General features: G+C 34.0%; 12 protein-coding genes, 1 non-coding gene and 1 pseudogene across 15 annotated transcripts in view; 10 read left to right on the forward strand and 4 right to left on the reverse strand.

Moving 5' to 3' along the window:
* Positions 1-239, forward strand: part of LOC147399407 (alpha-soluble NSF attachment protein 2-like) — a 6,432-nt gene extending 6,193 nt beyond the window's left edge. Inside the window, exon 9 of the mRNA XM_086444768.1 lies at positions 7-239. Within this exon, the coding sequence (XP_086300894.1) occupies positions 7-87 (81 nt within the window). The 3' untranslated portion in view covers positions 88-239. The remainder of the gene's footprint in view (positions 1-6) is intronic.
* A 3,340-nt stretch (positions 240-3,579) lies between these two features.
* TRNAA-AGC (transfer RNA alanine (anticodon AGC)) lies at positions 3,580-3,652 on the forward strand. Its single transcript has one exon. It is a non-coding gene; the product is annotated as a tRNA-Ala (tRNA).
* A 22,021-nt stretch (positions 3,653-25,673) lies between these two features.
* On the reverse strand, positions 25,674-26,391 carry LOC147399409 (Nuclear transport factor 2 (NTF2) family protein). Its single transcript, XM_086444769.1, has one exon. It carries the CDS (start codon positions 26,295-26,297, stop codon positions 25,818-25,820), a length of 480 nt encoding a protein of 159 aa, XP_086300895.1. The 5' UTR covers positions 26,298-26,391; the 3' UTR covers positions 25,674-25,817.
* Positions 26,392-33,189: 6,798 nt separating this feature from the next.
* U2B'' (U2 small nuclear ribonucleoprotein B) lies at positions 33,190-39,738 on the forward strand. The gene is made up of 5 exons (XM_086444770.1): positions 33,190-33,350; positions 35,486-35,658; positions 36,952-37,045; positions 38,533-38,618; positions 39,131-39,738. The coding sequence occupies exons 1-5, from the start codon at positions 33,278-33,280 to the stop codon at positions 39,410-39,412; spliced, it is 708 nt and encodes a 235-aa protein (XP_086300896.1). The 5' UTR covers positions 33,190-33,277; the 3' UTR covers positions 39,413-39,738.
* A 3,491-nt stretch (positions 39,739-43,229) lies between these two features.
* Positions 43,230-52,978, forward strand: LOC147399411 (protein SCAR2-like). The gene is made up of 9 exons (XM_086444771.1): positions 43,230-43,557; positions 44,272-44,435; positions 45,024-45,147; positions 45,242-45,371; positions 48,140-48,201; positions 48,306-51,834; positions 51,934-52,020; positions 52,110-52,214; positions 52,310-52,978. Exons 1-9 carry the CDS (start codon positions 43,403-43,405, stop codon positions 52,361-52,363), a joined length of 4,410 nt encoding a protein of 1,469 aa, XP_086300897.1. The 5' UTR covers positions 43,230-43,402; the 3' UTR covers positions 52,364-52,978.
* Positions 52,979-54,005: 1,027 nt separating this feature from the next.
* Positions 54,006-56,552, forward strand: LOC147399412 (Pentatricopeptide repeat (PPR) superfamily protein). The gene has a single exon (XM_086444772.1). The coding sequence runs from the start codon at positions 54,139-54,141 to the stop codon at positions 56,203-56,205; it is 2,067 nt and encodes a 688-aa protein (XP_086300898.1). The 5' UTR covers positions 54,006-54,138; the 3' UTR covers positions 56,206-56,552.
* A 1,548-nt stretch (positions 56,553-58,100) lies between these two features.
* LOC147399413 (uncharacterized) lies at positions 58,101-61,488 on the forward strand. 3 transcript variants are annotated; one of them, XR_015179058.1, is made up of 5 exons: positions 58,101-58,646; positions 58,920-58,989; positions 59,093-59,184; positions 59,765-59,811; positions 61,190-61,488. XR_015179058.1 is itself a non-coding variant. In XM_086444773.1 (4 exons), the coding sequence occupies exons 1-3, from the start codon at positions 58,284-58,286 to the stop codon at positions 59,143-59,145; spliced, it is 486 nt and encodes a 161-aa protein (XP_086300899.1). In that variant the 5' UTR covers positions 58,101-58,283; the 3' UTR covers positions 59,146-59,184; positions 61,190-61,488. The 3 variants fall into 3 exon arrangements, 1 of the variants encoding a protein (XP_086300899.1); XR_015179057.1 differs by having other exon boundaries at positions 59,093-59,811; XM_086444773.1 differs by lacking the exon at positions 59,765-59,811.
* Positions 61,489-68,570: 7,082 nt separating this feature from the next.
* LOC147399414 (F-box/LRR-repeat protein 3-like) lies at positions 68,571-74,281 on the forward strand. The gene is made up of 8 exons (XM_086444775.1): positions 68,571-69,465; positions 70,231-70,356; positions 70,838-70,942; positions 71,028-71,421; positions 71,519-71,648; positions 72,486-72,780; positions 72,879-73,130; positions 73,925-74,281. The coding sequence occupies exons 1-8, from the start codon at positions 68,725-68,727 to the stop codon at positions 73,973-73,975; spliced, it is 2,094 nt and encodes a 697-aa protein (XP_086300901.1). The 5' UTR covers positions 68,571-68,724; the 3' UTR covers positions 73,976-74,281.
* Positions 74,282-79,965: 5,684 nt separating this feature from the next.
* LOC147399415 (WRKY transcription factor WRKY24-like) lies at positions 79,966-82,725 on the forward strand. The gene is made up of 5 exons (XM_086444776.1): positions 79,966-80,348; positions 80,730-80,921; positions 81,008-81,639; positions 81,745-81,906; positions 82,122-82,725. Exons 1-5 carry the CDS (start codon positions 80,010-80,012, stop codon positions 82,567-82,569), a joined length of 1,773 nt encoding a protein of 590 aa, XP_086300902.1. The 5' UTR covers positions 79,966-80,009; the 3' UTR covers positions 82,570-82,725.
* An 8,149-nt stretch (positions 82,726-90,874) lies between these two features.
* On the reverse strand, positions 90,875-93,183 carry LOC147399416 (CASP-like protein 4B1). Its single transcript, XM_086444777.1, has 3 exons — positions 92,819-93,183; positions 92,299-92,434; positions 90,875-91,229 (listed from the first exon to the last, which is right to left on the reverse strand). The coding sequence occupies exons 1-3, from the start codon at positions 93,079-93,081 to the stop codon at positions 91,038-91,040; spliced, it is 591 nt and encodes a 196-aa protein (XP_086300903.1). The 5' UTR covers positions 93,082-93,183; the 3' UTR covers positions 90,875-91,037.
* Positions 93,184-102,615: 9,432 nt separating this feature from the next.
* Positions 102,616-104,654, forward strand: LOC147399417 (methyltransferase). Its single transcript, XM_086444778.1, has one exon. The coding sequence runs from the start codon at positions 102,966-102,968 to the stop codon at positions 104,475-104,477; it is 1,512 nt and encodes a 503-aa protein (XP_086300904.1). The 5' UTR covers positions 102,616-102,965; the 3' UTR covers positions 104,478-104,654.
* Positions 104,655-110,523: 5,869 nt separating this feature from the next.
* On the forward strand, positions 110,524-112,626 carry LOC147399418 (cation/H(+) antiporter 15 pseudogene; annotated as a pseudogene).
* Positions 112,627-117,303: 4,677 nt separating this feature from the next.
* On the reverse strand, positions 117,304-118,253 carry LOC147399419 (uncharacterized). The gene has a single exon (XM_086446596.1). The coding sequence runs from the start codon at positions 118,233-118,235 to the stop codon at positions 117,720-117,722; it is 516 nt and encodes a 171-aa protein (XP_086302722.1). The 5' UTR covers positions 118,236-118,253; the 3' UTR covers positions 117,304-117,719.
* Positions 118,254-130,240: 11,987 nt separating this feature from the next.
* LOC147399420 (SEC14 cytosolic factor family protein / phosphoglyceride transfer family protein) lies at positions 130,241-132,714 on the reverse strand. Its single transcript, XM_086444779.1, has 4 exons — positions 131,722-132,714; positions 131,487-131,611; positions 130,878-131,019; positions 130,241-130,720 (listed from the first exon to the last, which is right to left on the reverse strand). Exons 1-4 carry the CDS (start codon positions 132,448-132,450, stop codon positions 130,454-130,456), a joined length of 1,263 nt encoding a protein of 420 aa, XP_086300905.1. The 5' UTR covers positions 132,451-132,714; the 3' UTR covers positions 130,241-130,453.
* Positions 132,715-144,179: the final 11,465 nt, after the last annotated feature.

The raw sequence follows: 144,179 nt of genomic DNA on the forward strand, positions 1-144,179 counted from the left end.
GTATAGGATGCCTGGAAGACTATGCTTCTGTTGAGAGTGAAGGAAAAGCTGAAGGCCAAAGAGCTAGAGGAGGATGACCTTACTTGAATTTCTTTTCTCTTGCTTCCTGGTATTGGGGTTCCGCTTCTTTACAATCTCAGCTGCTCTGTATTTGTACCGGTTTTTATGTAGTAATTGACCTAGACTTGATATTCTTCGGATTTGTGTGCATAAAATTTTATCTTGATTGTTTGCCGTCATCCTTTTTTTTATATTTTATTTAAATTTTAGCCAGTGACCCATTGTGTTGATAATAAACAAAAACCATTAGAGAGATGGTTGAGTTGATTGAATTATTGAAAGGATCTTTAGTGAGTTTTTATATGAGTCGTGGCACAGTCAATTGACTCTCCTGACGTGACAATTTTGAGAACCGTAGATCTGTATGTTTCGGGATACACAATTTTATGGGGAAGTGCATTTTTGTATCTCAAGGCGTACAGGTCTACGGTTCCGAACTTGTCACTTTAGGAGAGTCAATTGAGTGTGCCACGGGTAGTCAGATTATGACAAATCATTTTATGTGTTTCTTCTTTCTTCCAATGTTTGTGAAGTTTTTTATATTTAGTGGGTTTTCCACTACCAGAGATGGATGGCTCTCAAAGAAGTGGAGTTTGAGGATAGCAAAATTAGGGATGTCAATGGATAGTCGAAAATTCGAATTCGAAAAATTGGATATTATCTGAAAATTTTGGATATCGGATTCAAATTCGGATTGTTTTATATATTCAAATCCTTATCAGATACGGATACGGATTTAGATATTAACATTTCAAATTCGATAATATCCTATTCGAAATAATATATAATATATATTATTTTATTTGATTTATTTTTTATATAAATAATATAATATATATTATTTGATATGATATATTTATTACATACATAATATAATACATAATAGATTTTTTTTTTAATAATGAAAAATCAATTGGATAAGGAAAAATTGTATTTTTTTTTTAATATACAAATTATTTGAATTCTAATTGGATATTATTCGATATCTGATAGGATAATCGAATTCGAATTTAGATATCAGATAAAAATTTTGGATTCAGATTCGGATATTATTATATTTGAACCAATAAGCATCCGTCGACAGTTCTACATACAAACTTGTGTAAAATATTATTTAAAGTATTTTACAAAAGTATATTTACATAAATAAAGAAAATATTTATTAGAAAAAAAAAAAAAAAAAAAAAACAAACAACAACAATAAGGAACTGATATGTATGTTCAATGTGATCTTATTCTTACAAAAATTATGAAATGTATTAATGTATCTCCCCTGTTTAATCTGAACCTATTTTCAAGAATAATACTTAACAATGTTTAGGCCCTTCCCAATATATTACTAAGCAAGCAAGGTTGGTTAAATATACACACACTTGTTCTTTTGCAGGGAGTGGTTGAATTCCATTGATAGACTGATTTTGTGTTGATTATAAAACATATAGAAATATGTTCGGCATTGGGCTCATAATTTCAGGTTTACCTTTTCAAAAATAACACTCAAGTCATGTACAGATACAATTCAATTGTTTTAAAAAAAGAAGAGTAAAGTACTACAAAATTAAGCAATAGATTCCTCGACAATCATCGATGCATTAACCACTCAATTTGTTAGCATTAGTCTCACTACTCGTTATAATTTTTATGATCACACCCTTTTGTTCTTGAATCCCACTTCTATGAAACTAAAAGCATTATGCCTGGCTCTACAAGTCTTCTAGAAATCAGTGCAGTGTCAGCAGGTGGCTGAGGACTTCATTTTCAGCTCTCAAGACTTTCTGCACCATTTCAAGATGCATGTGCTTCTCTAATCGTGCGTTTGACCAAATCAGACGCGTCAATTGGATTCATTGCATTCTTCCTTTTAGTATCGACACCAAGGTAATCTGTCAAGACTTTCTTTACGCCAAACCCACGATGATGGTGAGGTTTATTGCCGTTGAGGAATGGGGATCTATCTCCCACCCTTGCAGGACTAACAAGTGGTGCTGGTGAGAAGCTTGGAGTGGTAAATGTTGTTGCATGGGAGTGCTTAAGACAGGCACTGACTACGGAATTAAAACGCTCTCACACTGACAGTAGGAACTGATCTGAATGCTTGGTCAAGTCATCCACATACAATAAATCATCAATACGAGCCATAATATTATATGCTAGGCTCTCCAAAACTCTCGAGTAACTCTCTAGTATGAATTTCCCAACATCCTGTAAAGAGAAGTTTCAAAATTCATTAGAGTGAAAATTGTGGATTCAATTTAAACCAGAAGGAATTAGTGAGAAACAATTTTTCGAATAGAAGAGGGGTTGAACCTTGTTGAATTGTATCTTGCTCATATCCAAGGTTGTTTGCGGGCGACCAAGAAATCACTGCTTCAAGCAAAGCAAGAGGCTCTCAGCTCTATCCGCAAGTAATTCCCTCTTATCTACGTCAACCATGAACTCCTTTACCATCCCCCCAGGACGGCTTTGAAGTGGTGCGATATGTGCGAAAGGTCCAAGGCTTGGATATTTCTCAAGGTTACTCCATTTCATATATTACGTATCTATATATTTTTTCTTAAATAGATATTAGTCATCTATATCCTCAAAAATAAACATTACAAATGAAATATTGGTGAATATTACAGCTAGAAGACAACAACGGTGCAATGTTTAAATATTTTAAAATTATATAATTAATTTAAAGAAACTTCAATCGTTACAACATATATTGATTATTTAATTACTAGTAAATTAATCATAATATGAAAAATGCAACCAAAACATTATTGATATGGGTGAGCGAAAATATAACAACTATGGATCATGTTAGAGTCGAGATTATAATTCTTAAATGCACAAATTTATTAAATAAAATATAATTAACCTTCTTAAAATTTACTAAATTGTAAAAGAGAATATATATATTTGCAAGAGATAATAAGTGGTGATGAAGTTAAAGAAGCGAAAAAAAAATGATATTTGAATATATTATATAATGTTTTGGAGGCACTCAACAACCTAAGATATCAATATCTTTGAACTTGATGCTTTTGTGTTCCCTCCCTTGCACACTTGTACCTCCGAATATTACAACTAGAAGACAACAATGATGCTTTTGCGTATCGATATCTTTGTAATTGATTAGATTTTTTTTTTTTTTTTTTTGAGTTGAAGCACATTTTATTAATCCAAGGTTAGCCAGTCATGTAAAAACAAATTAGGTACTATATTATACAGTCCAACAAAGTGGATTCAGGTGGAACCGAAGCAGAATTTAATAGAAGCAAAAGCAAAGAACCACCCCTTCTTAATTAGGGTTCTCTATGCTCTGATTTCATACTTGTGGACCATTATAGATTGATTACATCCAAAGGATGTAAACTAATCCAATTAGGAGAAAGGTACACAAAGCCTCCATTATGTTCTTCTTGGACTAAACAACCTCCATATTGTTGTGTCTTGGCTTCCAAATTAGAAATGATATTTTTTTACTTTATTTTAATGAATTAAATAATAAGAATAATGTAAATATACATAGATGGGGATGTAGCTCAGATGGTAGAGCGCTCGCTTAGCATGCGAGAGGTACGGGGATCGATACCCCGCATCTCCAAGACAAATTGATTTTTTGCAATGAACCCACTTTTGAAATTCCCTCTCATCTTCAATTTCTTCTTCTTCAACAAAATTAAAAATACCAAAAGGTAGGATTTTGGATTTTTTTTTTTTTCTTTCTTTTGAGTCAAGTGATAGACGATTTGCATTGACCATCTCATTCTTTGAGATTGGGATGACTCGATTTAAGTCATCTAGACCCTTGGGAATTTTAAAATCATGAACCTCGCCAACCACACCATATGGCCTACATTGCTAAATTAAGTGGTATCTTTCTTATATTCTCACCAACTTATCCATGAAAGATATAAGAGTTGTGATGATCTGACTCCCCCACCAGGAATACTCAAAATGCCTCCTGGCGTGACATGTGCTAGAACCATAGACTTTATGTCTCAGAATACACAATCACACATCACCATAAATCTGTGCAATTATGTATCACGACGAAATAAAATCTATGGTTGTAGCCCATCCCACATTAGGAGAGTATTTTGAGTATGCCACATGAGGGTGTAAGATTATCATTACTCAAGAACTTCTACAAGTAAAGAAAAAGCTGCACACCAATTTTTAACAAGGAAGGCTCTTGTGTTGGGACGATGACATGGTTTCCACTAATGATGTGGACACCCACCATGAAATGAAACGAGTTATCTATATATGTATATGAGTTTAGGCATAGGCACCCTCTTTAGGGTAGAGGGATAAAAGAGGAAGGATAATAAAATTATAGGATTATTATTGAAGAATAAGAAGAAAAAGGAAAGAAGTAAAGTTGAAAGGGGTTTTCATTCTTACGAGGATAGTGATTGAGATAAAAGATAGAAGGGGCAATTTATCCTATTTAATTTTATACTAAAATTTGTTCGTGCCTACAAATAATGCCTTAACATGAATGGAATGAAATTATCCAATAAAAGTAGCACTTGAGTGTTGCTTGTTATTTTTTGTGGAGTATAATGGTATTGGTCTAGAAGGAGTATTTGTTCATCTTTATACACAATGAAGATGTCGATCGAGCTGGGGGGTCGGAGGGGGGCCAACAACCCCCCCTATTTGAAAGGTGGGGGTTCAAGGGCAGAGTCCTCAAAAGAAAAATTTTCGAAGGTATTTTCATAATTTTACTAATATCATATAAAACCCTAGTCAGATTTTTCTAGAGGGGTATATATTTTTTTTTTCAGTGAAAGGGTGTAATATGTAACTGCGAGTTTTTTTTTTTTCACAGTGAAATCGATGTGATCTGTGGATGTATCTCAATCTTAAGAGAACCATGTAAAATCTCTGTGTTTCTATATGTAATCGTATTTTATTTTTCTTTCTCTTGATTTGCTTTCTTAGTTTGATTGTCTTTATTTTCTTAAAATTCCTCCATTAACTTTTGTTTAGAGTCATGCATTTTGTTATAATTGGAATCCATTGTAGCACGTCACATCTAGAGAATGCCCTAACATAAATGGAATGAAATGTTTGTTCAAGTGTCATGTGACGACGTGGAGGGATTTTACGTCATTGACGTAATCCAACTCCTTTATCAAGTTTCATGGGAGAAATTCTATGGCTAGAAACTTACTAAAGAAATATGTGCCTAGAGATCCAAAATGGAAGGAAAATAAACATAATAGACATGAAAAGTTGGCAGCTGATTTGAGTGTCGAAATGTAATTGTATTTCATTAACCTGAATCTCTCAATGAAAAATAAGAATGGAATTTTAATGATTCTTTATAAAAGTCTATAGGTGTGCATCAACTTGTGCCCATCAGCCATCGATCGATGTTCCACACCATTATCTTTTATTTGTCACATATATAAAATTTAGTGATAAAAAGTTATTAGAAACACTTTTTAAAGGAGTCATGAAATTTTTTGAAAGATTAATAATCTTCTTTCCAATCGTACTTAAGTAACAATCAGATCTTTTTAATTGTTCAACCTTAAGAAAACTAATTAAGGGTCAACCACACAAAGGTTGCGATTAAGGGGCCAAGATGACATCTGTCATATCAAAGGTGGTAATTGTCAAAGAAGACAAATTATATCGATTTTTCTCTAATGAGACAGCTCTTCATCATTAAGGTTTGAAGAATTTATATCATTAGTGGATTACATCTTTATAAAAACAGAAAGGGACCTTATAATATATATAGAGAAGCAATTAACTATCCATGAAACCCCAAGGTAGTTCGTGAGTTTTATACCCACTATAAGCATTAATTCCTGAGGGGCCACCCGCATGGGCACACGCACTACCTATGGGTGTTGCACGTGCCCTGAGACAAAATCATGGTCTATGAACTGGGGCAAAGCCCAAGTACATGCCCAGTCGACTGTCTGCAGTGATATCTAGTAAAAAAAAAAAAAAAAAAACAACTACATATGAAACTTTCTACCATGTAGTGGCACCCCTTGCATCGTCACTTAAAAAATCCTTCTCTACTATGATTTTAATTATAAAAAAATGATTCTAGTCAAGAAAAAAAAAGATAAAAGAGAGGAAATATTACATTCCTTTGTCATCATCTTTTTTTATTATTATTATTATTGTATAGATTGCACTTCACATGAATGACTGAAACATGGAGAAAAGATACAATCGTGATTAAGGGCAATGCTGAAAGAATAAGAACCAAAAAAAAAAAAAAAATTGATGAAGTATGTTGAAGGAGATCACAATAAGCACTCCTCTCATGAGGTTCGAATTGCAAAATTAATATTAAATGAATAATGATTTTTTGACCCCCCCCCCCCGCGGACATTCTCCTCCATACTCTCCCAGCGTGGTTAGAACCATAGTTTTTTTCCTTGGGATACACAATTGCACATATTTATAGTGATGTGCAGTTGTGTATTCCGAGGAAAATCTATGATTCTAACACATGCCACATCAAAAGAATATGGGGGAGTGTGTGAGAGGTAGGGAGTTAGAGAAATCACAACTCATTTTAGAATTTAAAATTAAAAAAATAAAATAAGGGGTACTTTTTAGACTTAATTGTACCACCACACCAACTTGTGATCTAGAATTAGTCGGTCTCTGTTTGGTAAATAACTAATTAGACTAATAAATCTCTAAAAAAATGCTGAAATCCAAACCAATCATTTGGTTACTAACCAATTATTTAATTCTCAATAACTTTCATTCTTCAACCGACCAGAAATTCCTGAACAAACCTAAATCCTCGACTTCATTCTTGATAAAATCAAGTAGTACTTGAATTGGTGATTAAATGAAAAATGACACCAAATCAGAGTGCCAACACAGGGATATTGTATACTACAACTAATTTTCCACGGATCTTTAGCAACACCATATGTTATAATATCGGACTATGATGCAAGAAGAAAAATAGGGGATACGACTAAGTATTTCGAAAACTATAAAAACATACAGAATCAACAAAGGCAAATGGATGAAATGTGAAGTGACAAATACAAATAAAAAGTTAATTCGTCACCTTGACTAAATTTACATGGACTTGATTGTCAAATTGTAATCGTAAGAATAATAAATTTAAAATCTATAGACGATATCTATAAGACCGAAGACATGACAATTTGAGTTGGACCAATTCTTTAGTGCATGGTTATTATTTTACGTCAAAACATTAGGTTCACGAGCGTCATTTCCACTACCAACATCCTATGCTGCAAAGAAGATAAATAATTCAATTATGTTTACCATTAAGTCTATTTTATATTTACTAAAATAGTTTAAAAACTCATCATGTGCTCTCCCCACTAGTTATTTATAAATTGAAATAATACATGAGTAATGATTTTCTAACTCTCCCACATGGCATATTTAAAATACTCTCCTGATGTGGCATGTGCTAAAATCATAGATCTTTTTCTTTGGGATACATAATTGTATATGTTTATGGAGATGTGCAGATGTGTATCTCGAGATATAAAATCTATGGTTCAAGCACATGCCACATCAAGAGAATGTTTTTAGTATGTCACGAGGGAGAGTCCGATTATCACGACCAGAGATACATATATATGAAGGTGGGCAAATTAGAACTTTTGTATGTGAGGCACTACTTCCATATTTGACATAGGATATAATGTACAAAGAAGGAAATATCGGCCAAGTGTTACATTCTCATTGGGCAAATTGGACCTTAAAAACTTTGGACCACCAGACTTAAATCACCACCACTCAGATAATGGCTAATACATGCACATTGATATATAATTTAGTGACGGGTGACGTGATTTTGCCAACCTTAAACGACGTTTGAGGCTCACAATCAAACATACGGTTGAGATGAGAGGATGTATGCAAATTTGTAGGTACCTTGGAATATTTAGGAAGATCCTCTCATCTCAGCCGTTCCTTTGATGAAGTGTGTTCATTTTCCAAACTCTCTCTCTCTCTCTCTCTCTCTCTCTCAAAGTCCTATATAAGAGAACCCATATATCTTCATTCCATACCATACAACGTCCCTTCGAGTTCCCCCAACTCTCTCTCTCTCTCTCTCTCTCTCTCTCAGGGTACGTTCTTTACTAGAAATGTCTAACTCACAAAAAACTCTGGAAGAGACGAGGGAGTCAAATAAAAGGGTAGTTTGGACTCTCTATGAAGGATTAAGTAGTGGAGACGTTGATACGGTGCATCGATTGTTCGCACCAGATATCGAATGGTGGTTTCATGGCCCACCTTCACATCAACATATGATGCGATTATTGACTGGGGCCCCATCAGACGAAAAATCATTCATATTTGTACCAATCTCCATCACTGATTTGGGGTCAAGAGTCCTTGTGGAGGGATTCGATAAAAACGATTCAGTATCGTGGGTCCATGCATGGACAGTAAATGATGGGATAATCACACAATTAAGGGAGTACATTAATACGTCACTTACGGTTACACTAATAAAAAACTCGAGTCAATTGTCACCATCACCATCGTCGTCCACATTTCATTGTGAGAACCTTTGGCAGAGTAGCCTTTCTGATAGTTCTGTACCAGGCATTATCCTGGCAATCTAGGGTCAGTACCGTAATTTCGTATCAGTAAAAAAAAAAGAGGTAGTAGATTTGATCCCAATGGGATGAAGTACTGTAATATCGTGGGTTGGATTGCAGAGATGTAAGGGATCTCAACCTCGTCCAGCTTCATTTAAGCTTTTAGGGTTTGTTTGGTTTTCTAATGTAATAAAAAGTTGTTGCCTTGTTTGTCATTTTGTCTTATGAGCCTCTAGAGACAAATCATAAATTATAAAGATAGGTTATAGGCAAAAATAATAATAATGTGTATTAGATGTTGATGCAGGACGAAAAATAATTTTTCAATTGGTTCGTTGATTCCGATTTTTATAATTAAAATTATTGATAAAATGAAATTTTTTTAAACTAGTAAAAACATCTAAATTTTTTTACAATAAATGAAGGTCTACTTGAATAATTTTGACTTCGTCACTCGTACCGGTTCGTGGACTTGCTTGGACTTGTTGCGCTGCATCAAATATTTTATTATCAATGTTATTATTTATCTCATCTCATATCTTAAAGTTTTATGTCAATTAAGTTTAATAGATTGGATTGATTGATTCCTTTTTCATATTGATGGATCATTTGAATCTATATAAATCAAATGAGATAATGTAACTATCATCCAATAATTATCAATAAATTATTTGTTCATATTATATCAAAACATAAGCTCTACTAACCTTGGTACACCATTCTTCGGTGATGGTCACTGGACCTAAATCTTTTTCTTTGCTTTTGCACTACTATTTTACTTTTCTTTTAATAAAAATTGCACATTCTCCAACATCTTTGCAAAACTTCTCACTCCACACGCTTATGTTTCACAACCTTCCACTTTTAATTATTTAAAAATTCTCCAATGAGAGATCGAATCAGTATCGTGAAATTACTCTTTTATTATTTATATTTTTCTGAAATTCTCTTATAAACTAATGTTAAATGCCCTTATCTTTGACTTCAAAAAACAAAAGGCTGTTATTTTTCACCTAAAATTTCATATTTTCTGGTTCTCCAAATATTCTATGTTAAATGCCCTTATCTTCGACTGATTAAGAGAAAGAAAAAAATAAAATTATTGAATGGTGTTTTTGGTTATAAGTTGGAAGATTTGAGGGAATTCAGATAATTTTATATAAGTCTATCATAGAAGACTGAGTACAAAGGGGGCATGTCATCCTATTAGTACGAAAAAAATAAGGGTGTATCTTAAATATTCTCCAAAACTTGGGGGGTTATTTTCCAATACACATTTCTTTCATTTTTATCACACTTGGCCTTGATTAAACAAATATGCTAAGCAACTTCAATAAGCTTTAATAAAGTGGGGTTTTCAAAGGGAAGGTGGTTTCAGCTTTCTATTTTTGGGGTACTTTTTTTTTTTTGGAATACACGTCAGTTATATATTTCTTCTTGCTGACATTTTCAATTAACCATGATCAAACAACAGATGCAACGTGAGACAGAAAGGGACTTTTGATGATAAAATATAGAGAGAACACGTGAGCCCGATCGAATCTCAGCCCTTTGGTTTCTCTACGATTTCTCAGAATAAACAACCTTGATGCACCAAATAATTTATTTTCACACAAATGTTTAGTATATTGTTAGACTAAATATTTTTAATGGGGCATTTTCCTTCTAATAAGTTGAAAATATTTTAAAATTAGGTAGAGGTTTCTAAAAATGTTCTAAAACTTAGATAAAGTAAACTTTATGTAATCTTGTTGGAGCTTGTTAGGACTTAGGAGTACAAGTGAATAATAAATCTTGCTCAGCAACTACAACACAGGTTTCCTAGTGATACATTTGATTTGGCTGTCACGAGGATAATTCTCTCATCTCAGCCATTCATTTAATGGAGTGCCTCAAACCTCATCCGAGTTTATTCTGTTTTCAAATTTTATTCTATCAAATAGAATCAAACATATTCAAATGTTCCCCTTATTATATTTTTCTTTAAAAAAGGGGCTCAACCTACAAGAATCCTTTATGATATTTCAAAGAAGGCAGACGTATTTAAGGAATTTCGCATTAGTCAAATTAAATTCAAATAATTACATTACTAAAATAAAAATAAAAGAAAGAGGGGTCACCCCTGAGCTCATTTTGTGTAATTTTTTCTTCACTATTCCCCATTTTTCTTGCTCTATTCTTAGACTAACCTTGTTTCTCCTTTCTTATCTCATTGGTACGACTTTTCTTCAGTCCATGTTTCATGATTGATTAATTGAGAAAAATATTTTATTTATTTATTTTGAGAAGGATTGCATTACTTATTTTTTATTTGACTTTTTGTGTATTTTTCCTATTTATTTAGGCTTCGTGCTTGATCGAATGAGGTGAAACCTTTCAATAAGGTGTGAGCTTGCTATTGATCCATTAGATTTGTGGATCTAATGTCTGGTATGATCATTGGAACATGTTAAAATGATATATTTTATCCCCAAATATAGGACCAATAGTTGTAGGAGGCTCATTTTCATACGATGAGTTCACTTTTGATTTGTAAATTTCATTTATGAATTTTATGTAGCATTTTACGGTTTTAAAAAGATTTAAAAAAAAAAAAAAAAACCTTTTTATAATTTGAGGTGTGCATTCATTTAGCTGTATAAAACAAGCCCGTGGCGTAGACCAAATTCTTCAGGTTCAAGCCCAGCCCAAACCTAATAATTTAAAACCCAACCCAGCTTGTCGATATAAAAATCAGTCTTGGCCACCGATTTTTCAAGTCCGGCCCAATCACGATCGTATCTTTTTGTATCCCAAAGAAAAAGATCTATAGTTCTATGTCCTTGCCAAGTCAGCCGTGTACCAAAAACCATGTGCATTCATCATGAATCTTATATTAATTTGATGTCAAGAAAAGCAACAATGGCATGCTGGTGCACTTCATCAACTGAGAAAATACCACAAAATCAAGGGGTAATGGAAGGTGATGTGTGGGTTTTGGAGTGATTTTTTTTGCTCACAGCCCAAACACCATTTTGACATGTGGTGTTAATGACATAAGCAATAAGAGGAGAATTTTTCTCTCTTGCCCCTCATGTGAAAACAAAATTTTCTGATTAGATCATCTTGTGAAATTCAAAAACATGATCCAATACCACAATGTTGACATGTTGTAAAGGACTAAAAAAATGGTCATTCTTAATAGTGCACCTAAATGTTTGGTGGTATGATTAACCGCCATGAAACAGACTTTGTATGAAGGCCATTTTTTAGTTTTTTTCACACCAAAAAAAGGGATGGCAATGGTCAATTAATAAAGAAGAATAATGATGAATGCACATGGTTGGGTATGCACCTGACGTGACTAGAGCACAAAACCGCACATCTTTTTCTTGTGTATCCTGATGAAAATGATCTATGATTTTATGCCCTTGCCACGTCACCTCTGTACCAAGATCACATGCATTCATCACAACTCAATAAAGAATAATATAGGAGAGACTTTAAAATTCACATCCATTCTCACTTAGCTGACATGGATGTGTGCACAGAATCATAGATGCTTTCATCTAGGAGTGAAAAGCATATATATGATTCCATGCATACCTCCACATTAGCATAAGTGTGAATCAATGTGAATTTTGAAGTCACTCAACACAACTAATTGATAAACACGTGTGGAGTAACTACAGAAGGGTGACCCCTCTAAAGTAAGGGTTGTAATTGACAAAAAATATCCCTTTTCCTTGTAAAATCTTCGGTGTCGGTGGGATCTCTCTTTACAAAAATATCCATTATTAAATATTTATGTAAATATGAATTTACCATAATATATAACATATAGAGTCGTGATGATCTGACGCTCTTTTTTGTACACTCTCTTCACTGAATCGTAGATTCTTTGCTTCGAGATACACAAGGAAAAAAGATTTATGATTTGGTGAGCAACCAGGTCAGCAAATTTTCAAAAAAGAGTGTCAGATTATCATGATTTTAAAATGAAAAATGTTAAAGTTACATCAATTCTCACATTGCTAACATGGGTGTATGTATGGAACCATAGAAGTTTTTCATCAAAATATGAGTGAAACACATCTATGGCTATGTGTGAACCACCACATCAACAATGGATGTTTAATGTTACTCTAGCACAACTCTTCTAAAATATATTATGCAATTTTTTTTGCATTGGCAAGAGTTGATTTTTGCCCAACAAACAGGGGTGCCTTGAGAAATGTATTGCAGCAATTGTTAGACCTCAATTGCTCTCGAGTTATTTTCAAGGATGATAGAGAGATTTCCTGCAGAAGAAGAAAAGGTCTAATTACCTGATAGGGAATGAAACTCTAATTGTCCAGTAAAGATTAGTTATTTGATCATTTAAAAATTAAAGAGCTGTTAAAACATGGGAGTTAGAATTCAATTCGAACTCGAGAATCATTGATTCTCTAAGAATCAGGTTTCTCTATGAAAACTAAGAGTATCTAGCCAACAAGAGATTAGTAGAAACATATATGGCATGTAGGTTATTGCCTATGTAATTATATAAATATGTGACTAAAACCAACTGTAAGGGTAGAATGAAGACATTCAATAAAGGGTGCAGATGATATTACGCCTTTTTGGAAAATGCCCCTAAGGCCTTTTTTCTCTCTCCTACTCATAATAATAAAAAGAAATTTTTTGATCTGATCACGTTGTGATATTCAAAAATATGATTTGATGAAATGGGATTGTAGAGGATAAAATTATATGAACTTTAAAAAAAATAATTAATTTTTTCAACACCTTAGATCAAGTTTGAAAAATAATTTAATTTTTTTTCTTTTTTTAGTATGAATATTATCATGACATTTAAAAGTTTGTGTTGTTGGATTTCAATATGATAATCAAGGTGGCCTGCAACTCTTTTTAAGATTTAAAATCTTAAATAATAAATTTGTGGGCTGAGGATAGCGGGCAAGAGGGAAAGAAGTTTTTTCTCTATTATTGATGTCATTTGCTCTACATGTCAAACATTTATTGGATTGTGAGCAAACATGTCAGGGTGTGCGCAAAAAGAGCGTTTATATTGTCAAAAAATTTCAATAAACCATGTACTTGTTTTTTGTGTTGGTTTTTCAACCTAAGTAGATAAAACTTGATGAACATAATAAATCAAAAGTACAAAAATAATAAAACGGGAAAATTTTGATGGGATTCATCAAAAAAATCGACTACATCCCTACGTTCGTTGAGTTGATTAACTATGCCATGCTGGATTAAATACATTTTCATGAAAATACACACCGAGTCTCTACATTTGAGGTTGAATTTCTATTTATCAAACATCACTTCTTAAGTTACATCAAAGTGTTTTAGTTGGTTAGTCGTCACTTCATTAGTCATATCACAACATAACTTCCTCAAAAACTACATCACATTCAATTATTGTTGGTTGAGTGTTTGTAAGCTCGACAGTGATTCCAAATATCTTCCTATTCGGAATCAGATAATTGGTAGTCTTCAGTCTTAAGGTTGCCTTAAGCCACGATACCAAGTACTATTATCTTGGACTGAATAAAAAATGGAGCATCGAAATGTCCAGTAGTTTAACTACTCTCAAGGATATTCAATTTGGGACTTTTGTCATTGTGATTGGGTCGGATTGCATATATCAAGGTTTCACATGTTCAACTCAACTATTTGAAGTTTTGTTGCTCTCACAACTATTACAATAAGAGAAGGATAAGTATTGTTGAAGTAAATCCATTATGCTTTAAATTTTAAATTACAAGAATATCATCTTACAATATTAAATATAATTCTAGTGCTAGATAAATACTAATGTTGTAAGAGTCGCGATCCAGAATGGTGTCCCATTCCTCTAATAACATTAGGTGTCTATGTGACATATTTTTGTTGGAATTCAAACACATCGGGTTGCGCTTGGTTAAAAGTCTTAGGTATTTCAAACTCCTAACAAAAATATACCATGTAGACACCTTGCCTTTATTATAAGAACGGGACACCATATTGGACCCTCAGTCATTTTGTAATTCATGTGCAAAATCATGTGCCTCCCACTAATTAATTATGAGTCATACTACATTGGCTATGGGACATTGGGTCCTATACTAAGTTGACTTAGTAATATATGGATAACCATATATTTATTTCCTCGAGATACAAGTTAGAAAATCAATGGTTCTCGATGCACTGTCAGGTCAACTCAGTGTTGGACGCAAATGGTAAAGTATTTTTCCATTAATTATTTGTGCAGTTTTAAGGAGATTTATATGTATTTTAAAGTGAAATTTCATAATCAATAAAATCTGGACAAAAGGTGAGCTTATCAGAATTCTCGTCACCATTTGATAATGAATGAGATTGATGTGACTTACACGCTCCCACCCTAGTTGGGCCTTATAGATTTTATTGTGTACATCATTATCTTTATAAAGCAAATGAAATTTTTTTTCTACAGTATGTGGGTAAAAAGTGATACAGGACATGTGACGTAAATAAAATGAATATTGATGATCGGTCACATGACAGATTTAATGCGTATTTCAATACGTCAATTGGTATATTTTGGATTAAATTTTATTTAGGATATGTTTGATTGCATGGAAAGTCACTTTCCATGGAATTTGAAATCCATGGAAAATTAGTTGTGAAAAATAGGTAGGGTTGTAAAATCAAATTCCATTATTTGATTTCACTTGGATAAAATCATGGAAAAATATGAGAAAAAAAAAAAGAAGAGGAGAAGGGGAAAGAAGATGAGAAGAGGGGGAGAGGAAGAAGAAGATGACGAGGAAGAGGGAGGGGGGAGGATGTGGCGACGAAGGTGACAGCGGTAACGGTGACGACGGCGACGGTAGCTGCGACTACGGAAGTAAGTGAGGAAGATGATGGGAGAATATGGTGGTGGTGGTGGTGGTGGTGGCGGAGAAGATGAGGGATGGAGAAGAAGGAGAAAAAGAAAAAGAAGAGAGAGAGAAGGTGGTCGGAGACGAAGCCGACGGCGACAGCGATGGTGACGACGGCGATGACGACGACGACGAGGTTAGTGTAATGGTGGTGGTGGTGGTAGGGTAGAATTGAGGATGGAAAATATGGGTGGATTTCATTTTCCCACCCATATGGGTGGGAAAGTGAAATCCATGATTTAGTGGACTTTTTGAATGGGGTGGAAAATGAATTTCCATTTCCATGTGCAATCAAACACTTGAAAAATGTCATTTTCCATGGAAATTGATTTTCCACCCTATTTTCCATGTGCAATCAAACATACCCTAATAGTTAAAAATATAATCTTATCTAGAAATATAAAATCTTTTCATAAATCTCTACTTTTGGATAATGACATATTTGAATAGTTGATTGAGAATATGTTGATTGGGAGAGGGAGGAGAGAGGATTGACTCATTCCATTAGGGTTTAATTTCATTTTTTTTTCTATATAATGAGGGGGCTATCATGTAAAGAGTAAAAGAATTTTTGTAAATCAGGAAAGACTTCAAGAATAGTGGAATAATTCTTCGTAGTTCGAGGACGTAGTTCGATTTTGAGACGAACCCCATTAACAAATCTTGCGTTTTATCTCATCTTTGTTTTCCTTTGTCATTTTGATTGTTTTTCTTTATAATTTTGATCGTTCGTATACATCAATAATAATGAAGATCGATTGTTAGGGATAAATCTCAAAGAATCGATGGCATCAAAGTTTTTAAAATTATAGTCACTGAACATCAAATTTAAAATTAAAATCTAACAATAAAAATTCACGTTAATCTAAATCTTACACGTGTCCAAATCGATTAAGTAGTACTAGGCACTGATCAGCATACGGGCGCAGCAAAAACCTCCTTAGCCTGGCTGGTAGGACAGCATAGCATTAAGCAAGACTAGGTTCGTTGAGCATGGTAGGCCAGGTCATATGGTAACCATGAGGCTGATGCGTACACGTCAATCCTAGAGATCTCTGTAGTTTAGTACGATCAATCCAAGAGATCCCAATTAGGTAAACAACTCTACAGAGTCAGTAGATATCCCATGATTATAATTGATAGAGGAGGAGACTCTATGGACAACTAGGAGGGGGATAAATAACACAGTAAGCACTATTGAAGGAAATCTTTTTGGAGGGATTAAAGCTTTACCAATTGTCTTAGACCATTCATCTACTTCTCTAATTTGAGCGTCAGAGTGATTTTGACAGATACCACGCCACTGCGGAGAGGGAGGTGCTGAAAACGACTTCTGATCAGTACGATTGAATTCATCAAAACCGTCCACCGGATTCCGACTACACAATTGTCACATCAACTTTTACTAATACCACACCCATTCCTATATAAATCACCAAAAAATAGCAAACAGTTGGTGAAACGTTAATAATTTGGTGTGGCAATAGAAACTCTCAAAATTTATCTACACAAACTTAAAAATTGTTTTCTTTGGCATGATTAAATTTTAATTATTTTAAAAGTTGTTAAAATTTTGATAACTGGCCATCCAAACCACATTAACAAAACACTAATCTGAAGACAAGTTTAAGGCTCTCCATCAAACAGATGTTGAGAATCCCTAAAAAAAAAAGTAGTGCTAATCTCTAGGAAATCTGTTTCCTTGCTATCCTAACAATCTATTTGACATTAATCAAACCAAGTGGGTGGGGACAGCAGAAGGTGGCTTTACTAGTTAAACCACTCGTTCTCTCTATCCTCCCAAGTCTATTAATAGACGACCCATCTCTTGCTTCGGTTCTCAAACATCTCTCTCTCTCTCTCTCTCTCTCTCTCTCTCTCTGAAGTCATAAGACACGGCTTGTTTTTGCCAGAACTGGCTGACTCACAGGAAACTCTGGAAGAGAAACAATCAAATATAAGGGTTGTTTGGACCCTCTATGAAGCCCTAAGCGCCCGAGACGTGGACACGGTGCACCGATTACTCGCACCCCACATCGAGTGGTGGTTCCATGGCCCACCATCGCACCAACATATGATGCAATTATTGAGTGGGGCCCCATCAGACGACCGATCAAAATTCGTATTTGTGCCCAGCTCCATCACTGATTTGGGGTCAAGGGTCCTTGTGGAGGGTTGTGATCAAACCAATTCTGTCTCTTGGGTCCACGCATGGACGGTTTGTGATGGGATAATCACACAACTTAGGGAGTACTTTAATACATCACTTACGGTTACACGTATCCAAAACTCCAGCCAACCATCCTCTTCATCCTCATCTCCAATTATCCATTGTGAGGATCTTTGGCAGAGTAGGCTTTCCAATAGTATTGGAAAGTCAGTGCCAGGTCTTGTCTTGGCAATCTAGACAATCAGCAGGGTCATCACCGTAATTTCCTATTATTAAAACTAAAATAAAATAAATCCCAATGGGCTGAGCCTAAGCTGCTCAAGCCTCAAGTACTATTGTAATATGGTTTGTGTGTGTGTACAGTAGTTTGAGGGTTTGTCTGTTTGTTTGTTAGTTTATGAAATATGATGATGATGGGGAGACGGTGGTTCTCTTCTAATGTATCTGTTATTATCTGGTGTTTTCGTCATATAATAAAAAGTTGCTTCCGTGTTTGTCTCATAGAATCTGGATCGTGGACCTATATGTTTATATTTATAATCAAGTATCACACTTTGCTTTTGATTGATTAAACAAATAACTTTTAATAAAGTAGATTGGAAAAAGTGACTGTTTGGGAAGGCTGTTTCAGGTTTAATAACTGTTTTGGTCGTGTGTGTATATAAATGTAAGATGAGACAGACAGAAAGGGACTTTGATAAATATCTCGTTCATATTAGATTTTTTAGGATAATTAAAAAGGTAATTATGTAATATTTTCTTGAGCGTTTTTTTCTTGTTTTTTTGTTTTTTTTGTTTTTTTTTTTTTTGGAGATGTCTATCTTTTTTTTTTTTTTTGGGGGGGGGGGGGGGTGGGGGGGTTAGACACATTTAGGAACTCCCATTTTCATAAATAGACATCTTTAAACTCGGGGAAAATAATAATAATAATTCTTGATCTTATATGTCAACGTAAGCATACTGTCGCAATCATGTAAATTCTTATGTTTTTCGTGTGTGATTTACGCTTTCGTTATTGCTTCTTTTTTTCACACCTAAACCAAATGTGTGGTGTTGTAATGGTGAAAGTGTAGTAAGTAAATTACTCGATTTGCAATTAGACTTCATCGTATCTTGTAATCAAATTTGTTCTTATAATTAATTTATTATAATATTATACAATCGAGGAAAATATCTTCTTAAAGACCATGATATATTGGAACAACTAGATTCGACGTACTGTAATAATGTGTAATATGATACATGGAATCATCCTCATGTAAGAATTATGATAAATCTCAATTTATAAGGGATTTAATTAGATTAAATTATAAGGGATCCAATTAGATTAGGATTAGATAATCAAGTTATCAGAGGATAAATCTATTATCTTATTTTACATGGTTTCGTAGCCTTGGTATTTTGATCAAGCTTAATTTCCTGATTAAGTCCTCTTCCGACAGGCAATGCCATTGCCACTTTTGGGGCATTAAGTCTCTTTTCGTTTACATATTCATTAAGCACTTCATACGCAAAACCACTTATTGTTACTGAAACAAATCATTATATCATTGTTGTTTCTAATTATCCCGAAGAAGGTTTTTTTTTTTTTAAGTTTGTGCTCACCCACCAATATTTGGGTCTGTAATCAGCTTTAGTACAAAGTCACAAATGGATAGTAGATGAGAAGAATTAACTTGTAGGAGAAGGGATATTGTACAACACACCATTGTTTCTTTCTTTCTTTTCCAAGATAAGTGCTTTTTACTTTGTTCTGATTATGCCGAAAGAAAGGTGGAGGTTCGCATATTCTGTGATTGGGTGGGTGGAAATTATGCTAAAACACGCAATTATTCTCCTTCCCAAACACATGTTGGATTAAGTATTTGAAAATAACTTTTTTTGTTTCTCGCTTCTCTTTATTAGTAATTTATATTGTGTGCTTAGATAAGAATATGGACCAACAAGGGATAAGAAGAATGCACAAGATTCTTGATTAATAGAAAGCTAAAATATTCGGGCATATAAGCATGTTGTGGTGAATAGTAGAAGTGGGGGTGAGAGTGATGATATAATAATACAAAAAGTGGTGATAAGTGTGAGAAAGAAGCAAAGAAATGTTGCTAAATAACAACATATCAATTTGATTTTTGATTCAAGTTGGGCATTTTAATGTCCGATTCCAATAATTTCAAAGTCGTTAGTCTAATGTTGATGTCATGGTTGGTCCATTTCTACAGCCTACAGATACGATGCAGATGTCATGTTTGAACCGGCTTATGCTTGAGTTAATCTAATGTTTTAAAATTAGTTTAGTTTCTTGTTATTAATATGAATAATATTGACTTTAATATAGACTAAGGTTGCTTATAAACGCAAAAGTGTCCATTGAAGTTTAATAAGTATAATTAAGGATTTTGACGCCGCCGCCTAAGCACTGGATTCTTTATTTTTCTAATTTCTTATTGCTTGCCGTAATTGAAAAATTAAAATTTGTCCCATACAATTGTTAATTGAATTAATATAAAAAAATGTTGTCACATATCTATATATTTTTGTTGAGTTGTGATAATATGACTTGTCAGGTGGCATACTCAATCAACTCCTTGACATGACAAGTTCAAGAACTGTAGATCTATATGCATCAGGATACACAATTGCACTTTCACACAACAATAAAAAAGGTGTATCCGGAGGGAGTCGTGTATCCTGAGGCGTATAGATCTATGATTCCAAACTTTTCCACATCAGGGAGTCCATTGAGTATGCTACCTGATGAGTTGTATAATAAGGACTCATTTTTTGTTTTGTTAGGCAAATAAGGAGTTAGTGGTTAGAGGGGTAAATTGTATACATCCCACACCTCAATACATGCCCCCATAAGTCACAATCGGAGAAATTCATGCCTAAAACGTGGCACGTATTGAGGTCCTGGAGGAGGGTTTCAATTTTCCACCCTTGGCATATAACATCACGACTTTTACGTTATATCTTTTTTGTGATTAAGACTAAAACAATTAAATTGGAATGGAACTTAGGCTTCAAAGTTTTCTTAATCTGGTACAATACTGGCATCTTAAAACAAAGAATCAAAGGGGATTGTAAGTGTTGTTATCTCGAAGTGTTGGATTGACATCCGGACCACAATCTTACTCTCATCAATAGGATCAACCTTTCTGAATGATATCAGATCAAGGTTCCACCCCCATTCCCCCAACACATACACCACTTTTTTTCTTTTCTTTTTTTGGTTACAAACACACAAAATGATATTTCAGTAGTAATTCTCTCAACATGATAAGGAGACTTGTAAATAGAGGATTTCGTATAAGTGGTCCAATAATTTCATCTTGGAAAAAAAAGAAAAACAAAACTGTTACTGAAAGACTTATTTGCGCATTTGGTGGTGTGGAGTCTGATTTGAGATGTTGGGGAATTGTTCATTAAGGGGGCAAGTAGGAATGTGACTACTCACTGATATGCGTGCATCATGATGATGATGTTGAAGAATACCTTTAGTGGTTGGATCATTTCACCTTATCTTTGAGGAAGGGACCTAGTAATTGTAGCATATAAATAAGTAGTTTGTATGATATACATGTAGAACCTATCAGGGTCATCCAAGTAATAATTAAATTAAGAGAAAGTCGATTGAAATGGTATTGGCATGTTCAAAGAAGATCCGATTACAACACACAATTAAAAGAAATATTCAAGTTAAATGAATGAGAGGGAAACATGAGATTAGAGCCAATGAAAGCAAATATGAATTCACACACAATAACAAAAGAATCGATTTCGGATAAAATGAAATAGAGGAATCAAATTCACTTAACCAACCTAAATCCTTAGGATAAGGCTTTGTTGTTGTTGTATCTGTTGGAAATTTCAAAATATCAAACAGATTTTGTGATTTTTTTTATTTTTTTTTTAAAGTTTCATAAGTTTGAAATTTGACGATTTTTATGTAAAAGATTTAGTTTCACATTACTCATAAATAAGAATGTGGGATACCTAATAAAAGTGAGCAAATTAACTTAGATATCTTATGTGTCATACTTTTAGAGGTTTGATTCAGTGCTCACACATGTCATGCAGAAGGGTGATTGGACTTTTAGGAAGCAAAATATATAGTCAACCAGAAATCAGATTTCCACATTGAAAAGCCCTGGGCTCTCCTATTTCCGAGCTTACGAACTTGTCGTCATTTGTTCTCAATTTTTTCCGAGTGTTCTAAATTAAATCAGATCGTACATGTTCTGATTTAACAACTTCCTTATAGGCTTATCTATATCCTGAAGGCAATTAATTCTTATATGTACTCATGGTTATAACCAATAAGAGAGAAAATTGTCTAAAAGAGATTCGACCCTTGAAGTCTAAAACGATTCCTTCATCGAATTATTCAAATTCCTTACACATCATCCAACTGTATCTAAGTAATCCCTAACATGTCAAGCGCTTACATGATCTTGTTGTGTAGGATACATGGCCTGACAGATCTATTTCTTCAACGAATCAACCTCACTCAGGATTGCTTTGGACTCAGTCTAGCTTGGTTTCTAACTCACTCTTATGACCTGACCACTTCACTCCAATTAAATTAAACTAACCCTAACTGATCCCTACTTCATATTGACTTGGACTTAACTCTGGTTCTGCTTCACCAACATGAGATTGGATTGATGGTTTGGAGAGTTTAGTGGGATCCTTCTGAGGTTTTAGTGAATAATTGGTGGACAAACAATCTTAATTGATTGAGATGACATATGGAGAAGGCATGCTTGTAGTGCTATTACATGATAGATCTATTAGATTTTTTATTTATTTTTTCCTTTTTCTTCCTCTGTTTATGTAATTGATAAAATTTATTTTAATGAATTTTTCATATGACCATGAGAAAATATTTGAAAGATTGATTTAAAGACCTCTTATTGGCATCCAAATACCATGAAAGCTAGGTTCAAGTTATTACCTCAACACCACAAAGCATTATGACATTCAAACTTCTTCAAGAGTTGTTTACTAAAAGAATTGGGCTCATATAATTTTGAGTTTAGTCCTACATCGGATACTCATTATCTTTTCTCTCTCTCCTTATACGTTCCTGGGGCTCTCCACTTATTGTTAGTTGGTTTTGAGTTAGACCCTAAAATTTAACATGGTATCAAAGCAGGTATTTCTCTTCTCCACTCCACGTCATCTAATTCATATCTTCACGTGTTTTCACCCAATCTGATTCACACATGAGGGGTGCGTGTTGAGTTTAGTCTCAAATCAAAGACTCATTGCCTTGTCTCTCTCTCTCTTTATAGGATATTGGGTCTCTCCACTCATTGCCAATTGATTCTAAGTTAGACTCTCAAATTTATCAAAATCGTTAATTTAACAAGTAGATATTTAAAGGGAGAGTTTTTCTACTGGCACCCCAACTTTTACTTATTTTTAGTCATCAACTTTGTTTTTTATTATTTTAATTGGGGTGTAATAATTAAAAATTGGGGTGCCAATAACATCTCCCTCGACTTATTATGATCATTTATTTTATTTTTAAAATTTTCTACGCCCTTGAATATGGACGTCCGTTCAGCTTATGGTCTCACCAACCATGCAGAAATCAAGAGGGAACATCGGGCTCAAGTATGTACTCCTGTTTGGTTGTTTATGAAAGTGAAAAAAAAAATTTATTGTATTAGTTAAATTTCTTATAATATTCACAAAAATGATTATAAACTCAATTTTGCAATTATTTATTTACCTCAAGATGGTTATATTGTGCAATAAAATTTTCTATTTCTTATTTACCCTTATTGTGAACCTACCTTCAACATGGGCAGAAAGGTAAATTGATCAAATTCTCATTTTTGAAAAAAAATTAAAATAATTAATTGGGTATATGATTGTTTTTCTATAAATAAAAGTGGGTATATGACTGTTTAAATAAGAGAGATCCATTGCGCCGCCAACTTTTGCTAACGCCACACATCTTGGGGTGGCGTTAGTAAAAGTTGGTTGACAATAAAAGCTCTCTTAAATAAAAGGGTGAATCTCCTTTCCGTCCGTTGAATATGATGAAATTTCAAGTTTGATACATTGTTCATTTTAATTCTCAAAACATATTTTTTGAGTGAATTCGTCACTTTTATATATATGAATTTGTGAATTTGACACTTTTACTATCAACGAATTCACTAATGAAATGCCAAAGATTTTGCCATATCAATGATCTCATTGGTAATTTATCATCTAATTCATTGATTATAAAAGTGACAACTTCAACGGAAAAAGATGTTTTGGGAATTAAAATTGACAATGTATCCGAATCGGAATTTTGACATAAGTTGCACATGTTCGAGAAAAATCTCTAAATAAAATACATAGCTAGTCTTTAATGATTTCCTTTTCTTTTACATCTCCACACTCCACCAACCAACGACACTTGGGGCATGTTTGGAAATGGGAGTTAGAGTTACAATTCCCACCTTAGAATTTTAATTGGGTGTTTGGTTTAACAATTCCATGAAATTGCAACTCCAAAAAGGTCATCAACTCCCAATTTTGAAGGAGTTACAACTCTCACTTATGTGCTTGGGATTTACAACTCTAAGCAAAAATCTTTAATCCCAAAAATCGAGTTCACTTTCATGAGTCATCTAGTATTTAAATTAGGTTTGTCAGTGGACCGGATTTGGGTCAAACTTTTTTTGGTTAAAAAATTAGGCCCTAACCCAACACATCTAAATATCAGGTCAAGTTAAAACCTTAAGCAAAGCTTGCTCCACTTCTAACAACATTCAAGTCATTTGCGGGTCTGGCTAAACCCATTTTCAAAGATACTACGAAGGTAAGGATTCCATTATTAATTATAATAAGACTATTTTATATTATTTAATATAGTATAGCGGGCAGGCCACCCTCTGGGCCTACATTCAAAACCCAAACCCCGACTCGAAAAGTAAATGGATTTAATAACTAAACTCAAACCTAAATCATAAAAGGTCGTGTTGGATTGGGCCAAAACACATCCCATTGACAATTCTAACATAAATTATTCAATTCACTTTACATTATTTTTTTTATGTAGATTCCCATTTAAATAATAATTATTTTTTTAATAAAATAAAGTGACTAGAACAAGGCATAAAATAATTCGAATTTTATTCAAAATTTCAGTGATTCGAATTTAGCGGGTTTGGACCATTGGAGTAGATCCAAAGAAAAATATAGGTCAAGTATGAGTTGATGTTCCTTAACCTGATTCGAATTCAGATAAGATACGGATTCATCCCTATCTCCGCCTAGATCTAAATGATATATTGCTTTGAAAAATGATAGTTACTAAACTTCTAATTTACGGTTAAATTTTTATAAGTTTTGTTTTCTTCAAAATTTATAGATTTTCATCCTCTACATCCATCTAGCATCAGATTATGTTTTTGGATGCTATAAAGTAATCTCAACAACCTTTAATAAGATTGGAAATCTTGCTAAGTTAGTAAGACTAGACTTACTTTAAATCTCAATATATACCATTTCATCCCAAAAACCAAATTGACTCGTTTGATCATCTTGTATATTAATCGTTTAACTCACTTTTCATTACTTATTAAATGAATTTTATATTTAAATAATTATAATTTGTAATGAAATAAAGTGATAAGAAAATATTTAATCACTTTTATTTTATATAATAAATATTTAAATTAATAATTAAAATTAATTATTTGTTTAAAAAAATACAAAAAATCAAATTGACTCAACTAAGTCATAGTCGATCTTAGCAAAATTCAAGGGTTGAAGTTTTTTACAAATCCTAGGTTGAATTCTAAGATAAATCAAATGTTAGAGTTTCTTTGAGGAGTTATAAGTAACTCTACTGATTCCAACTCCAGCTCCAATTAGCTTCTGCTTACAAACACACCCTTAGCAAAAAAATAAAAAATCAAGCTCATGACTCGTAAAAGGTTATTTACGTCATTTCGAAATTAAGATACTTCAGGACCATTTTAACACGTGCGCAATTTCATACCAACTTTGGAAGAAAAACACAAACATTGAATGTTAAGAGTTTGAAACTTAACAAACTTTTACAAGAATTTTTTTTTTTTTGTACAACTTTTATGTTATTTGATCTCTTGCGACTCAAATGGCTAGTAGGAGACCTGGCAATGAACGGTTCAGATGCTCCCGAGGCTCACTTTGCCAGAGTGTTGACCTCTCATGTTTGACTTTGACCTCCCACACTGGAGTTCTCAAGTCTCTCACGGTGAGCCACGTATTGAAGTACTCCCGGAATTGAGTGATTAGCCCATCTTTCAGACTCCAAACATGAACCCAATAGGCTTGTTCTCCTTCCCATCCTTCGACGATCACCCGATCATCAATGGCTGTGATGTTTCGGGGTTTGAATTTGAAATCCGAGTACACGGACTCCCCTGTAAGCACCCTCATCATGTGTTGGCAATGTGGAGGTCCATGAAACCACCATTCAAGATCACTAGCGAGAAGTATTGCAACACTTGCTGTATCACCACGCGCCAACGCCTCGTAAAGAACTTTTACGATGTCTTTGTTATGGGTCTTGGGTTCCATTGCAGGAGTTTCAACATCTTTGTTAGGCATTTTAAAGAGAATATGAATCTGCCTTAGAGGAAGAACCCTATAAGAGTTAAGACAGTAAGTTAAGTTCCTGTTTGTTCAGGAGATACCTTTGATGTGTGAGCTTTTTATAGTACAAATAGAGAGACCCGTGTGGGGCCCACTCTATAATTGATGATATTTATTTATTATAGACGACTGTGATGGATTGTCTGTGATGATACGGAGGATCTAGTGGACGAGGTTTGCTCCTAAGACTTGGATGAGTTTAATATTTATTATTCTATATTTTATAATTTAAATGCATGCGAAAACAATTAGTTTTGCTAGTGAATAGCGTCATATCTACAAGGTTTTGCTAGGTTGGTCACTTCGACTGGCCTAATATTGATTTTAATGAAATGTTACTTATCAAATATTTAAAAAAAAACAATTAGCTTTCCTGGGAAAAAAAATGATCGGATTTGGTGCCGTTACCAAATACATGCAATGATACAAATGTTTCTAATTTTTAAAATGACAAATTTAACCTTATTTTAATTTGGATTGCAACCCTTTTAATAACAAAAATCAATAAGATCATAAGTTCATCATCATTTATATAAATAATAATTTTCAAAGTTAAAGATATGCAATTTTTTATTATGAAAGTTTTTATTGCATGAACATACAATATGCAAGTAAGGATAGAAAATTTTTGTTGCATTTTTTATTATTTTTATTTTTGTTAATGGTAGAAAATATTTTGATAAATGATGATATTGAAAAAAATCATGTATACAACTTGAATTTTGAATCAAATTTTGAAAGTGATATGATCTCGCTGAGAGATATCGATGTAACGTGAGTTTGTCATAATGCCAACACGCACGATAAATCCAAAAACATGTAATTGTCATGAAATTTTGGGATTACATGTAATCATTGATAGAAATAATGTTTTATGTTCTTAATTTAGATCATCATTGCTAATGAAGAGGTGGTCGTCTCATTATCATTTTATCTGAAGTTTTCTAATTCTCTTATACTCAACAAATAATTGATTACAAACATACGAATCCATCTTTTTCTTTTGGACAACTTTATATTAAAAAACATAAACAAAATAATAATAATAATAAAAAGACAAAAGCAAGTGGGGTGTCAAATCTTTGTAATTAGGTAAGTTAGATAAGGGTAACACTGTCATTTGACTTAGTCTTAGGTAGTCATCTAGTGGAAGCTGAACAGATGCCAACCTGGCATATCTGTTGACTGCTTACCATTTTGTCGCCAATCATTTTATGAGGAGGTAGATTCGTGTCCCTCTCAAACGTGTGTGCGCCAATGGAAATTTTATTGTCGAATATACCCTTTTCAAAGTATATAATATTAAACCTTTTTTTTTTTTTTTTAATCTTCAATGAACGGCTGAGATGTAAAGAAAAATACAGATTTCCTTGAGATCCTTTACCTGGAAATGGATTTCTTGACTTGTTGAACACAAATGCGTCCAACCATGTTGGACATTAGAAGAACCCAATTCAAATGGACCTTATCCTTCCACATCCACAAGAATCAGAAAGGGTGATTTTGTAATTTTAAGGATCAAAACAAAGATGAGTGGTCCCCTCATCAGACGCCCATCCTTGCAGATGACAACTAAGAGAAGAGAAATGAGTGTATCAGATATGGATACATCAGCCTAACTACCAAGATACATGAGGCCATGGGCTTCTTCTTAAATACCAACAACCATCATCGTCATCATCTCTTTGATAACTGTGGGCCACATCAAACTTTTCTGATTTTTTAACATCATTTATGATCCATCCGATTCAATCATAACAGTAAATCTTACTTTCATATGTGTGGAGGATACGGGGAGTTAGCAACGATTCGATGAATTGTACAACATCAAAGTTTTTATCGAGTAGTCAAAAATCATATTAGTTGGGTAAAACACGTGCAAAATCAAGTTTAGAGTGCATTTTAAGATGCATGCACGCGTGCTTAAATTAGTTGTTTTTTTCAATAATAAAAATAAGATTCGCCATATCATGTGTTCCTCTTCTTCCAAACATTATGTCAGTGTATTTGTCTTGATTCTTTAAAGGTTTTGGATTAAATGAAATCTCCTCCAACTTTGATTCTCATATAATAGGGAAATGTTGACGTGGTCTTAAAGTGTCAACATGTGTTGATTGAACTTTTGAATCAGCCCTCATGTTTACTTATTGTGGAGGGGTAAAATCGTCTTCCATCCATATTGTCCATTAGGATCATCAACACGCATACAAGATAGACAAGTGATATCATTTGAAGAGGATTCTTCCTTTTTATTATGTAATTATTAATTTGGATAAGGATAATATGATCAATTGTAATCTAATTAGAGTTAAGATTTTTTTTAAGGATTTTTCTATTTAAAGGCCTTGAGGCCATTGTAAAAAAAGGAGGAGAGAGGAGGGAGAAAAAAAGAAAGGAAAAGATAGAGAAAAAAGAGGAAACTATGTAACCGTGAGATCTACAGTGAAACGACTCCACGAGCTCGTGATGTAGGCACGTTTGTCGAACCACGTAAAAAATCTTTTATCTTTCCTATTTTTCCATCTTTTTATTATTATTTTATGATTTGAATGTCGAAATCATGATTGAAGTCGATTTATCACAAAATCGACCTCCACACTTACTATGTAAACTTATAATTTATCAAATGGATGAATAAATCCCGCTCTTGCGAAGTTTTATAATGGCCTACAAATTGAAGTATAAATCATATATGAATTCGAAGAAATCTTCGTCATCATAATCGAATAAACATGATTTTAGATTAAACAAGTATAGATGATGATGAAAGAACGGTTAAAATTAATACAGATGGTGCACTTAATTCACTCGAAAGTGGTTGGGGTTTTATTAGAAGGAATTTTTTGAATCAATTTCAATTCACGGGTTTGTCTAGGACAACTTTGAAGGATGTGATGGTAATTTTTGAAGCTCTGAAATTTACTTCAAAGAGGGTACTTAAACGGATAATTTTATTATTAGAATAAATGAGTTTTACTGGCGAGAAACTAATAGAGCGTTCGTCTTGGTGCTACAACAGATGAGTATTTTGTAATAGAAGAGGTTGATTCCATTCCTCAAAAACTTTCTAAGAATTTTTCTTAATGATATAACTTGTAATTATTTTCAGAGTTAATTTAATAAAAAAGATGGGTCCCTTTAACCTCAACTTCTCGATCTAAAAAGAAAAAAAAAATTTGAAGGAACCCTCTCCATTTGATTATGCTTGGCCTTTCTAAGGAGGTGTTTCAAATTTTAATGGAAATGTAGGGGCGTGAAATGAATTCAAATTGCCCCAAGTGTCTTGTAACGAGGAGGGTTGCTTCAAAGTCGGACTCATCAGGTTGGATGCGAGGAAAATCTGGTGTTTGATAGCCAATAGTGCAATCTCAACCCTAACAAATGGATATCCTTCCAATGGGTTAAAATCATATTATAATGAAATGGGTCGATTAATTTGGAGCCCCACCATATGTCATGCGTTTAATGTTACTAGTTGGATGCAATCAATCAGTCCGGTATGGATGGAGATTTCTAGACATTCTCCTAACTTGTCTCAGAAAATTATTGTGCAAGTTCAATGAATTGAGACCCATATGAATGGGTTACAAAGCAATATCTTCTTCTCTATTTATAATTGAGTGATTTGGTGTCTATTTGACTCAGAAGTTTTTGCATTAATGACCCCTCATTAACTACCCTTATCTATCTCCTCATTTGTCCACCATTGAAATCAAGGTTTTCTCGAAGAATTGTCTATTGTCCCATGAAGAGAATTAATATGAAATGATTTCAAGTTCAAACACCTCATGCATTTAATAATCCAATGCCTAGTGTCACTATGTGAAATTGGACAATTCTACGGTTAAGGCCCATTAATTTTAGAAACTGAATTTCGACAGTTCACGGCCATTGAAATTTTGATGCCTTGATCCGTCAATTTTTATGAAATTTGATGACCTTAGATCATTGAATATAGGCTTTTTTTATGTTGTGTGGTGATTTTTTTTGTTCCATCCGCACACCTCAAGATATTCACAATAGGTCCTTCCTAGTAGTTTTTGATAGAGAGGCCAACTGAATGACACAAACAAAGGAAATGATAGACTTCCACGAGTGCGATTAAATCAAGTGTGCAACTATAATGTTGTATAAGATATAAGAATATAAGATATTGACACTTGCTTTAGCTTCAGCTCAAAACACTCACCAGAAGCAAACTCTGATCTTCTTCTTCGTCTTTAGGCAGTTGTATGGTATCCATAAATGGTGAATTTTAGATTACATAGTCCTTGAAATTTGTACACTACTCTCGATATTCGTTACTCTTTGAGATTGATGCAATTGGAAAGAATGGGTCGCTTTGATGGATCATAAGTTAGTGTTGTTTACATGTTTTCTTTTATGAGAAGAGAAGAGGGGGGGGGGGGGGGGGGAATGGGAAAAGTAAGAGATGAATGGAGCAATTATACCAACAGTTGCCATTTCACATGGATTAGGTAGTGTATTTTTTGAGATAGTTTGTTTTTGGCTTGCTTTTCAAATGTTATGTAACATCTCACATTGTTTATCAATCTTTCTTTAATGGAAATTTTGAAAATTATAAACAGAAGTTTCTTCTCTCTTCATTCTTCATTCTAAATCCATAATGGTTATTTAGCTATATGGACTCACTAGATGTCTAAGGGGTTTTTGGATCAGAACAAGTGTTTAGTGGTACTAAACAATCATTCCAATTGATTTTTTTTTTTTTTTGCACTCAAATGGTACTTTCAACGTTCCTTTATCCATCTCCAAATGTATGTATCGTTTGAGATTATTTTCAATATAAAAGGATCAATTAGGTCAAGGAAATCATTAAAAAAATAAAAAATAAAAAATAAAAATTGAATATATCTCTCTCGTCCTGATTCTCTTCACTTTCTTTAAATTAATTTTGATTTTGGAAGAGGCATTCATGTATTAAAAATCCTATGTGACGTGCTTTTTCAAATTTGATGTAAACATTGTGAGAACGTACAACTTGTGGTTAAATTGAGCGATATTGTATCATGAAAACGAATTTGTTAGAAACCCAATTTCTTCTTGATTTTTCAAGTGGAGTGGGGAGTGTTTCTTGTCTGTAAGACAAGTTAATGAACTACGTGCCTCTGAGCAATTTTCTTGTTCTTTTAATTTTCACGTATTTGTCCGTTTAATTTCAACAACCATGTGGTCAAAATGTCACCTTAAGGTCCAATATTTAAATTAAAATTTAAAAAAATAATAATTATTATTATTTTTACCTTATCAAAGACTTAAAAAATGAATAACCTATGAAATCTCAACTTTAAAACAGAAGGAAAAAAAAATCTAAAAAAATTAATGGAAGGCTAAACCAAAAGCTCAAAGGGTCAGTGGGTCGTGAAAGTAATGGTTTTTCAAAAGAAAAAGAAAAATCCTGAAATAGAAAGAGGTACGAGTGTTTGGTCTATTGTGTTGGACAACTAATCTCTTTGCTTCCTGTCCCATCATATTTCCTCAATATCCACAAAGGGTTAGAGTCGACTGGGCTGGGCTGGGTTGTTCTAGATTGGATCAACTAATAGATAGTACAAGTCCAAGCCTGGGTCCATCGGGCCTCAAATCGGTCCACATATTATATAAGTTATTTTTTATGTTAAAAAATAAGAGTCCGACTGGCTTTACAAAGTAAGATTTCAACTCTTACTAAGGGTCATTGATCTCACCTTGTTGCATGGCCTGAGCCCATGACCATAGTAAAGTTCGGATTCAATAATTATTCAATGAGGGTTCAATTCGATTAATTTAGAAAAAAATTCGTAAAAAAATTAGGAAAATTTCAGAGACGACACAAAATATTTCATTTGATTTGTTACCAAAACCTACCTTCTTCAACCTTTTTCTAAATCATATCTTTTTCATGACGTTTGAGTCGTGAAAAAGCTAAAATTTTGGAGGTGAAAGGTAAAAATGTTACTCGAAGGATCGTCGATTAATTCATCAATTCACCAAATTAATCGGCTTACCCTTAATTCAAAATTTTTTTTGAAAATTTTGAAAAATTCAATGAATTTTGTGACTATCCTCTTTAAGAAGAATTTCTTCACAAACCATTTTTCTTATGTAAAATATTTTATATGAGGGTTGAGATCCGTTGACTCCTAAGAATGACTCATGAAAAAAACACACAATCCGAACCCTTTAAACACAAAATCCAATGGTTGAGATTTAAGAGGATCTTGACAACACAGATCTCAGAGATACTTATCCCAATGATAAATCTCAACCATTGGGTTTTGTATTTAAAGGGTTGGGATCATGTGTTTTTTTTTTTTTTTCATGAGTCATTTTTAGGAGTCAAGGGATCCTGATCCTTTAAATAAAAGGAAATTACTAAAAGAGGATTAAATATTTTACAAAATAAAAATCTATTTTTTAAATGAGTGATGCTGGAGTGACCTCAAGATTGTACCTCATATTGCACATCCTGAGGTGAAAGTTATAGGAACCATAGATATTTTTGACCCGTATCTCAATGAAAGCATCTATGGTTCCTACACACTTTTCATGTCAGGATGTGTGATATGAGGTACAATCTTAAAGTCACTTCAGCATTATTCTTTTTAAAAATTTATCAAAAATGAATTTAGTCGCTCAACAGTCAGGTAACTCCAAAAGACTTAATTCATTTTTTATAATTTTTGAATTCTTTTTTTTTGTAAATATTAAAATATTTAACATTTTTTAAAGTAATTTCCCCTTTAATTATATATGTATGTAATCGGGCTACCAACGGACCTAGTCTCCAAACCCAAACCTGATCTATAACGGACCAGGCCGATCAGGTTCCCGCCAAAGCCCGGCCCATAGACAACCCTACTAAGGCTGAATCTTCTCTCTCTCCATCTCTCTCTCTCTCTCTCTCTCTGAGGCTCGAGTGCTCGACCGCAGCCATGCTCTCAGGCGATGTTCCTCCAAACCAAACCATTTACATCAAAAATCTTAACGAGAAGGTCAAGAAAGATGGTAAAATTACCTAAAACTCCTCCGAGCTACAATTTATTTTCTGTAAAATTCTCTCCTTTTACTTTTTAGCTTCTATTCTGCATTTGTCGACACAGTTAGGGTTTCGTAGAAATCTTTCATACATGCTTTTCTCTTTGTGGGTACTCTGTAATTAACACATGTACCTCAATTCGTATCTGGGTTCTCGTTATTTTCGTCTTTTGTCTCTGTTTCTTACATATATCGACACCTTTTTAACTTCGTCTTATGGTTCATGTTTTATTATCAAAGCTATCATTCTCATTTTTAACATTGCGGGTCGTTTCTGGATTATTTTTTATTTTTATAATTTTCAGCTTTGGGTTTTTAGTTTTATCTCTGATTTATTGGACTTAGAAGCTGCAATGAAATCCAGTTAGTTGTGATTTGCAAAAATTGAAATTTATGGACATTATTTAACACAATGAGACTATAATTTTTTAGGATTACTTAAAGTCTCAGATTGAGTTCAGTGAGTCAATTTCTATAACCAGAAGACAGTCAAGAATTGAGAACTCAATGACATAGATTCGAGTTGCCTCTTTTTTTTTTTTTTGGGGCGAGGTAAGCAAGGGTTGGTGGTCGGCTTGAATGTGGGTTCAATGGGTTTCAAAAAACTTAACACGCCTCACCAAGTTAGCCAAGTTGGCACCTTGGGTTCGAGTTGCGTATCTGAAAGAATGAAAACATTGTCAAATGGTTGAAACAATCAATGAAGTACTACATAATTTCTTACTTGACATTGAAAGGGTCACACCATGTTGAAACAAGCATTTTGATTAACATAATGAAAATCGACTAGCACTTAGAAAGGTTAAAATAGTTCTTCATTTTAGCTTTCTTGACTTCCCCTCATTGTCGTACCTTAAGTACAACATCATCTTCACAGTTGGCGATGAGTGAATTTTGCAAGTTTTTGTGGTTCTATAAGCAATAGCAACATGGATCGAATTTCCATTTGTTGTGAATCTCACTTTTCCCCTCTTCCTTCACTTTTCTTGTAGATGTTGTGGCTTTTCTTTTTTTCTTCCCATTTTTTATTATAACAGTGTTTTTAGTACAACGCTGAATGTGAACCGTATGATCGTGGGTGACAGGATATTATTTTCATTATGCTTCAATCATTATCTAAGTTGGTGGACTTATGCCCATAGCTCAGTTGGTTTGATACACTGCAAAGAAACTTTGAGGCTGTGGGTTCAAGTCCAGCCTACTAATAAAAAAAAACAAAAAAAAAAACTAAGTTGGTGCCTTTTTCGGTTGCACTGGTAGTGGCAAATGACTTCAGAAGTCTTATGAACTTGGGGCTGAAAAATAGGCATAGAATTAGGATGGAGGATTCGGTTTCATCCACTTTAGGAGGTTGATTAAAAACATTAATAGAACGAGCTTTTTGTAGAAAAGGAATATTACGCTCCATTGGTATCTTCGCATTCATTTTAAATTTCTGATCAATCAGGTTTCAAATTTTTCTTAGGTTGTAATAATTTTCTTTAATGTTTTCCAGTTCCCTTAGTTGGCAAATGACATAAGTGGGAAACATAAGGTTTTACATTCTGTCTCAATATGCAGACATGATCCATTTGTAGGTCTGTGTTTTTTTTTTTTCTGAGTCCAGCCTTCCTCCCCTCCCAATTTCACAATAATTTACTGATCTATAATAGTCTTTGGTTATTCTGCTACACAATTCTGGTTTAATGATGATTTCAAAACATTTCGGAAACATTGTTCTTGTAATAACAAGATTTGTGACAATTACTTAATATGTCTTTGTAGTTCCTGAAGGGACTCGTGCAATTTCACTTAACTTTATTATTTATGATGATATCTATGACCACTTTGTGTGGTATCCACTATATCCTTTTTGTACGAATATTGTCTGAAACCAGATAAGACATGATGAAATATCCTGCTAGGCATATTCTTCACATACTCGCAAGATGTGAAAAGCGATCAAGTTTTTATTTATATTTATGTATTTTATTCTACATACTATTACTTGTAGGTGTCTTCTTTTAGCGTCCATGAAAAAGTTAATCTTTAGATGTTTTAAGTTCATTTGGTGAATACTGAAGTGCTGTGTATGGTGCACCACTCACATTTAGATTCTTTGGCAGAATTAAAGAGATCTCTCTATGCTCTATTCTCTCAATATGGAAGGATTCTGGAGGTTGTTGCCTTGAAGACGGCCAAGCTTCGAGGCCAAGCATGGGTTGTATTTAGTGAGGTTACATCTGCTAGTAATGCAGTGCGTCAGATGCAAAGCTTTCCGTTTTATGATAAACCGATGGTGAGTCTTATTGCACAAACTGAAAGGTTATTATTTGACTTTCGCATGGGTTTACAATTTTCAGAATTTGAATGCACTGGCAACTGACCCACTTGTCCTCTTTTTGTTTTTTAAAAAAATATATATATATAATTTTTTTTTGGTTATGCTTGATCATCATCATCATTATCATAAAAGCCCCGTGCTTTTGTTTTCTCAGTGGAATGTTTGAATTCTTAAACTTTTTTCATGGAAAGCTGGGGTTAGGAAAGATCCATGGTTTTCACTTACAAGAACAAAAAAAAAAAAAAAAGTGGAGTCAGGAAAAATAATTGAAACTTATAGTAGAAAGATGCTCAATAATTTCGAAAAGGCCCTTTATACTATCAGAAGGTTGAGTACCTTTATTAGTCTAAAAGCCCTCTCACTTTAGGGGTTTTTAGAGAAAAAGTATATTATACAGGGTAAATCACTATGGATTTACTATCAATAACTGTAGAAGATCTTCAATTTTTGAAAAATATAAAAGCACCAATTATGGTTTTCTTCTTGTTCTTCCACTTTTAAAAATATAAAAGCACCAATTATGGATTTACTATCAATAAAATAAATTAGAAATACCTGTTAGGGTTTTCTTCTTTCAATTTTCGGGAATATATATGTGGGAAGCGTTCAGAGGCCCTAAAGAGAGCCAAACAATTTTCAAAATAGGGGTTAGAAGTTTCAGAATGCGCTGATTTTTTATGAGGATGATCACTATGGTGAAGAGATCGTCCTCACCAAAAATCAGCTCATTCCGAAACTTCTAACCCTAGTTTATGAGTTGAAGAATCGTGGACCATCTGATTTTTGTAAACCACTTTTGATGGGGTTAGAAGTTTCGGAATGGGCTGATTTTTGGTGATGATGATCTCCTCATCATAGAGATCATCCTCACAAAAAATCAGCCCATTTCGAAACTTCTAACCCATACATTGCAAAAAAATTTGGCTCCACCCTATATATATATATAAAAGCACTTGTTATGGTGTTTTTTTCTTCTTCACTTGAGAGAGGAGACTAAGGGGAGAGAGGGGAAGGGTAGAGGGTTAGGGGCTCTGAGAGAGGGAGGGAGGTTTTATTACTATTTTTTCTTAGAGTTATTAATTGAGAAGTTCATGATTAAAACAAAAAGTTGTGTTTTAATCATGACTTTTTCAATAAACCAACAAATTTGGTGACTACAATGTCAGGTTTAGATACATATGCCCATACCCATGACTCTGTTTGTGTGTATGATGTTTTCCATTCAATTTCTTTTTTTCTTTGGTGCAGCGGATACAATATGCAAAAACAAAGTCAGACTGTGTTGCAAAAGCAGATGGCACCTACGCTCCAAGAGAGAAGAAAAAGAGGCAGGAAGAAAGAGGTAATTAGATTTTCATTGACATGACACACCAGTATTAGCCTTCTTGAATGTCAATTTACATGATATGCCAAAGTTTAGACATTAATTCTATGTTCTTATATTTAATCATTACAGGTAACAAATTTCCGTTAGTGGCCTTCTGCCCTAATTTATTGTATATGATTCATATGCCAATCCTTGCTTCCCTTTCTATCATCTACGTCATGTTGAAAATTAAGCTGGAAGGACATAAATGGAAGAACTTGATCTTTGATGAAGATGGGGAAGAAGGGGTAGGGGAGGTTGGTCAATAAAAATAGTATAACGTCATCTTTTCGAGCTAGATAGCAGTGATCCAGAAGAAGACACTAGTTCTTTAATACTTTTTAGAGGTTCTTCCATTGCTCAGAATATTGCTTCATATTTTGTTTAATCTGTAGCTTAAGGCCATGAATTCTGGGAATGGTTCTCATAATTGCTGCATTTCAATATAAATTTTGAATCACTATATGGTCTTGATGCACATTGAACCTTCCGGTATAGTTAATTTTAAAAAAGTTATACTAGAGATCAAACAAGAAAGTGGTCAGTCTAGAAGTGCTGACTTAGCTAAGTGGTAAGATGTGTTGAGTCTAGTTCCTATTTCCTAGTTTCAAACCCCCTTAAACCCAACTTCATTTGCTAACCACCAACCCTTCACCTATCAAATTTTTTTTAAAAAAAGTGGTCAGTCTAGTACTATGTTACCTGGTTAGTTGGTTTGCTCGGTTCGAATTCAGGTTCGCAGTTCGCTACTCTTGAACGAACCACGTTTGTAGAGGTAGTTTGTGACGGATATTTAAGTCATTTATGTTAATCTCATAGAAGACGACCTAGGTTAAGGGGGCATATCATCAGTTTACAAACAAAGGGGTATCTTTAATATTGACCAAATCATAGGAGCATCTCTAACATTTAATCAAATAAGGGGGTTTGTTGGTTTTTTTAAACCCACTATGAACTGAACCTCGAACTGGTTTGGTTTGTACCAGTTCTCGGTTCTTGCTACTATATTAGCAAACCTGGTAACTTAGGTCTAGTATTTCTGGTTTGATGGCTTGGTTTTTATTGGAGGAACTACGATGTCATGTTAATTTCCCAAAGTGCCAACTTTCAAGGAAAAATACCTAAACAGTAGAAAAAAATGTTTAAAAAAAAAAAAAAAGGACAGGAAGCAATTGTTTTGGCACACTACTTCACTATATCATTTATGTCATGCTTGGTTGGAACTCTTGTTTGGAATTGTGAAATCATGTGGATAGTGCCAGCTTCTGTTCCGAAACATATTTATGATGTTCGCTTTTGACTTTAGAAATTAGATTCCCTAAAATACAGGTGCCATGTACAATTTAAGACTTGGTTTCCCAGGGTGGACATGTTGGTAGAAGTGGTTAACCAATTAAGCTATAAATGGTTTTAATGTAACTTTGTTTCATATTTTTTTGTTTAATGTGAATCTTTGTTCACAGCTGAAAGAAAACGAAAGGCTGAGGCGGATCCGCAGTTCCCTACTGCAGCTAATGGTACAAGTGCTCAGAGTAATGGAGGGCCTGCTGTAAGTTTGCCTCTTCTTTATGATTTTTTCTTGCTTCTCACTTCCAGATATTATTCTTCGATTAAGGACCAATTGTAGATGACAGTAACTACTAACTATATACCATAAAAAATTTAGAGAGCTGCTATTGGCAACCCAACTTTTTTACTTATTACATCTCAATTTTTTAAATTATTTATCATGCCCTAATAAAAGATTAAAACACAACATTAAGGAAGTTTTTGGTTGAAGTAATTACCTCAACATTATAAAGCATTATAACACATTCAAACAACCTCAACAGTTTACAATTCGGATTAGAATCATATAAAATCCTAAATCTAACAAATAGAACTCTGAACAAAAAAAGAGGGAGAGGGTTTCTATTGGCACCCCAACTTTTACTTTTTCTTAGTCATTGATTTATTTTATTTTAATTGGGTGTAATAAGTAAAAGTAGGGGTGCCAATAGCAGCTCTCAAAATTTATCTTCCTCGAGACGAAAACCAATGATTTTACTTCTTTATTTGCAGGCTTCTTTCCGCCAAGGAAAGCCAGGTGCACAAGAGGCTGCTGCAGCTCCTAATAGTATACTTTTCATCCAAAATTTGCCCCACGAAACCACAAGTATGATGCTGCAAATGCTTTTCCAACAGTACCCGGGTTTCAAGGAAGTACGCATGATCGAAGCAAAACCTGGTATCGCTTTCGTAGAGTTTGGAGATGATGTGCAATCTTCGATTGCCATGCAGGCCCTTCAAGGTTTCAAGATTACTCCTCATAACCCGATGACCATCACTTATGCCAAGAAGTGACCTAACTTTTTTGTGGTGTGGTTTTTTTGCTCTTAACTTTATTAAGGGAATGTGATAGTTTGTATCTATTAGATACCGTAATCATACCGCTCTCCCATAGATTTAATCAACAAAATTGCATAACCATCTCTGCTTAATTTGTTGGTTTATTTTCCATAGTTTAAAATGGAGGAAACAGAATGTAGAGTGAGGAACAAAAACCATTTTATGTTCTAGCAATCATGTATGTAAAAGGTGATGAACATTCCTTTTAACTGGGGCTGTGATCAGCCTTGCTTTATGTGATTTAACCTCAATCAATCGACTTTTCCTTGGTTTCCCCTTTATTTGGGTTACTATTATATTTTTCTAATTTTAGTTTTAGTTTTAGTTTTAGTTTTTTTGGGTCGATTGTGAAGGATGATATAGTCTCCTGAAACTCCCTACTGAAATTATTTTCACCAAGCGGCTTTGGCCTTATAGATCTACTTCTGGTGCCCATTGAGAACAAAAGATCAACATAAGCAGGTACCATTGAATATTGCATTGCGAGGAAATAAATTCTATTAAATTGGATGATTGATACATGAGCTCTGAAGAGATTTTTTTTTTATGCATCATGATTTTCTAAGCAGGTACCATTGAATATTGGATTGTGAGGAAATAAATTCTATTAAATTGGATGATTGATACATGAGCTCTGAAGAGATTTTTTTTTATGAGTCGTGATTTTCTGACGCCCCCTCTGACACATGCCCCATATGGCCTCTGATGTGGTATGGGTTAGAATCATTGATTTTTTTTTCCCTTGGGATATACAACTGCACATCCCTATAAATATGTGCAGTTGTGTATCCTGAAGAAAAAAATCTATGGTTCTAGCACATGCCACATCACTGAACATGTGTGAGAGAGAGTGAAAGAGGGGGGGTTTCAAAAAATCATTATTCTTTTTTAATACATTAATCAAATTATAGAAGCAAGTTTATTTAGAATGAATCTTTATATTACTAATTGATGTGTTCATCTTAATTAAAAAAATTAATCAATATTACTAATCTTGAATGTTTGAGAGGAGGGGGGGGGGGGGGAGTTGGGGTTGGTTTCAAAAAATCATTATTCTTTTTTAATACATTAATCAAATTATAGAAGCAAGTTTATTTAGAATGAATTTTTATATCTTAATTGATGTGTTCATCTTAATTAAAAAAATATTAATCACTATTACTAATCTTGAATGTTTCACTAGTTTTTTGTACAACTTATTATTCATGATCTCATTCATCCTATTACAATACTTCAATCATCTCTATCAGATTAGATGTCTTTAATGTATGAAGGGAGACATTTCTTTTTGACTGTTCAACTAAAATGGAAGACAAAACAGATTCTCGTTATCTCCATATGGTTTGGTACATTTTTCTTTTGACCATTTTAAAAGAATGTGATGTTAAGGATTCGATATGTTTGTGCATCTGAGGCTTAATTGCCCTTTAGGACCCATTTTTTTTCTCATATAAAAGGTCAAAGTGTGACATATGATGTAGTAGTGACGCTCCTCACCTTCCATCACCAATGCAATCAGAGTAGTTAATGTGGTGGGTCATGGTCATCCCCCACTCTATGGCCCTTGTTGTGGGTCTTACCAATCCAAATTCAAAGAAAGCCTGTACATCATAGTGTTCACCAATTGTAGTGTCCCATCAATGTGTTTAAATTGGTATAGTTATGGTTGTTGAGGGGTGGCGGGTTGTTGGGCAATCAAAAACTTCTTTTGTTTCCACAATGCCACATAAGAACAAAACTTTAAGTCAAAGATTACTTGATTATATGTGTATCTTTATCATTATCTATATCACTCTTCCCCTCTAAATAAATAAAAAATAAAGTCTTTGGAGGTATGATTGTATTCTCTACCTATGAAAGTATATACTTTGAGAAGGTTAACAATATTTTCATATAATAAAATAAAATAAAATGATGGGTGATTTGAATTTGCCCCTCCATGTTTTGAGAAATATTTGAAATAGCCGTGTTCTCAAATTCTCATACCACCCCTTCTCTTCTTCGTTGGTACTAGACAACAAATCATCTCGGTTCGTTCATAGGTTTAACACGCTAATTAGTAACAATGGATCCCAATTCCCAATCCACTCAGTTCATCTTCTTGGTTTTAAGTGGAACACGATTTGATGATCCTAATCGATCATTAATCCAATCGAATATGGTAAAATATGTTGAAACCAAGTCCTTAGCAAACAAAAAAAAAAAAAAGTCCTATTCAAATCACTTTAAGTAGGACCTATGACATGGTGTATCTCAACTTCCACAGGACATGTGAGTGACAGTCACACTTGCAAAAATCCATCTCTGATTTTGTTGTCAAATTCTTTAGTAGTAGACAGTGACAAGTGACACTAATGGTCCTCGGCTCCTCGCCTATCACTTACCCTCAGAGTCCAAGTTTGATGCAACTACCTCGCATTAATCTTATGAAAAGTCCAAAAATGTCATCACATTATGGACTATTCGAATTCATTGTTTTCATTTTGTAACTTATTTGATGCACTTCCTTTCAAAAATGTTTTGTTGAACACCCAATGTTTTGTAATCCAATTAAATCAATGAATTAATCGCTGATTCCTCAATTAATAATGAAACATGATAATATTTTTATCCTTCACTTCCAAATTTTTTTTTTTTCAACATTCAAACATCAAGAAAAAGCTGTAAATACTAGTTAGCTTCGTTGATAAAGTCTTTAGGTGATGATTCTACAAACTTGGATTCATAAGTCGTCAGAATTGAGTTACTAAACTTATTAAGAACAACTTACCGATAAAATTTAAAAAAAAAAAAAAACATCAAGAAGAAATTGATGGATTTTTTAGAAAAGTTGAAAATGATGGATTTTTGAAAGAAACTCAAAAACATATTTTGTAAAATCCGTAAAGTTTTACCTTCTTTTAATGAAACTTTCTCGAATTTAATCGAATTGAACTCTGAATAATTATCAAATCCAAATTTTGTCATTATATAAATGGATCCAATAATCCTATGGGGACTTTGGTATATCTATAAACAAACATTCAACTTAATCCATTGACGAATAATTTTCTATTTATATTCATTGATTTTTATCATTTTTTATAACATTTATATCTAGTTAATTAAATTATTCTTTCTTTCTTTTATAATTCTAACTGGAGAACACTCGAATATAATAGGATTATTAGACCAATTGATTGTGCCACAATAAACTCAATTGGAGTATAGAACGATGACGTGTCCATCAATGAGCGTTTCACATATTTTTTGGATGTCAATAGGTCGCATCAAACTCTTTCTCGTTCCATCAGAGACCGAGACGTCAGTAAAACTAATAAGACACGTGGCACCTTTAAAAGGTCACCCATGTATTTTCTGAGGCGGCCCTGTATTATGCGCTGTATACAGCAAAGTATATCCTAATTTCAAACAATGTGCGACGCTCCTCCTCCAACAGACGGCTAGGATGAGGAAAAGCACAGATGTCCAGGAAATCAATGATAGTTCTCTAGATATCAATTTGACTTAAGAGTATCTTCCCATCTCGACCGTTCGTTTGATAGAAAGCCTAATACATCATTTGATACCAGTGGAATTTCATTATGAAAATAAAAGATTAAATATTTCTATTAACACAACAACTTATACTTATAACACACCAATCTATATGTAAAATTCTTGATCAGCGGCTAATTTCTTAAGTATTGGTGTGTTGAAAATAAAAATTGGTGTGTTAATAGAATATCTCCGTATTTATCGTTAAATATTACTCTCACGCCTGACCTGCTCTCGAATTAATATTCATTCATTCAAGAATCCCAAAATCCCATAAAAATTCTCTATCTTTCTCTCTAAAGTAGTGATATTTTTTTACTGGGCTTTAATGGCGGAAATGTAGCGTGGAAATCGTAGAAGAAACAAAGAACTACCTGAGAAATTAGGGTTTTTTATTTTGTTGAAGAAATGCCCTTGACGAGGTACCAAATAAGGAACGAGTACAGCTTAGCGGATCCAGAGCTTTACAGAGCTGCCGATAGAGATGATCCCGAAGCGCTTCTTGAAGGCGTCGCCATGGCGGGTCTCGTCGGCGTCTTACGTCAATTGGGAGACCTCGCTGAGTTAGTCTCTCTTTTTCTCTCTCTCTCTCTCTCCATCAAACTCATGTTCTCTGTGTTTTTTTGTTGCTTTTAAAGTTTAAATTTTTCGTGTTTGAAGAGAATTTCGATTGATTAGGGTTTGAATTTGGGGGTGATTCTAAAGCGCGCCAAAACTAGTATCGGTTTGGGAATCTTGGGTGGTCTTGCATTCTTCTCGCATTACTTCAATTTTGTTTTGTATTTTAGATCTGTTGGAAACTTTGAGTTTTACTTGTACGTACATGTTTGTTTAATTGCAATTTGGTTGCTGTGTGGTTGATGGTACTTGAAATTCTGTGTTTTTAGTCGGATTAGAGTTCGAATTGGGTGTCATCCGGTCATGGATTCTGCAATTTGGTTGAATTTTCGATCGTGCCTTTTCCTACTTTGGTGGAATTGTTAGATTCGACTAGGTTGTTTTTAGGCTTAGATGCCATTCCGCTCTGTTTGGAGCCAACTCTTCTCTTATCGAAAGTGAACGAGTTGTCTCACTGATGGATGGAAATCCAAGATGGTTGAACAGTAACTTTCAATTAAAATAATTTTAGATTCAACCGAGGATGGGTCCTTAGAGATCGTCAATTTTTGGTTGACTTCACCTTTCGTGCTTTAATAATCATTTGGAAGTTTAATCTTAAAGGAGTTTCTTTCATTTATGCTGATTGTGCTTGATTTCTTGATTCCAATGATCAATAGATTTGCTGCGGAGATATTCCATGATTTGCATGAAGAAGTGATGGCCACTGCTGCAAGAGGCCATGGACTAATGATTCGTGTCCAACAACTCGAGGCAGAATTTCCAGAAATTGAGAAGGCGTTTCTCTCCAAGAATAGTCATTCGTCATTCCTGCACAATGCAGGTGAGCATGTTCTTATAAATTTGTTTTTCAAAATGTACATTTAACATATTATTTTGTGGACTATAGAAAAGACGAGGACTTTGGGAGAAAATTCACTTGCCAGATGTTTGTGAATATAACATAGTGACTTGTGACATGGGTTGTAGTAAAAAACGTAGTTTATTTTTGTAGTCTTGTTTCTTGATTGTATTTATATATTTATGTATTTTTTTTAATAATAATTTTGTTATAATTATAATCTCAAAAGGAGGCATTAACGCTTGAGTTCACAAAAGGTGGCACTCTTGTTCCTTCTCCCACTTACTAAAATAACTCAATAAAATTTGGTTTGTAACCGTCACTTGCCTGTTCCCACACTTGAGCCCCCTCCCGCACTTGCTCTTACTTCGATCGGGTAAGAAAGCAACCCCATGCCTGCGAGTTTATGATTGAGTTCACGCTTAAGATATTGTTTACGACTGAATAATTGTTGCATGTTACTATTTTTGTCCAAAATGATAATGTCGCAAGATAGAGAGAAAGTGTATTATAGTTGGGATATTTTCCATAACTAAAATTCCTGATTTGATGGACATAATTTTCTTACAGGTATTGACTGGCATCCTAATCTCCGAACGGACCAGAATCTAATAACTCGGGGAGATTTACCTCGTTTTGTTATGGACTCTTATGAAGAATGTCGCGGTCCACCTAGGTTATTCCTGCTGGACAAGTATGATTACTTGATTAGTATGGCCTCTGGGATTTAAATGTACTGTATCTGGTTCTTTTATAAATCTCATCGTGAATGTTTACCTGTTTCTCAGGTTTGATATCGGTGGTGCTGGGGCATGTTCAAAGCGATACTCTGATCCTTCATTCTTTAAAGCAGAATTCATCTCCTCTGAAGCAACAAAACTAGGACTTAAAAGGGAAAAGAGATCCCGCAAAATCAAGGTATGTCACTGGCAAAAGCAGCAGCTTATAATGTGTGCCATATGGATGTTTGTTTATGTATTTAATGATGCCTTGAATATTAGAGGCTTTGTTTTGCTATAAAATAACAAGGTAATATCATCTGGAAGAGTTATAATTGTAAGTTGCGCTTGACCTTTTACTGATTATAAACGAGTGAGGCTGTAAATGCATTGGTATAAAGTGTGAGAGGTGCATATAAATGCACAATACACAGCACCATGAATTTAAGTTCACGGTTCTTTGATTTTCCAACAAATTTAAGTTGATTATGCAAAACTAAAAATAAATAGCCCGAGAATTGATAAGTCCTGATTTAATGCTTGACACTGCACTTCAACAAACTGACCTTCAATAATAACAGTTTTTTTTTTCTTAGTTTGCAAAGTCTCAAATAGGTTTAGAAATGCCTCTAAGTTAAGTCTTAAAGATACAAATTTAGAGATGTTGTTTCAAACAAAGATATGGTGTTAGTGCCTCTTTTGTCATTTACCTTTATGTCTTAATTTTTAGTGGTATAATGGACAATTTGTGTTAGCAACATGATTGATACTCTGGTGATATGGGTGGTGCCTTAGTTGGTAGGTACCTCTAATCATGATTTGCGTCGTGCTCCTAGATTGTCTTCTGTCAATATCGATGGATACCAATTTCAGCCTTTACTATAAACGATATACCATGTTCTCCATGTCCCCTTCAATATACCATGGAGTTGAATCATTTTTTAAGAGATAAGATATACTAGGTGGAAACTCATAGAAATACATAAAATTTTTAGGAGACACATGAAAGCACTTGTTTGTGTTTAAAACTAGTCTTATATTAGTCGTGTGTTCATATCAGCTCTCACTACCTTTTTTCCGATGGGTAAGCTGGACTTGAACGCACAACCTCAAAGTTACTTTGCAATGTGTCAAACCAAGTAAGCTATGGGTCTAAGCCCGACTCTCACTACCTCAATCTACATTCTCTTCGATCTTCCTATCCTCCTATTGAGGATGTAATCGGCCTTCGTTGCACATGACCGAACCGTCCTTTTTAAGTTTTCCACTGTTTATAACCTATTGTAGGTATTACATTTTCCTAATGTTTTCATTTTTAGTTTTATCTTTCCTAGTGTTTCCATTCATCCATCTCAATATCCTTCTTTTTTGCTACGCTCAGTCTATGCACTTGTTATTCTTGATTGCCTAACATTCAATTTTTTAAGCATACCCAATTTTACTGCTGAGTGGTGTCTTTTAATTTATTTATTTTCTTAGTTTGATTGAGATGCATTTGTCATATAGACCAAGAGTTCAAGATGGATGGGGTGAGGTATGTTAGTATATCTAATACATTATTTAAATGTGAGAATTTGTCCTCTAAAAAACTCAAGAAACACACCTCTACTTTCACTATCCAGCTCTAGTTCTATGGATGGATGACATCTCCTCAGCCTCTTCATCATGAAATATGAATAATAGAGCAAGGTAACAAAAGTTCCCACTTCGAGATAATTCTTGAACTTGGAATTTTTATTAGTCGTTCTTCTCTATGGGTTTCATTTCTAAAATTGCATGTATACTATGTCTTAGTTTACTTATTCTAGAGCCCTTAGAATCTAAAGAGGCTCTCAAGAGTTGTAATAATGCATTGACTCACTCACCGGTCTAATCAATTTAACACTACATCATCAACAAATAGCATGCACCAAGGAACCTACTCTTGAACACAAGAAATTACGTCATCTAGAATTGGAGCTAAAAATACTGGCTCAGAATCGACCTTAATGTAAACCGATTGCTAATTGGAAAATCATTTGTCTCATCCCATTTTTTGTCAAACTAGTCAGAACTTTCTCATAGATGACCTTAGTTATGTCAATATATCCATTTGGTACCCTTTTCATTCCAATACCTGACAAATTAACTCTCTAGGTATTCTTCCTCTTTACTCAAACTTCTTCATCATTTGTCCAAGTAGAAAGATTGTCTTGATGGTTGATCTTCTTGGCATATTGGTTCCCTATATTTTTGTTATATTAATCTTTGTTCCATCATGCTTTCCCATAATGTAATAGTGTGACCCATAATTTTGATGCCCCAATAGTGCAAAGTTGTATGTCCCCTCTGTGTTTTTATATAGGTATTATACTAATTTTATTCCATTCATGTAACATCCATTTTAGTCTTCGTAGTTATTTACTGGCTGATATGAAGGATAGGGCAATAAACCTCCAATTTTTTTCAGTGTCATGAATGGATATGTATATTTGTAGTATACATGACTTATGCAGCTATGGAAATAGTATTCTAATTGTCGTTTGTCCATAAATTAACAATCATTTTCACTCTCATAGTAGTTTTTATTCCCAAAGAGGTGAGGATGACGTCAAGTCATCATGCCCCTTATTCCTTGGGCAACACTTGCTACAGTGAAATTGGCAATTGCATATTTGCATCCCATGTGTGTAGACACAAGGTGTGCAACGGACAGTGCACATGAGGGATGCAATTGCCTGGCTATGATTTGGCATACCCTTATTCCTTGGGCAACACTTGCTTCAGTGAAATTGGCAATTGCATATTTGCATCCCATGTGTGTAGACACAAGGTGTGCAATTGACAGTGCACATGAGGGATGCAATTGCCTGGCCATGAATTGGCATAGTAGTTTTTATTACCAGAAACTGTGCAACAAAAGTTCTCGCATACCACGGAATTATACGACAGTGTCTAAGGACCCTATGTTTCATTTCTTTCTGGCAGAAAAAAGCATTGCGCTGGAGGAATGGAGAAACTCCAGAACTCTTCCCAACATCCCATTCCAAGTGAGGCTTGCAGTTCTTGTTCTTTTTAGTCATTATTAAACTGTGGCCTTTGGTGGGGGTGTAAACTGTTGATTTTTTGACTTGGTTATCTTTTGATGTTGCAGTTTACAGCAGCTGTTCTTGGAAGATCATAAACAGGTGGAGAATAACGTCTCTGTGAATCGTGTGAAGTTGAAAAGAAGGCACAGCAGCTCGCTTTTTGATTTAAAAACAGGGAAAAGCTACATGGAGAAATTTCTAGAGAGTCGTTCACCTGTGAGCAAAGCTGTCTGTGAAACTTCTTCAAGTCCCCCTCTCTTGAAGATGGAATCCAGTAATTCTAGTGAATTGGTCCCTGAAATACATGAAATCTGCATAAGGAGCCCTGGCAACGAATTAGTGAAGAGAGACAGAAGCCCAGTTCCATCTCCTAATAGACAAGAGAAGGTATTAGATTCATCCTTATATGTATTGGGTGATGAGGAAGAAATTTTAAAGAAGTTGATGGTATCAAACCCTGATATTGAGTTAGAGAATATTCCATCACACTTTTATAAGGTGGTGGATCAAAAGGAATCAGTAGTGAATGGTGAAAGCAAAACTGAAGCCAGTGCAGATGGGTATCGATCTGATGATGTCACTAGCGATATGGAGAATTACATGGATGCGCTTAATACGATGGAATCAGAATTGGAAACAGACACTGACAGTAGAGCCAAAAATGAGCAAGGTTTCTTAAACATTGAAAAGAAAGGAGTTGATTCCGACTCAAATGAAGCACAACAGAAGATCCAAGCCCAGCTTTCAGATACAAACTCAGTTGAAAATTCTATAGCATCAGATGATGGAAATAATTCAACAAAGAAAGAAAGATTTAGTTTATCCTACTCCGATACTCTAAGAAATTTAGCTGAGAATGTGGAATCTGATAGTGATGTAGCAGCTGCTGACATGTTTGAAATGACTTCTGGAAATGTATCTGAAAGTGGGAGGTCTTCAGAATATGTAGCCCCCAATGACACCTGCAATGAAGTATGTGAGATCCCAATTCAGACATCTGAATTTGGAGAAGCAATGTTTAATCCTTGTGTCACAGATTCAACTTTTGCTCCCTCCCATTTTAGTCCGGGAGCAAATTTTAATGAAGCTCAATTGTCAGGACCTGATTCAATTGAGATCTCGTCTGGTTTTACAAGAGCTGTTATTGAAAGATCATTGTCAAATGTTGAAGATGATGATGAAACATTCGGTGGCCATTTACCCTGTACAACTGATGTCTCTGATGTCCCTTCCCAGTTGAGAGATGATTTGCTCTCTGTAGGATCTCATGAAAGTCAACCTGTGGAAATGTCTGATGGTGGGAACCATGAGACATCTTCTGATGCTTTTATGCATCTGCCTAATATCGTGGACCTACCTCATGAAGCAAAAGACAACGATGATGATTTCGAAGAAATGCTTCACGTAGAAGATGCTGAAAGTAGTTCTACTCAGAATGTGATAAATGGGAAACTTGATTCACCACATTCTGTTATGCCTACAGAAGTGCAGCTGCATAGCTTGGCAGAAGAAGACCTAGAAGTTCCTTCAGGTACACGAGCTGAATGCTTACCTGATTTGCCTGTCCATGGTCATCTGGAGAATGTGAGTACTGGTGTAGTTGTGGAAATAGATAGTGTTATCTTGAGTGGAGAAAAGTCGGACTCCATGGCATTGGTGGTAGATCACCCAGACACAGGTGAAGTTACGGAGAAATTTCCGGCGACACATGAGGTCACACCAGTTGAATTGGATTCAGCAGAAGTTGGTGTGGCTTGTTCTGAAGTGGAAACTGTGTGTAATAATCAGGAAGTATCATCAAATATGTCAGATTGGGAAGTGGAACATGGGCCTGCACCAGATAGCGTCCATTTGAAGTCTTTTAGAAGTGAGAGAAACAGTGGTCTCCCTCTTGAATTCACTTCTGGATGTACGATATCGGCTACTCCAAGTCATGCATCAGAAATGGCAGCTCATTCACAGCTAGCCGGAGAAGTTGACGATGAGGACACAATTGCGATTGCAGGTACCCCAACTGGTTCTCTAACTAGGGATCATATAAGGTTGCAAGAAGAATGTGTCTCTAGAAATGCGGATTCCGACCAGGATAAGTTTGTCATCACGGAGGCCTCCTATCCAAAGTATGTTATTGGATCAGCTGCCCAAAATGAAGTGGAGAATCAACCTGCAGATTTCAACTTTGACCTGTGTAATCCTCAGTCAAACAATCCTTCCAGTTCTGAGTTATTCGATGATGTTCATGATCCACTGCTGGTTGAATGCACCCAAAACCATTTACCTCTTTGTGATGAAACTGAAATTCTCTCACCAGTCAAGGAAACTGATCAGGAGTCAAAATTAAAACAGCCCCTTCAATGCTATCTTTCTGATAGTGTGGAAGTCACCATTTCTCCGTCTACCCATTCACTCCCAGAAGTGGGAGCTCCTTCAGAAAGATGTTTCGAATTACAACCTGAACAACCACATTTGGGGTCTTTGCATGAAGTTGGAGAGAATCCCATATCATCTTATCGTCAATCTGAGCATACGGAATCTCCTAATCTCTTAGACAGTGATGCCTTCCTCATTGCTCCTTTCAAGTCTTCTTCAGTGGATCCTCTCAGCCAACCATCGGAGGCAATACTCTTACCGTCACCTCCTCATAAGTTTGAGAGCTCTGGATCTTCCTTGATGCCCTCGCATTCAACCTTTCCTAGCTATGGCCTACTTCCTCAACCAACCCACAAACAGCCATCAAATGAAGTACCACAAACACCAGTCTTAGATTTTTCACTGTCCGATCATAGTGCTCTACAAGAAAGTGTGGAGGAGATGCCCCCACTTCCACCTCTTCCTCCTATGCAGTGGAGAATAGGAAAGCTTCGACATGGTTCCCTTACTAAAGAGGGAGAAACAATTCAACCTAGTTTTAACCCATTCTCACCATTATCATCAGCGGCAGTAGATGAGAAGGATCAACTACACCCTTTGAATCCATTCTTATCACTGCCTACCACAGATGATGAGAAGCCTCAACTTGGTTCAGGGAGTGAAATAATGCAACCCAGTGTGAACTCGTTTGTTTCACTAGTATCATCTGTTGGAGATAATAAGATTCAACATGATTTTCCAACTTTAGAGGGAGAAATACTACAGCCTCAGAATCCATTCTTACCCCTACCGGCTGTAGATGATGAGGAGCCTCAACATGGTTCTCTTATTTCAGAGGGAACAATTTTGCAGCCTAGCCTAAACCCGTTCACACCACCACCAACTGTTGCTGTTGAAGATGTGAATACTCAGCATGCTTCCCTGTCGCAGCCCGTGGACAAATTAGCACCGATACCAAATAGCGAATATGAAAATCCACAACAAACTTCCCCAACATTAGAGGAAGGGCGGGTGCAGTCTCCGAAGTCTTTCACTGCGCCAACTATAGAAAATGAAAAGCCTCGACATCATTCTCTAACTGAGGGAGAAATAGCATGGCAGTCGAACTCATCTGCAGCTATACCAACTGCAGAAGAAGGGAAGGCAAATGGAACTCTCAAGTCCTGGCTTTCCCGACCTAGAGATCCTCTCATTGAGGCTGTTGCTTCTCATGACAAAAAAATGGTAATGATGACTTAACACATCATACCCCTCTCAAGCTTGTAGATTTCTGTGTACTATCAAAATTTAGTTCTGAAAATTTTTACGTTCGATGATTTGCAGTTAAGAAAGGCAACAGAGCGAGTTCGACCTCAAATTGGGGCAAAGGTGGATGACAGGGATTCACTGCTACAGCAAATAAGAACAAAGGTTTGATATGAAAATCTTTCTTATTTCTGAACTAATATTTCAGAGTATCTCCTTTTCAAGGCAACTGATTTTCTTTTTGGTTGTACCAGTCTTTCAACCTGAAACCTGCGCTTGTAACAAGACCCAGCATTCAGGGCCCTAAAACCAACTTGAAGGTTACTGCTATTTTGGAAAAAGCTAATGCTATTCGCCAGGTTGGTTCTCAATTACTACATTCTATCCTTCTCCACTTTCTTCAAATTGTAGAAATCTTGTTGATCTTTTATGAAATGTTGATTGATCATATTAGGCATTGGCCGGGAGTGATGAGGATGACGACGAGGATAGTTGGAGTGATTCTTGAATACCATTCATTACTCAAGCTCTTCTAGATGGTTAGCTTACTTGTGAAGACCCATGTATTATTCTCTCTCTCTCTCTCCCCCTTCAAATTACAAGGCGATCCAGGTGTCCTGGTGTATCAGAAACTTCCAGGGTCCAATATACTATGTTCCGTATCCATGTAAAATATTCTTTTTTGCTTTTTGTTGAAATAGTTAAGGCTGTATTTTTACCCACAAAAGTAAGTGGGATCAAATATGTGTTTGTATGCATGACTGCTGAGGCGTAGCTTGTGAGTGCGCTATCGATTTCTATATATTTTTCTCTATTTTTTATTTCTCTTACAGTTGTAAAGTGCACTATATGGACATTATTTTCCTAAAGATCTGTGAGGTGCATACCAAAGAGATTAAAACGGGGAGAGAAGGAAATGCAGGTGTTGAGCATTCTATTGCATCTGCAATTGCGAGATTTGTTGTGTAGTGGTCGTAACTACTACTATATAAGAATGTATGTGTCTGTAACTCCACTGTTCACCATGTTTGTGAACAGTGGACTGGAAAACAAACTTTACAGTTATGTGTACCCTTCGGAGGGATTTTCACGATATGTTGGATGTTTCAATTTCTGTGTCTAAGATATGTTGTATGTTTCAATTTCTGTGTCAAGGATACCTGAGAATGTATCGTATGTAGCATTACACTTTCAATATTAGCTACTCAAAGTGATGGACGGACCCATGGTTCTAATAAGCTGAAAATGATGCGGATTGAGTTGTCATGGCATGACTTGATATAAAACATGGTTCTAAATAGAGTTGAACACAAAATAAGATTCAAACTGCAACCTATAAGTAGATAATGATGGTGACAACATTCGTATAGTGTTGGTTAATGGTTATGCTCTATTATCATCCTCGTTTCTTAAATCCCTGCATCGTAGCATGGGATGGTTTGGATTATCCAACATCTACAGAACCATTTTTATTTTTTTATTATTGGCTCTGCTAATTCTCCACCAGTGGCAGAGATTTCAGTCCGATAGAATACTTCCAAACAATAGGTGTTCATCATTTATGTAACAAAGACCCATCTCTTGTTTATGAGCAAATCTGGCCAAACGAGGGTGATTTATTTTGAAACAATAGATGGCCCATTGGGCTATTCTACCCTTGACTAGTGTTTGGAGGGGGAAACTAGAAAAATAACAGGATGTTCAAAAGTAAGGCGATAAGTTCTCATGACGTTTTCTTGGAGATCTTAGGCTATATGTATCTTTGGTCAAAATTGAACAAGAAATTTGCGAGGATTACCTTCAATGATTTTTTTTTTAGATGAAATTCCTTTTGTAATCAATAGTGTTTTGGATGGGTTCGCTTACTTCTTTGAGGGCTTGATGGGCATATGTATATTAGTGATTTATATGATAATTTCACTTAAATTATCCTCACCACCGTAAGGCATGAAGGTTGGGCGGCAAAGAGATTCAAAATAAATGACCGCTAAGTTTCATGCGGCATGGTTTTTAAACTTGTCCGAGACCGAGACATATCGCCCAAGTTAACTCGGTATCAGAGTTGAACGAGACCAACTCACAAAGTCATTTTTTGACTGAGTTTTACGTCTCACAGTGTAATTTTTTGAATTATCTCACACTTAAAATATCAGAAAACTCGTCCGAGATGACTCGGTATCGGAGCTGAACGAGACTAGACGCGATACCGAGTTTAAAAACCATTTCGTCCCGACTCTATTAGTGTTGTCTTGAAAACTTTTGGCGGGAGTGTAGTAGAGCTGCATGACCATCTTTCAAAATCCTACTTCTCCACCATTTTCAAAAGTCTTGGAAATTAAGAAGCGCCTTCTCCAAGGATGCAACGCCTTCAAGCAGCTCAAGCATGTCCAAGCTCGTCTCCTCCGCCTTGGCTTAGATCAAGACAACTACCTTGTCAACATGATCTTGCGATCGACCTTAGAAGCCGGAAATACGACTCATGCTCAACTTATTTTCAATCAAATGAGGGAACCCAATATTTACTTATGGAATACGATGATCCGTGGGTTTGTTTCTAACGATTGCTTCTACGAAGCGGTCGAATTCTATGGTCTTATGAGACAAGAGGGCTTGTTTCCCAACAATTTTACTTTTCCGTTTGTACTCAAAGCGTGCACAAGGCTTTCGGATTTTGAATTGGGGGTTAAGATTCATACCCATGTGTTAAAAGCGGGTTTTGAGTTTGATATGTTTGTGAAGACTAGCTTGGTTTGCGTTTATTCCAAGAATGGATGTTTAGAAGATGCCCATAAGTTATTCGATGAGATCTCCCACAGGAACGTTGTTCCTTGGACTGCGATCATTAGTGGGTATATTGGATTAGGGAGATTTCGTGAGGCTATTGATATGTTTAAGAGAATGTTGGAGATGGATTTGAGGCCGGACAGTTTTACCCTTGTTCGTGTTCTATCCGCTTGTTCTCAATTAGGGGAACTAAAGAATGGTGAATGGATACATAGATATATAAGGGAAATGGGTATGGGAAGGAATGTCTTTGTTGCGACTTCTTTGGTGGATATGTATGCCAAGTGTGGGAGCATGGGAAAGGCTCGTAGTGTCTTTGACGAGATGCCCGAGAAGGATGTTGTTTCCTGGAGTTCGATGATAGGGGGATATGCATCGAATGGGCTTCCAAAAGAGGCTATGGAGCTCTTCTTTCAAATGCAGAGAGAGAAAGTGAAACCCGATTGTTTCACCATTGTTGGAGTTCTTTCTGCTTGTGCAAGATTAGGAGCTCTAGAATTAGGGGATTGGGTCAGTGGTTTGATTGATAAAAATGAATTTATATCGAACCCCGTTGTTGGTACTGCATTAATTGACATGTATTCTAAATGTGGTAGAATGATTCAAGCATGGGAAATCTTTAAAGGAATGAAGGAAAAAGATCTTGTTGTATGGAATGCTGTGATATCTGGGCTTGCTATGAATGGTCATGTTGAAAATGCATTTGGGATTTTTGCTCATATGGAGAAGTTGGGGATACGACCCAATGGAAATACTTTCATCGGTCTTCTTTGTGGTTGCACCCATGCTGGTCTAGTTGATGAGGGTTGTCGGTTTTTTCATAGTATGAGTCCTGTCTATTCATTGATCCCTAGAATTGAGCATTATGGGTGTATGGTGGACCTTCAAGGCCGTGCTGGCTTATTAGATGAGGCTTATCAATTGATCAAGGACATGCCTATCGAGGCCAATGCTGTTGTATGGGGTGCGTTGTTGGGTGGTTGTAGGATACATCGGGACACCCGATTGGCTGAACATGTACTAAAGAGACTCATTGAGTTAGAACCTTGGAATGCGGGAAATTACGTTCTTTTATCAAATATTTACTCTTCGAGTGGTAGATGGGTTGATGCGGCGAACCTCAGGTTGATCATGAATGAGAAAGGAATCCAGAAGACTCCGGGATGTAGTTGGATCGAAGTGGATGGAGTTGTTCATGAGTTCCGTGTGGGAGACCAGTCTCATCCCTTGTCTGAGAAGATCTATATGAAGCTCGATGAATTAGCTAATAAATTGAAGGCAATGGGTTACATGCCAACGACGGAGTTTGTGATGTTTGATATAGAAGAGGAAGAGAAGGAGCATTCACTTGGTTGTCATAGTGAGAAGTTGGCCATTGCTTTCGGCCTTATTAGCATTGCACCAGGAAATGTTATACGAATCGTGAAGAATCTTCGTGTTTGTGGTGATTGTCATACAGCCATAAAACTTATCTCAAAAATTACAAGTCGAGAAATAATTGTCAGGGATAATAATAGATTCCATTGTTTTAGAGAGGGCTCATGTTCATGTAAAGACTATTGGTGAAGCTAATGATAATCAAGAAACAACGTGGTTTGATCATACCCGCCTTCCACTCTCATTGATTTTCCAGATTATCCAACTCTTCCAAACCTGATTATTGTGGATCAGGTTTGAGTTTTTGGTCCTAAAGTAGTGATCAGTTACATTCAATTTGGGAACCCAATGCCCATTTCAAATTGGTTGGGTTCTGGTCCAATTTTAGATCTAAACACTTTATCCAAACATACCGATACTTAGAATCGTGGTAATCTAACTACCCCACGTGGCATACTCAATCAACTTCCCTGACATGACAAGTTCGGGAATTGTAGATTTGTAAGCCTCGGGACACACAACAACACCTCCACATTTATAAAAAAAAAAATAAGTGTATCCCAAGGCATATAGATCTACGATTCCCGAACTTGTCACGTCAGGAGAGAAGATTGAGTATGCCAGGTGGAGTAGTCAGATTATCACGACTCCAATACTTAACCTTATCCTCATGTTACTATTTTTATATCCTTGTTAATCCCATAAGAAGCCCTACTAAGCTGGTAAGGATTTCACCCTTACCAAGGGTCTTTGGGTTCAACTTGTGGCATCCAAAAACATGATCCAATGCTTCAGGTTGTAGAGGATAAAATTCTATGAACTTTCAAAAAAAGAATTATTTTTCACCGTTGAATTTCAATTTTAAGTTTGAGAGTTATGGGGAATTTCAGCAAGTGTCCATTTTCAAAACCTTGGATCAAGTAATAAAAAAAAAATTGTTTTTCGAATTTTTTTATTTTTTTATCTGAGTTTTTCGAAACAACTTAGAGGACTGTGGTGTTAGATTGCTGAGGTGGTAATCCATTTGAGTAAAATGACTCTTCGCAAGGCTCAAATCTTTACTAAGTTTGTGTGGAAAATGTTTCTCATCCCATAAACCCTATTAGAAAGCCTAACAAGATTGAACGTGCCAACTTTTGTGTAGGAATGACTAAAAAGATTATTTCTTTAACTGGCTCTATGATGAGAGTCCCTTTTGTATTTGAATGAGACAAGAACCAAATTTAAGAAGATGCAAAGCATAAACATAAATTAATAAACAGATCACATGGTCCATGTTCCTGATTGGAAAGAGAATTATTAAATGAAATATTCTATTCCCACACCAGCTTTTACTAAGAATAACCAAATATATGATATTAACACATGTTGGGGTGCTCTTAGTAAAAGTTGGTGTGACAATATAATCTCTCTTAATAGATAAAGCATACAGCTTATCTCAAGCATTGCATCAACTTATATGTTATTGGCTACATCATGATAGTTACCTATTGTATTTGTGCCTTGGCTTTTTGTGGTGTGATCTGATGCAGATTTGTCATCATGTGCCAAGACCTCTTAGTGTGTGATATAGCGAAGGTTTGTCTAAGCGGGCCTCTTATTGTATGGTAATGGAGGCCACAATCCATGATTTTAAAACTCGTTTGTACATGTCGTCCATAACAAGATTGAGTAGTCTCGAATGAGATATCTGATTTATTTGATTAGTTTTGAACAAGATTTTTTTTAAAAATACCTCAAAATTATAATAAATCATGTCTTTGAGATGACTTTTCAACTCATCTTCTGAGTGAACGATATGAGACAACTCAAATAAGACGTCTCGGGGTCTTAGACAAGATTTAAAGCCATAATGGGGTGATCTTTATTTTTTCAAAGAAAATAAGTCTCTCACATGCGAAGAAAAGGGTTCAAGTCTTTGAAAAAGAAAAATTCTATTGCTACGCCAGCTTTTACTTACAACACACCAATCCTAAAAAATTGAACGGATTTATCAAATGGATTGATGTATTATAAGTAAAAAAGTTGGTGTGTTAATAGCAGTTCTCTATAAAACCTTTTATAAATTCTGAGTCTCCTTTCAGATGTCAGGAACGCAGGTTCTCTGTCTCAAAGCTGACTGTGAAAACCAGATAACTCTCTCATGCCAATTTCCACCCTCAAAAGAACATATATTTTATATATAAAAAAAGAAAAAAATAATAATAATATATTATTTCTCAACGCCTCTCTTCTCTCGATATATATATAAAGAATCTCTCTGTTTTATGGGAAAATCACTTTCCTCTGTAACCAAGCTTCAAGAATTCGCTAGGGTTACAACAAAGAAGCTAAACAATCCAAAATCCCCAAAACCCAAATCAAAGAACCGAGTTTTAAAGCCAGAAACAGCGAAATCAGTTGGCGACAACAGTGACTCGAAGAAATTGAAGCTGAAAATGGAGAAGGAGAAGGAGAAACCAGACCCAGAGAGGCAGAAACGGTATCCGTTGTCGGAAGTGGTCACCGATTGCACGAAACGGTGGTTCCAAGACACTCTCAAGGAGGCCAAGGCCGGCGACTGCAGTATGCGGGTCTTGGTGGGTCAGATGTATTACAACGGTTATGGAGTTCACAGAGATGCCGAGAGGGTCTGTTCTTCAATCTTTTAGTTTATTTAAAAAAAAAAAATTTGCTGTTTTTATAGTTACAGATTGGTGGTTTTGGGGGCCTGTTTGAATCGCCATTTTTGCGCCAAAGAAAAAAAAAATTAAAGAAAGATGATAGATGATATCTTGCTACCAAAAAGGGTTCTTGAAATTATTTCTTTGAAGAAAAAATTTCAATCCTAATGAACCCTAAATTTCTTTTATGCCCTAGTTATGACGTTAGTGAAGAAGTTGGTTTTTCTTTTGGGATTTTAGGGAAAAGCTTGGATGACCTTAGCGTCAGAAAATCGACCTTCAGTTTGGAAGGTTAGCGATAAACGTCCAGGTGTGAGCTTTTTTTTTTGCTCCAAATGTTTTTGTTTTGTGTTGGTACATTATTAGTTGTGGTTCTTGTTTTGTTTAATGGGCATTTGTTGTATTTTCATTAGGATATAATGCAAGTGATTCAGATTCGGATGAGTTGAAGGATGATGTGAAATAAGATCAACAGGTTTTCAAATTAAACCAAAAAATGAAAATTGTGAGTTGAGCTCTCTTTAAGTTTTCTATTGTTCTTTGCTGTCTTATTAGTTAAATTACTTTGGTTGCATTTTGTTTGATTAATATGATATTGCAATAGTTTCTGGTTATGGGAAGTTCTTGGCTTTCATTCCTGTTATTATTGGTTTTCGGATGCATTTGCATAGTAATAAGACCTTAAATCACAAGGTCATGAACAAGAATACCATCCACCTTTAAAAGTCTTGAATCTCATCATCATCGTCAACAAATCAAATTCAGGATTTTAAAAGTCACAAGCATGTTTTTTCAAATCAAATCTTTAATTCTTAACCCGAACCATTGGATCTTAGGTCTGAATCACTTTATCTAAAAATCCCACATTTTTTGGTGTGTTAATAGTATTTTTCTATCAAATCTTTCATATGAATTAGAATGCGGGACACATTTTCATATGAAAACAAAGGCTCTTATTTTGTGCCTTTGTTTCTCCATTTTTTTAAATTGCTGAAAGCTACAATCCCGTGATACTTTAAAATCAGTTTCATGTCTGTGGCAGATGCTTTATTTTAACTGTAAATGCCATATCTATAATGTTTCAGGGCTATATTCTTTGCATATTCGAGTAATATGGACTACAAGAAAGTTGGTACATCTTTTATCAATTAACCTATTATACATACTTTGGATTTTTACACAAACAAGATCATTTTAACATATATTTGTCTGTGAATTTGTTAGTCATTTAGATTCTTTGTTTCTTTTTTTATTTATTTTTTTAAAAAGGTTGTAAATTAAAAAGAGAAGTTAATGAAGCCCATAATATGAAAATCCCAAGTGGTTAGGTTTAGGGACATGAATCAACCAAAATCTCTAGTATTTTTTTTTCTTTCTTATATCTGTTCTAATTTAAGGAATTAGGTTCATTGTAGTTCCAAATAAGAGGTATAAACTTAATATCTACTTGAAGCAACTATACCTATTAAATTATTTCAAAAAACATTTTCTTAGAAGTATTTTTCTCATGGAACATCACCTAACATGGACATTTGGTGATGTAAAATGGAAAAAGAAGAAGAAAAACTAAAAAAAAATATTGATGGAAAATGGAAGATTTTCCTATATTCTGATTTTTTGACATTTTGAATAGCATTCATGTACTTCTAATTTACGAGGAAAATCTTTATGATTCTTAATATAACTAATATAATTCTGGTTTGAATCAAATCACATTTCATTACAACCCATTTTTGTTTTGGAGAACATTGGTCATGGTTGTCATTCACAAAAATCCTCAAGCTTTTGGTTATTTCTTTTGATACCTTCTGAGGTTGAATAACATCAATCTCTCTTAACACGAATTGTAATGTTAAACACTATTTGCATGAATCAAGTCCTTCCACCAGATCAAGCCCTAGTCGTGGTCATATGACCTTTTCTATTATCAGTTTATGCTTTGGAACAAATTGTTTCCTGATAATTTCGGGTTATAGATTATATATATTAATTACCCCAAGTTCATTTACCCTCTTTTCCACGTTAAGATTTTAGTGGCATCTTAATGTAAAAATAATAGCTTTTGGTTATGTATGATCATCCAAAGGCCCTACCTAAAGTGAGGTATTCACTACTGTTTGCTTTTTGAGGAACTTCTGTTCAGATCCATGCGAGCATATATGAATTCACTTTCATGAGTCTGCCAATCCCAACCCATTTGTATTATGTGTATACACAATCACTCTGCTGGGTGAATGTTTTTCAAAGTTGCTTTGTTTCCACTGACAAACTTCTTATGCACTTCATGGTGAGGTGTTGGTTGTGTTCTGCAAGTCTTGGATGCAGACACCCCAAACTGGGATATTTCTTAAACAGAGATGGATATTATTGTGATACCACCACTATCAATGTGGTACAAACAAGAGGATCAAGAATTACTACTTCATGCTTCCAATTATTTAATTCTTTCTATTGGGTACTAATGTCTTTTCTTTTTCTTTTTCTTTTACTTTTACTTTTTTCTTTTACAGTGTCTGCTTGGAGCTGTGCTTATTATACACATTTACATGGTCTATCAATTTTATTTTGTTCTTTTTTATAAGCATGGTCTACCAATTTCTTTGGTGCTGCTTTTTTTTTTTTTTTTTTTTGTTTTGTCCATGGTGTAGCATTGTACTTTGTAGTGGATCACTGTTTTTTTTTAATAGAGCAATTACTCTATAATTGTAATTCAATTTTATGTTCATTTCAACAAAAAAAAAAGTTGAAAGTGTTTTACGGGCGGCCAACTCAGTCGTATGTTAATGACATATTCTATAATTCTGCATGATTTAGACATAGCCATTGTCTTTAATGTCTTGTAGAAATCCTTGATTTTTCTATTCAAAATATTGTCTTGTGCTTCTCTAAAAATTGTATCTTCTTCTTGAGGTTCTTGGTGAAAACAAGAGGAGAGTTGGGGATAAAATAGTGGGTTCTGAAGTAGAGATTGAAGATGAGAACCTGTAGATCATTTTGCATTGGTCTCTCACAGTCTCACAGAAGGCCTAAATCAAGGGGGCATGCTATCAGTTTTGAAAACGCATGGGTATCTCTGATGAATAATACTAACCTGATTGAAAAAAAAAATACACTCAACTGACGTGGAATGTCTACAGGACCATTGATTTTTTTTCCTTACGTATCTAGAGGACAAAAATATATGGTTCAGTCCACATTCCATGTCAATTGATGTATATTTGAATTTTTTTTTAGTGAGTTTAGCACGCGCAAGTCGCAACTCTAATATTGACCCAAATCATCTTTTATTCAAATTGAGTATATAGCTGTTAGGGATGTCAAGGGGTCGGTTTGGCTCCTGACGTACCTGTAACTACTGAAATTATCATATTTTATGCAAGCTTGCAGAATTTTAATAAATTTCTGTTAATTTTAACAATTATCTAAAATATAGAAAAAAAAAATGACAATAAATGGATTCCGATTCTTGTAAAATGGTATCCATCCGAATCGATTCCTACTCCTTTTAGACCCGATACTACTCAATACAGATAAAAGAAATCTAAAACCGAGATTTTCAATTCTGGTGAGCAACTTGGTTCACAATAATCAACCTAGGATGATGTAGGGGTGGTGCTGGGATTTTCTTGTAGCCGGGACAAATTATAGTTGTTTGATATGGTTTTGAGGTGAAAATTCATAGATTGTTTGTTAGAGACTGTAAAAAAAAAGGCATTTAAGTCATTTCTTATTAGTCTATGAGACTGAAAGATAAAATAAACAATCTAGATTATGATTTTATGATTTTATACGGTCATCATTCATTTATGATACTCACTTTGAGTCGATGCGAGTGACAAGCTTGAAATGAGCAAATGGATCTTTGTATCAAATTAGTTGGATAGTTTAGTTCCACCAGGGTGGAGCCAGTATTTGTCTATAGGAGCAACTAAAACACTTAAAATTTTAAAATATATATATACATATTTCTTTTAAATCAGGATTGTAATAAGTCTTTATTGTAAAAAAATCAAATAATTTCTATTATATTTTTAATACCTACTTTTTGTTTTTTTTTTTTTTTTCTCCCATTCGTACAGCTAAAATGCTTCAACCAATAAAGAGTCCTCATGAGAAGAAAAGTAAATCATCATATTCATATTATTACTTTTAAATTTGTTTTAATTACTCCACAAAGAAGAAGGCCCAGTCAACTTTCTTAATGCCGTACAAAATCTTTTTTTTTTCTTTAAGAGGGAGTAAGTAAGCCTGCCGTACAAGTTTGAAGTCATGAAATAGTCTAATATACACATCATATTGACTCTTGGGCAATATTTAAAATCATACATAGAAGTGTTAATTTAGTAGAGATCATAATTGAAATTTATTGGTTTACACTAAATATTGCATACGTAGGTGATTCAAGATTGATTATTGGGGAGCTTTTTCAAATCTATGTTTGAGAGCGCGCTAATGGTGTACTGAAAATTAACTTGGGATTTAGCACCATCACCACTACCATCGTCGTCAAAATCTTACCTTAAAAAATTATGGTCAATTGAATAGATCTTGCTCCTTCATTCAATTGTATAAAGTCGAGTCTTTGGCATTAATTAAAATTAATATATACAAGACTAAGATACCTATATTTTTACTAGGTGTTTTAAAAATTAGACTAGACTGCCTAGTTTGATTGGGTTGGACCAGACCTGTTAGTTTTTAGGGGTCGAGTCAATTGAGAAAACCTGATTTTAAAAAAAAAAAAAAAATTAATTAGTTCATTTGATTCTATCGGTTCAACCGATGATTCTATTGGGTTTGTGAAAGGATTGATCCAATGTTTAAATTATTTTTAATTTACCCCTTAACAATTTAGTGAATATTTGATATGCCCTTTGTGTTTTGACATTGATAATATGCCTCCTTGACTTTAGTTCTTTTCTTATAAACTAATTATAGTTCGCCCGCATCTTTTTTGAGGTTAAAAGTGGAAAAAAAAAGTTTGAGAGATATTATTAAAAAAATTGAGGTTAAGAGGTAAAAAAAAAATAGAATAGATTAAAAATGAGATATAATAAAATTATTAAGAGTGAAGAAAAAAAATAAAAAGTATGGTGTAAGTTAATGTGACATTTGTCTAACCACAAAACTATAATTGAAGGGACTTTTATCTTCAATTCAAAAAATATAAAAATACAACATTGTGGCAATTCAATTGTGTTTTATTATATAGATAGAAAATAATCAAACTTAGTAAGATTTTAGTTAATTAACCCAAATGGACTGCCACATTGAAAAAATAACCTTCAACCCTCTAAAGTTTATGCATATACCAAATTTAAAATAACAAAAAAATAATTTTTTTTAGCTTGATGCAAGCTTTGAAAATGGACGACCTCTAAACTCTTAAGTTCAACTTCAAATTCAAATCCAATGGTGAATGTTTTTAGTAAAAATTCTTAAAATATTACATTCTACATCATGTAGCATTGGAACATGTTTTTGAAGTAAAAGTTACCTAATTTTGTGAAGAAACAAAAAATGCATACTAAATATTTCATTTTTATGTCTATCCAATTTGACCCATTGATTGGATCGATCTAACCAATCATACGAGTCAATGACCAATCTAGTTTTTAAAACATTATTTTTACCAATATATATTTATTAGAGCATATTTGGAAGATGGGGGATGGATTAACGACTCCCACGATTCAATTCTACTTCCACCATTTGGATCATGAACTCTAAAGAATTGCAATTCCCACAATATTGTTTATGCTCTTTTTTTCCCCCTAATATAGAAACTAATAAGATCATTAAGATGAACAAGATTTATGTGTAAAATATACAAGCCACTGGAAGGTTAAACCAAAACTTTGTTGGGAATCAATCATAAACGATGGTCGACGAAAATCAAATGATTCATTGGTATGAGTATTTTATCACTAATAGCAATTGTAATTTTCAACTTTATCAAGAAGATTTTAACAACCAAATTTGTACAAGTGTAATGAATAAATTTTAGTGTAATGCCCCCCCCCCCCCCAACACACGCCCCCATCACAAAATTGTAGATCATTTGCCTCAGGATATATATAAATATAAATCTTTCTTTTTTTGTATCCCGAGACAAATGATCTACGATTCTGTGATAGGGGCGTGTGTTAGAGGGGCGTCACATTATCATGGCTCTAAATTTTATTTAAAGGCTTATCTATATGTATATACATTAAATTATAGGTGATTAGTTGTGGAGAAGAGTAGGTGATATTACCTTTGGGAGTACTCCATACATCCCCAAGATTTGTTCTAGAGGATGTACTCTTGGGGGTATTTGACTTGACCAGAAATAATAAAACAAGACAACTGGTACACAATGGTACCAGTTTTAGTACACAAGTGGAAAGGTTTTTCTCCTTCTTTATTTAATTTCGTTACGTAAGACCAATTGGGTCGGCCATCGAAAACTTAAAGACAAAGTCACAAATTTCGTCCAACATGACAAGATACCCACCCTCGATGTCACCTTCCCCAGAAATACACTCCCTGTATAGAATTTTATTAGGACTTATGATAAGCTGACTCAAAACGATGGCGTGTTATCAAGTTTATTTGTTGGGTCATAACCTATAGGACGTAAAATTTGTCCTTAAAATCAAGAAATGTACCCTATATATAGGTGCCAAGTTGCATTCACTTAACTTTTTAGTGAAACATTCCTATCAAACTCAGACTCAATTTCAAAATTTATCATTCCACTGGCATCATAATAAAATCATGCTAAGATTTGGATTAAAGTACCCTTCTAAATATCTAATGAATAATGATGAATGCACGTGTTTTTGATATGTGGTTGGGCACATGGCAAGGGTATAGAACTGCACATCTTTTTCTTATGTATCTTGATGAAAAATATCTATGTTTTTATACCCTTGCCAAGTCAGCCGCGTACCCTACCGCGTGCATTCATCACGACTCATATCTAATCTATATTGAGTTAAATAGAATGATCTAGTTCATCGTGATGAGTGAAGCTCTAAGCATGGTTTCTTTGAATTTTTTTTACTATTATAATAAAATGGTGTTGTGGTTGTGAAAATACGTCATTCTTTTCTTCACAACTTTTTTTGGGCTTTGATTCTATATGTGCCTTCGGAGTAGGTTGGCTTGGCAACATTTGCCACGATATATCATTATCATAATGTGTACATTATTCACTGTATTTTAAAAATTTTATTTAATTATTAATACCATTAATTTTAGGCACATGCATTCCCTTTCCAAACTGAGTAATAGTTTGCAAATTATATTTCAACCACTTTTCATTTTCGAATAATTTTGAAGACGGGTTTGTTGGAAAGGGGAGGGGAGTACCATAAATATAAAAGAATCACAAGACTTAACTAGGGTATGACAAACCTGAGAATAAAGGAAAATATACACTCAACACTCCTCGTCACCCACAAGGGAGGAAAGAATAAAATGCATGACCTATACGAACCTAACGCTCTGAAACCATATTAATCAACCAACTACTTCAAAAGACCGATTTGTTGGAGATTGAGGAGAGAGGCAAATATGACAACTGACCTCTTTACTTCGATGCAACTGAATGTGGATTGCCAAACCATTCAATGTAATTCTTTTCCTTGTGAATTGTGGATTGCTCTTGATCAGGATAGTAGTAGTAGTAAGCTTCACCTTAGGTTGTAACTGATTTGGATTTACCTCATCTCGATAATTTTTCAAAAAAAATAAAACAATAAACATAAGAGGATCACATGACTTAACTAGAGTATGACACACTTGAGAGTGAAGGAAAATATACACTCTACCAAACTTAAAGCTCAATGTGAAATGCATACAGACCCAACCACTGAGCAATGGTGCTCTAGTAATCTTGAAATTAAGATGGGCATTTTGGTAGGAAAGAATTTCTTGTTGGGGAATTTTGGAAGCTTGACACCATGATCTTCTTAATACTTTAGACTGGTCTCTTCCGCTTTTATCAAGGGGAGAGTTGGTTGTTGGTATTCGTTGATCCACCACAAAAACAGCACAACTACTTTTATAGTACGAAAATTATTATTGTATTAAAAAAATTATTTAATGTATCTTCCCCTATTATTATTATTATTTTTACCATGCATTTAATAGACTTTTTCTTTCTTGGTACCACAATTGATGAGGTGGATAATTCAAATTGTCTAGATCAACCATTCAAATTATTGAGATCGACTTCTGTTCTGATTGTCAAGATCATCTTTTACAATTGTTGATCTCGACATTTGATATGAATCATCGAGTTCAATAATAAAATTGTCTAAATCAACATTATTACAATCATTGATCTCAAAATTTTAACATGAATCATTGAATCAAATTGTTATTCTCGATGATATGAATTTGTGGTTTTATGGGATTAAGGGATTTTAAGAAAAAATGATTTTATCAATGGATTGTTAAGATACAACCAAAATTTTAAGGTGCATTGAGAACAACGTCCCTCTTTTAAGATCTTTAAATTATGACTTAGGATTTAATAGGTGTCCTGTTCTCATAAAAGAGGAATGGTGTCTTAAAACAACTCAACTCCTAATCAAGTTCTCTTATTGTATGGAGACTATTAAATTAGATAGAGATTACTTTATCAAGTTTTTATTTGAACAAATCGTACCTTATAAATCAGGCTATGATGACTTATTAAATAAGATTTCAAATCTTATTAAGGGTCATTGGACTCCTATGGATTATCAAATTATCAATCCAATAATACAACCTTTTTGGTTTCATAGAAAAACTTAAATTCAAAAGAAAAAATTCAAAAAAAAAAGATAAAAGAAATTTTTTTAAATTTGATCGTAGGTGTTGTAAATTAATGGCTATCGAACTCCCAATGTTAAAAAGTAAATTTTATTTTAAAATTCTTATAATTTTATCTTTTATAACCTTGTGATGATTTGATGCCATAAATTGACGTTATTAGAATCCACTCCAAGATATGTTAAGTAACAAATTAATCTCATAAGTTTAAATTTTTATGCTGAGGATATTTAATTGGTAACAAACTTGATCAAGTGAGGTTTAATGGGTAACAAACTTCATTAAGTAAGGTTCTTTTGGGAATGTCAGAACTTCAAAAGAGTTTTTTAAATAAAAAAGTAAAGTATTTGCGTGCTTTTATCATTAAATAGTAAAATATTGAATTTTTATTAAAGAATGAAGATCGTACCGTCCGCATTTGAATCTGTCCTTCCCCACATATTTCTCCACCAAATGAAATTGTCCAAGTCTACTTATAGGAAGAAAACGACTTTTTTTTTTTTTTTTTTTTATATTTATATTTATATTCTCGATGCTAATAGCTTGACGAAAATACCCACAATGTCCTCTCTATGTGTACGGAACGATCTAACGTCATGAAAAGTTAGATCGAAACTGCTTCATCATGAGTTTACCACACATGCGTGGCAAATTGTTCAAATATATTGTTTTAAAAGCCGAACCGGTAGTTGACCCATATGTTGACCGAGTCAGTCTCATAAAAAAAAATATATAATTTTTTTTTTTTCTCAAAATCGGGTAACTTACAACTTAAAAAATGTGATCTAATGTCACTTATTATAGATTACAAGATTTTAAAATTTTAAAAAATAAATAGAAAGAAAATTTTTCTTCAGGACTCATCTAGGGAGGTACAAATACAATCCAACGGAATTTGACCAAATAGGGTACACATCTGGAGGAGATGTCGTCAGGACTCAGGTCTATTCTAAGGGAGGGGAGATGCCATTTTGGAAACTTTATGGGGGTATTTTAGTCATTGAACTTAAAAAATAAATGAGAGTTGTACGCAACAAAGGGTGTAGTTGTAATTTGACATTAAATTTCATCTTCCTCACTCGAGTCGAGTCTCTAACTGCCAGCAGAACTATTGTTTTCTGTTAGTGGTTATGTATAAAAGCTTCAAATCCCCAAAAACGATTCGTCAAATCATTTCTTCAGTTCTTCTTCTTCTTCTTGATCCAAATTCGAAACCCTAACCCTAGATTTTCCTTCTTCAATGAAGAGTGGAGAAAACATGATCCAAAAAGTCGATCATAGAAGAGATTTCGGATTGGGAAACTCTGAAAACCCTAAGTTTATTTGTTCAAAATCCACGAAAAAACAGAAAACCAGGGAAGATTCAGAATTCAACCCATTTGATCTCCTCACCGAAGAAATCATCTTCGAGATTCTCGACTGCCTCGAAGCCAATCCTCTCCATAAGAAAGCCTTCTCTCTCGTCTGCAAATCCTTCTACATAGTTGAATCTCGACACCGCAAAACCCTAAAACCTCTACGGTCCGAACTCCTCACCACGATCCTTAACCGCTACCCTTTCGTTACTCATCTCGACCTCTCTCTGTGCCCTCGGATCACGGACAACTGCCTCACCGTCATCTCAATTGCGTGTAAATCTACGTTGCGATCGATTGATCTTTCTAGATCTAAGTTTTTCTCGCATGTAGGGCTTTCGAATTTGGTTCTGAATTGCTCGTCTTTGGCCGAGATTAACTTGTCTAATGCAACGGAGCTGACTGACTCTGCCGCTGTGGCAATTTCACAAGCGAAGAATTTGGAGAAGTTATGGTTGGCGAGGTGTAAATTGATCTCGGATATGGGGATTGGATGTATAGCAGTGGGTTGCAGGAAACTGAGGTTGATCAACTTGAAGTGGTGTTTGGGTGTTGGTGATTTGGGGGTTGGTTTGATTGCAATCAAATGTAAGGAGATCTGTAGTTTAGACCTCTCTTACTTACCGGTAATTCATTTTTTTCTTTTAAATTTTTCCAGAGAAATTATCTTCATTGGAACTCTTTAGCTTTTGTTTGATTAGATCTCTAATCCGTTTGATTTCATACATGTAGTAGTGTGGGTTTCGTTTGTGTAGTTTCTGATTTGATAGGAATACGTCTTTTTTTGTGTGTGTGTGTGTGTGTGGTTGTTTGGGAGAAGTTCTTTTAATCAACAGATGGAAAAAAAAGTATAGTTTTTGGTCTCTCTAGGTTTTTGTTACCGATATTTAGATTAAGTTTAAAAGATTGGAGGTCGCAGTAGGAGCATCAACTGGTTGGGCTCGAGCTCATTACCAGTATATCGATACCTATCCTATGTCATAATTCGCTCTAAAAATTGATCCCGAGTAGATCATGTTATGTCTACGGGGTGCAAGGTACCTGAACCGGGACTCAGTTTTCAGTAGAATCTAAAAACTCACACTCGAACCCCAATAATGAGGTTAGAATATGTTGGGTAATGACGGAATCAAATGACATCACTAGGTTGATACTTATTGTATCTATGTTAAATTGAAATGTGAAATTTTTTGTGAGATGTGCTTCCATCCTGGTTGATTTGTAGGTTGATAACATTAATCCTGTAGATTTGGATTTTGTTTTTCTTATGGCATGGTAACTTTGATCGGATAGTGTGGTTAGGATCATAACTTATATTGGATCTTTCCTGCTAAATGTTCTGTGGTAAAATAATTATCTAACTGAATATTTGTTGGTTTCATATTGGGCAGATCACAAAGAAATGTCTACCATCAATCTTGCAGCTACAATATCTCAAAGATTTGGTTCTTGTCGGATGCCTTGGTATTGATGATGAAGGTCTTTCAACTCTGAAACATGGGAGCAGATCACTAGAGGTAGTTTTTACTGGCAAACTAGTTAAATTTGTATTTTCTTTGGCATTTCTCTCTTTCTTTTATAGGGAAAATATGTGATATATTCATTTGATTCGTGATTTTCAAAGGTGCACGCACATAGATGACGATATGTTAGGCTCCTCTATTTGAGGTCTGTTTTCTATTCAATGCATCAAAAATGCCTTGGTTGTGATGATGCACGTTGAATCGTCTTCTACTTGTAGTGGACAATTAAAGAAAGTGGAGAACATTACATACATACATATATATATTGAAAGTTATACATAATCAATGTTATGAATTGCACAATCTTGAATATTTGAATTGGATTTTGTAAATGTCAAATGCCGTGCATTATGTACAAAATGTCCACGAATGGTAAGAGCTACTTAATGTTTTATTTCCTTCAATAAGAGAAAATTTCTATCATGTTTTTCAAACTTTTGTACTGAAAGGGCTGCATATTTCTTGTTTGTGACAGACACTCAATATGTCAAATTGTCAGAACGTGAGTCATGAGGGGTTGTCTTTTCTTACAAATGGGACTGGTTGTCTTCGCCAGCTTATGATGGCATATGGCCCTCCTGTAAGTCTTTTGCTCTTGTGATGATTTCCTGAATTTGAAGATCTCTCTCTTTCATTGTGCTGTAATTACTACCTTTGTGGCTCAGGTTACACTTGCTCTGGCTGATAGCTTGCAAAAGCTTTCCTTGCTGCAGTCTATCAAATTGGATGGTTGCCAGGTTACATGTTCCGGGCTGAAGACCATTGGGAATTGGTGTACATCACTTAGGGAGCTGAGCTTAAGTAAGTGCTTAGGAGTGACTGATGAAGGTCTGTCTTCCCTTGTGACAAAACACAGAGAATTGAGGAAGCTGGACATCACGTGCTGTCGCAAGATAACTCACTTCTCTATTCACAGCATAACAACATCATGCTCCTCCCTCACTTCCCTTCGGATGGAATCTTGCAGCCTTGTTACAAAGGAAGCCTTCACATTCATTGGACAGAATTGCCATTTATTGGAGGAATTAGATATTACGGATAATGAGGTCAACGATGAAGGTTTGCAAATCCAGCCTTGCCCTATTGTAAATTTATTGTATCTCAGAAGGTTTGAATAATGTTTGTGAACCCACCCTTATATTATCTGTTAATGCAGGTTTGAAGTCTATCTCAAGATGTTCCAAGCTTTGCAGTTTAAAAGTAGGAATTTGCTTGAACATAACTGATGAGGGACTTACTCAAGTTGGCATGTTTTGTTCGAAACTGATTGAGCTTGATTTGTACAGGTTCGTGACTTCTCACCATCTGAGGTTTATGTCCATACCTGTTTCAAATCTCATTTTGATGCAATATTTCGTTCAATAGAAACTGAAACGGTCTCAAATGATACATTCCCTAAACATTCAATGTTTCTGGGTCACAATGTTCTTGGCTGATTTTGGCCAAAACCAGAATTTCTGCCAAAATGGAATGAAACTTTGAACCATGCGGCCCTTATTACTGTTTTTGTCACTACCACATAGAAGCAAGTGTATTTGAACCTTAACTTTTAGTCAAAGGAAGGCCTTAGAGTAGTTGAAAATATGAATCTGACTGTAGTGTATTTGTGCCTTTGAATGTTTTAGTGTGTATAAATGGCGAATGGTGATGGGAATCCATTTAAGAAGAGTTAGATGAGTGCTTCATACGTCAAGAAAGGAAAAAAAAATTGCCAACATTTGTACTAAATTGTCAACCATCAGATACTTGGAAACTAAGAAAAATATCTGTCAGTAGTTTTGATTCTTTTTAATTTTGTTACTACTATCTCTAAATTGGGAGAAGGCACTGATGATGATAATGTTGATGATTACTACCATTCCTTATTGTCAATTTAGCTGCATAGGAGATATACTGTCTAGCTTTAGCACCCCCTATCTCAAGTATAAATACATCCAAAAAATATTTTAAATATGAATATTTGATCCATATTGAGAACCTAAATTAAATATATATTTGATACACTCACAAGCTGTAAATTCATCTCTTGTTACCAATTTCAACATTGCACCATATCAATTTACTTCTATAATTAGAAAAAAAATTATGTTCCATGGTTACATAATTGTGGTTTTACCGTACAGGTCCGAGGGAATAACTGATTTGGGAATTGCAGCAATTGCCCGAGGATGTCCCTGGCTGGAAATGATTAATTTAGCCTATTGTAAAGACATTACAGATAGTTCCCTAAGATTACTGTCAAAATGTTCCAAGTTAAATACACTAGAAATTCGAGGATGTCCTTGTGTATCATCAGTAGGTCTCTCAGCCATTGCCATGGGATGTAAGCAACTCACCAAGCTAGACATAAAAAACTGCCACAATATTAATGATGCTGGAATGCTTCCACTTGCTCACTTTTCCCAAAACCTCAGACAGGTAGTTCTTGTTCCCTTTCCCTTTTTTCTCTTATTTGGAATATCTCATGTTGATGTTTCTTAACAACTAACAATGATGGTTCGATTATTATTTTGCAGATAAATTTGTCATACTGTTCCATAACAGATGTAGGCCTCTTAGCACTAGCAAGCACTGGCTGCCTACAGAGCATGACCATCCTGCAGTTGAGTGGTTTGACTGCAAATGGCCTGGCAGCTGCCTTGTTGGCATGTGGAGGGCTAACAAAAGTGAAGCTCCATGCATCCTTTAAATTGTTGCTCCCTCAACCTTTTCTTGAGCATATAGAATCTCGTGGTTGTGTGTTTCAATGGAGGGATAAACCTTTCCAGGTAATGTGTGTTTTTCTCCATGACAATGTCCAATTTCACTCTTTGTTTGGAATAAGTTGGTCATCATTATTTTCTCTAATTATCTGCTAAAATTTTCATGTCCTAAAATATGTGATTACAAGCATCGATGCATGTTGGAAAACAATAATAAATGACAAATAGCTGAAAGTCAAGAACATTTATCCTTACTACACATTAGCTCTAGACACCTGTGAACTTTCACAAACATCGATGATCATCAAATCCAAACATACATTACAAATTGTGGTTGAATAATCTCAACTTAAAACCTTACTGCTGTCAATATTAAATACTAGATTTTAGCTCAACAGGTACATGAGCTCATTTCAATCTTGGAAACTTATACTAGTCGATTAAAAGTTCTTTGTATAAACTTGCAAAGCAGACCAAACATTTAAATTCCCTCTAATCATTCCCTGTCCTTCATTAGTAAGGGTTTGGTGCCTAAAAAAAACAAATTAGGGTTCTTTGATCTATGTTGGTAGACTGGACTGAACAGTCAAAAGTAGAACATGAATAAGGAGTGTAACATCCATGTTCCAGATGCATTCTAAATCTGCCCTTTATAGTCTAGAGCTTCCTCTTTCTTCGATGCAGTTTGCTGCCAGAACAAACTCTTTACAGATTGAATTGATTCCCTGCATTCATATGTTTCTCTGTTTTGCTTAATTTTAGGTGGAATTTAATAAGCTTGATTTACAAGGGATGCATTTAGTGTTTACTCTAATGAGACCTTGGATGGTACTGAATTGTCCATATGTTGTGGTTGGCAGGTTGAATCAGATGCAAAGAGTTGGATGCTACAGTTGGAAGATATGTTATAGAGTTTCAGCTTGAGTTGTGTTAAAAGCAAGTAATGTCTTTTCAACGGAACCGTCTTCTTTGAAACTCTACTATACTTGGGAGGTTACGCGCATGCACACACACACACACACACACTAACTTATTGGTTTGAGTCTGTTTATAACTTGTATCAAATTTAACATGTTCCCTCTCTGTCCATAATTGGATGGGTCAATTGTATATTTTTACTGGTCTGCTTGTATTAGACAAACCTTGGATCATGTTCTCTCAAGATTTACAGAAAAGTTTTCAATTTCAGAGATGATATTCTTTTGGGTTTTGTTGAATGTTGTTCCTCTTCGATGGACTAGTCATGCTAATTCTGTACACAATGGTTGGTCTCAAAACTGCTGTTCAACTGTTGGTGCATCGTCAACAGCCCAATACATACAGTGTTCCAGCCTTCCTAATCATGATCCATATATTTATAACCTTATCTGTGTTTCTTTCTCTGATCGCGCATAAGACTTGGAACAGTTGTCGGCAGATCTATATTGTTGATAAATTATGTTAGCAATGTACCATGGTTTTATATATTCTTCTTTTTTTATTTTATTCAACCCATAGCAGGAAAAATCAAAGAATATTTTATTTTAATTGAATTTAAAAGAAAAATTATATTATTTAATTTGAAATAATTATAAATACAGGAATGTGCATATGGGTATTCTATCTTATAGATTGATTGGTGAAATTATTTCTATACCCCTCACTTTAATCATATAACACACAAATCAAAGAAATCAAATATCACACAAAAAATAAGACATCTTTACTAAAAAATTTATTCTAGGATTCTTTCTCTTTTTATTTTTAAAGAGAGATCAAATCATGAGAAAAAATGACACCTTTTGATTGATTATCTGTAATTGGTCCACCTCAATTCAATCGGATGATATTGCCTATGCGTTGGGATCATCTCTCTTTTTTGCCTTTACTTTTCTTTTTCTAGAATGTTAAAATCAATTTTCTTCATCTTCATAGAAAATCCTTTATGTGCTCTTTCCCCATCTCTCCTTTTCTCTTTCTTAGAATTCTTTTTTATCTTCGTCTAGAGTTTCTTCTAAAAAAATGTCTTTTTATATGTTGTCTTCCTCTTCTCTCTCTTAAAAACATGTTCTAGATTTCCTTTTTTTTCCCAAGGAAAACACAACTCTCTCTGATTGGTTTTATCTTTAAAGAAGACAATAGATTGGTGAAAAAATGAATATTTTCATAAATTATGTTTTTATTTATTTATTCATATTATTGATGTGTAATAATATAATACATATATATATATATACATAACCCGGGGCACGTGCAACATCCGCTTAAGTGAGGGGTGCCCAAGCGGGTGGCCCCATGGAGGATGTCTTCTAAAATGCCTTATGTGACGTTCTATTAAGAATAATGCTGAAGTGACTTCAAGATTGGATCTCATTTGGCACACCCTGACGCAAAAGTGTATGAAAACCATCAAGTTGTGCCATATGAGGTCCAATCTTGAGTTAATTCCTGCACGGCTCCTCAATAAATCCTACTATCCCACAATACATGCTTTGTTGTATACCCCAGCTACATGAAATTAGTCAACTTTATTGATGACTTATTTTCATAATTTGATGAATTTTCATAATTGATTCTTAGAAATTTATTTAGTTAGTTTTGGATTCTCCAAATCTAATTGCTAGGTCTAACTAACATTTTTTTGTTTACTAGTCTAAATATTAATATTATGGAACTAGTGGGTCCAATTGAGTGTGGCACAATGCTGAGGTAGGACATCAAACATTTATTATTAGATAAAATAATTAACAAATTAATTTTATGTCAGTTAATATAAGAGTGAGTGCAATATGACAACAAACCCTGTGCACTTCACATAGATTACCTTTGAAGTGATCTTTAAAAACAATATGGAAAGATGGTGAAACTATGGCACATTTTTCAAAATGGTAAATATAGTTTAAATAAAAAAATCAATGATATTGGTAAGACTTTTTCAATCAAAAGTGTATCACACGGGAACCTATTGTTTGTATGATTTTTCGAACTCATTCTAGAAGGCCTTGTTAATATTATAGTAAATTTTTTGATACACCCCTCATCGTTTTGGTAAATATTTGAAATCCTCTTTGTCTAATTGGTGACCCCAAATGGGTTATATTTAATGATCATGATAAAAAATAAAAAATAAAAATGAAACTTTATCTTCATCTTCAATATTTAGATTTTGTTTCTTTCAAATTCAAATCTCTATAAATAAGATAGGATTTGGGGGAAGTAGAAGACATCCAAATTTTGGGATTAAACAATTAAGAGACAAAATTGAATAGGATAAAAATAATTTACTCTAGAGGTTGAAGAGCTTGGAAGATCATAGATTTCTTCGATAACAATAAAAAGAAGGGATTTTGACTCTTTTGGCTAGAGTTTGAAGCCGAGGGCATTTAGATTATTTTATTGTTAATTTTCTAGATTAGGCCAAGTCATGAAAGAAATTATGTCATTAGTTTAAAAATACTGAAATTTCATCAAAGAATCAATATTGTCCCATTTGATTTAAAAAACTTTTTTTATTTTTATTTTTGGCACTTGTTTCTTAATTGATTGGATTTGGATATCAGGCATTGGCTTGGTCAATGGCGACGTTAGCGTGATTTCAGCCTCAACTGTTCACAGAAAGAGAGAGGAGAGACTTTCTAAAGTCTAGACTGAACACATTTCTACATCTTTCTTTCTTTGGATAGCTAATCAGGTTTGTTTGTAAACTATGTATCGTTTTTTGTGAAAATAATTGAAAGATACTTTAAGAAAAATTATTGATAATTTGACTCACTTTTTTTTAAACCTTCTTTGACGCTCCCTTAAAAAAGTCATATAAAATCATAAAGATATGTCCTTGTGTATCTCAAAGCAAAGGATCTACAGTTTTATGAAGAGATTGTATAAAGAACGTAAAAAAAATGAGTCAGATTATCACAACTCAAAAAGAAATTTACATATTTTTTCAGAGAACTATGCTTTTACCATATCATTCTAGTTTCGAGTGTATAATTGTGAAAAAAATCAGAATAACAAAAATAACACAATCGCATAAAACTTAAAGATTTACGTGATTTGACAATGTACCTATGTCCACAAAACAGAATAAGAATAATCACTATTTTCTTTCTTAAATTTTATAATCTTAGAGATCTCTATTAATATAACCGAGAGCTACCAAAACAAGTAAAATTCCTTAAATAAAAACTCTCAAAAATAGAAAATTTCTTAAGAAAATATTACACGATTGCTTTTTTCATATTCTTTAAAAAATTTGGAATGAGACCCTCGTACCTCTCCTTAGCACAATAGAATACAAGACATTTACATAACAATAATAATATATAACTACCCATCTTCTATTTTGAAGGTAAAATTTTATACCCTGACCTTCAACTTGTTTCCATTTCCTTCGATTGTCAAATCTCAAGAACAAGAGAGGATTTTGGGAAAAAATAAATCAACTTTTTTTCTTTATATAATTGAAGATGAGGGTGTTTTGATTATTTATTTTCATATTTCCTTGCAAAATTGGGTATCTCTAGTTAATTTTTCCCCAAAACAATTTAAAATGATTTTTTTTTTCTTCATTCAAAGTGGTATATAATTATAATATAGTGAGGAGATACTGTAACAGTCCTCTTTAAATTATGTTTTAGTAATCCAACCAATTGGTCGGACTGCTATGCAGCCCAATTTGACAAATTTTGGATCCAATCATTTGTTCAGTTTTCAAAATTTTGTTAGTGGGGAACATGTACTATTAATGTAATTAAAGAGTAGGATTTGATTTGTTATCTGATTTCAGAGGGTAACATGTTATGTTAACGTGTGCCCTAGGGCACATGTTATGTTAACGTGTTAAGATGCATTAAATACACGTTCGAAAGAAGCATTTCAGGGTATTTATGGGAGAAAATTTTCTTTTAGGGCAGTTTAGGCAGTGAAATTCTTTTTGGAGGTGTATTTAATTCATCTTAATATGCACCCTTAGCACACATGTTAACAGCACCCTATATAAAATATATGGAGATGTAGATCTAAATATGAGTAAGGATCTAATCAGGTGTCGTGTACGTAACAAAGGTAAGGCAGCACCCCATTTTATGCCACATAGCATTCTTGGTGACCCATTAACCGCATGGATATGTGGTCCATCTCTTGGTGGGTCTACACATAAAAGACTAGTTTGATTGGTGATGTGAATGCATTGATCATAGAATTGTCTTAAGAATGATTCCTAATCGTTGGATTTGAGTTCTTTTTTCAAGAGATTAGATTTAGTGGATACAAGTTATCAAATACTATGATTTTAGGCACGTAAGTTCACCAAGGGTGGACCACATATCCATACGGCTAGAGTGGGTCCCTAAAAATGCCATGGGTATAAAATGGGGTGCCACTTGACCTTGGTTAGGAATGGGACACCTGACTGGAAAAAAAATTGTATAATGATTTTAAAAACTTTTTTCTTCATTTGATTCTTGAAAATTGGATCCGATATGTACTTATGTTTTTTTTATGATTCTGATTCTATTTATTTTGGAATCAATAAGAAAAAAAATTGAAAAAACAATAATGGTTATTGTTTCTAATGCTTAAGGAACCAAACCGGAATCAACCCATTGACACCCCTACCTAAAATACATGATAATAGAAAGAAAAAAAAAAAAAAAGGGAAAGAAATATAATGTGAAGGAACCAAAATCTCTAATACATTATCAATCCACGTAACAAGTCATTTGAAAATCTATAATAAAAATAATAATAAAGTCTTGTTCCAAATATTTGGGATTGACTAATAAATGTTTGTTTCTCTTTTACACTTTTTTCCAAATCCAACTCATCTATTATTGAGAGTAATGCAAATATTATTGAGACTAAGTCGTCGATATCTATCTTTAGTAGTTCCATCCACATTCTTTTGAGATTTTTAATTTTGTCTTGGCGCGTATTCAATGTAGCATCAGACCATGGGGCCAAGTACTCCTTGAAATATGTGGCACTCATGATATGAATCACGAGGCACATCTAAATCCCAAACTCAAAATAAATCGAATGGCTAAATTCAAAATGCATAATATATGATAGTAGAATGCACTTCAGACTCTCCCACAAACAACTATTGAATAGGCTTCAAGCCCTCTCTTTTGCATAGTACATGGGTTTATCTTGACTTACTTGATATGTGTGATTTGTGGGGTATTGCATATATCCGAGGGATTTGAGTGTGGAATATAGTGCTTTAAGAGGCAAGTCACCTTGCCTCCTATTAATTGAGTATATGGGTTCGGAAATCCCATTATAAAAAAATAAAAATATATACTAAATAAATTTTAGAGATGACTAATGATAAATTAATGCGACAAAACATATGCGATTGACGTGGTAAGGGCACATAACCATTGATCATTTTCCTTGTATATCTCGAAGAAAAAGATCTATGGTTATGCGCCCTTTCCGTTTCAACCACGTACAGATCGTGTATGTCTTGCCACACCGATTTATCACAGCTCTAAAGAGATTAGCAATTATTAGTAGAATACGTGATTAATTTGAAAGAAACTTCTGTTGTTATACCAACTATTACTTATAACACATCAATCTTTCGAACAAAAAGGGCCTACTTGCAATACAATCGTTACTTTGTCTTGATCACATGCAAAGACTTTTGCAACCACTTTTTGTTTTTACGCATTTTAGAGTCATTGCCCACAAAATAAAAATAATAAATTATCTAATGAGACACTAATAAAAACAAAGAGGGTAAAATGGTCATTTAAGTTTGGGGTAAGCAGTCTCACACTTCAGCCGCCTCTATAGCCCGTCAAACCCACATTGTTTGACCAAAGATTTTCAACGGTCAAACTTCCCCATAGCTTCCCAGAAAATACTTGGGTTGGGGTCCTTAAGCATCTATATCACTTCTTATTATTCTTCTCCTCCTCTCTTATTTCACACCTCTCTCTCTCTCTCTCACACGCACAAATGGCTTCTTCAGGAGGAAGCTTAGAAACCTCTGCAAATTCTCATCCAACCTTCTCTTTCTCACCTCAATACATGACTTCCTCCTTCACTGATCTTCTCTCTGGAGATGGTGACACTAATAATCAAAACCAAGAGAGAATTAACATGAGCAGAGGTATTTCAGATCGAATAGCTGAGAGAACTGGTTCTGGGATTCCAAAATTCAAGTCAATTCCTCCTCCATCACTACCCATCTCTCCTCCTTCTCCTTCTCCTTCTCCTTCTTCTTACTTTGCTATACCACCTGGTCTTAGTCCAACTGATCTCTTGGATTCACCTGTCCTCCTCTCCTCTTCTAATGTAAGTAAATCCTACTTTTTTTGTCTTATTTTTCATTAATATCTATATATAGAAAGAGCAACTTTATTATTTATAACCAATTTTACTATATCTCTTATTATAGACTTAATAACCCAATCTTTCATTCTTCTATTTTCAATTTTTATGATTTGTTTTTGTTGTTGGATTAATGGGTTTCTCTTGTTTTTTATTGTTTTCTATTGTGGATTTCTCTAACTTATCTAAATTTTACTCTTATTTGTAAATTAACAAGATCAAAGATTATATGAAACTTTTTGTTGGGTATGCATCATTATCATCTCATTCTTATTGTTAGAATTTGGAATATCTGGATTAATGGGCTCTTCTTCTTCTTTGTGCTTCTTCATTATATGGTTGCAGGTTCTTTCATCTCCAACTACTGGAACTTTTCCTACTCAGGCATTTAATTGGAGGAGTACTTCTGTCAATTTCCAGCAAGGTGTCAAGCAGGAAGAAAGAAACTATTCTGATTTTTCTTTCCAACCACAAACAAGGCCTACTGCTGCATCATCCGGATCGATTTTTCAGTCCTCTAAGACTGCGATTTCATCGGTATATTTCAGTCTCATATTGCCAATTCTCTGTTACTTATTTTTTTCTTTGTTAATTTTTAATCATGATTTGGTTCCAATTAACAGGGAGACACCTACAAAGAACAACAACAACAACAACAACCATGGAGTTTCCAAGACTACACAAGGCAAACTGATTTCTCAGCTGGGAAGAATATTGTCAAATCCGAATTCACTCCATTGCAAAGCTTTTCGCCCGAGATTTCTACAATACAAGCTAATAATACCCAAAGTAATGGTGGACTCCAATCCAATTATAACCAATATTCTCAATCACTTAGAGAGCAAAAAAGATCAGATGATGGATACAATTGGAGAAAATATGGCCAGAAACAAGTTAAAGGAAGTGAAAATCCGCGTAGTTATTATAAGTGCACTTATCCTAAATGCCCAACTAAGAAGAAAGTGGAGAGGTCTTTAGATGGACAAATTACTGAAATAGTTTACAAGGGTAGTCACAACCATCCCAAGCCTCAGTCTACTAGAAGATCATCCGCTTCTTCTCAACAAATTCAAACTTCTGTGGCCTCGGAAGTCTCCGATCACTTTGGGACACATGGGTCCACACAAATGGAGTCTGTTGTCACTCCAGAAAATTCTTCATTATCATTTGGAGATGACGATGTCGATCAAAGCTCTCAGAGGAGTAAATCAGGGGGTGATGAACCTGATGAAGATGAACCTGAGGCCAAAAGATGGTGAGATTTCTAATACTAAAGTAAAATACTCTTAAGTGCCTATTAAAATCCAATTTGTTTGTGTAATTTTAAATAATGGGATTGGCTTATTTGATGTTTTTTCAGGAAGACAGAGTGTGAAAATGAGGGAATTTCTGCTTCAGGGAGTAGAACTGTGAGGGAACCTAGAGTTGTAGTTCAAACAACTAGTGATATTGACATTCTTGATGATGGATATAGATGGAGAAAATATGGGCAGAAAGTAGTAAAAGGGAACCCCAATCCAAGGTGAGACCATACTTCATCTTTGCCTAACTTTTGAAAAGCTAGATGCATGTATTTACCTTACTTTTGGTGCATTTTACATGTTTTACTAATGTAGTTTATGGGTTTGTCACCAATTCCTTTAATTCTTTCAAAATATCATATAGTTTAGGTCACTTAAATCAAGTGTTGTAAAGTTTATTTACATTGTTTTTCCTTTTTTTTTTCTCTAATTATAGGAGTTACTACAAGTGTACAAGTGCTGGATGTCCTGTGCGAAAGCATGTTGAGAGAGCGTCCCATGATCTAAGAGCAGTGATCACAACATACGAGGGGAAGCACAACCACGATGTCCCTGCAGCCCGTGGTAGTGGTAGCCATGCAGTCCATAGGCCAATGCCCGACAACAACAATAACAATTTGGCCATGGCTATAAGGCCTTCAGCCACAACTAATAACTCTAATCAAATTTCGGGCAACATGTTTCAGAATGTTAGAATGCCGACATCTGAAGAGCAAACGCCCTTTACACTAGAGATGCTGCACAGTCCAGGGAGTTTCGGGTTCCCGAGATTTGGCAACTCCATGGGCAACTACATGAATCAACCACAGTACACTGATGACATGTTCCCAAAAACGAAAGAAGAACCAAGGGACGACATGTTTCTCGAGTCATTGCTATACTGAAATTGCTCAATTTGGGGTGAAGGGTCACTCAAAACAACAGGGATCTCAATTTGTTTGATTAATTACTTTTTGTTGAATAAAATTTTTTTTATAAAGATATTTTGGTCTGTAAATTTTAAAGAAAATCATATAAAAGGGGTTAGTCTCATTGGTTCATTGATTACTAGCTTCACAAACTATAATGAAGAGAGAAATATATCTGTTTTTATTTTTTTTAAATGTATTAAAGCTTTGGTGATCAAAGAAGTAGAACTTAGAATTCTGAAGCTCATGAAAGATGAAACACTCAAAAGAGTTTAGTTACTATAGAGATGTATTGAAGGGCGAATCAGTCAATTTCCAGCAATTAGAAGATGACTCTTAGTTTGCAGTTGAAGTTTAGAAAAATAATTAATGTCTGATTGAATGTCTCTTGGGATTTTATATATTATATATTAAATGCTCATAAATTTTGAAGGGTTTGCTTAAGGACCACGTTGGTCAAGTCATCAAGTGGACTTTGTTTTGGTTTCTAGGTCTCAAGTCGTCTTCATTTAACACTTTCAAGTTGTTCTTTCTAGAGGGGGTAATGAACTTATTGGACCTACATTTGTTGGGCCCAGTCTGTGAGCCGAACAACCCTTAGCCATTTGCCCATTACACACCACCACCACAACCAAATTGGTTGTAGCAAGGTTAGACCCTGAGAGATGGACAAGGACCATGCCTCAAGTAGTGGAGGTCTTGAGTTCGAATCTCCTCTTAAGAGTTACCCTCGATGAATTATCCTAGAAATTAACCGGTTTCACTTAAATGAAAATATTTTAATTTTAAAAATGGTGATTACTATTTTCGAAATTAAAATGATTAGTAACTAGTATACTATTTTTGAAAATTTTTCCTACAAAAAAAATAATTATAATTTAAAAGAGTCGTGCGAAAATGCATCTATGATTCCTATAAAACTTTCACGTCATGATGTAAGATATGAAGTACAATCTTGAGGTCACTTCAGCATTATTCAATTTTAAAATATGTGTGAGTTTACTTCCCAAACAATAAAATCTACGATTATATAATATTTTGATTTTTATTTTATATATTATTTTGATTTTTGTAATCTTTTCATTGAACTTCCATCCCCTCTTTCATCACTCCAAGGAACATTTTCCATTGTCCCTTCAAGACTTTATACTTTTGACTTTTGGACTCGCTCCATCAAATAGATGGTTGAGATGAGAGGAGGTGATGATGTTCAATTGTCGTCATGACCAAGTTATAGATCTCATTAAAAAAACAAACCAAAAACGAGTGATAGAATTCTAGTGATTAGAACTATTTTTAGGCATCAATATACAAAGTTTCTATAAATCCATTTACCTAGAAATCCCTAGAAGAATTCCCTTGTAAAAGAAAATATTCAAATTACATATAAGTACCGGGAGGTTTGTAAATAGGTTAAAAGAGACCCAAAATCATTTTAATAATTTAAGCTCTAAATCAATTATTTGGGTTTACGTTAAAGACTAATACAAGTTGAGGTCGTGACTTATCTTGTAAGATTTATTTTTAATTTTCATGTAGTGTGTTGGATACTTAAAGGTAATTTAATAATTTAACTTTCCTTGGTTAAGTCTTTGCAAAAGGATGGGTTGTAGAGAGTCAAAAGGGATTTTTTTTTGGCTATTTTGTTTTGTACAACGCCTCTTGTTAGAGAGAGTTTGGCCTTGTATATCCCTTTACTTAGTATTTTCTCTCTAATCTTCATTATTCTCATTCATTTTATTTGTGTAATTTTCTCCGATCTTTCCATTTTCTTCTTTTAATATCATAGTCATAGTTGAATTCTTAATTTTAGGGGATTCTTAAATTCAATTTGAGTGATTAACTCCCCGATTGGATTGTTATGGTCCTCATTAGCAATATGAGGATAATGGTGCTTCTAAAGGCGACATAATCCAATTGTTCTGATTTATCTTCAAAATTTGTACTATATTCTTGGGATACTTTTATTTATCCCGGTCCTTAGATTTCAAATGTACACAATTAAGATTGTGAGTGAACATATGAGTTCCCTTTCCATGGTCCTTTTATATATATATATATATTGGAAATGTTCAGCACCAAACATTTTGGCAAAACATTTTTCAAAACTGTAGAGATCATCCTCACCAAAAATCAGCCCATTCCAAAACTTCTAACCTCATCAAAAATGGTTTACAAAAATGGATGGTCCACGATTTTTCAACTTGTAAACATGGGGCTAGAAGTTTTTGAATAGGCTGATTTTTGGTGAGGATGATCTCCTCACCGTAGAGATCATCCTCACCAAAAATCAGCCCATTCCAAAACTTCTAACCCATGTAAGACAAAATTGATTGGCTAAAATGTTGGCCAAAATGTTTGGTGCTGAACAGGATCCTATATATATATATATATGAGGGCGGTTCAAGGGCCATATGAGAAAACATATGAAAAAACTTTCGTTTTTCAAAATAAGAGTTAGAGGTTTTGGATTGAGCTGATTTTTTGCAAGGATGGTCACTATGATGAAAAGATCATCCTCACAAAAAATCAGCTCAATCAGAAACATCTAAATCCATCAAAAGTGATTTACAAATTAGTGATAAAAATTGGTAAAAAATCGACGGTCCACATTCTAAATCACTTTTAATGGGGTTAGAAGTTTCAGATTGGGCTGATTTTTTTTTTTTTTTTTGGATGATCTTTCCATCATAGAAATCATCCTCACAAAAAATCAGCTCAATCCAAAATTTATAACCCATATTTTAAAATTTTATTAAAAACGAAAGTTTTTACATATGTTTTCTCATATGGCCCTTGAACTTGACCCTATATATATATATATATATATAATAAAACAAAATCAAGTTGAAATAGTTGTATGACACAAACGTCCAATCAACTATAATGTTATGAGACCCACTTTATTTCCTTTATTCTTCATGTCCTCTAATTTTACTATATTTTTTATTTTACCTATTTATCAACTTTATAAATTTTCATCTTTTATTCTTTTAATCTTAATTTTTTTTTAATAATAATACCCCTTTATATATACATATAAGAAGAGTTTGAAGACCTTAAAGAGAACTAAACATTGTGCCAAATATTTTTGAAAATAGGGGTTTGAAGTTTCAAAATGGGCCGATTTTTTGTGAGGATGGTCTCTATGGTGAAAAGATCATCTTCACCAAAAATTAGCTCATTCCGAAACTTTTAACCCTAGTTTATAAGTTGAAGAATCATGGACTGTCCGATTTTATAAACCACTTTTGATGAGGTTAGAAGTTTTGGAATGGATTGATTTTTGGTGATGATGATCTCTTATATATATATATAATATATATATATATATATATATATAATCAATTATTTCTTGGCATTGGTAGTTGTATTTATTTTGGAAAAGAAAATTTGATTTAAAAAAATGTTATATCCAATATGTAATTGATATTATAAGAATTTCCAAGAGATTAGTGAAAAGAATGGATTGTTAAAAACATGTTTCTCCCATTTTAACAATATATTGAAGATAAAAAAAAAAATCTTTATCGCATCTCTTCCTATCGTAAAGGAAAAGGGTCTTCTATATACTTATGAAATGTAAACAACATGTCGGGTCATGACATTACTATGATTGGGCGTGTTGACAATTGATCAAATGGTGGTGGTGGTGGCGTACATTAAGTGTGAATCAGAATAAATGAACATCAATGCCATGAAATGACATCCATTTACTTTCAAGTTGTCGAAAACATAATAACTGATCTATAAATCTTTGGAGATGGATGAGATGGTGAAGGAGATTCGGGAAAACCCAAGCCTCCTAAAATCCCTTATTAGGGTCGCCTTAACACTCAAAAGAAAACCAAGGGACCTTGGAAGATGAGCCTTAGCTTTCAAATAAAAGCCATTTGACCTTGGAAGATGAGCATTAGCTATCAAATGAAACCTAGGTCATTCTAAAAGATGAAAACATGAGAGTTGGCTGATAAAGATGGACAAGAAAGAATGAATTCATCACCAAGTGATACGAACTCGTTCTTCAGATATGAAATGCCAAGAACAAGGATTAAGAACTCCATCAACAAGTGAAAACACATGTTGAACCCGAAATAACAAGAAAGGACTAACATATCAAAGAAATACCTCAAAAATACAATGCTTGATGTTACAACCCTAGGTGGGATTTATATAGTAAAGTTATTTCCTTTGAATTTTAAGGAAACAAATATAATACATTAATTCCAAGAGATACAACAACTTGTCAAATCTTTTTATATTAATAATCTATTTTAAAAAAAAAACCTTGTATCGTACATTGAACCTACAAAAATGATGGAGTAGCTGCACAAGATACTATGTTTGACACTGAGTTGATATGGAGGAGTGCGTAGAACCATAGATGCTTTTCCTCAAGATACATGTGTAAGCATTTATAGTTCTTTGCACTCCTCCACGCTAACTTAGTGTTAAACGCATTGTTGTGCACATTCACTCAAGCATGACTCTTTTACCAAACACGTAATCTTAGACAAGTTTTCTTTCTAAAAGATCTTACAACTTGTCAAATATTTTTCTCAGGATCGCTCTAGAGTGACTATGTCAGACAATGTGTTAGACACCCAGTTGACATGGAGGTGCTCATAAAACCGTTGATGCTTTTCACTCATTTCTCAAGAAAAAACATCTATGGTTTTGTATCCTCCACGTCAGCTCACTGTCAAACGCATTCCCATACGCAATTACTCAAGAATGACTCTTGTACCAAACACACAATCTTAGATAAGTTTCCTTTTTAACATATCTTACAACTTAATTCTACAAGATCTTACAACTTGTCAAATATTTTTCTATAAATCGTCCTAGAGTGATTGTGTAAGACACAACATTAGACACTTATTTGACATGGAGGTGTTAATTTTTTCACTTTTATCTCGAGGAAAAACATATATGGTTATGTGCACACCTCCACACTAGCTCAGTGTCTAATGCAATATCCTGAAAAATCACTTCAACATTTTTTTTTTCTATTAATAATGGGTAGGGATCCATTGGCTCATGAATAATGACTCATGAAAAAACACACGATCCTGACCGTGTAAGCACAAAATCCAATGACCAAGATTTATACATATCTCCATAAACACATCTTGGAGATACTTATCTCAAGGATAAATTTCAACCATTGGATTTTGTATTTAAACGGTTGGGATCATGTATTTTTTTAATGAGTCATTCTCCATAAGTCACATGATCTTGACTCTTTATAATACGTTTATATCACACATTGAACTAGGACTACAACTTGGGTGAGTTTTGACGGAATGGGGATCAACCCGAGCCTAACCCAAACTTGACAAACATCAATCCGCACCTGTGCCCAACCTGATCTCAGGCATGAAATGCTCATCCCAAACCCAACTCAAGTCAGGTTGATTGGGTAAATTCATTCCTCATTAATACTAGATAATTTAGTAATGGTAAGGACTTATATAAAAATAAGTGATATGTAAAAAAACTTAAAATTTACAATTATTTGTCTTCAAAATGTATTTCAAAATTTAACTACATAAAATTATAAGCAAATTTAAAGAAGAAGATAATAATTAACTGAAGTAACCATCATTATTTATAGTTAATGGCAACGTCTAATAAAAAAAATTAAGTTGCAAAATAATCATTATATGACTATAAAATTACATAAACAAAAGCACCAATAACAAAGCAATTGTTTATATAATGAAAATTATCTTGCATTAATTTTTATACATAGATAAACAAAAGCATACATAGTGAAGTATAAATTGTGAATGTGAAAGAAATTACAATATAAGAAATATTTTTAAATGATAACCATATTAAGTTCAGGTTTGGTCAAATCAAGTTGCCCGATACTTTTGGGTTACTTTTACTTGAACCCAAGTTAACTATGCCCCGACTTGACCAATGCCGAGTTCAACTCAATGGGTTCAGATTTGGCCCACCCATGGTGCAGCCCTAGATTGACCTAGGATTGTCAACGGGCTCATGCTGGGCCTAGATCAGCCCTAATCCCCAATAGCCCATGTCCAAATCCTATGGTGGTGACTTTTACCTTAGGTCAACCTTATTCCCTGTCGGACCTAAGTCCCATAAGCCCTAAACAACCCTAACAAGCTCGGCAGGGGCGGATTTACAGTGGGGGCAGTGGGGGCAATTGCCCCCACAAGAATTTCTAAAATCCATAGGGAGGTATTAATAAATTTAAATTTTTTTTTAACATTCTACTGCTTTGCCCCCACAAAAGTTTTGAAAATTTTTTTATTTGTAATTTGCCCCCACAAAATTTTAACATTCTACTACTTTGTCCCCATAGAAAATCAGAAAATTTTTCTATTTGTAATTTGCCCCCACGAATACAAAATCCTGGCTCCGCCCCTGAAGCTCGGGTCCTATAAACATTTAAGTAAAAAAATACATTTTCATGTTACCACGAGAACTTCTAGGAAAAACATGCCACCAACCCTTTTAACTAGGGGTTCAACTTGGTTCAGCTTGAGATTAAATTGAAACTAAACCGACATAGGTTAGTTCCACTAAATAAGAGTCAAAACCAAATCAATCCAAATCAAATTAAAGTCAGTTTGATTCGATTTGATTCTATGGATTGTCAATCTTCTATAAATTGTAAGTAATATTTTTTAATAAAAAAACAAACATAAAATTTCATACAATAAATCACAAATCTATCACTTTGGTTCGATTTTCCGTTTGAACTGGACCAAGTTGCACCCCTACATTTAATCTTATAGTCCAATCTTAACGACTGTCTATAGCATTAAAGCCATGACAGTTCTTCTATTACGTAATGTGTAATTAATAGGAAAAAATTGAAATGGAGTAAAACTAAATTTAAAATTGCGGTTTTACAGTATCTATTAGTTTTTAAACAATTACATAGTGGTGGGTCAGGCCGGGCACTTTAAAGTCCTGACCTGTTCGCATTTAATTTGGCTAGAAATTTCGGCCCTACCTCTACGGGTTTAATATCAAGGTTTTAACCCGTCTATTTTTTGTCCAATTGGGTTGAAATTATAAACATATTTATGAAACAATGGAATCTTTGATTATTTTATATTTTATTTATGTTGTTTTATAATCTTTTCGCTAAATTTCTAACCCCTGTTTCTGTTATTGTTCGTACTGATGGTACTGGTTAGCAAGGTGTATTTTCATAATTTCACTTGTATTATGTGAACCCTCAAATATATTTTTTGGGGTAAATTTATTTCTCTTTTTGGTAAAAAGGGATAATCTATAATTGCGAGTTTTCTCTTCATAGTGGAATCGATGTGATCTGTGAATGTAAATCAATCTTGAGAGAACCACATAAAATCTGTGTTTTTGTGTGTGATTTTATTGCCCATGTTTTCTTGACACTTTCATCGCTCAACAAAACATTTTTCCCGTGTTTTGTTGATGACTTCATACTTGGGACTTCTCTTAACCACAAACAAGATTCGAGGCTCCCTGTCAAAGGGATAGTTGAGATGAGAGGAGCAGTACCAGCTAGCTTAGTTGGTAAAAGGGATTGGAACACCCAGTGGTGGGTATCATGGGTCCAACTCTAAGTTGAGTTTTTATTTTTTATATATATTTTGTGTGTGTGTGTGTGTGTGTGTGTGTGTGTGGGTGGGTGGGGGGGGGGGGGGGGGGGGGGGGGGCGCGAATCTCATCTTTATAGAGTTTATATACGGGACAAAGTCACCAGCCAACGATAGAGCCAACATGTTTTGAAAAAATGAGTTAAAAGTTTCGGAATGAACTGATTTTTAGTAAGGATCATCTCTATGATGAGGAGATCATCCTACACCAAAAACCCACCCATTTTTAAACTTCTAACACCACCAAAAGTAATTTACAAAAAATGAACGGTCCACAAATCTTCAACTTGTAAAGTAGGGTTAGAAGTTTCAGAATTGTCTGATTTTTGGTGGTGATGATTTCCTCAACATAGAGATGTTCCTTACAAAAAACTAGCCCATTCCGAAACTTCTACTGTATCGTTGGCCATATAGTTGGTTAGCGATTCTGTCCCTTTATATATTCATAGCAAACTTGTTTCAGTCTTGTTATAGGGTATTTTAAAGTTTTACCCAAGAAAGCAAGATTGAGATTTAAATGATTATATATGACCCCAGTTTTCATGGATATTGTAAAAGGATTCATAGCAGCGGACATAGGCAATCTTGTTCAAACATGTAAATTTAGTGTCATGTTCTTTTTATTTTGATTGTTATTATCGATCTTGCACATAATCTAAAGAATTTATAGTTCGTGAATCTTTTAATTATAGATTAAGAATTAAATTCCCTTTTCACAACAGTAACCCCTTATTCAATGTATAATAAATACAAGAATGAACATATAATTATACATTATAAAAAATCAAAGGAATTATAAACACAAGTGGGAAGATAACCCTAGATACGAGTTTGGTTTGAGAGCTTAAATCCAGATATCATGGCGGACAATGCCAGAGTTACGAATGCCAAGAAAGCCATACTTATGGATGCGGTGGATGAATCTGTAAATATGTTGTCTGACCCTGTTCGCATCTTGTTTGTCAGTGGCACTGCTGTAGATGCGGCTGAAATCAACAAGTACGCCACAATCTGCAAATTTACACCAATTAATGGAGCGTAAAAGAGTGTTAATTATGTTGTTCCTTATTATTATTATTATTATTTTTTATATCGTGGGTATCGTCACTTCGGGTGGGACTAATCCCACGGTCACACGCACCGCCCCCTTGGAAAGTCCTACATGCATCAGATTTGAGTCAAGGGTCAATAGGACCCTGGAGGGTGGCCAACACTTGACCTACTCTTCCTGAGGAGCTTATCAAGGCTCGTCTTGCCACTAGACCAACCCCTTGGGGTTAAAAAAAAATCTCGTTCCCTATGTTGCAAGTTCAATAAGCTTACAACTAAGCTATATAGTCAAATTAGACTGATGAGTTTTTCACTAAATTAACTTGTTTTATTTTCATTGAAGATGCATTAAGGTTTGATTGTAGGAAAAACTTTCCATTATGGAGATTGTGGGAGCCATAGGTGCCCTTCCCCCTTTTCCCAAGCTTGATCGATCAAGAATTTCCATTGTTGAACCTCAATGAATGTTCAAAGATCTTAATGAGAAATGGAGAATTCCACTGAGAAACCAAAAGGGATGGTCACATGTGTCACAAGCAACCGATGTCGACAAGAATGACAAGGAAGAGATGAAACTGACAGACTCCAACAATGTCTCAGCTTGCATTGTTATCGTAATAGAGTCAAATCTCACCGAGGCAATGCCAAATAATTTTTAATTTGATTCAAAAGAACGATTCCATCAAAACTCAATCCAACATAACAAGCAATTTAGCTACTACTATATAAAAGATTGGTCTCAAAAGCAAAGTTATAAAATTTTCGATCTATGACATTTTGTTACTCCAATTAAAATTGATTTAATCGTCAAAGTGTGATCGCTGCCCCTTTTTTAAGATTAAGAAAATAAATCCAATTTTCTAGACATTTTAATCATTCTTTGGATTATAGCCTCCATCATGAACATGACTGCAAATGTAATTTACGTAGAAAGAAACTAAAATGTTGAAACTCGGGTATTTCCTTTCAGATATATAATTAAGAAGATTAAACAACTTATATTAAACCTTAATCATGAAAAAGAAACTACCTGATCACCGAAAAATTCCACCAAACCAGACGTTCTATCAGAAAACAAGGCCTTTCCCGTCGAGAATTGATGAATTTGGCGTAAGATTTGGGCTCCTGTATAGAGAGTGGAAAGGATGGCTATAGCCAAGCAATACCTGTTCAGAACCAACAGAATCAAAATCAAAGACACCCATTTCTTTAAAAACCAAATTATACCACAATTCAATCCATTTTGAGGATAAAATATGAAAATCAAAGACACCCATTTCTTTAAAAATCAAATTCCATCCATTTTGAGGATAAAATATCAAAATCAAAGATACCCAATTCTTTAAAAACCAAATTCCAGCACAATTCAATAAAATTTGAGGATAAAATATCAAAGATAACAATTTCATTAAAAACCAAATTAGATGGCAATACAATCCATTTTGAGGTAAGATATCAAAATCAAAGACACCCATTTGATCACAATTCAATCCATTTTGATTTTTGAGGACAATATAATATAATATTTCCATATCAGGGAAAAGAATCACCTATATTCTTCATGTCTGTTGAAATTCATCCAACCACCGTGTTTGTTAGTAGCCATGATTATGAAAGAAAGCAAGGAGAAGAAGAAAGCTAAGACCCTGAGAACGAAGGACCCTTTCTTCAATAAATCCCCTCTCCTCCATCGTCTGAGGATTGGTGAGACACCCTGTGGTGTGTTGGATGACTGGTTCTCCACATCAGCTGGAGGCGCTGTCACAGGTGTTTCAATGGGTTTTTTCGATGTGGGATCATCTGGATTCGCCATATCTTTCTCAATCAAAGTTGTGGAATTTTAAGGGGAAGAAGACAAGTGTAGAAGAATTGTTTGCAAGGAAGATGAGATTGAATTGTTTTATAGCCAAGCCATTTAAGTCGATTTGCAATTATTTATTTAATTATTTATGGGTGGCGTTCTTTTGACAAAATCCTAAAAAAACATTCTAGATATAGTATTTTGTCTTATATGGGTTAAAATTTTTTGAATTTACATTTATTTATTTATTTATGGGTGACGTTCTTTCAACAAAATCCTAAAAAAAATTCTAAATAAAGTATTTTGTCTTATATGGGTTAAAAATTTCAGAATGAATTGATTTTTTTATGAGGATAATCTTTGTGGTGAGAAAATCATCTTTACAAAAAATCAGTTAATTCTAAAATTTCTAACCCTATTTTATAAGATTAAGAATTGTGAACTATCAATTTTTACCGTTAGTTTGCAATCACTTTTCATGGGGTTAGAAATTTCAGAATTGACTGATTTTTTGTGAGGATGATTTACTGACTATAAAGATCATCATCACAAAAAAATTATTCTATTCTGAAACTTTTTAGACATATAAGATAAAATTTTGTCTAAAATGTTGTTTAGGATTTTATCAAAACGCTACCCTTTATTTATTAATATATATGACAGAACGTTGTTTAGAATGTTGTCTACGGATCTTGACCCATATGTCTTATATGGACAAAAAGGTTTTGAATGAACTAATTTTTTGTGAGAATGAGGGAATCATCCTTGCAAAAAATCAATCTATTTTGAAATTGCTAACCCCTGGTTACAAGTTAAAGAATTGTGAATCTTTCATTTTAACTGTTAGTTTGTAATCATTTTTCATAGGGTTAAAAAATTTAAATCAACTGATTTTTTTGTAGGAATGATCTACTCACCATAGAGATATCCTAACAAAAAATCTCAATCCGAAATTGTTTTGCCATAAAGGATAGAATGTTCTACGGATCCTAATATATATTTGAATTGTTTGGAAGGAAGATGAGAAGAAGGTTGAAGAATTTTCAAAGACCCGGAATTGAATTGTTTTATAACCAACCATAAGTCAATTTTCAATTATTTATTTATTAATATATATAATTAGATGTGAATTGTTTGGATGGAAGATGAGAAGAAGGTTGAAGAATTTTTCAAAGACATGGAATTGAATTGTTTTATAATCAACCATTTAAGTCGATTTGCAATTATTTATTTATTAATATATATAATTAGATTTGAATTGTTTGGATGGAAGATGAGAAGAAGGTTGAAGAATTTTTCAAAGACATGGAATTGAATTGTTTTATAATCAACCATTTAAGTCGATTTGCAATTATTTATTTATTAATATATATAATTAGATTTGAATTGTTTGAAAGGATGATGAGAAGAAGGTTGAAGAATTATTCAAAGACACGGAATTGAATTGTTTTATAACCAAATAATTTAAGTGAATTTGCAATTATTTATTAATGGTTAAGGATTCCTTCACTCCTAAGAATAATGCATGAAAAAAACACATGATCCCAATCTTTTAAATGCAAAGTCCAATGGTTGAGATTTATCCTTGGGAAGTATTTCCGAGATTTGTGTTATCAAGATACTCATAAATCTCAACCATTGGATTTTGTGTTTAAAGGGTTGGCATCGTGTATTTTTTCGTTAGGTATTCTTAGGAGTCAATAAATCCCAACCCTTTATTATATATAATTAAACTTTTTATTTTATTTTTTTTGGTTGGGGGGATTACCAAAACAGTACAATAAAATGAGGGGATTATTAAAACAGAACACTATTCATTTTAATTTCAAAAATGATAAATTACCATTTTGAAATTAAATTTTTTATTATCAAAACAGTAAAAAAAAAATCTATATTTTAAAACTGTTAAAAAAAATTTCCATTTAACGAAAATATTTTAATTTTGAAAATGATAAATTATCAATTTTGATTAAAATAAATAATGTGTTGTTTTGATAATTTTTCAATTTTCAGTGCATATTTTAGTAAATGGTCATTTTTTATTATAAAGAAAGGTAAAGTAGATTAGAAGATGTTCAATCAGATCATATTTTTATTTGAATAATAACTATATTAATTATAAAAAATTAAATTATTTTAATAAAGAAAAGTATAAAATCCCAATTAACTTGGATGAGATTTTAAAATACCACCCAGGTCATCTCATTTGTTGCTCAATGATTTTTGTTGAATATCCAAAAGGTAGGTCATCTCAATCTCAAAAGATTTGAAAGCAGGTTGTAACGTTGGAAAGAAAGGAATACATATTTTCAATGCCAATGGAAAACCTGAGTTTTGGAGTCAATTATTGTCATAACAATCACATGATAGACATGTGAGGTGGGTCATTCACAAAATGATAAAATTGGATGATGTTAACCATGTGAATGTTCGAAAAATATTGCTATAAGGATTTTTTATACGATAACTGTAAAGGAGGTGGGGGCTGGGTATCAACTTGTTGTTAAATGCTCAAACCTATAAAAGATTCTCCAATGCTCAAGGTTTTTTTTTTTTTGCTTATCGACGATATCCCACCCTTCCGAAGAGATTAATCCCAACGGTCACATGCACCACCCCTCGAAAAGTCCTACGTGCAATTGGTTGAGTCGAGGGTCAATCTGACCCTAAAGGGTGGTCCCAAGGAATTCATAGCTTTGTAGGATTTTGAACACTTGACCTATCTTTCTTGAGGAGCTTATCAAGGTTCAAGTTATTTGCATTAGACGGCCAATAATTCTAGTGCTTTAGGCTATGTTAGGATTGAGAGAAGTGAGGAGAAGAGAAATTCAATTTCTCTCCACCATGTTTGGATTGACAGGAGAGAACTTGAGACAACTTTGAAATTTTAAAATATCTTAAAAGAGATTTAGGGGCAAAGTTGGAATTGTATAATATTTTATAAGGGTATCTCTCCACTTTTGGAGAGAAAGAAAACTATAATATTATTTTTTTCTCTCCTCTTCTCTTCAATTCTTTTCTCTTCTCTCCCCACTTAACAATCCAAACAAGAGAAATGGAGAGAAACTCATTTATTTTCTCTTCTCTCCATTTCTCTCGATCCATACACAGCATTAGTGGGTTCGAGTCGAACACACAAGATATCAAACTTGATCTTTGTCTTTTACAAGGCCAAAACCAACACTGAGGATATTGGATTCAGGTTTAGCCATTGGAAATTGTCTCCCAATATCACCCAATGGATCGGCTTTGGTTTAGAATAGCCCTTTTATGGGTATCCTATGACCTAGGTGACACATTGTAATATATTTATTTTTAATGGACTTTTCTAGTCTCAACCCATGGTTGAGGCTCTCCATCAACATAAGCGATAGGATTTAACGAAAAACACAGATTTTCTCGAGATCAATTTGAATCTTCTAGAGATTGGCACATGTTTCTTAGGGATATACTTTTTCTTGGGAATCCCTAACATCCCAACAGCCCTGTTGATGGAGAACCGTGGGTTGAGGCTAGCAATTTCCATTTTTAATTGGACATGGAAATTCAGTTCCTCTTAAAAATATGAATCGTGATACCCCACGTAGCATACTCAATCTACTACCCTGACATGCCAAGTTTGAGAACCATTGATCTATCCTCCTCGGGATACACAGCTACACTTCCCCATAAAAAAGTGTATCTCAAGGGAATTATGCATCCCAAGGAGCACAGATCTACCATTCCTGAACTTGTCACATCAGGGTAGTCGATTGAGTATGCCACATGAGATAGTCAGATTATCACGACTCTAATAATATAACATTCTAGGTCCCTTTTAAACCATACCCATGTTATGTAAACTAGGTGAGTGCACCAGGTAAGGCCCAAAATACTTCCAATAATAACTAAAGATCCAAATCAATTATTTGGGTTATGGGTTATATTAAAGACTCAATCCAATAAAGATGTGATTTGATATCTGGTTTAGGACATCTCATAAATGATAAAAGTAAGCTATCAAAAATTATCTCTCTCAAACTCAGTGAAGCTATCTATGGTCTGGGCGTAGATGAGTTGGGCTAGGCCCATGTTAGTGCTCTAAGCAAGGCCTAGATAGGGTAATTATATTAACATGCGACAAACGGACTTCAACATCAAATAGAACGTTTGTTATTATATAGTTAATGTGGTTGGATTTTGTATTTTGGATTTTATACTTATGGTGGAGGAGTCGGTCTGATGCTCATAATTAGTAGATGGGACATATAGTATTTTAAGGGAAAACGATACGACAGGCTAATGGGGAGTGGGGACTAACATGTCCCTACTGCTGTTTTATTCTTTTGGGAATTGGAATGTCAACTTGCCCTTTGGAAACTTCATCGAAGCACCACTTATCAAAATTAATTAGCTTTCTACTTTATTAGATGATGTGATTTTTATTTTTATTTTTAAAAATAATGGGTATTTTTTAAAATTTATATACTAGGAGTGACTCGTTTATCTACAAGTTGGGTTGTCCATGGATCGGATTTGAATGAGATCAGGTTGATTTGGTACCAATTCAATAATGATCAGATTGGATCTAGAACTAATCTCATAACTATCGAATTGGGATCGTAACGGATCAGGTTTTTATCAGATCTCAATATTAAGATTCAAACTCAATACAATAATAATCAGATTAGACTAAACCCGATTTGACATACAAAATCTAAATAAATTTTATATATTTGAATAAACATATAATATAATTTCCAATAGTTTATCGGATCGAGACATGGTGAATTTGGATCCAATTCAATAAAATTTCAAATTGAAATCTCATCAAATCGAATCCTTATCAAAATCTAAGTCATCGATCCAAACACCAAATAGTTTAAATTTCAAGAATGATATGATCCATTGACATCTCTATCTAGAAGTAGGTACTTTATTTACTTATTACCAAAGGGTGTTCATATAAGACAGATGAGTTTGATCATTTTATCATGAATAACCAAATTATTAACTACTTCGACAATGACTCAAAAAGAATATATTCTTGACTTTTCGATATCCTCGGTTAGCTTCCTTTTGTAATACCATGCCCTAGTGTAAGTCGAATCAATGCCTTTACTTCTTATGAAAACACCAAAATTAACATATAACTAAGGGATTGAGTAGTTGCACACCACCCACTACCTATTGCACTCCATTACTTAACAATTTTCCTTTGCACTTCATTTAGATGATTGCACTCAAAATAAAAATATTGCACTCCTTTGTTTTTCATTCTCCTTCATTTGTAATCATACTCACATAAATTATTATTATTATTATTATTATTTTGTTAGGCTAGAAAGGTGGTTAGATGTCAGCACATGAAAGTGGGTTCAATGGGGTTTAAACTAGGTTGAGGGATCAACATTCTCCATGCATCTTTACCGACTTACCTAAGTTGACATCTTTACATAAATTATTATTGATTCAAATAATTTTTATAAGAAATACTTAATCATATAACAAGTATGTTTACAATTTACACAAGTGGAGAAGACAAAATTATGAAAAGGTGAATAACCCTAATGAAGTGCAATTAGTAAGTCAGAATAAAAGTTATAAAAAGAAATTTATTTTTTAAGATTGATGTGCAACAAGTACTTAGTACTGTGCAACTAACCTATCCATATAAATAAACAAGATATATGTTATTGTCACACCAGCTTTTACTAATGCCATATCCATTCTTATGTAAATCACCAAAGAATTGTACACATTTGGTGTGGCAATAGTAACCATCATAAACAACTAAATAATTAATATCACTTGATGATACATCTCTTTACAGTTGGTCAAGGATTCAGCCAAATCAGCCGCGTAATTCAAACCTTATAGTTGTAAAGGTTCATTCTTTTTGAACAGTTTAAAGCAGTTGGTCATCATTGTGTCGGATGAACAGTTTGACCATCTAACCAACCCATGTGATCAAACGGTTAATACATCATTGGATTGCCAGTTTTCAGCAATAACAAATTCATCTGTGGGCCCTAAAGTGGACCGTGTAAAAAGCTGTAATTCAGTTGGGTTTGGGTAACTATGTCAATGGGCCGTTATCCCCGGGGAGAGATTTCTGCATTTCGTGGATCTTCTGGAACTAATTAAAGAAGTAGTGGGCCCATCTTGTCGTCCATCAAAGCCACACGGGAAAAGGACCAAAGCTTATTTTGCTTTTTTTTATTTTATTTAAGAGATAAATGACAGTTAATAAATAGAATTTCAATTATTATATATGTTCGAAAATGGGATCATAAATAATAATGAGTCAGCGCCAGCTATGCCCACTAAATCGTCACGAGAGAATCGGATCACTATCTACTCATGCTGGGGCCCACTTCTTAACTGAGGCGTTCCTAACCATATCTAATTCCTAAATGCTCCTATTACTTCGTTTATTTACAAAAATGCCATTATGATAAATAATTGAACCTTGTGTCAAGTGAGTTTGATGCGAAGCTTTGTATCCAAAAAGTATGGGAACACATCAAATTAATACGATAATTTGATTCTAATAATAGAAAAGATGAACCCAAATATATTTTATAATTCAAAATCACGACTCTAACAGAAATTATGTTTTCAAATTATATTTAAATAGTTTAATAAAAATAATCAAATACAAATCTTCTTTTTTTTTTTTTTTTCTTGATATCTACCGTGAAATACAGGTCAATTTAATTTCTTTATTAAAACTCTTTTAATTTTCTCAAAAAATTCACTATCTTAACCCTTGATAGGACTATATATTTGGCCTTCATGCACATGCTATCTTTATCAATTCACTATCTTATCTACTTTCATGTCAAGATGTGAAAATCTTAATGTCAATCTAGCATGACTTGTCAAACAAAGCTCAATCTACTTCATCCTAACCTAATCCATTGCTATAATATGCATATATGTAAATTTATATAGTTAGAAGTATAATTTTATTATAACAAAAAATAATTAAAGCATATTTTAAAGCAATGAATTTACTCTCATCTCTAACCATTATATTCTCAACTATGATTTTGAAATTGTTTTTAGATGAATGTAGTATCAAATGGCTCGAAATTACTTTAAGATGTGCGTGAAATTTATATTTTATACTTTATAGGACTAAAAATAAGCCTAAATAACCTAAGCTTGACACAATCATTCTTGGGCTTAATCGACTTACAGACAATGAGAGTTTTGTACTTATCTAAGATATAGCCCACCTCTTTAGGACTAGGTTAAGAGTTGTCCAAACCCAACTTAAACCCGTCTATTGACAATCCTAACCCTTAATTTATTTTCCAAAATCATCTAACATAGAAACTTTAGTTGTTTTATTCTAAAGTGACAGATGTAGAGGTGTGTACAGAATCATAGATGTTTTCCTTGAGATACGAGTGAAAAACATCACACCTCCACGCCAGCTCAATTTTGAATGCATTGTCCTTGACGGTCACTCTAGGATGACTTTATACAAAATTAGGTAATTAGTTACATTGTAGAAAGTAAATGAAAATCTTATACCAAAACAAAGATTAAAGAAGTTATTCTAAAAAATGCAATTTTTTTTTTTACAAGAGAGCTCAAGGGGTGGATGAGTATCTCAAATATTCATAAATAAATAAATAAAGTCGTGATTTTTTTTACGCCCCCTTTGACATACACTCCCATATGCTCTTTGATGTGGCATGTGCTAGAACCATATAGATCTTTTTTCCTCGGGATGTACAACTGTAAATTCTCATAAATATGTGCAGTTGTGTATCCTGAGGAAAAAAGATCTATGATTCTAATGCATACCACGTCAAGGGGCTTATGTCAGAGGGGGCATCAGAAAATCATTATTAAAAAAAAAAAAAAAAAAAAATTAAGAGTATCTCTAAAGAGTTGTCATCTTCCAAAAGCAAGATTTGGTGTCTATGTGGCACTCTTTTATTAGAAATTAAATACATTGGCTTGCAGGCCATGTAGAAAATGACTTGATTAGGTGCTCCATTCTAAAAATCCAAAAGAAATACGATTACGTACACATTACGCTCTTAAGCCCTTCGTTCTTATCCATTTGAAATAATTTTTTATTTGAAATCTTCCAATCTTAAAACTTCACGCATTCAATTGGTAATAAATATATGAAGCATTAATAATTGAGCAAAGGCTAGCAATGTCATATCATGTGCCATTCCATTTTAATATTGTTAATATCATTATCCCTAAATTGAAGGACTTATATTAAGGTAGTTTTAAAGAGACAAACCATAGCCTAAACCATCCCCAAAACCCATTGAACCTAAATGACTAAGCTCAAATCCAACCCCATTAGACTCAGATTGAGTGTAAGTTCATTTTTAAACTTTTTAAAAATATAAATCCATCCACTTTTGTGATTGTTTATAGTCGTTTAACAATATTTTTCAGCAAAATAGGGAATAATGATCTAATCTCCATATTAATTAAGAAATGAATTGAAATGAGAGTAAACTTATTATTTTATAATGGATTGGTATCGATAAAGTTATGAAAAATGACTCATGAGAAAACACATGATCTTAACAATGTAAACATGAAATCCAAATTTTATATGTATCCAGATAACAAAAATCTCAAGGATACATCTCATTCATCAGATTTTAATTGTAGAGATTCTATGTTTTCTCTTGAGTCATTTTTCATGAATCATGAACCTTTAGAAGCTAACCCTTTTATAATGTATCTAATAATTTATTTTAGAGTTGTAATTTTCTGACATCTCCTAACATGGCATAGCCAATAACCATAGATTTTTCACTTGGGATGCACAACTATATATCCCCATAAATATATGCAGTTTCGTATCCCAAGAAAAAGAATTTATGCTTCTAGCACATACTACATCAGAGGTGACAAAAAATCATTACACTTTATTTTAATATGAAATCATAATCTAAAATGTATAGTATATAAAATATAATAGCATATTGGTTTGGTTAGGTCCTATTTCAACCATGATTTCATACTTGATTTGACATCTTATATTGTTTATGGACGAGACTGAGTTGTCTGGGACAAGTCAACTTGCCGTGGATGAGATAAACCGTTTAATTCCACTTACAATTATTTATTCATAGATATTTATACAAAGATCAATATAATTTCTTTTTAGAAAATAAGATAGATTAGAAGATGTTTAATAATAAAATTATATTTTATTTAAAAAATAAATACTTAAAAAAAAAGGTCTAGACTAGATTTAAAATCATGACTAGTACGGCATAGTTTTTAAACTCATCCGAAATCGAAATGTCTCACAAGACGTCTTAAATGTATCGAAAAATTCGTCCGAGACGACTCGGTATCGGAGCTGGACGAGACGAGACGAGTAGGACCCGGATTTAATGGATTGTAACGGGTCAGCGGACCAAATTTGCTGTCTTAGAACTGGCTGTAAATATTTTCAAGAAATTTGCCAATTCGGCTCGAATATCCGAAGGGCATTTTCGATATTTTAAGGAAAAAAAGCTACCCTCGTAAGGGAATCCAAGAACCGCGTGTCAAGTACGAACCTGTTCCGGGCTTGTTTGCACTTTCTCTGTATAACGGCCCTTTTCGCTCTCCTCTTCTTCCTTCTCTGCCCTAACCATAACGAAAGAAAACCAGAAAGAGAGAGTTTTGTGTGAGAGAGAGAGAGAGATGGAGTCGACGCAGAACTCATGAGAGAAAAAACAGGGGACGGAACGAAATACATGGATTCCCATTTGGCCCTTAGTTATCCCCTCTATTTTAGCTTCTACTCCTTCTCTAACTCCCCAAGAACCCTAATTGGTGCTAACCATACCTCTGCTCGTTTCTGCTCTCGCTAGGTTTACAGTTTCACTCCCTATATCAATTTCTCTCTCCTAAGGTTTCAATCTCTTACAGTCATGGAGCCTACAAATGGGAAATCAAGCTTGGTTAAAAATCTTCTTGTTCGAGTGCTTTTGTTCTGTGTTTCGGTTCTCGTCCTTCGATTTGCTTACGTAGTTACCATCAGAGGCGGATCTTGTGATGCCGGCGACTTTTGCTTCTTCTCTATCCCGGAAAACCTAAACTTCGCCGGTGCTCGTGTTAGTATCGGAGCCTCGGCCGTCTCCGGAGAAGGATCTTCTTCTGGATCCACTCATCTTGATCTCTGGACCAGCAAAGAATGGAGGAAGATTGTCGATTTCTACTCATCTTTGTTCCAAGATCTGATGGCTGAAGGTTACCTTTCTCCCAATTCGAAAGCTCTATGCGTCGAAACCCCATTGGGGCAAGATGTTTTTGCTTTGAAAGAGATTGGTGTCCCCGATTCAATCGGCATTTCGAAGAAATCATCCTCTCCGTTGGTTCGATCAGGCCAGGCTTTCCGTCAACCGTTCGATGATGATACTTTTGATTTCGTGTTCTCCGGTGGTGGAGGACTTGATCGATCGGTTCGACCGGTTGAATTTGCTTCTGAGATTGGAAGAACTCTTAAACCCAAAGGATTTTTGGTTGTTCATACAGCTTCAGTGAAAGATATGTATAGTTTCAATTCTTTTATTGGTTTGTTCAATTGCTGTAGATTGGTTCAATCACGCGATATCGACGGTCCAGATCCTTCCATGCCGTCTATCCGTGAGATTGTTCTGATTAAAGAAATTGGGATGGATGGAAATTCGATGAATAAGAGATCTGTTCCTGGTTATAAGCAGGAATTGATACAGAAAGCAGAGCTACTGATACCAGAGGAGCCATTGAAGCCTTGGATTACGTTGAAGAGGAACATAAAGAACATAAAGTATCTCTCCTCCATGACTGACATAAGCTTCAAGCGGAAGTATGTGTACGTCGATGTTGGCGCTCGTAGCTATGGATCGAGCATAGGTGGTTGGTTCAAGAAACAATACCCAAAACAAAATAAGACCTTTGAAATCTATGCTATTGAGGCTGATAAAACATTTCATGAAGAATACAAAAAAAAGAAGGGTGTCAATCTCTTGCCATATGCTGCGTGGGTGAGGAATGAGACTTTGTTCTTTGAAATTAACCACGACCCAGGACAGAAAATTGAATTTAAAGGCAGAGGGATGGGTCGAATTAGACCCGTTCAATCAGCCACAAGTTTTGTTGGTGATGTGGATAAGATTCAGGGTTTTGATTTTGCAAATTGGTTGAAGAATACGGTTTCCGAGAAGGATTTCGTGGTGATGAAGATGGATGTGGAAGGGACCGAGTTCGATTTAATTCCAAGGTTATTTGAGACTGGAGCGATTTATTTGATTGATGAGTTATTTCTTGAATGCCATTACAATAGATGGCAGAAATGCTGCCCTGGAGAGAGGAGTTCTAAGTATGTAAAGACCTATGATCAGTGCTTGGAGCTGTTTTCTTCTCTTAGAGAGAGTGGAGTTCTTGTTCATCAGTGGTGGTAACAAGTAACAACCAAACACTTCTTTTGTGATAATTGTTTTTATTTTTCTCAAAGATACTGTTTTTTTATTTGTTTAAAGTGGAAACAATTGTAGTTTTTTTTTTTTTAATTTCTGTACTGTGTTTCTTAATGTCTCTTTTTTACTGTTCAACAAATAAAAATTGGAGCAATTTAGCAATTTACACTGTTATTTGTTTTTAAAGAATTTCATTAATCATTTTTTTCCTCTATTTCCTTGCCTCTCTGAGAGAGATTGTGCTTCTAAGTGAATGGAAAGTTATACTAATGCTGTTTCAGTTTTATCAGAAAGTTGAGAGATTCTTCGCTGTTTAATAGTTTTTTTAAAAATTATTTCTTATCTGTTCTTCGTTCATATTTGTGACCAAAATAAGTCAGGAAGTATGTTTGAACTAAATCAGATATTTACCATTTTAATTGTTTCTATTTTATTAAGCCTTTAGGGAAGACACTATTGATGGGAAGGACTAGAGTAATGGAAGTGTAAGAACATTCTACTTAGGATATGTTTGATTGCATGGAAAGTCACTTTCCATGGAATTTGAAATCCATGAAAAATTAGTTGTGGAAAATAGGTAGGGTTGGAAAATCAATTCCATTGTTTGATTTCACTTGGATAAAATCATGGAAAAAATATGAGAAAAAAGAAGAAGAGGAGAAGGAGGAAGAAGATGAGAGGAGAGGGAGAGGAAGAAGAAGATGACGAGGAAGAGGGAGGGGGAGGGGGAGGATGCGGCGACGGTGACAGTGGCGACGGCGACGGTGACGACAACGGAGGTAAGTGAGGAAAATGGGGGGAGAACGTGGCGGTAGTGGTGGCGGAGGTGGTGAGGGATGGAGAAGAAGAGAGAGAGAGAAGGTGGTCGGAGAAGGAGCCGACGGCAACGACGATGGTGACAACGGCGATGATGACGACGACTGCGAGGTTAGTGTAATGGTGGTGGTGGTGGTGGTAGGGAAGAATTGATGATGGAAAATATGGGTGGATTTTATTTTCCCACCCATATGGGTGGGAAAGTGAATTCCATGATTTAGTGGACTTTTTGAATGGGGTGGAGAATGAATTTCCATTTCCATGTGCAATCAAACACTTGAAAAATGTCATTTTCCATGGAAATTGATTTTCCACCCTATTTTCCATGTGCAATCAAACATACTCTTAGAGGAAATTGAAAAAAATTGGGTTCAAATAGGGGATTCTAATGGAGGTTTTATACAAATCCATGTGATAAATTGAATTATCTTGGTTAACAAGCTTGTTCAAGAATATTTTGGTGTCTAAAAAATGCTAGATTTTTATAGTACAATTACTATGACACCTATGTATTAAAACAAGGGAGTAAAAAAGACCCATTGTTAAAAAAAAATGGATTGATTTGGTTCGGTTCTAGATTAGGGATATAACAGAACCGAACCAATTTTTATATTTATTATAATATATTGACTTTTTTATTTTTTTTTCTAATTTTTTTTTTTCATGATTTTTATTTTTGATGTATTATTGCGTGTGATGCTTTATTTAATATTTATTTTGTTTAGTTTTAAGTTTTAACTATTTTAATTTTACTATTGAAAATAATGAGTATGAAAATCGAGAATCGATCAAAACCAATGTTGATTTAGATTGGTTCGGTTCTATAGGGTAATTGGATTGATTCGATTCTAAATTTGTAGAATCAATCATGTTTGGTTCGATTTTGATTTTGCCACAAATCCAAACCATATGCACTCCTATTTAATACAACGAAAGCCTATGTAAAACAAGGGAATTTTTTTTTTTTTTTTCACAATTTGAATGCACTAGAAAAATATGAGAAAGAGAGTAGCATAATTTTAAAACTGGTGGAGTCAATTTCAAAGTCCGAGTCGACTTGAATAAATTTCAAGATGGCACCCCAAAATTCATTGAGAACAAAATATAAATATTATTATTTTATTTTAAAATTCTAAAAAAATACTTTATAAACTTAACTAATTTTTGTTTGGCTCATACTTATCAAAAAAAAAAAAAAATTGTTTGGCTCATCCAAGTCAACTCACAAAACATCAAATTGACTTGGTTTGTTGTATTCCTTTCAAGTAGAGTTTCTAAGTTGTAAAACTATGATTAAATGGTTGAGGCTCTCCATCAAACATGTTATTAAGATATTACGGATTTTCAAGGAAATTTATATAATAAAATACAACAGTAGAGACCACTTGTGTCGGATAAATGTCCTATCATCTATTGTGAACTCACTTTACTTTTCCCTTTTGCCCTTTCAACTTTAATGTATTTACTCTCTTCCTCCCTCCACTCCCTTCTCTTTTTCAATAGTACTCCTCTAACTCTACTATATTTCTTCTTTTTCATTTTCAACATCAAATATTTTTTTAATAATACTCCTCCCATTTTATTATTTTTTTTCTTTTACTTCCTTAACTCCTAGAGAGGATGTTTGTCATAGGCACGGGCGAATTCTAGTCTGTATTAATTTGAAGAAAATCCCCATAAATCTTTAGGCAATTTGTATCTTTCCTCTTTTCTCGACTGTGTATTTGATTCTAATTAGGGGTGGATTTACAGTGGCACTGCTAGAGTTTCTCAAACTTTAAATGAGTCACTTAAAATTTAACATTTTTAGGATCTTTAGACACTTTGCTGCCACAGAATTTTAAACTGTCCCCCAAAGAATATTTTAAACTTTGAAAGGAGTCATTCATATAAATTAAAATTTCTTAAGATTTTTTAAGGACTTTGCCTCCTCAGAATTTTGTAAATTTGAAGGAGCTACTTATAAATCAAAAGATTTTAAGATCATCAAGGAATTTTTCCCCTCACATAATATTTTTAAATTTTGAAGGAGTTTATAGTAATTTAGTATTTTTTATGTCAACAAGACCACATGTTAGAAATCTACCCCTCCCCCTCCCTCCCTCCCTCCCTCCCTCCCTCTCACCCCCGGAAGACAAAATCTTGGCTCCGCGCCTCCGCTCCTACCTCTAATAATCGTTAAAAATATGAATTAGGGATTGCAATGGTTTAGGTTTGTGCTGTGTTCAGGCTAACAGTATAATTCGTGAACACTGCTGATTAAAGTGAAAGAACCCCTTACTATAAGGAGTCATTTATGGAGAAAAAAAATAAAAGACAAAAACTCCTTAATAGTCCAGATATTTCATCATCTATATGCATTATATATGGATTAGGTTCAACATTGATCAACACGACACGATAATTGAATGAGTCAAAAATAGGATTAAACGGGCTGAGAGCAACTCCAACATCCTCTTTATTATAAAGAACCAAACTACAAAAATTGGGTCCAACAGACTCTTTACAGTCAAATGCTGAAGTAATGAACATGGAAATCAAGACAAAGACTTGTTATATCTAATGAGTTTCTTTGACTCATTATTATTAAAAATATAATATAAAAACATAAAAAATACTTTACTTATTAACTTAGTAAGATTCAAATCTTATTAGGATTGGGCACATGGATTATCACATTGACAATCGATCACAACATCTTTCTAGATTTTATGGAAAAACTCTTATTCACACAAAAAAATATTTAATTTTTTAGCCAGATCCAAAGTGTAGAAATGGACGGTTACCAAACTCCCAAAATTTAAAATTATAAACGGTAATTTCTTTTTTTTCAAAGTTCTTAGAATTTCGTTCTCTAGAAGCATGTAGCGTCAAATCATGTTTTTGAATTCCAAAATGTGAGGTCACGACTCTTATTAAGATTTGAGTCAATTTTTAATTAATGAAAGATTTGTTAAGTTTGTTGGAGCGCCCACCAAAACTTGGACTAGTTACAATAATATTTGTTAGATATTGACAAAATACACTCTTTATTGTAGAGAACATTGTTAGAGATACTTTGATATCTCTGACCTAGACATGACCAGATTAATAGACAAATATGATTAAGCTCAATTCAAACCCATTAATTTTGGGTCATTTTTAAATCCTCTTGAGGTGGGTCGTTTTAAGAATGAGTCCGACTAGCCTTACTAAGGGTCCTTTGGCTCACCTTGAGTTTCTCGATAAAACTTAGGGTTGTAGTGTTGGATTGTTGATGTTGTTATCCATTTGGGCAAAATCACCCTTAGTAAGACTTAAAATCTTACTACATTAGTAGGGAAGGTGTTTCACGTTAAGAATTGCCACCCTTATTACGAGTGAGTTGGATTTGTAAGAGAGCAAGCAAATCCTCGTAGTACTTTATTCCTGAAGTTTCCAGAGTCCATGTTTAAAAGTAAAATCTAAGACTTTAACCATATCATGACCATGATCATGTTAAGACTCCCAAAATATGGTCTTCTGACCATAATAAACTGTTACCGAAATTAATTGTTGTGGTCAGCCTTAATAAACGTTACAACAAGAAAATATACTATAATTGACTTGACAAGGTCCTATTTCTCCTTTATCCATTTCTCTATATGAGAGAGACACTATTCTGTCTGTTTATCTCTCTTATTCTTTCTTCATGTAACTTGCAAAGACATAGATAGACACGAGATATGGAGAAACGAGCAATGGGAAATAGCACAGCAGTGCTGTGCCAATATTCAGGATCGAATTTGATTTACTCAAAAGGTATATTTTATGGGGATGACTGTGCACCTCTCCTAATGCTTCAGCTCTCTACATTTGTCATTGTCTTCCAAGCAACTCATTTCTGCCTCAAGCCTCTTCGACAGTCATCTGCTGTTTCACAGATCATCGTAAGCTCCTTTTCTTTAATTGAATACCCTTGGTGTTGGTCGGTGACCTTATCAAAATTTTTAGTGCCAAGTTCAATCATTTTTGCAAGAATTGTTAATTTAGAGAATGTACAATTGTTGAGAAAAATAGGAACAATCGAAACAAAACACAAATCATGCATATAAACACATATTTTTCCGTGGTTCCCTCAAGATTGAAGTATGTCTATGGATCACACCGATTCCACTATGAAGAGAAAACTCGACCAGCGTGAAGGCGTGATCTGATTTACAATACCTCCTTGTTGATCACCAGTATTATCAGGCTCCACAAACCTTAACAACAAGAAGCCAATATTACTCCCTATATATCTTATGTTTATTAAATTTTAATGCCAAGTACAATCATCTTATGTTTATTAAATATATTAGAAGATGTAGCTGCATTTATTAAAATTTATTTTGTACCCTTTTCATGAATCATGAACACTTATTCGAAGCGGAAGTAAAAAATATATTTTTAAGGACAAGTACAACATATACCATGTTTGATAAAGAAATTTATCAAAATTAAAATTAAAGGATGATAACATGACCGATATACAAAATATTTTTAAAAACACCGTATGGCAATGTAATTTTGGCTTCTGGATTGCTCTACTTGGTAAAGCACCCCATTCATAATAGATTTGCTAGGATTTATAATGTCATTAATAAAAATATACACTCCAAAAATCATTCGTACACATTGGGCGTTGAATGCCCCCCACAGGATTGATCAATTGCTACATGCATATTGAAAGCATGCTCAAATCCATAGATTATATATGTATCTCACCACATATATATAGATCAATTCCCTGGGGTAGACGATACAAGACATTTAGCGGGAAACATACATAGGTTGGCTTGTTAGTCAATTCTGATGTATGGGTACAAGATTCACGCTACATACATCATCATCATCAAAGCAAAGCATGTCTTTTTCAGTTTTGGGATCAAATGATAAGCATGTCATGCTAATGATTTATCTATAATCTTGATGAATGACTAGACTGGTATAATCCTTGGGCCTTCACTTCTAGGGCATGTCAAAGGCTTTCCATCAAAGTCATTCCCCCTAATCAACAAAAATGTAATAGATGTAGTGGCAGAATTAGGCCTAATGTTCTTCGAATTTGTGATTGGGGTGAAAATGGACTCTTTCATGGTAAAGCATTCCGGACAGAAGGCCTTCTTTATAGGTTTATCAGTATACCTGTCTTCCCTCCGTAGCTTCAGCTATGTCTGCAACATCCTTCGTTGTCATAGCTGTACCCCTTACCGAGCTCAAGATCTTGAACACCGATCTTGGACGCCATGCAGTATCTTCAGCTATGATATCAGACATAATTGGTATCTCCATGACAGCCGTGTTTCTTTCCCTGACAAATAACAAAGGTAATATAATCGGATCGGTATGGGGGCTAGTTTCATGTATTGGAATGGTGGCCTTCATTGTTTTTCTCATCCGACCAGCAATGTTATGGTTGATTACAAAGACTCCCAAACGGAATTCTCTGGATGAGTTCCATATAATCGCCATTTTTTTAGCCATTTTGTTGTCTGGATTTGTCAGTGATACCATAGGTCAACAAATTATCTTAGGCCCATTGATTTTGGGATTATCTGTACCAGACGGGCCGCCGTTGGGAGAAGCCTTAGTAACTAAGCTTGATTCCTTTGTTTGTGGTATTATCTTCCCAACTTACCTTGCTGTCAGTGGGATGAAGACAAATTTATCTTCTATTCGATTACGAGCTTCATGGATCTTGGGGGTTATCGTCATTTTCGCTGTCCTCGTAAAGTTTGCTGCAGTGATGTTTTCTTCTCTCTATTTTGGCTTTCCCCTCAAAGAAGCTTTTGTGCTCGGCCTCATGTTCAACGCCAAAGGAATAGTTGAGCTTACAGTTTTGAACATTTTTAAGGACACCGGGGTAGTACTATACTGTCTCTATCTCTCTCTCTCTCTCTCACACACACACACACATCACGACACCAACACAAAATTCAGACTTAATTAGACAACTTTTTCATGACTTGGCGACTTACTATAACAGATCTTGAATGAGGAAGTATTCTCTATCGTCGTTATTGCAGTGATAATAGTAACTGCAATTATAGCACCTTTGCTGAGCACTCTCTATGATCCACAACAGAGAGATACTTGTCCTCCAAGAGGACAACAATCCAACATGCCATATATGATGATGAACTCCGCTTACTTGTCTGCGTTCACAAGGAAGACAATGTCCCTACTATCATCAACCTTCTCGAAGTCTCTAATGCCACTGACGTGAGCCCCATCAATATCATCGTCCTACAACTCACTGAACTCAGAGGCCGCTCCACACCTATCTTGATCCCCCACAACCCCAGAGTACCCTCTTGTTTAGCTCCTCCAACACTATCGTCAATGCTTTCCGACAATACGAGTTGAACAACCGAGGTTTAGTCACCATTGAACCCTTCATGGCTGTTGCACATTTTGCAACCATACATGATGATGTCTGCAACATTGCATTAAATAAGAGGGTGAACATGGTGATCATCCCATTTCATAGGCAATGGGCTATTGATGGCAATGTGGGATCAGCAATTCATGCCATAAGAATGTTGAACCAAAACATCCTCGACAAAGCACCTTGTTCTGTGGGGATCCTAGTGGACCGTAATGTACTAAGTGGAACCATATCAGTCCTAGGACGCCAAACATCATCGCGTTGCTGTCCTCTTGATAGGTGGGACTGATGATGGGGAAACACTAGCGTATGGTGTACGAATAGCGAGACATCAACATGTAAGCCTCACAGTAATCCAACTCATTGCATTTAGTTGTGATAATGCTATGGACAGAAAGCTTCATAGCGACATGGTCAACGAGATTAAGCGAAACATTGTGGGCAACAACCACATAAGGTATAGAGATGAAGTGGTGAAAGATGGGGAGGGGCTTGACACTATGATCAGAGGCATGAGTGAAGATTACGAACTTTTGATTGTGGGGAGACACCAAAGAAAAGACTCGAAATTCTTAACTGGGCTCAAGGAGTGGATTGAGTGCCCAGAGTTGGGAATTGTCGGAGACATGCTTGCCCAGCCCATTTCAGGGGCATGTCTTCAGTACTCATTGTGCAACAACAAGCCACAAAAAGAGCAAGATACATGAATCAATCCATGCATCCAGTGGAGGACAGTAGAGATGTTTTGATTCATAACATGTGACATGAAGCACATGATGATGCAACATGGGAAATTTCAATGGAGAGATTTGTTTAGGCAATTTTTTTTTTGTAAAGTGTAGAAGGAAATATGTTGTCTTGTCTAGTAGTGTTTATCTTCTCTACCTGAACAATTAGAAATATTTAATCATTCAATGTATTGAAGGTTGACAATGATGTGTCAACAATGAAATACCTACCGTAGGCCACCCATCTCATACAGAGTTATAAACAGTTCCTCTGTTTATTGTTGTAAGAATGACAAACATTCATGAAGAGAATAAGTGAAAGTGTATCAATTTGTGAGGGTCAAGTAATTAAACTACTTGTTGCTTTATTTCTTTGTTTATATTCCCGCGTGTAGGCCCATGTGCTTAACATTTTAGAGTATCCTATGTTATAGTAATTAAATTGTCCATGTCTCAAAGACAAATCCATACAAATTTCAATCCATTCTAACGTACTTTACTTCACTAAAACTTGACTTGAATTTGAAGAATTTGAACCCCTCGTTTAAATGCTAATTTAAGGTTGTCTTTAATATAGTTTGTAACGTTGGTATGTACCAATTTTTGATGACGGTGATCTTCATGATGAGATGACTTGATGTACAGTTGGATAGACAGGTTGATAGATTTGGTTAAGCATTTAACAAATAAAAAGAGGGATCAATCGATTGCATACTTCAAAGGTTTATTCAAATCCATTCACCAAGCTTAAAGTTGAAGCTTAAAATAATATTGAGAGATCATAACCGAATTGGAAGTCAAAATTATGAAAATTAAGAAAAGGGTTGGGGCATACCAAACATGTGCTGCATCGATGATGAAATATAATCAAAGACATATTTGATCCTCAAATAATAATAATTTTCCAAGCTTAGTGAAAAAAAAATATGTTTGTTATGGTCTGAAAAACTAGAAAAAGAGAGAGAGGGAGAGAGAAAGGAAACATTCACCAGGTCTTCCTCCGGGAAGAGGTCATTCAACCCAAGACCTCAAAGTTGACAACTATTTGTCCTAAATGATATTTTGCACAGGTCTCAATAATCATCTTATGGCCACCCTCCAACTTTTCAAATATAGAGTCTGGCTTTGAAATGATCAGGCCCTTCAAAATTTTGAAGAAACCCTCCTCGAATCAAGACATGTGGCATTTTGTATTTATTTCACACCCCTACATTTCCATTAAAATTTGAAATACCTCCTTAGAAATGCCATGTGTAATCTAATAGAGAAGGTTATACCAAAATTTTGAAGTAGATAACTGCTTCAAAGTTTTTTCCTCAAATATACAAGGTAGAGTGTTTTAAATTAATCCCTAGAATAAGAAGTTCTGATCTCTAGGAAATTTTTCATTTTTTTTTCCCTCTGATCTCTACTATCTATTTAATGTTTGAGATTCACCACAAGCGGTTGAGATTAGAGGAAAAACGAAAATCTTGTTGTCTGGGGATAATTTTAAATTTTTGAAGGATATATTTTTATAAAACGCTATCTCATCAAATATAAGAAAATATATCTCCAAAAAAGAAAGAATAATGATTTTCTAATTAGAAAGTTTTCACTCCGTCAATACTCAGCTGATGTGGCATGGACACAGAATCATAGTTCTTTTTTCTATGGATACACAACTGCACATCTCCATAAAACCCTCAACATCTCCCCCTCACGCCATTGTAAGTGTGGAGGTATTTTTGGCTTTTAAAAATAAATAAATTTGAATGACATTGGATACTTTGTATCCAACCTCTTGTACTCTTGTAAAATTTATACAATCCTTATCATTTAGAAATAGAATTTGTGACTAAATTGGAAAAAAAAAAAAAAATTCAGGAGAGCTTTATTTCAACTTTAGGAGAGAAGATGTAACACCTTGGTTTGAGGTCTATTGGTAAAAGATTATTATTATTACTATTTTATAAGTAACTGAGTTAAGGAAGAGAATTTGAATAAATATATAGAAAAACACATTGTTGTGGGGTGGGGGGGGGGATGGTCCATGTGAAGAAGAGTGAGAGAAAATATAGGTTTGAGGGGAAGTGCCAGCTTTCTCCAGCATTTATTTGTCGTAACATGTAGAGATCGCGTTTTCAAAACTTTGGATTTATATGGGAGGATTCCATTTTTTTTAATGAGTATTATATAAAAACAAGTGTAGGAGTTGAGTCCTCGATCCAACAACCAATACTACCAACTCTCTCTCTCTCTCTCTCCTTTTTCCTCTTTACCATCTCAACCTATTATTATTAAGCTTCCCACATTTGTTCCAAGTAAATAAAAATGAAAAAGAACAAGAGAAGCCTAAGTTACTATACTAAGGTGATGGACATTTCTTGACTATGAAATTAAGTTTACTTCTCTATATATTTAAGTAATTGTCAAGCTTAATTAAAATCAGAACTCTCGGTTTTCTATCAATTCTTTATATAGACTCAAAACCATTTACTTCCTCTCCTTATAATAAACAAAAAACAGATTTCTTTTACTTCCCAAAATAATATCCTGACTTGTTATTGAATATTACACACTTTTGTGAGCATAAATATAGCCATTGGCCAATAAATATATGAATTGTCGAGATGAAATAAAATAAGAACCATCTTCTAGTGACACATGTTACATTGGGATACGAATCAAAATTCTACTCAAAGCAGAACAATTTGCACATCCCATATGGGTACAAAAAGGATCCAATCTGAGACAATCCCAACTTTTTTCAAGTGTGTTGTTTGTTACCATAAGTCGACTCCGTATACAAGCTCCCGACTCTCGTAGAACTCTGATATACTGTTTAAGTTTGCTTTGATTAAAAAGAATATTTGACATACGCAATGTAGACATGAGAACCTGGCACAACGAGGACAAAAACAAACAATCAAGAGGCAAGACCAACACAATGTTTAGGACACCTAACAAAGGTGCACATGTGCAATCATGATTTGTTAGAAAAAGAACAATTCAAGACATACCAACCATATCGATAAATACACAAACAATTAGTTTCATTATAAAATGGGGCGCCATTGAAGGAAAAAGGACATAATTTTCTTTAAAGCTCTACGACTATTACGTCTAGTTATTAATTGACTTGATTGTTAGAGTAGATTCATACGCAGGTATACTACCAGAGGGAAGAAAGTTGGATCTTGATATTCATCATCCCTCTTCTCCAAGAATGAGGCTATGATATTTCGCTTTCACAATTCTTCTAATCATGTGTTCGAAATTGGGTAACCTCTTAACTTATTCTATTGCAAGTAAAGAAACTTTCGTGGGATCGGACATGCAATCGTAGAGATTAGTCCATATCCCAAAAGGGATGTGGGATACCTTACATTATCAACAAAAAAAAAAACAAAAAAAAAAAAAACGATATATATTTTTCTCTAACAAGAATTGTTAGAAAATAACCCTATGATCCGAAGTATAAAATCAACAAGAACACAAGAATTACACAAGATATATGTGGTTTGGTCAAAGCATCGAATACGGACGAAAAATGACGATTTCACTACATTAACTAAAGAAAAATTAGGTTACAATTTCTCTCTGTCTCTCGTATATTTCTCACACTCTTTCGGGTTTCATCTCTTACCTTTTATATACTTAGGGTTACAAAGAGGTTAAACGGATCAGATCCAAAATCAAACCAAATGGGCCCAATATTTTGCCCGAGGGCTTCGCCCCCGGACCCCCGATAATGGTGGGGAAACCCCACACATTACTAATTAAACGGGTTGTTAACGAATCATCAAAATATTTGATTTGAATCCACGACAATCTCCATATAGAAGAATAGAAGACATAACCCAATAAGAACTATTAAAAATCATACAAGACAATGTTGTAATTAGTAGGTCTTAATATCAGGTCAAAGTTAGCACAAGTGTAGTGAATTTTTGTTGATGATCATTGGAAGGAGTTGTCTAAGACTTAAATGGTTCGGATTAAATGATTAATGATTATTTTAAGAATGTTTGTTTGACCATTTAAAATGAATTCTCTTTATTAAACAATAAATGTGGATCAAAGAACATAGACCCTTCCATTGCCTAGTGATAAGGCTTGCATTAAGATAGTCAAGTCAATTAAAATTGATGGAAAAACTAAAATAAAATTAGCCTAAGACCTGTGAAATTGATTGGGACACTAAATCGTAATCATAGTTCTAAAAAAAAAAAAAGCCTAACCAAACTTTCTATTAGTTGTTCCTTTAATCACATGATATCAATTTTTCTCAAGACGATATAGATTTTAAAGTGTTGAGTGTAGATTTTCCTCCACTCTTGGGTGTCATATACTAGTCAAGCCTCGTAATCCTCTTATATTAATTGCACTCCCAGTTTCTAAAGACCAGTCTTTTGAAGTAAATGGTTATCAACATGGTATCAAAATGTTAGGTTCGTATATATTACGGATTCAAATCTTTCCTTCCTTATGGGTCGTGGGGAGTGTTGAGTGTATATTTTCCTCCACTCTCAAGTGTCTCATACCCCAATCAAGCCCCGTAATCTTCTTATATTCGTTGTTCTCCCCTTCTCCAACAGATCGATCTTTTGAGATAAATGGTTATCAACACAAATAAACTCTTATAGATGAATAATCAAAATAATTTTCAAGGTAAATCAAGCGAAGTATGTGAATAAAACACAAGATGTACATGATTCAACTAAGTTGAGGCCCGTGAATGAGGGATAAAGAAGTTGACTAATATTGAAAATGATTACAACCCTAAATTATATAATGATTCCTTTCCCAATCCCAAATCAACTCTTCCAAAATTTAAAAATATCATATTTTCCCTTATTTCAAGACATCTAACCCAACATTTACCAAATTAACAATTTAGCATTCAGAGTACGTGCCTTGGTGTGACTTGAAAATATTAACACAGCTTTAAAATAAAAATAAAAAGGAGTTAAAGATTAGTAGAAGTAGAGAATAGTATAGAACGAGTTTCTCACTTTCTCTTTCTTTTTTACTTTTGAGCAAATCGAAAAGTTCAATTTCCCAACAAAAAAATTATTTTATCTGAAGGAAAACTCCAAATCTTACACAATTCTTATGAGTTGTAAGTAATAACTTTTAAAGGGGAAAAATAAAGTACATTTTATCCACAATTAAATATTCCCACAAACATTTTAAAAACAAAAAAAAATACCCCCACTTGAAATTTAATGAATCAAGTCAATTCCCCAGACACATTATTTGTATTCTTCCATCTGGCCTGAGTATGTCAGATTCCAGCCAAAAAAAAAAAGGTCATGAATCTTCTGAAATGCTATGAAGGTGAGGCCTCCAAACCTTGACTCGGCCGCTCCGACGATCTCGATGTGAAGTCTTGTTTTCTGAGAGAACTTTTTTATTTAAATTTAGAGAAGAAGAATCGTTGTGTGGAACATGAGTAGTGGTTTTGATCTTCTTGGAGGACTTGTTGCTACTTATTCTCTTTTTTTCTGGTAGGGACGAGGATGGAATTAGAAAATATATACTACCCCTTTTGAGATCGGATTCTGGAGAAATAATCAGAATTCGATGTTGAACCATAGATTGAGTGCATGGTTTGCTCAAGACATGGTTTGGGTTGGCTTCTAGAACCTCTTTTGCTGAAATTGGACGTGTTATCTCTTCTACTAATCCATTCAAATGGACGATCCTGATCACATCTAGAGCTCCACATGGAAGAACACAAGCCAAGCAACACCTAAGACTGTTACCCATCTCTCTCTCTCTTTCTCTTTCTCTTACACAGATGTTTTCTCTTCTCTTCTCCTGCATTTTGTGATCAAGGGTAACAATGTTATATAGGAAAACCCAACTCACGAGGACAAAGAAGGCATAGTTTTATTTTATTTTACATTAGATTTGAAGTGACATAAATGTCCTTGTACGCTTTGTTGTACCTTTCTAAGCTTTATATATACGTAGATGCTCTTGATTTTGTCCTTTCTTGTGAACTACTAGTTTACTTAAGACGCCATTTAATCACTGAGTTTGATCGAAGTAACCTTGCAAATGATTGTGATGTCCGCAAGTAAAGGGTACTCCGGTCCTTTTAGAATTTCCATTAACATAGGGAAGTATTGTTAGTGTAGTACCATAAGCACAATAAGATTGACATTTAGGGTATGTTTGATTTCATGGAAAGTCACTTTCCATGGAATATGAAATCCATGGAAAATTAGTTGTGGAAAATAGGTAGGGTTGGAAAATCAAATTCCATTGTTTGATTTCACTTGGATAAGATCATGAAAAAATATGAGAAAAAAGAAGAAGAGAAGGAGGAAGAAGATGAGAGGAAGAAGAAGATGACGAGGAAGAAGGAGGGGGGAGGATGTGGCGAAGGTGGCGGCGGCGACGATGGCGAAGGTGGCGATAGCGACAGTGACGGCGACGACTGCGACGATGGCGACAGCCAAGACGAAGGCGACGATGATGACGGTGGCGCCGGTGACGATGGCGACGACGGAGGTAAGTGAGGAAGATGAGGGGAGAACGTGGTGGTGGTGGTGGCAGAAGAGGTGAGGGATGGAGAAGAAGAAAAAAAATAAGAGAGAAAAAGAAGGTGGTCGGCGACGGAATCGACGGCGACGGCGATGGTGACGACGGCGATGACGACAACGACGATGTTAGTGTAATGGTGGTGGTGGTGGTGGTAGGGAAGAATTGAGGATGGAAAATATGGATGGATTTCATTTTCCCACCCATATGGGTGGGAAAGTGAAATCCATGATTTAGTGGACTTTTTGAATAGGGTGGAAAATGAATTTCCATTTCCATGTGCAATCAAACACTTGAAAAATGCCATTTTTCATGGAAATTGATTTTCCACCCTATTTTCCATGTGCAATCAAACATACCCCTAATGTTTTTTAATGACCATTGATTCAAGCACTTTGATTGATAGGGCCTCCACATAGGAAATCTACTAGTTAGAATCCATATTTAATGATGATAAAGATTTGTTAACACTTTTTATTCATGAGAATCCTAAGAGCCTTGGGCAAAAAGATTGTTGCCTTCATATTTATATTGAATGATTGAAAATTCATCACATTGTAATCAGATTAAGGTTGAGAAGCAATACTTTAACACGGGATGAATTGAAGTCCACCTATTTGGATGATATGACCTCTTTGACGAGATAATGGACTTATTAGCTTGTATTATATTTAGGCTTGGATTTCAAGAGGCAAAACAGTATCAAAAGGGGTTCAACAGTAATACCCGTGGGGCAAATGTTTTTGGGGGTATATATGTGTAGAGGTTAAAATTGATATTCTATCAGGACCCTACATGTGCCTTGATGAAGACATGAACTAGAAAGCGTAGAAGCAACTACTGAAGGTGAGTGATAATCAGAACAAGACAATAATCCAATCTTGCCCAATAGAAGGAAAGAGCAAAGATAGAAGCTTGCCCTGTTGACATGACAGATTAAATCAGTATATTCATGCAATCTCATGTTGTGCATTTCAAGCTCCGAGATTCCAAGAGAGATCCCAAGGATCCAGGATCATGACAAGGGAGATTCTAATTCGATTTAGGTCCCTGTGATCATGGGATCTCTCATGATCAAATCCCGAATTTAGGGGAAATCTTTATCCTTGGGAGATTTTATACATTCGAAAGAGAATGAAGAGTGATGAATCTTTTTTGGGTCCCTCTCCAATCGAGCTAATATCTATTAATCATTTCTCCAACTCTAACTTAATCGTCCGATGGTTATTAATAGGTACCACACTAGTGTCATCAGGGAGGAGGTAGGAGCATTTTTTAAATGCAGTAAAACTAAGTAACTTGAAGTAAGACTCTAATTTGCCTCTAAAACATGTATTCTTTTCAAGAAAGTTGTTTAGGGTTTCTTTCCTTTTTTGGATAGAGAAACTTTCTCTACTCTCAATTTTTGCTAGAGATCTTTAAGATTGTAATTTAGAAGAATATAGTGTGATTGAATTTTGTTATGATCTATGGACATAGGCAAATTGCCAGTCAAACCACGTAAATCCTTTGTACGATTATTAATGTTTTCTTTGTTGCTTCATTTCTCACATGACCATGACTATAAGATAATAGAAAGGAATTACAAAAAATCATCAAATTGGATTTATGGAAGGTTAATCTATGAATAAAGGAAGGATGATTAATTTTAAATTTTTTTATTAATCTCTAAGACAAAAGATAATTTATACCTTAAACATCAAAGTTTTATTTTTTTATTTTTTTATTTTTTTATTTTTTTACAAGTTTCACATGGATGCCCGATAATGACCAAGATGTGCAATGCAAGGTGTTGTTGATCTCGAGGTGACATTAAATAAATTCACTCCACAAGCCCTATCCATCTTTTATCTACCAAAGGTACCCATGCCATGATGTACAACAGACAAAATTGTTAACGCGCTCAACATGATAAATTAATAGAAAATTGGATAGTTTAGAGATTTAATTATTCATATTAATTAAACCTAAAACTCATGTTCCAATCAAATAATGTATGCGGTGGTTTGTCTTTTGTGGGTTCCACTCAACAGGACCCACACGAGTCACCGCTAAGATAGGAAGGGCATGGCCACCCCCATGGGTTTGATTAAATAATGGGTTGGACCTGTAATAAGTGATTAGGAATTTAGGACTGTCAGGTACGTATCATAAATCTAGGGGTACTCGTATATAAATTATGGGTTATTAATATTGAGTGAAATTTCAACCAATCTAGCTGTTCTCAGCAAGTTATACTTTCTCCAACACACTAGCCAAATTACGAGAATACCTCTCACATAATACATGTAGCTAGATCACTTATATAGCTTCTGACATGGGCACATGGCCTAAATAAAATCTAATTCAAGTGGTTACCACTTAGCAGGGTTTGTTCAAGAAATGGGTTGATGAAATTGCACCCTTTCGAAGGGATTGAAGTTCATTTCGAATCATTATTGCTCTTATCTTGTCAGTCAATTGGATTTCAAGTTTTTTGGTTTGAGTGCTTAAAGGTGATTGTCAATTTATGAATATTGGAGTGGTAAGATTCACATTAAATCTCAGTTGATCTAATGAGAAGCTTTGCATGTATTTCATGTGTTGATTGCAGAAGAGATTTAAAATTGATATATCGTCATGTTAAGCACTCAAGGAATTGCCATGCCATGAAATTAAAAAAAAAAAATATTAGAGATCACAAGGAATGTCTTCTTTTAGATTTTTAAAAGTGTCGTACTAGAGTGAACTCAAGCTCGAACCTCATATGACACTTCATAATGTGAAAGTGATTAAAAGTGAAAATATCTATGGTTCCTTTCCACTTTGAAGTGCGATGTGAGGTTCTAGCTTGAAATCACTTCAGCATTATTTTTTTTTTTTTTAAATACTCATATAGTTTATGTTCCTGACCCATTGTAAATCGTTCAGTCTTTTATTTTTATTTTTAAATTCGTCTATTTTCTTGCTTAGTAAAAAAAAATCTAAAAATTAAATAGATAAAACAATCAAGAAAGCAAAGTAGATTGAAGATAGTAAGTAATAATGTTTAACTTTACTTCAAGATCAACCTTCTTGTTTCACCAGATCAGCTGGACGAAAGATTAAAATAATCTTTTGTGTGGCATGTATGAGGTTGGCTATAAATCGTGGCCTGTTCTAATCCTTAAGGAATAAGGCTCACATGGATCACACATTGGCAATCCAACACCACAGTCCTCTAGATTTCATGATCTAAATCATATTAAAAACAAATTATTTTGAATTGATACAAGATTTTGAAAATAGACGGCCACCGAAATCCTAAATTTAAAATTAAAATTCAACAAAGAAACATAACATTTTATAAAATTTATTTCGAAAGTTCTTAAATTTTTGTGATCTACATTCCCATGACATCCCATCATGTTTTTTGAATTTACAAGGAACTGCGGTCAAGTTTCCTAAAGTGTTTTTCATTTTAAGAGTGAATTTTAAATCAACCATATGTATTAGAGTTGTGTTAGAGTAACATTGAAATTGACATCGTGGGAGACATTTCTTACGTGAATGTGTGTCAAAACCATAAATACTTTTCATTGAGATACCAGTGAGAAGCATCTATGGTTCTGACACACAGTCACATCAGAAACATCTCCCGTGATGTCAATGTCAATGTTACTTCAGCATTTACCTATATATTATTGATGGTTGTTTATGTCTGTGTTAGGCACCAAAGCCAAAGTAATTAAAGGATATTGTGGAGTATTTTTAAGGATCTAATCACTACCCATGAGACAATAAAATAAGCAATTCTATATCCAACGAATCTGCGATTTTCCACAGAAATCGATGCCCTCTATGCCCTAATCAAATATGTGGTACACCTCTCAATGTTAGTTTATTCAATCGATTAATTGTTGGGTTTATAGTTGATTAAATCTATATTGGCCCACCGATTATATACAAATTGGTTAAAATGGATGAGAATGTGGACCAGTTGTACATCAAGATTCCTAGGTACCAGCATTTTATTTATCTAATTGTCCTTTTTTTGGGCAAGTGCATGTGTTCAACCCTTTTTTTTTTTTAATCTAAGCCAAACCCATCTCACCCTCCAATGAGATTCCAAGGTCACGCTCCTTTAAATAACACTACACTTTCTTTATGGAATGTTTAAAATAATTAATAGCATTTACGGTACCTCCAATCCATGGGACATCAACATATGTATATTGGTGTAGATTAACTGATGTATCGGTTTATTAATTAGTATTTGATCTCTTGAGTAGACGTACTTAGATAAGGTACTGTACTGTCACATTAGGTCAAGTTAATTGGGTCAGCGAGATTTTTTTTTTCTTTCTAGGTAAGCAAAGTAGTTTACTGTTAATGTGGTGGTTTTTTCAATAATATTAATTTGAACCTAGTTTGTGGGATCAACACTTATAACGTCTTTAATTAATGACTTAGTACCGATAGCTTATTTTAAATTCAAATTTAGAATGCTTATATGACAAGAATTTGCAATCAAAAGCTAACCAATTAAAACATAAAAAACATCAAGTAGTTTGATGTTTAGTGACCAGATCTTCATATTACGGATGTCAGTTGAGCCCTGGGATTTGACGATAGACTTGACAAGTCACCTAAAAACGCTTTACGCCCAATCATTCTAGATAACGCTTGCATCCTTTCTCTTATCGTGATTATTGGCAGAGAGGTAACCAATGCTTATTCCTCAGATACCATCATTGCTTCTTTTCCAGGAAAAGAAGTTCACTACTTGAAACTTAACTCCTAATTTTTTTTGGAACTGATATTTTTTCAAATCCTAGTCCCAAAATATTGAGTTCCCGTTGTCAACCATTAGAAACCTACTCTTCAACAAGGATTGCACTTCTTCAATATTGTTAATTATTTATTTTTTGTTCTTAAGTAATTTTGATTATTTATTATATTCAAAGCAAAAGTGAATGTATAATAGACATATTGAATTAATATATAGCATTGTGAAGATGCTCCACACCCTTACCATACACTTTCTTCGTTAAGTTTTAAAACAAATATATATAATATAAATAAAGAGTCACGATCCAAAATAGTGCCCCATTCCTATAGCAAAATACGGTGTCTACATGGCACATTTTGATTAGAGATCAAATACATCAAATTGCATGCAATGTAGAAACAATTTGGTTAGGAGTCCTATGTGTTTTAAACTTCATCCAAAAGGTGACATGTAGACGTTGTTCCAATAGGAACAAGAAATTTATAAAAAATAATGTTAAAATGACTTCCTTCAACACTGCGTTGGACACTGAGCTGACAAGGAGGAGTAGACGGAACCATGGATGCTTTTCCTCTTATAAAATAGAGTCCTGATAATATGACTCTCCAAGTGGCATACTCAATTGACTCTTTGACGTGATCAAGCTCGAGAATCGTAGATCTATGTGCCTCGGGATACATAATTCCCTTAGGATACACTTTGTATGGGGAAGTGCAATTGTGCATCCCGTCAGAGAGTCGATTGAATATACTACCTGGCGAGTCATATTGTCACTACTGTATAAAATATAACAAATAATTTGAATTGCCTCTTTTAACAAAATATTACAAAGTTATCCCCATAAAATTACAAAGTTCTTCTTAAAACAACAAAATTCTCGTAATTAGTACAAGGGGTAGCTTTTGGAACAAAAAAAAAGTGACAAAATCCTCATGACCTGTAAATCCCTAGTATATCACCTAGATTATGACCCTTATCGACTATAGATATGAGGACTAGCAATTTTCTTTTCTCCGCACAGATTGTGACTGGTAGATCACTTGCCACAAGATATTCTGGCCCCACCTAGCCTCCTATCGGGTCCAAAATTGATCTAAACCCAGTATAAGATTAGGTGAAGTTAGGTAGAATATAGGCCACCAACACCCCCAATGAACTAATAGTGTCTTGATTTATTAAGGATACTATATCTTGCATGATTCTCAAATCAGATTAGGACCTATTAGTAGGATCATATGGAGTGATTCTTGTTCTATTATGGTTGCAATGTATGGTCACTCAGCCCTATAATAGGTCCAAAAGTGATTCACCATTGGGGAAAAATCACGGAGCCACATCGATTCCACTATGCTCAAAGGTCAAAAAGAAATTACAATATTTCTTTAGTAGAAAACTATTTTATATATATATATATCCCTAACAAATTAAAAGCTTTACATAAAATCAGTGAAATTACAAAAATATCTTTAGGAAATGTGTCGCAATGATTAACATACCTCCTTAGTGATCAGTACTATCAGACTCTACTAATCATATAACATGGTGTTTGTAAAAGTTTGGGGGATATTGTTAGACTTCCCTGAATAATTAGCGGTACCCATCGTTGATAAACCTTTGGTATTGCCTTACACCTCTAGCGTTCCCAAAAAGTTTAATAAAAAAAGGGTTTGCTCCTCTCTTGCAAAAAATTTCCATGATACTTGCTCTATCATGCTAGTGGGAATCATCAACCATGATTTTGTTGTACAAAAAAAATTTTAATTTTACAATTTTGGGTTGGTTAGGGAACAATTTTGGGTTGGTAAGGGAATCCATATTAAACATTTCAAGGGAATCAACCATGATGTCATGTTCTGTTACCAAGATTTTTAGAGGATAAATTTCAAAGTAGTAGTTTCAATGAACGAGCATCAAACATGCTTCCGTCTCAAATGGGAGACCATCTCATCTAAATCTCTCAAAAAGGATCCTCAAGATTTCCTACCAAATATTTTGAAGGAAGGTATCACTAGTGGTTTACTTGAAAGCAGTATTTAAAATGGATAATGCTTCAGTAACATTAAACTGTACATCAACGAGTGAAAAGCATCTATGGTTATGTGTGCACCACTGTATCAGAATCGTTGTACATTTCAATGTTACTCCAACACCACCCTTTTAAAATTATAGGGGACTTGCCTTTGATAGAGTGAAATGTAGGAATAAGATATGTGTAGCCAACCCCAAAGCTATGAGATAAGGTTTTGTTATTGTTGTACAAACATTCATAAAATAGTAAGTTGGGATTGGGTTTGGTTTTCGGGGTTAGAGTCTTAGAGACTATAAGTTGGGCGGCCTAGGACATTGTTTAAGACTTGGGTTTGATTCTTATGGTTTAGAGACTAAAACTAAAAAGTTGGCTTGCCCGTTAAATTTAAGAAAACATGGGTTTTATTGTGTGGACCAACAGCTATCAAATGGACTGGGTTTAGATTATTGTAATCCATGGTTGGTTGCAGTAGATCCAAATTTTCAGATGTGTACGTAACACATGCAGACAAATTTACAACTCCATTTTTCTGTGTTGCTTAAGATTAATTCAAGCCGGATTTGTATTGAACTCACTTTATCTTTGGCTATGCTCACTATGGTAAAGCATCCGGAACCTATGGTGGGGATAGTCTTGGTCTCAAATTATGCATTAATGAGCTCGGATTGACACCAGCACGACCAAATTGCACCCCTAAGTGTGAATAGGAGCTCATGGATTGGGCCGGACCTAATGATCATAACTAATGAGGGTAAAAGTGGCAGTTAATCAGGATCCTACACGTGTCCTTATTCAAGCATGAATCAGGATAGGTGAGAACAGGGGCGGAGCCAGGATTTTGTATTCGTGGGGGCAAATTACAAATAGAAAAATTTTCTGATTTTCTATGGGGGCAAAGTAGTAGAATGTTAAAATTTTGTGGGGGCAAATTACAAATAAAAAAAATTTCAAAACTTTTGTAGGGGCAAAGCAGTAGAATGTTAAAAAAAAATTTAAATTTATTAATACCTCCCTATGGATTTTAGAAATTCTTGTGGGGGCAATTGCCCCCACTGTAAATCCGCCCCTGGGTGAGAAGGGAATTTGGCAAGAGCCAGTGGTACCCAGATCAGACAGCAGCTCGATCCTGCTCGGTTGCAAGAAAAGATAAAGACAAATGTTTGCTCTGACAACAGGACAGAGCAAACTCGATAAACGTGCATAAATCTCGGTCTATCTTTGGGCTTCCTAATTTAGAGGTTAGATCCTAATAATCTAGGAGCTCAAAGTAAGTATTCCTAATTTGATTGAGCTTCCTTTTGGATGAGAGATTCCCCATGATCAGATCCTGAGTTTGAAGGGATCTAGGGGAAACCTTACAAGAAGGGGAGAGATCGAAAAGAGGGGTTCTTCTTCCTTGGAAAAAACTTGAGAATCTATTGATCTTTTCTTCTAAGTCTGACTTGGGGGTTGGAGGATTCTTGGCAGGTACCACACCAGTGCCATCAAACAACGGAGTTGCTGAGCAGAATTAATAGAGGTAATTGAGAATCTCCTCTACAATAATCATTAATAAAAGCCAAAAAAAAAATAAAAAATCAAATTAGCATCACCACTAGATTTTTTTTTTTCCTTCCCTGCCAACCACTTTTCCTTTTCAGACTAAACAATTTGATTGTGCAAAATCCCTCATTAACCAGAAAGAGGAAAAAATCAAACAAACAAAATAAAGAAGCATTATTATGGTCAGATTTGTGAGAATATTGTATAAAATAAAAATTATGATTTAGGAGAAGAGATCTAATTTGGGCTGGGTCCATTGATTGGTTATGGAGGCACATTTTAAGTTTGAAGGGAAGATTGCTTGTATCCAGTCCAGGTACATACCTATGGCCATGAGCGGGAGAAGCATTGGCGGGGGCACCACTAGATCGAAGCCATAGTCAACAATAGCAAAACCATACCCATATGTCGAGGTAGGTGCATTAGTCAAACAAAGATAATTATCCATAAATAAATCATAATAACCTAATTTTATTTTTTTTCGCTAATGATTTTTTGACTTGAAAATTTTCACTCGGTTTGTTCTCGACTAACGTGAAAAGGGTACAAAACTCTTGATCGTTTCCTTGAGTATCCTGAAGAAAAAGATCTATGATTATGTGACCTTGCCACGTCAGTCAAGTATGGACTGAGTGAAAATTTTCAAATCAGAAAATCACGACTCTTTTTTTTTTTTTTAATTTATAGTAAGTCAATTTTGTACTAAATTTTTTTAAAGTATTCTTAATACAAAATTAAAACAATTAACCTGTTGAAGTCCATTATTTAAATTTATTTGTCAAAGAAATCATGAAAGTAATCATGATAACCCAATTTTAGCTTATGACGACTCAATTTTCTACCATGATTACCTAAAAACACAAAATTACATTTTATAGTCTAACAAAATTAAAATCTAAAATAATTATTCTCAATGCCATATTAAAACAACCAACCCATCAAATCCATACATTTATCTCTCAAAGCCTAAAATATCTCGAAAGTATATTATAATAACCTAATTTTTGCCTATAGTAGCCCAATTTTAGTTTATAAAGACCCAATTTCAACTATAATTTTTTTAGTTCAAAACAAAAGATAAAATTTAAAAAATAAAAATATTCTTAATATTAGATCCAGACAACTATTCTATCATATGCTATTACTTAAATTTATTTGTCAAAAACACATTTATCTCTCAAAAATCTAAAAAAATCATCTTAATAACCCAGTTGTAGTTAACAGTAACCCCATTGTGTACTCTACTAGTTGAAAATCTAAAAGAAAAAAATTAGATTCAGACGTTGTTGATCTGGAGGTGCGCACATAACTATAAATGCTTTTCACTTGTATCTCGACGTAAAGCATCTATGGCTCTGTAGACACATCCACATTAGTATTTTCCAAAAAATTATTCTCATCGGTTCCCATTGAAAGTAAAGGATATTGTCCTTAGGGTATGGAGGATTCCAAATCCTTTTGGTCACAATCATAATGAAATGAAAGGATCACCATAAGCTTCATATGAGTTTATATATTCTTGCATGAACAATAAATGATTACATGAATAAGAATTTGCATTCCCTTTGGACTCTTTAAAGACGAAGTTCTCCTCTACATGGTTGTGGAGGATTTTTTTTTTTGGTAAGGCATCAAAAGCTGACATGTGGCACACTGGGATCATCACAATAAAAGGTTTCTGAGGTTCTGTATCTGAGTCAGATAAAACAAGGGCACACATATAAGTTGGATCTCTTGCCCAAAAAGGAGCACGAACCTTAAATGGTCAAGCAACCAAATAGACTTGAACACGCAACAGATAGAATTTGTCAATCAAATCTTTTTGGGTTAAAAGCAATTAGAAATTGATGAGGAAAATTATTAAAAGGGAAGAATGAAAAAAGATAAGATCCTGATTTGATACATTTCAAATCAAGATTCATTTTCTAAATCGGATAAGGATGAATTGATAAACAGGATCCATGGAGATTCTAGGATTTCACCTCTATAAATATATAAACATAAACACTAAAAAATATGATTATTCTTTCTCTCAAAATTACACATTAATTTCTTTGTATTGAGGTTTGACTTGATTTTTGGAGAGATGGTGTTGCAGGCACACCCAAAAGCATAAAAAGATGAGATTTCGAGACAGATAGTACAAGTTTTTACATTTATAATGATGTTTTGAAACTTTTAGTTAGATGTCGTGCTCCTCATAATTGATGTAAATCCCATAACTATCCTTGTGTGTTCTTAGGGTGACATATAGTAAGACTCTTCTACGTGTCATTAATTGCATTTTGGTCGTAAATTAATTGTGTAGTGATCCTATCCACGTCTGCAAAAGTAGATTTGCATACGTTGATTTGTAGAACAAAGACAGTTATTTTTTTTTAGAAAAATTTGAGGGGATTTTACCTTAGAAGAAAAGGGTATTTTGGTCTTTCGGTTTCTCTCGCAAAAGTAATTTGAAAACATAGGGGTATCTCAAATATTCACCTAAATCTGGAGGGTGCACTAAATTATCTTAAAGCATAGAAGGCCATTCACGTAAATTGAGTTCAACCTTTTTAAAGAACACGATTGGCAACCATTACACGCCAACACGCGTGATGTTACGTCTCTTGAACTTGACGGTCTCATCATGCCAACCCACTAAACTAAACCCTCTTTAGTCTTATTGAGAGCTACTATTGCCACACCAAACCAATGCTTTATAAATCAATAAAGAATTCCCCAATTAGTGTGGCGTTTATAAAAGTTGGTGTGAAAATAGTAACTCACTTATTTAAAAAAAAACAAAAAACAAATAACAAATAACAAAAACCAGAGACTAGTCAAAATCTTACTCTTCCATCTTTATCTTCGAAAACCACAAAAAGAGAAAAACAGGGAAAGAAATCATCAAAAAACAGAAAGCAAAAGATCTTCCACCATTTTTTTTAATTAAATTACATTTAAAACTCACAAAAAGCTAAAAAGATAACACTACATTTATAGATTAAGTTTTTACTGCAATAGAACCAAAAAAAAAATTTCAAACTTCTTCCTTCAACTACACACTATTAGTCATCTTCTCCTTCCCTCCCAAAGTTAAACTGCTTTATATAATAATCTAAAAATACTAAACCATGATCCCACATTTATACATATCTCATCACCATTAATTAAACTGAAAATGTGGTTTATTTAAGCCTCACAAACAGGCTTACGCACAAAGTAACGGTAAGCAGCAACCTTTCTCTTCCTTGAGGTCGTATTATCGAGAGAAAACACCATCTTTCCAGCTTCTTTTGATGTAAACGAGTTGTGAACAGGTTCATCCGATCCAGAAGCGATTCTCCTCTGTTTTTCTACTGCAATTGAGTAGCTCCCACTCGCATTTGGTATGAATTCGGCATTGTAGTCCAAGTCCCAACCTCCCACAACTATATCCCAAGTTATAGTTGCACCAGCCTAATTCATCAAAAACCATTGATCGAGTAGGATTTAATAATTGAAACTACTCAGTTTTAATATTACACAATTTTTAATTTAGTCAAAATTATGAAATAAATTAAAGAACTAAAGTAGAATCCAAACTCCAAAGCTTCGAAATGGGTGTTCAGTTTACCTCAATTCCTTCAATTTCTAAATTCACTTTCTCCCCTCCTTTGACGATGAACTCGGATGCTGGTTTTGGAGGACCATTCTCCAAATCGGAGGGTCGACTCAGCCCCCCATACTGAATTGGCACGTTCTCTGGCTTTATAAACCTGTTCCCACAAAACCCATTTCAAATTTTCTCTCAAATTGAACAAAAAAAATCAAAATAAAAACAGTGGGAAATCGAACATTCGAGATGAGACAAAACCCAATAGAGATTTCAATCGAATATGGGGGGGAGGGAAGGCAGAACAAAGCAAAAAAATGAAAAGATCTGGAATCAGTATCCACTTCGAATCATCAGAGTTAAAATCAAATAAGCAAAAGATGCTAAATTACAGAAAAAAAAAACTAAAAAATTATTTTAAAAAACAACCCCACATATCTTAAACGCAACAACTGAAAATGGAGATGAAACAAAGGCATCAGAGCCCACTTAAGATTCTCCATCCCACCTCCAAACTTACTTAAAAACACAAGCTAGAACCACCATTTCAGGTTTCTCCTTAAAAATTACAGGATGAAACATTACAATCTACAAATGGGTTTTAAAGAATTCAGAAGATGCTTGGCTTACTTGTAAAGGGTCTCTGCAACGTTTCCCTCTCTGGCGATCACAAACTTGCTCTTTGTCCGTTGAGTGAGAAACGGACTGAACATCGAATATAACATACTGAAGTACCATGGAACGTTGATGAAAATCTGAATCACCAAAAACCATTAAGATTTGCAGACGAAATCCAGATAACCTTCTTTCTTTCTTTTTTTACAGATTTAGCCTAAAAAAATATAAAAAATCAATAAGAGATTACCTTACGAGCCACCATTTCAGGATAATTATCTTGAAACAGAGAAAGGATTTGATTTGAAGCAACCCTGAGCTCTCTCTTGGGCATGTCTTTGAGGTCAGTGACCTGTATAATCGAATTAACTCCACCAGGTTTGAAATGTAGAAGCTTTACACCTCTCTCCAAGACTTGAACTCTCCACCTAAGAAACTTCTTCAACTTCTCTTCATCCCCAAAGATCCTCTCGTACATCTCTTTGTCTTTGAACACCCCATAAGCGTTGTAGCAAACAGGGTGTCCTTCTCTATCGTGCAAATGCATGTACGCGACCACCCCTTCAAGGTCCTTAAACCCTAAGTCCTCCTCAACAACGTTGTCTGCACCAAAGTCTTCTCTCCAAGCCAAGCACTTCTCAAGCATGGTAAGTGCATCCAAAACCCTATAGTCTCTCGCTCTAAGAAACTTCAACAAAATCACATCTGCCCTTTCGTCTACACCCAAGAGAGGAATACCCCACATGGATGCAGACCCATTAGAGGCTGAGCGTGAGAGCTTCTGTTTCAGTTCTTGCAAGGCTTTTGTCTCTGAAGATTTTAGTTTAGAAACGATGTAGGTGTCTTCTTTGAAGGAAGGCGAGCGAAATGTGGCAACCTCCATTAACGAGGTAACAAAGCTTTTCTTGAAGGGTTTTGGTGAAGCAGTTGGATGTTGTTGGGGGGTTTGTTGAGTTGAGAGAGGAGATGAAGCTTCCATTGAAGGATTTGGGAGAAACAAAGTTAAACCTAGATAGAATCTGTGACTATGTGAGAAAGAGATTTTTATTTTTATTTTGAGTGCAAATGTAGATTTGGTCCTTAAATCGCTCTCCCACTAGAGAAAGTTCAGAAGCTCTGCTTTCGATTCTCTCTGTGAAGTCTGATCTGCAAAGCAGTGTTTTTGTTGGTCGCAGAGAAAGTGAAAGAGAAAGGGGTGGGGACAGAGGAAACAGAGTGGTGGAAGGGTTGAAGCAGAGAGACATGAAAATTGCATTATTTAACTTCTTGTTGTCGTGTTGTGTCTTATAAGTATGTCGAGCCACTTTTCAGTTTCGAAACCGGCTCATGAGCTTGGCTTAGTTGTGATAGCACCCCATACCCCCCCCTTCCCACACGGCAACACCTCCTTCTGCCCAAACAAACGAGGGCACTCCATCCCAATTCATAGGTAAGTATTATTGTATATCTTGGGGTGTCATTAACAAAAAGTTAGTTTGGCAATAGTAACTCTCAAATAAATCGAACCGGAATTTTACAGAATTACAAAACTACTCTCATTGGAATTCATGGGATAGGTCGCATGCGATTATGTGAAAGAGTCTGTGATTTTCAAACGCCCCTCTTACAAACGCTTCGTGGCGTGGCATGCATGGGCTACAATCACAAATCTTTTTCATCGTGATGAAATGGATCTATGGTTCTGGCACATGCCATGTTAGGGGGCACCAGATAATCATTATTCTTATGTGAAATCTTAGAATTTTTCTGTGAGCAAAAAATCCCTCTCAATTTAAGAATGTCCACGATTTTGGTTGTGAGCCCCTATCAAATCCAAAGATAAAAGATTGGGTCAATTTTTTTCTATTGGATATATTTATGATATCGAAATCTCGTTTCAAATTAAATCTTACACCAATTTGAAATGTTCAATTTGAAGAATACAATATATTGTTGTCACGCCCTCGATTTAAGACCTAGATTTTCTCAAATCTCGAGAATAAAACGAAAAATATAAAAAAAATCAAAATCTTCAAATCTTAAATACGTTATAAATTTCTATCAAATAATTTCAATAGAGTTTTCCCCCTAAAAATTGAATTTATGAAAGAATTTTACCTGTAGAGATATATTTGTATAATTAAAATTCATATATTCAACTGCATTTCAACTACCATATCATATTAAATATATATCATTCCAAACAAATAAAACATAAATATAATTATAATCCAAAAGTATATATACATCAACTACACATCTTATATCAATCGACAATTATTCACAACATAAACACTAACTCTTATACTTTCAACATATATATACAAGAAAACACAATACACATGGTGCTATTATATATAAGGAAGTCCAAAATTACACAAAATAGTCTCCAATCTCATCTCATATATAACAGAAATAGTTTGCATCATCCTAATCCTACGATCCCTCTATATAATGTTCCCCATCAGAAATAGGCATCTCGATTATTAAGACATATGTAATATTTTATTGAAATGATAAGTAATAATAAAGTTACTTAATAGTAAACTCACATTTCAAATTAATAGTTACAATATAAATTGATAAACAAACTAATCTATTACAAATAATACAGATTTTAAATAAGTAAATAAAAATGAATAACACTCGAAACAAACTAATCTTTAATAAAATAGTAACAAATTATTTTCATCTCATTATAAAATAAAATAAACATAAACATGTCATAAGAATATCAATCCCGGTGGTGTGTTTGATAAAAATGACGAGGTACACGATCGATACAAAAGTATTTTTTTATATATTGATGCTCTAGTATTTAACCTGTGTGGAACTCACCGTTGGTTCCTGATTTATGATCGACCTGTCAATTTATCATAATTGATTGACCATATTTTTTGTCTCAAGTTGACCGTTGGTTTCTAATGAAAATCAATAATTTGATTAGTATAAACTGTAAATGATCGTTTGACAAGCCAACTTCATCGTATATTTGTGATATGCATGTGTCATTAATCAATCTAGTCATTTACAAATAATCTTTACATTATAATTTGTTATTTTTTAATAAAGATAAGATATAAATTTTTTGAATAATAGGTACAATAATATCCTCAAGTAGTATACCATACTATTGGAGAAAATATCAAACCCATATTATTCTAAATTAATTGGTTACTTTAAAAAAAAACTATCGATTAATCGTATATGCATTCATTATCCCTTTAATAAATAACAAAAATAATATATATATATATATATATATATATATAATATATATATATATAATTTATTTTAAATAAATTAAAACAAATTTGCAAATGTGATAACCTTCCTAGGTATTCTAGAACTATAAATATGCAAGTACAATGTCTCATGGTTATCATCATAATTGCATCTCATGCTCTATTACACAGTACTCAAAAGTATTTTAAACCTGAAAATTCCTCAATGCAAACACATACATCCAAGCAGGGGCAGAGCTAGTAAGGAGCTCGTGGGGGCAATTGTCCCCATAGAACTTTGAGACACCATTACATTTTCAACTAATTACATGTCTCATTTGTCCCCACGCCCTCACCTCCCTCCAATCATATTTTTCAGCACAAATAATTTTTCCACCATTCAAATTCTTTAACTATACAACTAACCATAGTTTACCTCCACTACAAGAAAATCATGGCTCCACCCCTCATCTAAGAATCTCATTCTCGAGTTTTAAATAATCGAGACTTTCATTTTCGATTTTATTTTTAACTCAAATATTTCATCACTTTTTTATAAACTATTATCCAATGAAAATACATTTTCAAAATAGAGCATCTTAATCGTTTTTAGAATGAACATTCTACAAAAATTACTATGAAAATCAATCTGTTAAATAAATTGATTTTCTTATTACACTTACCTAAATTCATTTATTTTTATTTCACAATATTAAAATATTAAAGAAAATATATAAAACAAATTATTCTACAATTCGATGTATGAATTTTGAATTTAAATTATAATAAATTTGAAACTAACTATCAAAATTGAAATAAAATAAATATCATTGAAAACTATACTATAAGTTTGAAATTATAATTTTTTTACCTTTATACTTGGGTTTTACACATTCCTAAAATATTAAAATGATTTTTCTAACTAATTTTCTCTATGATTCGATAGAATATTTTAATAATTAAGTAGATCTCGACGTTGTAGATATTTTGTTCTTTAGTGACGAATCTTAATTCATGTCAAAAATACATTTAAATCTAAATTAAAGGTAACGTATACGAACCCACTATTAAAATTCATTCGTCTCTAATTTCTTTTTCTCTCTCACAAGAATAAATGAACATCAAGTAAGATTATAATATATAATAATATAATATATTATAATATATAAAATGAATATATCTGGGTATCTAAACTGTTAACACATTTATAACTTATAATATTATATTATATAATATAATAATATAATAATATATAATTATATATTATAATATTTATATTTATATTAATTACACCTCATCCATTTAATACTGTAATAATATCAAATCAATCCTTCATATATAAATAATTACACTTAAACCTATTTTTTTAAATATTTATTTTAATATTTTAATAATAAATATAATAATTAAATAATATTTTTTTCATATATTTTTCTTTTCTCTGTTATATTCGTTACATTAGACCAATTCTAATTGTGTATCTCAGATTTTTAAAATTTTTCATCAATTTTTCTCTATTGACAAAAATATCCTTTACGCCCTAATTATTTTTTAATAAAGTTGATATTTTCGTAGCTTATTCTATTAAATTTAGGTTTAAGTATGCTTGCAGTCTAAACAATGTTTTTTTATGCTTTTGAACTCAATGACAACGACTGTTTGACCAAAAGATTTTTTTTTTTAAATTTTGAGTTTTATCTACGTTGACTAAATGTTCTAATTCTTCAATCATAATCATGATAAGATTCCTCGAATTATACATTTCATCTGTCAAATTCTTCTTTTAGAAAATCTTTATTTTAAATCAACAATAACACGATTTATTTTTAATATATATTTTTTAAAATTAAATAGGGAAATAGGGAAATATAATTGATTTATTTCTCGATATATGTAATAAAAGTTCATGGTGTTACAATTGTCTTCCTTTTAGTCTATTGGTTTTCACATGTAATTTTACTATTAGTTCCTAATTATTTTAGTTATTTTACTTTCTTTTTTGTGTTAACACATCATTCCATGATCTAAGGTCATTGGATAAAAATCTAAAAATTTAGGATTGTTAAAATCCTATAGGAACATTAAGAATAATATTAATTAATTAATTAATTAAAATAAAATAAAATGAACTAGTTCCATTTATCAAAAAAAAAAAAAAATTATATCTTCTTCTTTTTTTCTTGGAGATACTTTTTTGTAAAACTTCATTAGAAGAGATTTATCAAATCTTTGATTGATCATTGATTCTTGAAGGAATGGAGTAGAAGAATTGAAGAGCTAAGAGATTCAAAACTAACCAATTAATACAAATAAAATAAAGCTAAAGTTTAACTGGTCTATTTAGGTCGGTCGATTTTACTTGAAATGTTTGAGGAATAGAATATTATGATATCATTATGATGATTAGTATTCTTGTGATATTTGTATGATGGGCCCTTTTCTTTTAATATTTGTATGATGAGTGCCTTCTTGTGATATTTTATAATAAGGATTTTTATTATAATTTATTTATACATGAAAAATAAATAAATTTAAAAGGTCGTATTTCCCTTGGACAAGTCCCTAAATTAGCAAATAGGCACAAGCCCTTTGGTGAAAGACTTGAAATTCCTCAAGGAAGAAGTTTCGGATTAAGCCAATTTTTTGTGAGGATGATCTCTATAATAAGTAGATCATCGTAAAAAAATATCAATCCAATATGAAACTTTTAACCCCATTAAAAGTGATTTAGAATGTGGACCATCGGTATTTTACCAATAATTTCTAAACCAGTTTTGATGGACTTAGAAATTTCAAATTGAGCTGACTTTTTATGAGGATGATCTTCTCATCATAGGAACCATACTCACAAAAAACCAACTCAATCCAAAACCTCTAACCCATATTTTGAAAAACCATTGTTTTTTACATATGTCCCATGAACTGCCTCCATATATACATATATATTGTACTTGTTGTCTTATAAATTTTTTATTTATTTATATTCATATATCCATGGATATGTTTTTGACTCGAAACATATTTAGTAAATAAAAACCTACGAGAAGATTTCTCAACGACTATGTCAACATTTTTTTTCTTCAGGAATACGGGAGTTTCCAACGAATATAGCTGATGTTCACTCAATTGAATTATTATTATTTAGATATCTAGTTAGCAGTTAAATTATATTTTGTCGGATTTACTTTAAGAACCATAATATTTGCTTTGTATTTTTTTATTGTCGATGTTTACTTTTAGTATTGACTGTTATATAAAAAAAATTTAAGCGTTAGTCGTGAAATTCCTTTACCAAAATCATACATATATTTTTTTATGTCTTAAATAATTTATCAATTTTTACCTTTAATATTCAGATCTACATCTTGACTTGTGGGCTATGGATTGAATCGTGGATCTAGATTTTGGGGCATCATATTTCTGATTTTTTCCCCCCATTGGAAGATAACTCACATTGGGATCCTGCTTTTTCAGGAAATGGATTTTGTTTCTCTTGGTTGAACTCTCGTTAACCCAACACTTTATTGCTTCCCTAATTTGATGGAAAAGGATGTTACTAGTTCTCGAGATAGAATTCTTAAGTAAAGAACTTGAATCAAGTATCGCGGAAAATTAAAAGTTGACGCTCTGTAAGAAGATTAGGCTCCTGTAAATGTTCAATTCCTCCTTGAATTACATAATTGTGTTTTGTGTTTATAGTAGAAAAGAAAAGTTCAAATGCTGCTCTTCTTTTTACAAGTGTAAAGATTGGATCGAAAAATCTCACCCAACAATGTGGGTTTGTAATAAGGGCTATATTGTTGATTTATTGTTTCTATTCTAATTAGGTTGAGTACCAATGTACCATTATCATTACGACAAATCTTATTCCCTGTTTTTTTTTCTCTTCTATTTTAACAATCATAGTAATATATAATTAAATAAAATGTATACTTATAATTTTTTTTTTTTATAAATGTATTGTTATGAGTTATATAATGATACAATAAGTTATGTAATAGTGAAAATTATGATAAAGATTAGATCTCACTCATTAGAGTTCTCTTTCTAATTAGTATTTATACTACTTAGAAATGTAAGGTGGGGGTCATGAATGATGTAAGTTTCCTTTTTTATTTCTATTTTAACAATCAAAATAATAAAGAATTAAATATATATTTTTAGAATGTATTGTTATAAGGTGTATAATGATACAATAAATTATGTCATTGTGAAAATTATGACAATGATTAGATCTTACTAATGAGTTTGAGGATGCTTCTTGCATGTCATTGGAGCTCACGAGAATCCTTATCGAAGATTTAAGTTGTAATTACTTTCATTGAGAAATTTTTGTTAAAAGGGGAGGACCCAATTTCTCAATCCAAAAAGAGAAAACAAAGGTTAGGTGGGGATCATGAATGGCATATTTTTACATAGGCATTACTTTTTGTCTCTCTCTTTTCCTATACTAAGTCGCAAGTAGAGTTAGGTCTTTTGTTTGCCTTTAGTGTTGCAATGTGCAAGCCTGCATGGAGCACTTTGAACGGTGAGGAGGCCTTGATGTTAGATCAAGACAAGCTTAACTAAGATTGACAATGGATCAGTTTGGTACCAAATCAGGACTACTCCAATATCGATCCAATTTTTTTAAAACATGTATCCGAATTGATTAATGAATACGTGAATCGAATCCGATCCATTTCATTTCATCCTTAATTCAAAATCAATCCGAACACATTCATTATTTTCAACTTATCAATGTTCAAAAAATATAAAATTTTAAAAATTCCAATTTTCAACTACAAATATAGAGTAAAACCAATAAGACAAACGTATTTATCTATATGTATTTATATGAAATGAAAAATATATATATATATATATTAAAATATATTCGGATCAATTTTTTTTTCAAAATGAATTAGGGAACATCGAAATCCGATTCAAAATTATATCGGATCTAAGATTTCAATCAGATCCAAAAATCTAATTTTTCATATTTTTTTGGATCGTACTGATTTAGACATTGAGTATATTTTGGATCATTGCCAACCCCAAGGTTAATGTGAGAGAGATAGTATTTTGTATGTACTTTGAATTTTTATATTATGATCTTTATATTTATCTAAAAAATTATTTTCACTATCAAAAAAAAAAAAAAATGATTTATAGTATTTGATTCCTTATTTTTTTTTATATAAAGAAAATCATTTTGGAAGAGAGAGCAAACATCATTTTCCTATTTTAGAAAAAGAGAAATCTCCATTCATCTTCTCTTTGGATAATTGATAAACATTGACAAATGATATTTAAAAATTGTTTATTCTACAAATTTTGGAGAACTTTTATCTTCTAGAAAACCTTTTTTCTCTACCATTATATTCACTTTCAAACTAATTTAATTTATTTTCTTTGGAGTGTTCTCATATATCTTTAATACATTAATTCTTAGGTAATCTAAATAAGGTAAGATTAATTGTCAACAAAAGAAAGTCAAGTCTCTTTTGTTGCCCCAAAGTCTTTGAGGTGTCAGAAGCACCTGTTGCGTACTGTGTCAATAAACGTCAGCAGAGCCGAATAATATCAGCGAAGCTGTGAAACCAAGCCAAGCCAATTAACCAAGTCGCTCGAGTAAAACGAGTCGAGGAGACAAGGGATCGAAGAGAAATTTTAATAATTGATTTTCATAGAAGGCGTGGGACGTTTGCAGTGGGTCCCACAGAAGACTCTTTCTTCAGTGTGGGCCCAGTCTCCCCAAACACGCCGTTCTCATATTAAAATTTGAAAGCTAGTTTTCCCTCGAATTTACTTTGGAAACTATGGGCGATCACATGCTTGGCTCAATATGGGAACATCATGCTGACGCATCGTTTTCGTTCTTGATTGGTTCAAATTTTATCAGAAGTGATGTGATGGCCAAGACCAGGGATAAGGAAACTGAGGTCTTGAGTTTGAATCTCCCTCAAAAATTACTTTGAAAAAATGTTGGAATGACACAACTAAAGACACAAAAATGACAAAAATAATGTGGTGACGCACACATAACTGTAGATGCTTTTTTACTTGTATCTTGTAAAAAACATCTACTATAATATGCACATCACCACATTATTTTGTCACATTTGTATTTTCATTTGTGTCACCCCCAGTACGACTCCAAAGTAAGAGTCGTGGAAAGAGGGGATTGCATGTGTCTTAGGGATTAGTTTGATACTCTTAAAAGCTCAGATACCTTGATTTTAGAAAAAATAATTATAATATGTATCATCCTCAAACAAATTAATCTTCATGAAATTTATGTTCTCAGTCATTCCAACGGTAGATTGATGAAGAGCATTATCGATCGTATCTCTAAATTGGATCTTGTATTTATTTTGGAGTTGCCGAATATTTTGGTTTATATTGTGAAATCATAAGGGCATTTATTCAACCTTTACGATATCCCAAAATAAAAATTAAAATTAAAAAAATGATGAAAGCTAAATACTTAATTATAACTTAAAAACCTTATTGAAGATTTTCTACATTTTGTGAGCTATCTTATAAAATGTGGCTTCACCAAGAAGCATAATTTTCTTGAGCATTATCAAGAATAAATCTAACAGATAAGTAATAGGTTTTTGATGAAGGTGGCAACTTGCCAAGTTGGATAAAGTCTATGAGCAGGGGTGGAGCGAGAATTTTGTCTAAGTGCGGGAAACTAAAACCTTACAAATTTTAAAAATTCTTATGGGAGGCCATGCATCGTGTACCATTAATGTGTACAATATCCATAAACACGGGCAAACCAGCAAATCAATGATGGAAAATCAAGATCTAGTACTGAAATGTACAAAAGTATACTACTTCAAAAATTTGAATTTTTTTGACAATGTGAAACCAAGGACTTAAAAATTGACAAAGAGAGGGCCTTTCGGCCCCACTTTTTGAATGAGACAACGTGAATTTGCCTTGGATTCTGAAAAAAGGATAAAAGAAAATTTTTGGGATCCTAATTCACTAAGTGTTGAGTTTATGTTTCTAATCATTTTACCCACAGCGCATCTCAAGGTGACTTTGCGCCCTGAATTTCTAAGGGTGGGACCGAATCAGAAGTGAGATCCAACTCTAAAGAGCATTACTTAAGGATATATCATTGACTTTTTCTTCCCTTTTTAATTCATCTCTGTTTGAAACTTCGAAGCCCTTTAATTTCTGTCGTCCTTTCTTTTTCTTCTTCTTTTGGTTTTTTGGATCAAGATAAGCATCTACTTTGCCAACTAGATTATGTTGTTTACAGGTAAATTACAAAAGAAAATCAAATATGGACATATAGAACTACCCTTATGTACAAAAAATTGGCCTCGAAACTCATGAGTGATATATTTGTGTGGCTTAGAAAGTTGAAGAAAAGTTAGATCATCAACGTACCTTTTGGAGCGTTTTCTTGAAAAAACTATTCCTCTAGACTATAATTTTGGAATCAAAAGAGATATCCCATGTAACAATTGTGAGCATCACTCAACGAGAGATAATTTGTGCCTCAAATAATATTAAATGATCACAATTTTATAGACATTATACAAAGGCATCAGATCCTTCATGTAAATCAAGACCTTTGCACATAAATTGTGACAATCTTAGGCACATTGAACATTAACCCTTTATGGGTTATAGGTAAGGTGACAAATCTATTCCTTCTCTATGCGACGCTAACAAATCTAGTTATCAAAACACATCAAAATAAAGTTTGACTGAATGAGGAAGGAAATTGGACACTCGTCTTGTGCTGGGTGATTCATGTAGTGCCTTTGGGAGTAACAAAGCAGCCAAGTCCAACTTGGAGGAACTGAACCATTCGTCAGAAGCCTCATCCGGGGTGGAACCTAAGTGCATCTTCTAAAAACTATGATTTGGCACTGGTCCCCCGCCTTTTTTTTTTCTTTCTAAAAGAAGGTTGCGCGCCTTATCTCTTCACACCTCTTTTTTCATTTTTAGGTAGGGGTGGGTCACTCTGTTGTATACAAATTCTCGGTCAGTTTAGCGAGTCATCCTTGGCGTTAGCCCTTGTCAAGCAATACAGGATGTCATGGCACATCACTAGTATTTAACCGGATGGGCATATTACATTCTTCCCATTATAAATACACGATCAATCATACTACTACATGAATAACAAGGGCCTATTGAAAACTTTATTGAATGGAATCGATGCTCCATTTAAGTCATGAATCTAATAAATATTTTGGCTCAATACAATATAAATGGTAAATTAACTCTATGCCAAGTATTTGGTATCACCATCATAAAATTCTTTTTTAAAAGATGTATTTTTCAATATGTTCTCACTAGCTCAATTTATATCGGTTTCAACATGGTCTCCTACTTTTCAGAGATTTCAATTTCCATATATAAATCATTTTCAAATGTGCATATCGTTTGTTTTTCATTCGACCTATCCAGACAATTTTAATCAACTTTTCTTTATTTTATCTCACATTAATACAATGTCTAGATTCCTATAGTAATAATCATTCTGAGGAAGGACTGATAAAATAAGTGAAAAAGAGCAGTTTCATGGTTGCTAAAGTGTATACAAGCTGACTTCGATTGAATTAACAGGGAAAAATATGAAGAGATTCCTTGACTAAAGATATATATATATCTTGATAGAGTTGCAAAGCTTTAAGGGGTACATAATATTGCCAATACAATAATCAGGCGCAAAGAATGGAAGAAGGGAGTATTCGGGTTAAGAATTAGGATTGATTTGTCAAAAAGGATTCTACTTAAAGTATAGGAGAAACTCGAACGTTAGAGATTATGTAGGGAGAAAAGAAGAAAGACACAAGTCACACTCAGAACTCAACCCAAACCTGTGGCTTTTGTCAAGGACAATGTTCAAGAAAAGAGAAGGAAAAAAAAAACCCCTCAAAGCTTCCCTAAAATCAAAATATCAAAGGTTACCTGCCAAGGGTGCCAACATCCCACCCTATATGTAGAGTTGAGATCATAAGTGCGTTGGTTCCTTCGAACTTACAAACACATTAAAAACATCATAATTTATAACAATCTAAATCAACTAAACCTAAGAACTAGTTTTCTGATCTAGAAACTTAAAATACTTGACCAGTGGAAATCATGATCACAATAAAACAGAACAAAAAATAACAATCCAATATATATATATATAATACAAATTTAGTAGAAGTTGACTCACCTCCTTCCAAAAACATTCAAGCCGTAAGTTACCACCTTAAGCTAAACTTGCATCTTGATTCGGTGTAGCCTCTATCACATTCCTCCTCAATAGTTCCTATTTTGAAACCACTATGTTGTACAAAGGAATATTTCTATCATATTTTAGGGTTACTAAAAGAAAATTATGTAATATTTTCTTTTCGAGTTTTTCAATTTTGGGGATTTCTATCTTAGGGGAGATAGCCATGTTTTAGCACCTCCCGATTTTATAAATAGAGATCTCTAGACCTATAAATTAAAACCTTGCGTGTTTTTTCTTGTACTATTCTCCTTTGATTACTTA

Source organism: Akebia trifoliata, chromosome 6, assembly GCF_017979445.1.
Source record: "Akebia trifoliata isolate Shusen 1 chromosome 6, ASM1797944v1, whole genome shotgun sequence".
NCBI classification, from domain to species: domain Eukaryota; kingdom Viridiplantae; phylum Streptophyta; class Magnoliopsida; order Ranunculales; family Lardizabalaceae; genus Akebia; species Akebia trifoliata.

What these genes read in the sequence shown, in the direction of transcription:
- LOC147399415 (XM_086444776.1), top strand. Translation starts at nt 80,010, where the DNA reads ATGGCTTCTTCAGGAGGAAGCTTAGAAACCTCTGCAAATTCTCATCCA. An exon ending in GAACCTGAGGCCAAAAGATG is followed by an intron (nt 81,640 to 81,744) that starts GTGAGATTTCTA and finishes ATGTTTTTTCAG; the next exon opens with GAAGACAGAGTGTGAAAATG. An exon ending in AAAGGGAACCCCAATCCAAG is followed by an intron (nt 81,907 to 82,121) that starts GTGAGACCATAC and finishes CTCTAATTATAG; the next exon opens with GAGTTACTACAAGTGTACAA.
- LOC147399412 (XM_086444772.1), top strand. Translation starts at nt 54,139, where the DNA reads ATGACCATCTTTCAAAATCCTACTTCTCCACCATTTTCAAAAGTCTTG.
- LOC147399411 (XM_086444771.1), top strand. Translation starts at nt 43,403, where the DNA reads ATGCCCTTGACGAGGTACCAAATAAGGAACGAGTACAGCTTAGCGGAT. An exon ending in AGGTTATTCCTGCTGGACAA is followed by an intron (nt 45,148 to 45,241) that starts GTATGATTACTT and finishes CCTGTTTCTCAG; the next exon opens with GTTTGATATCGGTGGTGCTG. An exon ending in AGAGATCCCGCAAAATCAAG is followed by an intron (nt 45,372 to 48,139) that starts GTATGTCACTGG and finishes TCTTTCTGGCAG; the next exon opens with AAAAAAGCATTGCGCTGGAG.
- LOC147399414 (XM_086444775.1), top strand. Translation starts at nt 68,725, where the DNA reads ATGAAGAGTGGAGAAAACATGATCCAAAAAGTCGATCATAGAAGAGAT. An exon ending in TGATGGCATATGGCCCTCCT is followed by an intron (nt 70,943 to 71,027) that starts GTAAGTCTTTTG and finishes TTTGTGGCTCAG; the next exon opens with GTTACACTTGCTCTGGCTGA. An exon ending in TAATGAGGTCAACGATGAAG is followed by an intron (nt 71,422 to 71,518) that starts GTTTGCAAATCC and finishes CTGTTAATGCAG; the next exon opens with GTTTGAAGTCTATCTCAAGA.
- LOC147399416 (XM_086444777.1), bottom strand. Translation starts at nt 93,081, where the DNA reads ATGGCGAATCCAGATGATCCCACATCGAAAAAACCCATTGAAACACCT. An exon ending in AACAGACATGAAGAATATAG is followed by an intron (nt 92,435 to 92,818) that starts GTGATTCTTTTC and finishes GGTTCTGAACAG; the next exon opens with GTATTGCTTGGCTATAGCCA. An exon ending in TGGAATTTTTCGGTGATCAG is followed by an intron (nt 91,230 to 92,298) that starts GTAGTTTCTTTT and finishes GTAAATTTGCAG; the next exon opens with ATTGTGGCGTACTTGTTGAT.
- LOC147399419 (XM_086446596.1), bottom strand. Translation starts at nt 118,235, where the DNA reads ATGCAGGAGAAGAGAAGAGAAAACATCTGTGTAAGAGAAAGAGAAAGA.
- U2B'' (XM_086444770.1), top strand. Translation starts at nt 33,278, where the DNA reads ATGCTCTCAGGCGATGTTCCTCCAAACCAAACCATTTACATCAAAAAT. An exon ending in CGAGAAGGTCAAGAAAGATG is followed by an intron (nt 33,351 to 35,485) that starts GTAAAATTACCT and finishes ATTCTTTGGCAG; the next exon opens with AATTAAAGAGATCTCTCTAT. An exon ending in AGAGTAATGGAGGGCCTGCT is followed by an intron (nt 38,619 to 39,130) that starts GTAAGTTTGCCT and finishes CTTTATTTGCAG; the next exon opens with GCTTCTTTCCGCCAAGGAAA.
- LOC147399409 (XM_086444769.1), bottom strand. Translation starts at nt 26,297, where the DNA reads ATGCCTAACAAAGATGTTGAAACTCCTGCAATGGAACCCAAGACCCAT.
- LOC147399417 (XM_086444778.1), top strand. Translation starts at nt 102,966, where the DNA reads ATGGAGCCTACAAATGGGAAATCAAGCTTGGTTAAAAATCTTCTTGTT.
- LOC147399420 (XM_086444779.1), bottom strand. Translation starts at nt 132,450, where the DNA reads ATGGAAGCTTCATCTCCTCTCTCAACTCAACAAACCCCCCAACAACAT. An exon ending in CTGAAATGGTGGCTCGTAAG is followed by an intron (nt 131,612 to 131,721) that starts GTAATCTCTTAT and finishes TTGGTGATTCAG; the next exon opens with ATTTTCATCAACGTTCCATG. An exon ending in TAGAAATTGAAGGAATTGAG is followed by an intron (nt 130,721 to 130,877) that starts GTAAACTGAACA and finishes TTGATGAATTAG; the next exon opens with GCTGGTGCAACTATAACTTG.
- LOC147399413 (XM_086444773.1), top strand. Translation starts at nt 58,284, where the DNA reads ATGGGAAAATCACTTTCCTCTGTAACCAAGCTTCAAGAATTCGCTAGG. An exon ending in TTCACAGAGATGCCGAGAGG is followed by an intron (nt 58,647 to 58,919) that starts GTCTGTTCTTCA and finishes TTGGGATTTTAG; the next exon opens with GGAAAAGCTTGGATGACCTT. An exon ending in GGTTAGCGATAAACGTCCAG is followed by an intron (nt 58,990 to 59,092) that starts GTGTGAGCTTTT and finishes TATTTTCATTAG; the next exon opens with GATATAATGCAAGTGATTCA.